At 35.5% G+C, this 136,168-nt stretch overlaps 2 protein-coding genes and 1 pseudogene across 3 annotated transcripts; 2 read left to right on the forward strand and 1 right to left on the reverse strand.

Moving 5' to 3' along the window:
* Positions 1-45,250: 45,250 nt before the first annotated feature.
* On the forward strand, positions 45,251-84,317 carry C4H1orf100 (chromosome 4 C1orf100 homolog). Of its 2 annotated transcripts, XM_031966974.1 has the most exons (6): positions 45,251-45,393; positions 57,284-57,368; positions 57,468-57,535; positions 71,649-71,744; positions 72,987-73,159; positions 82,565-84,317. In XM_031966974.1, the coding sequence occupies exons 3-6, from the start codon at positions 57,480-57,482 to the stop codon at positions 82,633-82,635; spliced, it is 396 nt and encodes a 131-aa protein (XP_031822834.1). In that variant the 5' UTR covers positions 45,251-45,393; positions 57,284-57,368; positions 57,468-57,479; the 3' UTR covers positions 82,636-84,317. The 2 variants fall into 2 exon arrangements, with proteins under 2 accessions (XP_031822834.1, XP_031822835.1); XM_031966975.1 differs by lacking the exon at positions 57,284-57,368 and having other exon boundaries at positions 45,256-45,393.
* LOC105750341 lies at positions 59,558-60,409 on the forward strand (annotated as a pseudogene).
* A 6,311-nt stretch (positions 84,318-90,628) lies between the features above and the next one.
* Positions 90,629-120,899, reverse strand: ADSS2 (adenylosuccinate synthase 2). The gene is made up of 13 exons (XM_003767775.4): positions 120,422-120,899; positions 109,526-109,628; positions 108,431-108,499; positions 107,063-107,113; positions 102,125-102,191; positions 101,534-101,641; positions 100,764-100,845; positions 99,895-100,021; positions 97,142-97,296; positions 96,392-96,516; positions 94,791-94,888; positions 94,162-94,311; positions 90,629-91,794 (listed from the first exon to the last, which is right to left on the reverse strand). The coding sequence occupies exons 1-13, from the start codon at positions 120,602-120,604 to the stop codon at positions 91,742-91,744; spliced, it is 1,371 nt and encodes a 456-aa protein (XP_003767823.1). The 5' UTR covers positions 120,605-120,899; the 3' UTR covers positions 90,629-91,741.
* Between the last annotated feature and the right edge of the window lie 15,269 nt (positions 120,900-136,168).

Consider the following 136,168-nt stretch of genomic DNA (forward strand, 5'->3'; position numbering starts at 1 on the left):
TAGTAATTACATATATCCCTATTACTGTATTTTTAATTATTTATGTCATAATACATATGTCACTCAATAATTCTCCTTCTGAATAAGGTTGCTACTTCCTCTCCATAAGAAAGTGCTAGTTCTTGAGATGCTAGATCTAGGGAGTCACAGTCCTTCTGTCCCCAAGTCAGAATGGTTTTAGTCTAACTTATTTTTTTCTCTTCTTTTACACTGGGTTCCACAGTCTTAGCCTATAAACAAAGGACTCCTTTAGAAGCTCTGGGAATTCCTTTCTTCCCACCTTTCTCAATGTAGTTTTCATTCACCACTCTGGGTTGAATTAGAATAAATCCATTTTGAATATTCCTTCCTTCCCCTACTCCTTGGCAAAGTGCCTCTCATTCATTCACTATCACCCCCTGAGTGTTGGGTGTTAAATGAACTCTTCCACTACCTTCCACCATCTTCCTATTTCTTTATAATCCTCTTGGGCAGCTAGGCTAATTCAAGCAACTTAGCCTGAGCATACTTCAACAAAATAATGAAAAAAGAGAGGGCCACAGTAGTTAAGTTGCTAATCATACCCTCCGTAATAACATGGCAAGGACTTCTAGACCTAAAATCTCTGGGGGTTTTTTATTCTAAACCAAGAATTTGTGAAAATTTGGGCAATGTCCCCAATGTTAATGCATAGCAGAATTCATAGGGTGTTAATTAGGCAAATAATTTAACCTAAATAACATCTTGTTCCTTCTAGGAGAAGTACCTGAACCCTTGAGAAAATGGAGATACTCAAAAGTCCATGTCAACTAAACTAAGAAGGAAAGTCACTTCTCCCCTTGTTCCTTTCTAGAAGATGAAAGGTTGGATGAGATGATCTTTAAGGTCTCTTTTAGCTCTAAGACATTATAATTATATAATTCAGATGAAGGTATGGGGGAAAAAAACTTCAAAAACAACTACATCACTATATTATTGTATCCTAGGATCAGACTCCACTGACCACAACCCTCTGCCCTCTCCTTATCTCCACCAATCAACCAATTTACCACTTTCTTAATATAGAGTTTCATCTCTGGCTTCAGGACTGGTCACAGATTAAATTGGTCCCTGTTCAAAGAGAAAATATATTTTAAAACTTCCTGCCTATGGTATAAATTCATGTTTTTCTAATGTTTCCTTGTTGCCGATTCCTTGAATCTGATGTCCTGATTACTTGCCTGATCTCTCTGCTCTTTGATTTCTGGCTACTCACCTGGCTTCTGACCTTCAGACCAGTGTCATCGCCCCACTTACAACCACTTACACCAATTTTATTCTCAGCTAGCCCAGCTCCTGTCCTATTTGTTTGTTCCACTGCCATCATGGCCCTAGTATGATACCTCTACAGGCCTCGGGCTTCCCAGCATCCCAGAGAGAATAATGCACTTATTTTGGTGACTACAGTTGTGAGCTCTTTGCTCACCTCTATCTCTTTGTGACTGGAGGCCAATCTCTCAGATTCTCCACAGGTAATACAGGGACAGTAGTATTAACCCACTTCCCATTAAGGAATAATTGTCTGAACAGGTGCTCTAACCCCCCTGGGTGCTATAAAGATTCTGAATGGCAGGGAAACAGGTGCAACCATCTTTGCTTACTTACCAGGTGAACGTCAGCTTCATTGGGCTGAGACCAACTTCCCTAATTGGTATAAACTCAGTTGGGGTCTTCTGCTGTATGGGATAATGGGCCAAAAAGACCAAACAAAAGCAGTACAAAATGAAATCTGGATGGTAATAACGTGCTTAGATTGGAGCAGATCAGAGCCTCTCACAATCTGATCTGTCCTTTATTAGAACAAGGGAAGTCACTAGAGTTTGTTCCTAATAAATTCCTAGTGTCAAAGCCATTCTTAATCTCTGGAACTGGTCCTGCCCTCAAGGAACTGACATCCTAATACTCTTAATGGGGTAGACACCATACAAAAACCACATGCATACAATATGTATGTATGTATAGAGAAAGAGCAGGAAAGAGACAAAGATAGAAACAACAACATAGAAAGGTGCAGAGAGATACACAGACAGAATAAATTAGATATAATTTCACTCCCCTGCCCAATACACATGTATATATGCACACAAACACACACACACACATACACAACATATACAAAGTTCAAGTCACAATTCAACAGGCAATCTCTGATTCCTCACAGCCAGTAAATTCTTCCTCATATCTAGAAAGTCCAAAAGTTCTTGAATTAATCACCTTCCTGACTTTTTAATCTTCCTTTTTCCAGCTCTTACCCCATTCTTGTCTCTTATCATTTTCACCTCTTCTTAGTTCTTTTCTAATTATCTCATTCTGTCTGCATATTTCATCACCCCTAGCCATCTTGAGAGCCAACTTCTCTTCTCTCCTATTATTTCATTTTCTTTCATTTGGTAATATTTGGTAACATCATAATTTATATATTTGGTAATATCATAATTTATATAAACAAGTACCATCATGGTATATATCATGACCCTTCTCCTCAAGGGAAAAAGAACACAGTTATTGAGGGAAGTATGTTCATTGTAGGAAGTCTGGATACTACTCAGAAGTTGATAGTAAGTTGTCATAGAACCAATTTAATCCACTGTTTAACATAAATGAATGCTCTTTTCTTTGGTTCTTGCAGAAAACTTTATTTCAACTAAAATTTAGGATATCATAAAGAAACATTTTAATCAGAGCTAATTCATCAAAAGAATTTGTATCTCATATCATTATTGGGGAATAACCTCAACTAAGTAACTAGAAAATAATTATATCTATATATAATATATATAGTATAGTATAGTATATATATTATATAATTATATATATAATAATTAATCTTCAGATTAAGCTATACCCAACAGCCTGAAAGAGTAGATGAATGGGAGATATGTGATTTAAGTACTCCAAAAAGATAAAAAAAGATTATAAAGATACATCTGAATGATTGGTTAAATGGCCATACTTCTTTCGAAATTGAGTAATATTGGGCATGTTTGCTCAAAGGCTTAGTTGAAGTGGAAAAGTGCTATATTTAATTTCTGTCTTTGAAATAGAAGTGTGAGAGAAACTGGATTTGTAATATCATTAGTAGAAGAAATTTTCTGGGTGAAGAAACTCCTTCTACCAATGCAGGTCAGCACCTTCTCTGCAATCTACCATTTTACAAAGTTGTTCAAAATCCTAAGAAACCCTTAACTGATTCAGCCTAAGCCCTATGAATCAGAAGCACAATGAACCCAAGTCTCCCTGGTTCCAAGCCAGTTCTCTGTCACTTCTACCAAACTGTTTCATTTATTGGTATTGGAAATACTATAATTATTTTGTATACTTGACATATCTTCTATACTGGACTGTAAGCTCATATGGATCAAAGGTTGTGTATTATTTTTCTTTTTAAGTCCAAAGAGCCCAGCATGCCACTGCCTTGGGACCAATCATGTGAAAGGTAAAGAAATCTCCTGGGGCTGTATCTAGAAGATTAAAGACATAGAGTGACAGCTTCATACTAGCAGAGAAATGACTCCCATGGTCGGTTCAATTCAATGTGAACACTTCTGGGAAATGAGACAAGCCTCTCTGAACCTTTATTTCCTCCTCTGCAAGATGGAGAGATTGAACTAAGGTCATCTCTATAGTTACTTTCATTCTGTAGTTCTATTTTTTAACTCTTCCACTCTTTAACTCTAGAAGTATTCTAGGAGATGAAAGGTGATGGCTTGTCAGAAATATGGAGCAGATACCTGTTGGTACAAGTTGAATTAAATAATCTTGGAGGTCTTGTGCAACTATGAGAATCTATAAATAAGCATTTACAACAGAGATAAGTTCACTGGAGCTCCATTGTAAAACTTTCTTGTTATGTTATGTCATGATATAACCCAATGAGTGGAAACTCCCTCATAACAAGTTCATTTTGGAACCAAACTTCTTTGGCTAGTATCCACAATAGACAGGTCTTGTTTACATTAAATTCAGCTCCAACAAAAAGGAGGGGAGAAAATCACTTGATTTGAATTCGTAAAAATGAGTCCCCTTGAATCTGTTGAGGTTCAGAAGGAACTCCAAAAGGTTGAGAGTCACAGACCAGTGTCATGAGGTGTCTCAAAAGAATTTACAGGCTTGAACCCATCTCCAAGTCAAGGGGCAAAGTTTATTGTAATTGTAATGCCAATTGAAGCAGGCAAAGTCCCAAAAGAATTTAGCAAAGAACCAAAAGCAAGAAGAAAGATTAATAGGACAGTTAAACCAGAGTTTACAGGTAGCTTTGAAGGGTGGTCTATTCACTATTGTCTCAGGAATTGGTTATCACTGACCAACAAAATATCTATCTGACAGTCAATAATGTTTGTAGGACCACTCTAAGGCCAGAACACTTTAGAATCACTGACAGATAAATTGTTAGAACAATGGTACTGTAAGGTCAGAGGGCCTCAGAATCTTTAATTGTTAGAAAATTGTTAGAAGAGAAGCACTCTAAGGTCAGGAGACCTTCTTCCTGCTGTTTCCCCAGAAGCTATATTCCATCAAATCCAAGGCCAGTATTCTTATCTATTGTCCCCTCTAGCTGCCAAAAACTCATTTAGCAGTGCCCAGAATATCTAGGGCTCCAGTAGAAAAGGACTAAGCATGATGTCTACAATGCTGGCAGCTTGGTGTGAAGATGACCAGGAAGTAACAAAAGGAAAGTAATACGTGAAAGATAGGAAATAATAACAATTATTAGAAAAGAGAGTAGACCGGTCATTGCTAACTAGCTGATATATGTATAGTTTTTCTAGTTACAAACTCTTTCACATACATAATATCATTTGATCCTCCTAATATCACTGTGAAATCAGCAGAGTATATTATTCCCATTTTACAGATGAGAAAACTGAGGTTTGGAAAAGTCAAGTGAATTTTCCAAGGTTCTCAGATCTGAAACCCAAATCCATAGATTCTAACTAGGTAACAGTAGATATAAAGCTAAATTTGGAGTCGGAAAGATGGTTCAAATTCTGTCTCAGACACTTACAAGCTGTGTGACTCTGGGGAAGTCATATAACTTCTTGTATTCTCACTTCCCTCATCTGTGAAATGAAGATAACAATAGCACCTGCCTTACAGGGTTGTGGTGAGTACTAAATGACATAAGATACATAAAGCAATTTGCAAACCTATTCTCTCTGCTTTTAATTGTGGAGACATCAAGGGGTATTGTCTTGACTTGCACATGAATTGGATTTAAGTACTACAGAGTTGTACAAAGTCATCATCTGGCTCTCTCTTCCAAAGTCTTCAAAGACCATTAGCAGGACAAAAGTCAAAATGACTGATGAGTGATGGCCTGGGTTGCAATAAATGACCTCAGCATCTTCCATGCCAGATGAAGCTCTAAACACTCCACAATGCCTTCTTCAGCATCCTTCTTGGTCACTGGAACAGACTGTTCTGATCACCAGAAGTCTTCGCCTGCTTGGGGTAAATATCACCCTAACTCACCAACAGCTTTGAGGTCTGTCAGTCACTCTCAACCTGGTTTAGCCTGCAGCAAACTGTTTTACCAGAATGTGGCCATTATGCATATTATAGCTTCTTGGAGCCACCAGAGACAGTTGGGTGACAGATGGGCACCAAAGGTGGATGAAGAGCCCTGAAAAACGGCTCAGCAGTCCTCACATCAGAGGAGTCAGTCCTCCTTAAACACCCCCTACATCCATAAAGATCTATAGATATAAAAATAATCACTAGACATTATACAAATACTAGGTATTATAGCTTTTGAACCCTGCTACACAGGCAGCCAAACAAAATCACACAGTGAGTTAAATTCAAAAACCTTTGACTTTAGGGTACACTTTGCAATTTCAAATTGCCTGTTAAGCAAATTCCTATTTGAAGAACTTAAATGTCATTGCCTTACCATGATTCTGGTTAGATTTACTTTTCCATTCAGAGCGATTACTTTTGCAAATTTATTTTGCCACTTCCAAGAAGTAATTCTCTCCAGTATTGTTTTATATACGATGGTCACTAGGTGAGGCACTTTTTTTTTGTCCATGGTTTATACTAATGTGAAACTTGAGCAGCATATTTTTTGTTTGCTTTTGGTCAGCTTGGCATTCTTGTTTGGTTTCTCCTAATCAGACAAAATCAGGCATGTGTACAACAATGAAACTGGCTCAGGTTCAGCCATAGCAGTGGCAAAGGAGATTAGCAAGGGGTGGGGAGAGTGGGGGGGTTTGTCATTTGGATTACCAAGATTGAAAAAATTTATTTATATGCATCTATGATAGGTTCAAAGCCCTTTGAGTACTCTAGGAAGCATGGATACTCTCAGGTTCTCAAATGACAATTGTATTTCAACATGCCTTTTCCATTTGGAAAGACAAACACAATCACTCTCCTTTCTACTCCAGTGTAGACATAGTAGATTGTTTCATAGAGATCATAGATTTAGAACTGGAAGAGACCTTAGAGGTCATTTGGTCCAAACCCATCATTTTAAAGATAAGTTCATGGAAGCCTAGAAGTTCATGATTTGCCCGAAATAATATATCTACTAAGTGGCAAAGTTAGGATTCAAACTCAGGTTGTGATTACAAATCCAACACTCATTTCATTATAGCTTTAGGATATCAAAATATCTAACTCAATTCTTTCAGTGGCATTATCACATACACACACACACACACACACACACACACAAGCTTCAAAATACCAGTCACTTTCAGAAGTGCTGGAACAAACATTTCTGTTGATCCTCCATTTCCTCATATTGTCCATCATCATCATCACCATCATCATCATCACTATAAACAGCAATAGCATTTATTAAACATCAACTATTTGCCAGGCACTGAGATAAGCATTTTACAACTGTTGTCTCATTTTGTCCTTACAGCAATCTTTTTAACCCTATTTTAGAGATAGGACACTGAGGCAGATAAAGTTAAGTGATTTTTTAAGTAAAAGTTAAGATCACATAGCTAGTAAGTATTTGAGATAGGATTTCAACTCAAGTCCTCCTGATTCTTGATTTGTGTCTCTTCTCTTCTACTCAGAGTTTCTGATTATTACCCAAAAAAGGAAGATACTTGTGGGATCATAATAAAGAGAGTGGTGAATTTGGATCAGAAGAACTCAATTTGAATCTCTGGTCCAATATGTAATACCTATGTTCCACTTGATATGAGTTATTTTCTTCTCCTGTCAGGAAGAAGCTCTTATCAGATAATTCCCAGACTAACTAGGAAGAAATTCTTTATCAAGCCCCATTGTCCCTTCTGAAACCTCTGATAACCTTTCAAACAACTTTTTGAGATATTGATTAGCATAGCTTTAGGCAGGTCTGAGACCTGATCTGCCAGGTGCATCCCATCTATCTCTTGACCTCTCCCTCTGAATTTCCACCTTTACTTCTCTCTGATCTCCCTGAAAAAACCACCACAGCACTATTTCCCCTATAGAAGATCTGCTTATGATAAAGATCTTTGCTAAATTCTCTTCAGGATTGTGTCCACTGTGAGGTACTCTCTATTCCTCATAGTGCCTCCCCTTTAATGGCACCTTTCTTCTTACTCTAGCTAACTCTCCTCAGTCTAATCAGTCAATGGCTTACTTCTACCTCATGGAGTATTTCCTTTTTCCTGGTTAACTGTAAGTTCTCCTAGGAAATGTGTCTTTTTCCTTGCTAACCATATGCTCTCCCAACTTTATTTCATATTTGCCACCCCTGGTACCTATTTTATCTCTTATTTTTGTTTGTAACCTTTTACCTTGAATAAACCTGCTTTTTGCCAAAAAGAATGGTCATTGTGAATTTGTCACATGTTTATTTCGACTTAAGAACTGCTAACCTGATCTCATCACACTCACTTTGTATCACTGAACTTCTAATTCCTCATTTGTAAAGTGGGAATAATAAAACTTATACTGCCTATTTCACAGGGATGTTATCAATTTTGAGCCCTAAAAAAGTACTCCCTCCTCATTGATGGAGATGAATGTTCTGTCCCAAGGTTAAAGTGGAAGAGCTCCAGCTTTCCCTGGTCTCCTTTGGGATGCTTTAAGCTTCAAGTCTTTGGATTTCTTCACATGTTGAGTCATTTTTTTGTGCTTTAAGAAGAAAGACGGACAAGACCAACTCCACTTCAAGTTGCTTAAAGAAAAGGCTTGGGAAGACATGAGAGGAACTGATAGTCTCTACCATGTCTCTATCCTAACTTGCTATACTGAAGACTTCAATGGGGAATTTCCCCTTGGTAAGATATAGCACTCAGTCTCTTGTTTGAGCTCAATTATCTCACTCCCAGTGGGAGAGCCCCTTCACTCCATGTTGTGTGGTATATATTTTCTTTTGCATATTTTCTCTGATTTCTAAATTACTTTGATTTGGATAAATGGGTTTCTTTGCTATTTACTATATATGATTATGGACAAATCACTTAACCTTGTTTATCTCAGTTTCCTCATCTATAAAATGAGTTAAGTAAAGAAATAGTAAATCACTCTAGTATCTTTACTAAGAAAACCCTAAATCGGGTCACTAAGAGTCAGACAGAACTGAAATAATTGAATAACAATAATTAAAAGTACAATGAAAAGCATACAGCACAAAGCTAAGAAAACATGACTGATAATGACTACAACATAAATGGAAAGAACAACCATATCTAATTCTAATTATTCTAAACAAGATAGCCTGAGAGAATTGACTTGATTATGATTCTTGTTTTAATAATTCCTGAGAATAAGCTAGTTGAGGGTTCACATTATCTATGGCAAGGGATTTTTCTTTGAAGTAATGGTTAACAAATGGTTTATTTTTTACTAGCTTTCTAACTTTTGTTCCAATTTCAAGAAGATTATGCCACATTTTAGAGGGATTATAACAATTCCTTTGGCTGCCAAATTCCTTTGAAGATCTTCACTTATTTTTAAGGATTAATTAGCTTGCTTTACAGCAATAGTTTATCAGTTCTTAGTGTTGTTTTTCATTTTTCTTTGAGCTTTATTTTGACTGATCTTGATCCTTGTGGATCTGAATGATCCCTGAAATGTTAAACTTACCAACATCGATATCCATAGCACTATCTCTTATAGTAAATATGCTCTTTAAGATATATAACTTTTGTGCAATTCCTTGGAGTCATATCCATTATTTTAAAATCACAGAATCAAAAGAAATTAATGAAACATGTGTATTACATTAAATCCAGCAAATGACAGCAAACTAGCTAAAGTCAGGAAAGCCAGGTTCTTCCCAGTTTTATCAAATGTAGGTGAGACATTTTGAGTCGGCCTAATGTCATTAGAAACTCACACATAATGTTGAGGAGAAAGATACCTCAACAAGAATAGGGTCCCCCCTGGTCTATGTCCTGGTTTTGGAGAAAGAATTCGCCCACTCTGTCTCCAAGTTAAGGAGCAAAGATTTTATTATGCTGCTTGACAGCAGGCTGAAGTTCTAGCAGAATCAGAATCAAGGAGAGGAGTTTATGGGGAAAAGAAACACAGATTAGGTTTATACGCTAATATTATGGTTTAGAGTTACAATTGAGAAATGATAGGGGTGGGGTAGTTCCCAATCAAATCCTGATTTTATCACCTTTAAGAGAAAATTTAGCCTCATCCAATGTCAGCTAGACATTGATTCACCACTATCTTCATTCTTCACCGCATCCCATCTTAATGACATTGTGGCACATTGTGACCAAGAAAATCCAAGAGGGAAATTAATTTCAAGTGTTGTCTATCCCCTAAAAACCATTACATTGAATTCCCAATCCCTATATTTATGCCCACCTGCATTTTTTATTTCCTTCACAAGCTAATTGTACAATATTTCAGAGTCTGATTCTTTTTGTACAGCAAAATAACGGTTTGGTCATGTATACTTATTGTGTATCTAATTTATATTTTAATATATTTAACATCTACTGGTCATCCTGCCATCTGGGGGAGGGGTGTGGGAGGTAAGAGGTGAAAAATTGGACCAAGAGGTTTTGCAATTGTTAATGCTGTAAAGTTACCCATACATATAACTTGTAAATAAAAGGCTATTAAATTAAAAAAAAAAAAAAGTGTTATCTATCCTACGTATACACACAATAAGACAAGATTTAAATATTCTTAAGCTACATGTTGCAATCTATTTATAATATTCTTTCTATTCTCACCCTTACATAGCTTTGACATGACTTTGTTTACTTAGATAACTTGCCAAGCTTTTTTTTTTAAGGTGGGTTTTACCTTCCCCTACTTCCCTCTGCTTTATGATATGATAATCATTCATTACTCTTCTTTGTAAGATTTTATAAACAATATTATACCTTTGGCAGCCATCTCTTTCTATTTGGCAAGTAAGTCAAATCTTTGCTGATACTGGCTTTTTTGATGATCTTTAGCAATTAATGTATATAAGTATAACTTTGGATGAAGTATTATAGTTAATGCCAATATTATTTCCATCATCCATTTCCCATTTTAAACATTTTAATTGCTTATTTAAATAATTTAGGGTTAATTTTTCTTTTTTGCATACCATATCTTTTTTTTTTCATTACTCTTCTTTCTTCTAGTTTGTTATAAATTCTGATGTTATTTTTGAAAGTTTGGTGTTCTAACTATGCAAAAACCTGGCACAGTCATCCCACATCTATATCCATAAAATGTCTTTCTGTCTCTTAAAATGTAGCCTATTCTATTCTTGGTAGTGCTATTTAATGTTCATTGTTAAATAGTTCTTCAAATGCACGTTGTGATTCATGATGTGAAACCAATGGAATTAATTAAGAGACATTCCAATGAACCTAAAAGGAGAATTAGTTACTATGATAATTCATAGACCTGAGTTCAAATGTAGGCTCAGATACTTAATATCTGTGTAACTGTTTTGCCTTGGTTTCCTCTATTATGAAATGGATAAAAATAGCACAAACTGGAAGGATTATTGTGTGAGAATCAAATGAGATAATTTTTATAAAGTACTTAGCAGTGCCTGGTATGTTGTAAACATGAGATAAATGTTTGTTCCTTTCCCTTTCCTTCCATCCTTTGATAGAATGGATGTTTTTGATAGATGGATATTATTTTACAATGTAACATTGTTACAATGTAACATTACCACATGTGAGATCTGAGTGCTTTCTATTTGAAGTAATTATACTTACTAACTAGGGTATTAAAATCCTAGTTAGTAACTAGTTATTTCTACACTGCTCAAGTATTTGCCAGAATGTATATATATTAAATGTCCTGGGTACATTAGTTAAAGCTCTAATAGTTACCAACTCCTCTTACAAGCACACAGGCTTACAAGGCTTAAAGAATAAACAGGATGATTCTTTTTGTACAGCAAAATAATGTTTTGGTCATGTATACTTATTGTGTATCTAAGTTATATTTTAATATATTTAACATCTACTGGTCATCCTGCCATTTAGGGGAGGGGGTGGGGGGAGTAAGAGGTGAAAAATTGGAACAAGAGGTTTGACAATTGTTAATGCTGTAAAGTTACCCATGTATATATCCTGTAAATAAAAGGCTATTAAATTAAAAAAAAATAAATAAAAAAAAAAGAGAAGCTCCTTGAAGGAGAGATTCTCTTTGAACCCTGCTTCTGGGAAAGACCTGCCTCAGAGAATAAAAAAAAAAAAAAAAAAAAAAGAATAAACAGGATTATTTATAGACCAAGAAAAGCAAATAGAATCTGAAAATGCCATTAATCACATATAATAATTTCAGGAGTCTAGATAATATCTAGCATTTATAATCATAGCCAAACTGGTAGATGTTGACATATTTGATTTGCAGTGGCTCCTCAGTATGTACCCTTCTATCACAGCCCTTCACAACTCTAGTATTCTTTCCCTTCCTTGCTGGGTTATACAGTGTTGTTCTGCCAACAGTCCTCCATCAGATAGCATCGGTGTCATCCAATTTTCAATAGAATTTCTAGGGGGTTCTAGGTCTGGACTTAGGACTCCTGAAATCTTGCTTTATAATAGTACCCAATGGAGGATTCTGCATAGTTGAAATCATAATACAGGAAAAAGACAGAGACACTGAAGTCAGAAGACTAGATTTCAAACTCACCCCTAATCTCCTTCAGTCTCAGTTACCTCAAGCATAAAATAAAAATGATGAGGGTAGGGTCCTGTGGCAGGGATGGGTGTGAGGTCTTCATTCTCCAAGGCACAAAGGAAATTTGCTTACTCAAAAGGCTGTAATAAAAAGGCTTTTATTGTTAGAAAGGCACCAAGATAATGCTCTCTTGGTAGGCAATATCACTTTCAAGAGAGAAGTGATTTTGCAAAGAGACATTTTCTGAAGGTCTACTTTATACAGAAACAGAAAAATAGAAGAACAGATTAGGCAAGGCCACTTAAGTTTTGTATCCAAAAAGGTACATTCTTTAGATAATCTTTCTTCCAGCTTCCAGAGAGTGTGGGACCATTTAGGTTTGTGTATGAAAAGAGTCTTTCTCTAGAATTTCTTCCAGAGAATGTAAATCCATTTAAGTTTGTTTACACCACTTTACCGGGCTGTCCAGTTTTGCCATCATCATCTCCTCCCTTTTGGAAAAGGGTTGGTAGTCTCAAATCTTCTGTAGCTACTTCCTGCTGGAAATGGCCATAGAGCTCACCCTAAAGGGGGAAAGAGGGGGAGTGGTGCTTGGTGGAGGTAAGTGAGATCTGAAAGGGGCAGCCTCAGTGTCCAGTGGATGTGGGGTTTGTACATCAGTTGTCTCAGAATCCCCAGGTCGCAGGAGAAGCGGGAAGTTTGCAGCTTGAAGCCTAGAGGAAACAAATCTCATGAGCAATCTGAAAATGCAGGGACCAAATATGAGCAAAAGGATAATAATCAGAAGAGGAGTTAGCTAGAGGGGTTATTGCTGCAGGTGTGGTCCCTTTAAGAATTGATTATTCCTTTCTTTCTGATTCCCAAGCCCTCCTAGTAGATCAGTCCAGGACCTTTTGATTCACAAATTCTGGTCCCTTTGAATTCCAATAGAAGATCTGGGCCTGTCCCAGCCCCATCCGGATCTGAGCCAACTTGGGACTCCACCCACAGGCCCCTCTAGCTAAATCTCTCATTATTAGCTGGAATCCTCTCTTGGCAGAGGTTCCAAACATGCCAGCCTTACGCCTGCCAGGCCAGGGATCTCTGTCCACTGGAATCCTGTTTCCCATTCCCTTCTTATCTCTACCTTCACCTATTTCCTTAACTATACTTTAACCTTACTTCCAAACCCCATAATAAACCTCTTTTATAAATCTAGCTTTTCGAGCCAATAAATTCCTTTATTGGGAACTCTCACACTGCCACTAGACTTCATTTAACTCCATATCCTTGCACTGAATACAAAGGGGTTGCAGGGGAACTGTATTTGACTCCCTGTACCCCAAAGCTACCATTAGATCTCAATTAAACCCTAATTTCCTTTAGGTACCCCATATCTAGATCTCATCAAAATGATTGAAATAGATGACCATGAAGGGCACTTCTGTCTATAAATCTATGATTTATAAGTATAAATCTATAAATTCATATCTATAAACATATCTAATCATAAGAAACAATCCTTACGCACACTTTTAGGACCCATATTGAAGCTTCCTCCCCTTTTCTCTCAAACCCTACCCACCTTCTTGTAATCTCCAAACTCAGAAACTGCCAGGAAAACCTGGCCAATCCTGAGTCCCTTCCCTTCTTGTCTGGAGAAATGGGTTGGTGGTAGGTGAACAGTTTCTCACTGTTTACCCTCTCTGCACTTGACTGTAACCAGGAAATATTGCAATTCCCCACTATACATTGTCTAAATTACATAAAGTAAACTAATGTTGCAGTTGGACTAAAACTGACTTCTCAAGGAAAGAATAGATTTGAAGGTATTGATCCAGTCATCTCTAACCAGAGAGATATATGCATCAAAGGAGATTGTGCCCACATGAATACATCCTCACATAGCAATATCAGCAACAGTCAGCAGCCTGGAGAAAGTGGGCAGGGCCTTTGTGCATACCAACTTTCCCATAGTTTCTTCCAATAAGGCATAGATGTTTCATTCCACTTGAAACCGAGTGGCCATTCTTAATAACCCAGTACTTGGATCCAGTCGTTACTTATCATATAGAAAGAACACTGGACTAGGATGGAAGATTGGGGTTCTAACTTTATCTGTCAACTGTGAATCACTTTACCTCTCTGTGCCTTAAATTCTTCATCTGTAAAATGAAGGTGTTGAATTAAACCAAGTTCTCTTCAGTTCTAATATTATAATATTCTTTATCTATACCTCATTCTGGCCAAGGTTAACTTTAACAGGGCTATCTATATTCCTGATTTTCTCCTTGGAAACTGCTACTTAATTCCTCCATTTAGCTTATGGATGTGCCCCATCCCAACATGAGACCATCCCAACACTGGCCATTGTAATTTGTCCTTCAGAGATAACATAATGATTGATAGGCTGTCATTCCAGAGTTCTGGACCCTCCCCAATAAACAGTGCAGAAGCCATGGAGAGGAGCAAAAGCAGTGTGAGCTTGTCTATTCTGCCTGAACAAGCTGGATTCTGTGAATTAACTAAGCTTCCTTTATCTATGAATCCGAAAGATTTAAGTTATTCTTGGCAAGAGTCTATGATAATAAACACTACAAAAATTTGAGGTGAAAAGGAAGATGTAGGCAAGCATGTTAAACTTAGTAAAAGTCCCAGAAGGGTGTGATTTCAGTTGGGTTTTGGAAGTAGTGTGCTAGAATGGAAAAATCAATTGTTTGAGAATCTAAGTTCAAATTCCAGATCTATCTTTATCATTTAACCTCCCTCGTGCCTGTTTCTTTATCCATAAAATGAGAGACTTGAATTACTTGCTTTATAAGGACATTTCCAGTTAAGAAATCTCTGAAGACAATCCTCAGATGCTCCTCCATCACTAAGAGCTTTCTATTACAAACTCTTGTTTATAGAGACCAGTTTCTTGATTTTACATTTCAAGTAAGGACACAACAGAAGCAAAGTAAGAGCTTAATATTTCTGTCTTCTGTCTGACACCTATTTCCATCATTTAATCTGCCTAGATCAGCTAGGTCCTGTCCCTTCTATGTTCATCTTTGTTCACCCAATATAACTAAAATATGCTGTAAGTTATCCCTCACAGCTATAATTGAGATATGAACAATATATTCAGAAATGCTCCTGACCCTCTTGCCACTTTGTGAAGAATGGCAAATTTTAAAAATAGGGGTGTGTGGGTGGCAAGAGTATAAGAAGTAGCCAATGGAATCTCAGTCCTCAGAGCATGAGCAGGGAGCTCTGCTTCAGTACATGCCAGAGACCTACTAAGCTAGTATTTAGTGTGTGACTTCTAGAAATGTCTCTGATACAGAATGTACCCAAGTACTCTGTGACTGTTTCCTTTATGAATTTCCTTTTTGTGTGTGTGAAGATAAATTTTCAATTGACTACTGAGTGCATACAATAAGCTCCAATAGAGAGGCTTGATTTTGTTCTTCCTTGGTAGTGAGTAAGGCATGAACTTATATAAGCCATCAGATGGGTTGGCTCATTCTCCCAACTTGGGCTGAAATGTGGCCTTGAATTCCTGGTGTTTCTGTTTCTTCTATCCTTGCATTTCTTCTTTCTTAATCTTAGACGATTGAGAATTAGAGATGGAATGGAGGACTATTATTTTGCCAACTTTAAAAGTCAGATGAGCCACCAGAAAGTCCACTGGTCAAGCCCCGGAAGGAACAATCCTCCACAGTGACCTGCTTGGCCCAAGCAAGTAACAGATCAGTTCAGAAGACAAGACTCTGAATTCTTCAAGGAAGAGAGCAACTCATTTATTGTTTATGGTGTATCTAGAAGAATACTTAAGAGAAAACCCATACTTAAAACTATTCCAAGATATATAGATCTCAAATTTCACAGTTTCAAGACCAAATACAATTTTTTTTCAAGCGACCAGGAGAAAGATGCTCACCTACAAATAATACCAGTTTGAATGATAAGAACTTGACAAAAAGAACAAAATAGGATTTTTTAAAGTTCAAGCTACAACCCAAAGGAACCTATTTTGCAAAGCTGAGTCTTATCATTGGAAACAAATGAACTTTTTTTAAAATAATTTTTTATTGACAGAACCCATGCCAGGGTAATTTTTTACAACATCATCCCTTGCACTCGCTTCTGTTCTGATTTTCCCCCTCCCTCCCTCCACCCTCTTCCCCAGATGGCAAGCAGTCCTATACATGTTAAATAGGTTACAGTAGATCGTAGATACAATATATGTGTGCAGAACCGAACAGTTCTCTTGTTGCTCAGGGAGAATTGGATTTAAAAGGTATAAATAACCTGGGAAGAAGAACAAAAATGCAAGCAGTTTACATTCATTTCCTAGTGTTCTTTCTTTGGGTGTAGCTGTTTCTGTCCATCCTTGATCAATGTAAACTGAGTTAGATCTTCTCTTTGTCGAAGAAATCCACTTCCATCAGAATATATATCCTTATACAGTCTCATTGTTGAGGTATATAATGATCTCCTGGTTCTGCTCATTTCACTCAGCATCAGTTCATGTAAATCTCGCCAATCCTCTCTGTATTCATCCTGCTGGTTGGAGACAAATGAATTTTCAACAAAAGATTGGTATTTGATATATTCTTTAAAAAAAAAAAAAACCTAGAGATAAGAGTATTGCTATAATCATTAAGCAAAAACTTATGCACTGAAATAAATTTTCTCCAATATACAAACTATTACTTAAAATTTATGTTGTTTAACCCTTAAATATATATTTGCATATATTATATATACATACATGTTTTATTTCTATGTTTATTGAAATATATGTGTATATTTATATATATCATTTCTAATGTAAATGTTCACACTGAAAATTTTACAACCAGCTTTCCTAAACTAATTTCACTTGACTCAATTACACTCCTGATTGGGAAAATAGTTCCAGGAATCATAAGGTCAACATATGTCTGAGAGGCAATATTATTTTCTTTGAGTAGAACTTCTTTTGGAAGTTGATATAGTTGAGAACTATGTCCTTGACTTTGACTAGAGTGGCAAGAGATAGGAGTTAAAGAAAGGAAAGAAGGAAGTCCTTTGATGACTTCATGCTTTTATTCCTAAAAGCTAGGTTGTTTGTGTATACATATATGTGTGTATGTGTATGTATATAATATATAATGTGAATATATTGTATGTGTGTATACAAATATATACACATACACTCATATATTTGTTGTTGGTTATTTATCTTTTTTGTCTTCTTAAAAATTATTCAAAACTTCATTATTTATCTTTTTAAAAATTATTCAAAACTTAAGTACAAAATAGGAAAAGAAAAAAATATTGTCATAGGAACAGCAGAACATAAGAGAGAATTCAAATATGAGATAATAAATTTCCATTTCAAGAAAGCCTATGTAATAAATACTACACATTATGTTCAGAGCTACCTATATTTGCTTTGTTTCCATATATTTTCTTTTGTTCTTTGCTGTACACTTTTTAGTTTATTCTTTTTCCCCCTTTTTTCTCCTCCATCTCCCCAAAGACGTTTACAATTAAAGGCAGATATATTTATTCATATGTGTGTGCATATATGCACAGACATATATATATATGGAATATATATATATATATATTCCTTTGTTTTTCTGAAGGTAAATAATATCATCCTTAAGTCCATGTGTTTTCACATTTTTTTAAAATCCATCAACTCATCATTTTCTGTACCACAGCAATATTCCAATTCCAATACTGTCTACTTATTTTAAATAGTCTAAAACAAGATTGATTAATATAGTGTAGTTTCTCTATTTTTTCTCTTTTAATTAACTTTATTTTAGCTTTTAATTTTGTCTAAGATCAATAATTACTACCACTGCTTTTTTTTTGTAATAAATTCTACTTCAGATCTTTATTATTATGTTTGTGTGTATCTATTATTTTCTATCCCTGATGGTACCTTTGCTTTACTTCTACCCACTACCTGGATTTACTATTATGTAAACTAGCCCCCCAAGGATCTCTTTTTTATCTTCTTTCCCTCACTCTTTTCCCTCCCCTTTTATCCTATTCCTATTAACCTACACACTTTTTCCCATTCCTGTTAATCTACATACCCTTCCATACACCCCCCTTATCCTATTCCCTACCCTCTTAATTTTTTATAAATTTAGAAAACTTTATACCTTTCTAGATATATTGGTATTGTTCCCTTTTCAAACTATTCCCAATTTGATTATGGTTCCAACTACTAGCTCTTTTTCCCCATCTAATTTCTCTGTGTTGTTTCTTCCTCTTGCACCTTGATTATTCTTTTTTATCTTTTGAAATATGGTTTTGTTTTTTAGAATCACATCATTCTAAGCTCTACCCCAATCTTTCTTGCAAACTACCCAGTTACTAATGACAATCTTAAACATATGGCTTACATTTAAATGTATAAAACATAAACAGTTTGTCCTTATTGAGTCCCTTGTTATTAGATTTTGATGTTAATTTTTTTATTTCTCTTGAATTTTTTATGTCAAATTTTGTACTAAATTCAGATCTTTTTGCAACAGAATTCTGAAATTCTGACAATTCATTGAGTATGCATTCTTTTTAGTTCAGAATTATGCTTAACTTTACTGGGTATGCTATTTTTAGCCACAACCTCTGTTCTTTTACTTTTCAATATATAGTGTTTCAAAACCTGTGGTCTTTTAATATAGGTCTTGTGCTCTGTCATATTTGAGTCGTTTTTTTTTCCTTCGTAATATTTTCTCTTTGATTTGAGGATTTCAGAATTTTGTGATGATGTTTCTATACATTTTTCTCTTAGAATATCTTTTTTTCTAATTCTGCTTTCCTCTCTTGTTCTAATACTTCAGGACATTTTTCTTTAATCATTTCTTGTATTATTTCAGCAAAATTCTTTTCTTTTTTTGATCACAGCTTTCAGTAGTCTAGTTGTTGTTATGTTTTCCTTTTTGCTCTGTTCTCCAGATCAATTGTTTTTCTTATGAAATATCTCACTTTCTTGTTTATTTTTTTCATTCTTTATATTTTGTTTTATTATTTCTTGATCTCTTCATTGACTTCCCCTTGCCCAATTTTAGTTTTCTTCCTTAAGGAGTCATTTTCTTCCTTAAGATTCTGGATCTCCTTTTCTGGTTGGCTGACTTTCTTCTCATAATCTTCTTGTTTTTCTTGAATTATTTTTGTTGTTGTTGTTGTTGTTGATTTTGATTTTGATTTTTCCTCCTTATCTCTCATTTGATTTCTAAAGAATTTTTTGAGTTCTTCTGTGAATTCTTTTGCCATTTAATGTTACTGTTTGGGGTAGGAAAGGCTTTTTTGTGTCAGTATCCTCTAAAGATGAACCCCAGTCTTTTCTATTTCCATAGCAACTTTCTATGGTTGGGCTCTTTCTTCTTTACCTGCTCAAAAAAAAAAAAAAAAATTATAGTAGACTGTTAGTATAATCGAGTCCTGGGATATAAGGGATGGTCCTCTGGTTTCAGGTCTTTCTTCAGTTCTCCCCTCTGCCTTAGAACCCAAAAGCAAGAATTCTACCCTTTTCTAAGTGCCCACAGCCAGCACTGTCCCTGTTCTACTGTTTCTGCACTCATGGTATTGCTGATTCCTTCTCACCCAGGGCCACATTTCAACAGCACAGATGGGCCTGGTGTCCTTTGTCAGCAAAAGTACCCTCAGTCTTCACCCTCCATATTCCAGATTTCCCACTCTATCCAGGAGGTGAAAATTCCTGTGGCTAGGACAGAAACTACCTCCCAACCAAGCTATCCCCCAGGATTCAGGGGGTTGCTGTTTCAGGGGAACTAGCCTAGAGGTATTTATAACTGACATCCTCCTTTTTTCTTTGAATCTTCTCTGATATTTCTAGGAAGACCACTGATCTGCCCCAACTCTTGTTTGTTTTCACCTCTTTACATTCACTCTGAGGAACAATTTTGTCTCTTTTGTGGGGAAAATCAGAAGTTTAAGAAAGTAGCGTCCACAAAAACAATCATAGACTCTCAGAGTAAGAAAAAGAAAAAAAGGGTTTATTATAATCTCATGAGAAAGGGACTCTTCTATCAGACAAGGTGTTTCTCAGAAAAGAAGCATAAACTGCAAAACACAAGATTAAATAGGTCCCAGAATGCAGAAACCCTCATCCCTACCTGATCTTTTCTCCCCTTGTTTGGGGGAGTCCAGGTTTACATTCTAATCTCTGAAATCTAACCCAGAAACAAAACAAAACAAACAAAAAAGTCAATAATATTAAGCTCTTAATTTACATTTCCCTAGAGAACTGCTATACAAATAGATATTCTCAGATAAGAGAATTCAAAGCCATCATCACCTTTAAAAGAATACTTCAATGATAATTAAGAGGTAGTGGGAAACTTGAGAGGACAAATACCTACAACTTTTAGCTATAGTTCTATTTGTTATTATAAACTTTCAAGTCACAATTAAAGTATAGTTTAAGGCTATATTCCCATGAGAGTGTCTTGACTCAATTAATTCCTCACATTAGGGAATGATATCTTCACTCATCCATGAATTCAATTTAAGTGAAGCAGAGTTTCATAGTCATCAGACTCTCTCTCTCCTTCCTTTCCTCCCTTCTTTCCTCCCTCCTTTCTCTCTCCTTACTTTTATTTGGGGGATCCTTCAATCACTGTTCAAAGAATTATTCCAAGAAAATAAACTATCTCCATTCTCAAACATATTCCAAATGTGCTTATAAGGAAGAATTATTTTCATTTTCTCCCCCATGTCACTCCTATTTTCCCTGTCCTTTTCCTCTTAATTAGAAAAAGCAAAGTTCACTGCCTTTAGTTATCCCATGACTTTGCTGACACTCCCTTAAAAATTCTATACTTAACAATAGAAACTGAAGTGACAATTTCTTAACTTTCCTAATTTGGATTAAAGGCTCTTTCCACCTCCTAGAAATATATGACTAGAAGCAAGGATCACCTGACTCCCCAAGTTTTCAAAAGCCTATAGATTCCATTAATTCAGCTATAGTAACCCGGGTAAATACTTTGAACCTGCCTATTCCACCAGCAATCCACATAATTGAGCCCAAGACTGATTAAACTAGAAAACGATTGCTTATTTTTAGAGATTCATATGACCACAAACAATACTGCCTAGAGGAATTAAGATTATAAATCAATTAGCAAAAAACTAAAGACCTTAGAGTTCCAAAAAATGACTTAATTGCTATTGCCTATTGTCAATCAGCAAAATACTTTAGAAAGGAAAAGTAAATTTGGTAAGAGAATAATTGATTAAGAAGATAGCAACCAAAAAAAAAAAAAATTGGGGTTCTTGAATCCCAACTAAAAATGAAGGAATCAAAGACTTCTGGTCAGGATGGGGTACTCTAACAAAAATCTTGCAAATTTAGCTGAAAAGATTTTAAATTGGAAAGGAATCTGGGAGAAAACTACCCAAATATAATCATTAAGGTATACATCACCAATGTTGACTGCAGTGTAAGAACTTGAAGAACAATTGAAATAGCAGCTAGTTCACAAGGGAAAAATCCAAGAAGGAAACCAGAAACAACATTGAGTGAAATGGGAAACTGAGGACTTCTCAGAATAATAAGACTCAGCACCAAGGATTTAATCATTAGGCTCTGAGAAGAAGAACAAAGACTTTCCCAAGAGAAAACATTTAAGAGATAACTGCTTAGAGAAAAATCTGATTAACTATTTAATGACCTGCACATATTTGAGAAGTCTATAAACTGGCTAATCTCTATTTGTTGATTGAGAAAAGCCTGAGTTAAACCAAGTCTCCAAGTCCTCCTAAATTGATTATTAACCTTAGAAGCAAAACAGGCTCTTTCTTTCTTTTGAAAAAGGTATTGCTTAACTAAGACCTTAGTGCCACAAAAGCCTACCTATATTCTTGAGACAAATAAAGGAATAAAGGTTGAGTTTGCCAATGATTTTAGGAGAATTAATAGGAGATGGGTGGGTGAATAGTTTCTGTAATTTTTTTTCCTGATCATTTAAATTATCTTTTAGCCTTTGTGTAACTGACCTCCTCTCTCTGAGACTCCAGTGAGTAGACTGTCTGTTTCTCCCAATATTCTAATAAAGCTTCTGTTCTCCACTTTGAGATATCTCTGAGTAGTCATTTTGAATTAGGGCTAGCGATCCCACAGAACACTTATGATCTCAGATGTCTAATCAAGTCCTATTCAACAAATATTTTAAGTGTCTACTTAAAGGTACCATGCTAAGTGCTAGGAATAGAAACATAAAATAAAATTTAAAAAAATTATTTACACAAAATCTGTAAGCAGGGGCAACACACTCAAGTTGTGGTAGAAATACTAATGCCCCAGGGAGGCAAATTTGACTTCATTGCCATTACTAAGACATAGAAAGAAAATCTATGTCTATAATATGGAATGGAAGGTTATGCTTATTTTAGAAGAAACAGGATAAGTAAAAGGATCATGGAGGAGTCGGAGGGTAGGGAACGGTATCATTATATATTAAGAAGATAGAGTTGATGTACTATAGCTTCTAAGGGAGACAGCAATAATTTTAAAGTCCCCTGAGTTTAGGGTGATTGTTTTCTAACAATCTGTCGGTGATTCTAAATCTTCTGGCTTTAGAATCTATATTCCTGAGGCTCTCTGATCTAAGAATGCTATTGTTCTGTCAATGATTATAAAAGTCCTCTGACCTAGGAATGTAATAATATTTCTTCCTTTAGGCTTTAGGGAAGATATATTAGTAATCCTGAGACTATTGTTCTAACAATCTGTCAGTGATTTCAAATCTTCTGGCCTTGGAATAGTCCTACAAACATTACTGTCTCTTGGTCAAGATAACAAAATTCTTGAGACCACACCTTGGTTCTACCCTAGGCTATAAAATTAGCATGTTGATAACATGAAGAACTAGATAAATGTGTGTCTTTGCTTCTGTTTCTTTGCTAAATTCTCTTGGAATTTAGACCACTCCAATTGGTATTACAGTTACAATAAACTTTGCCCCCTTGATTAAGCCTGCAAATTCTTTTGAGAAACTTTGTGACACCAGTCTGTGACCCCAACCTTTGGGTTGGGTCCCTTCCCAACCTCAACAGAGTAATATAAAATATTTGCCTGGACCACTTAATACAAAAGTGCCCACATAACATACAGGGTCCTCTCTCTGAGAGACAGGAGAACCAGCTTAAACATGGATATTTGGGTTGGCCTACCACATCTTTGGGGGGAAATTGTGTTCATGAAGAAAGACAAGAAATCTTTGTATGTTCTTATTATCACTTTGAAGTAACTATTTCTTTATAAAAGCAAATCTGATATTAAAATAAAATGGTTAAATGGAAGTGAAGCTACTACTCAATGGTTCCAAAAATTAGGAGAAATAAAACATTAGGAGCTCTAGATATAGCAAAAACAAAAGACATGTCAACTCCAATCCTCTAAGGATACTGGAGAATATTGTAAAGTTGTACAAATGAAACAGACTTCCTAACCTCCAGAGAGTGGAGCCAAAGCAAATCCACTCTACATTCATATAAGGAAATCTAGGAACAAGAAAGGGAATAAATGAGAATATTTAGGTTCTTTCAAGATAGAATTCAAGTAAGACAGAAACAGAAACAATATTACTATTAGAACATAGTACAAGGATAATGACTAAACAAAATGTGTTACATGAGTGTGACAGAATATCACTATGCTATAACAAGATGACTATTGAAAAGCATGGAAAAATTTAAATGAACTAAAGCAAAATGAAGTAAGCAGAACCAAGGAAACAAAATATACAATGACTATAGCAATGTAAATGGAAAGAACAACCACCACAAAATAATTTTTTTAAATGAATGTCTTGAAATGATAAAGAACAGACTTTTTAATTTTATTCATTTATTTTAATTATAGCTTTTTATTTACAAGTTATATGCATGGGTAATTTTACAGCATTGACAATCGCCAAACCTTTTGTTCCAATTCTTCCTCTCCTTCCCCCCATCCTCTCCCCTAGATGGCAGATTGACAACTACATGTTAAATATGTTAAAGTATAAATTAAATACAATATAAGTATACATGTCCAAACAGTTATTTTGCTGTACAAAAAGAATCGGACTTTGAAATAGTGTACAATTAGCCTGTGAAGGAAATCAAAAATGCATGCAGACAAAAATATAAGGATTGGGAATTCTATATAATGGTTCATAGTCATCTCCCAGAGTTCTTTCCCTGGGTATAGCTAGTTCAATTCATTACTGCTCTATTGGAGCTGATTTGGTTCATCTCATTGCTGAAGATGGCCACGTCCATCAGAATTGATCATCATATAGTATTGTTGTTGAAGTTGAATGATCTTCTGGTCCTGCTCATTTCACTCAATATCAGTTCATGTAAGTCTCTCCAGGCCTAGGAACAGACTTTTTTAAAAGAAGAGTTATGAGAAATGTCCTTCTATTCCTTTGAAGAAATTGAGGGATGGAACATGTCTATGAGCATAGAACTTTACATATAATAAACAGATATTTTCAGAGTATTAATATTTTTTCCTGAATTTCTTATATTCCTTTTTTCTTTTATTTTTTAATATATTCTTTGTCATGAGGGATGATTCTGTGGAAGGGAGAGATGGATACAGGGGGAAATCTAGAAGATATAAAAACAAAAGATAATAAAAATTAATGTTTTTATTAAAAGAACATACTATAGACTACATGAACAGAAAGAGCAAAGGAACTCAGGAAATAGCTTACAAGCCTGTTACAGAGGCATAATATAGTAATGATGGGAGATCAATTATCCAGACATCTGCTAGAGCTCTCTCTATCTGCCAAAAGCAGGGCAACTAAATAATTCCTTGATTTCCTTAAATGATTATTTTATTTTTTTCAAAGGGTAAAGGAACCAAAAGAGGAAATGAGTCTATATTTGAATTTCAACAAAGAGCACCTGGTTGTTATGATAGAAAGATCGGGAACTCTGGGAGAAGTTTCAACCAATCCATCTTAGAATTTGTGGAAGAGAAAGAGAGGAAAGCCAAGAATAGATTGGCACATGTCAATACATTTTTGGACAGCAGATTTCATAGTGTTCATAATAAAAATGGGTAGCATCCAATAAAAATTCAAAGTGAAAATCATCCTGGAAGGAATGAGAAATTCTCAAGAATGAAATTCTGGGGACTCAAAGAGAAAGTGTTCTGATCAGAAGAAAAATGAAGAGTTATCCAAGAGACCAATGAGAGATACACAAGGTGCTCATTAAGTAATTTTAAAAGCACACATATAGAGGATGGAAACAAGGCTAAACAATAGCAATGTTTGCAAAAGCCTGGCCTATTTAAAAAAAAAAAAAAACTAGGAATGCTGAAACTTTTAATGAGCAGATTGTAAGGAAGGATTAATAATAATTAAAACGGATTGTTTATGAGTTAGTTGTTATGATTTTTGTTTATTTGTTTTGTTAAAGCATATTGAAGAATAGGGTTGAATTAAAAAAACAAATTCAAGATTAGACTTTGGGATGGATAGAACCCTAATGGTAATAGACAATGGAGAAAAGAAAACATTTTTACTTGTTTTCTCTGTCAATGAGAATGATTTTTATGCAGGAAAGAAAGACAGCAAAGGAAGGAAGAAAGGAAGGAAGGAAGGAAGGAAGGAAATGAGGGAGGGAGAGAGGAAAGGAGGAAGAGAGGGAGAAGGGAGAAAGGAAAAAAGGGAGAGAGGGAGGAAAGTGTAAAGAGCTGAAACTCTGAGTTGATGCACTGAGGTCGGAATTATACTAGGACTACACAAGGATACTCCTTTAGAGGAGATCATAAGACACTGTGCCACAGTGGGCACAAATACCTTTTATAGCCAGCTATGATGCAGACTTCCCAAGATCCGAATATGGGAAGACAGGGTCCTTTTTGGCAAGGGACTTCCAGAGAGACTTGTCAGTGCTTTCAATGTGGTAAAGCAGGGCATCTAAAAGCTCAATGTTGACATAGAGACAGAGTGAGAAAACAGGGTGGGAGAACAAGACACTATACCCCATGTCCAAAATGCAACAGAGGCTTCCACTGGGCCTCAGAATGTAGACTGATTCAGGGAAATGGGATGAGGGGCCCAGCCCCAGGGACCAAGACAAAAAATACTTGGGGCATGATGGCAGCCAATGTTACACCCAGAGAGTGCTTAGAAGTTCCATACCCAGACATGACCAATCAGCCAGGAAGCAATCTGATGGGGAAAAGGGTTTACACAATCAATCAGCTAGGAAGTAACCTGATAGGAGAAAGAGATTACAATTGGGGAGAACAGAGTTGTATGCAGCTGGGACAATTGAGATACCCCCTGGAGAGGTGAAATCTGTTCCTCTCCAGCCTATGGATCCCTTCCCTCCAGGCACAGTAGGTTTGACCATTTCACCTCCTGAGAGTACTTACAAAACAGTGTTCATACATACACTGATGTGGGAAACTGGGGAATGTGTAGATAATATCCCAGTGACTAATACAAGTTGACAATGTGTGACTTATCAACCAGGAGAAATAGTAGCATCAAGTTTACTGATACAGACTCCTAATAAGCAAGTGATCTTGTGATAGTTGCCCAGATTCTGACTCCAAGCAACAGAATCCAGGAATATTTTAGACTGCAACTGTTACAGCTGACCATCCTAGGCTCACTATCTATATAAATGGCATACCATTAGAAGGATTGGTAAATACAGGTACAGATCATACAGTCATTAGAGGTACAACTGGCCCAGTCACTGGCCAAAGATTAAGGCAGACACCTACATGTCTGGTTTAGGAGGATCAATAGCAGCTGAAGTTAGTGCTACTCCGTTGAGATGGATTTTGAAGGAGAAACAGGAGTTTTTACTCCTTTTACAGTTGAAAAAATCCCCATCAATCTGTGGAGAAGAGATAGTTTACAACAATTAAGATTACAAATGAGTACTTCATGTTATTTGGCAGGGCTGCTTTTGAAGGCTTGCCAATACTTTCACCTATTCCTATTCAATAGAAAACTGATACACTAGTGTAGATAGAACAGTGGCCCTTAGCTAGTGATAAAATTCAAGCCTTATTAGATATAGTACAGGAGCAACTTGACCAAGGACACTTACAGCCTTCTCTAAGTCCTTGGAATTCCCCAGTATTTATTGTAAGAAAGAAATCTGGAAAATGCAGATGTTGACTGATTTAAGAAAGGGAAATGAACAGATGGAAACTATGGGAACTCTTCAGCCTGGACTTCCATCTCTGACTCAATTGCCTAGAGAATGGCATCTTTGGGTTATAGACATTAAGGATTGTTTCTATTCTATCCCTCTAGATAAGGAGGATATGAAAAGATTTGCCTTTTCAGTGCCCAGTATTAACTTAGCGGAGCCTTAAAAAAGATATGAATGGACAGTTTTGCCACAGAGAATGAAAAATAGCCCTACTATGTGTCAAATGTATGTTACAAAGAATTGCCAGAGCCCAAATAAAATTTTAGCCTCTAATATATATCAGCCCTTTAAGGAACTTCAAGAGCAAGTGAGAAAGCCTCCAGGTAAGATTTATATCTTGCATGTCCACTCTTATAGTGGACTTCCAGGTCCTATTTTTGATGGTAATTCAAAGGCAGATTACCTTCTAACTATGCTGGCCAATACTCCTTTATTTTAAGAAGCCCAAAAATCTCATTTTAAATATCATCAGGCTGTTTGAGCTTTACATTTACAATTTGGAATAACAAGAGAGGAATCTAGGAGCATAGTAAAAGCCTGTACAGCTTGCCTTCCTTTCCATACTCCTTCACTGCCTCTAGGGAAGAACCCTCATGGTTTGAGACCTATTGCAATTTGGCAAATGGATGTGACTCATTATAAATTTTTTGGTTGTCTGTCTTTTAACCATGTTGTGGTAGACACGTTTTCAAGATTCACTTTTGCAATACCACCAGCAAAAGAGACAGCCTGAGTGGTCACTGAATTCCTTATACAAGCATTTGCAATTATGGGTGTGCCACAAGCAATAAAAACAGATAATGGACCTGCATATACTTCTAAATATTTTGCACACTTTTGTGCAGAGTATAAGATTTTACACACTACTGGCATACCCTTTAATCCTCAAGGACCAGCAATAGTAGAGAGGAGAAACAGAGACATTAAGACGCTCCTCCAAAAATAAAAGAAAGGGGGAGCCACAGGTAACCCTAGAGAACTTCAAATCTAGCTCTTTATACTATTAACTTCTTGATTTTTGACAAAGATGCATTGGCTCCAGCAGACAGGTTTTATAATCCACTGGAAGGGCAGTGTCCAGTGCAAGCGGCTCCACTATCTTTAGATAATCACCAGGTGATGTGGAGAGATCCAGAAAGTGGTGAATGGAGGGGACCAGATAGGTTAACTGCTTGGGGGAGAGGGTTTGCTTGTATCTCCACAGATGGAGAAGGAATCAAATGGGTACCAATGAGCCATATTTGCCTTGTCCATCAGAGAGAGACAGAGAAGACCCTTGAAACAAAGAAGACCCAAGAAACATTGGGTGGTTCCATCACTGACTGTGTCCACCACTGAAAGAGCTTGGCAGTTATGGTGTTTGAGTCATGGACATCAAAAATTGTTAGACTTCAAAGCCCTCAGGAATTATTGGAATCCCTGAGACATGATATGACTGTTGTAGGACTTGAAAACCCTCAGGAATCATTGCATTCTCTGAGACATGATAAGACTGTTGTAGGACTTCTAAACCCTCAGGAATCATTGGATTCTCTGAGACATGATAAGATTGTTGTAGGACTTGAAAACCCTTAGGAATCATTGGATTTTCTGAGAAGTGATAAGACTGTTGCAGGACTTCAAAATCTGCAGGAATCGTTGGATTCCCTAACACATAAAAAGACTGTTGCAGGATCTCAAAAGCTTGTGGGGATCATTGGATTCCCTGACATGTGAAACAATGGACAATAGATTGGTTTTGGACTATCTCTTGGCTGCTGAAGCAGGTGTTTGTGTGACTGTTGTTTGCATACCCTCCTTCTAGGACTTCTGGAAATATTTTACAACACCATGTTGATTCATATTGTTTGTTATGCCACTACTTGCATAGACAATTCATGTTTGTTACACTACACTGAGCCTGCACTGACTGTGGGGAGAGTCATCATTAATAGCCTGTGTGTTATTGCTATGTGCTTGTGTAACACCTCCCATGCTGGTGGGTTTCTGCATACCTGTTTCTAATAAGACCCTTCAGCCCAGAAACCTGTTAGCAATCCCCTCTTCCCTTTGGTGCTTTTCATCTTCCTTCCTGAGATGTCAGGGAGGGTGTGATCATCTCCTTTTTAGTGCTTTCACCTCCCTTCCTGAGAAGTCAGGGAGGGTGTGATCACCTCTCCTTTTTAGGGTTCTCACCTCCCTAAGAAGTCAGGGATGGTGTAACCACCTGTGTTCTAAAACAAAAGAAAGCAGGAGATGTAAAGGGCTGAAACTCCCAGTTGATGAACTGAGGTCTGACAATGGAGCACTTAAGGCTAATTACTTATTGGACAATACTCTATTAGCATATGCTTGGAAAATGACCCTTCCCACTATTCTGTGCTGGTTCAATCTTTTTGTGTATACAAAGAATTGTGGGAAGGATTAGGGGGTGGAGTAAGACAAGCCAGAGTCACTTTGGTGGTAGACAATGAAAAAAGGTGGTCTGGAGATCCTGAATCCATCCAATTCACTTCTACCCCTAAAGACTAAGAATAAATACCAAAGACTTTTACTTATCCTGACTCCAGCTTCTAAGGTATCCAGGGTGCTAACTTGGTCTTCACAGGAAAGGAAAGAAGAGAAGGAGAAAAGGAAAGGAGAGGGAGGAAAGAGACAGAAAAAGGGAATGGTTTGTGAGGACATTCCCTAATAGTTTCATCATTCAGCAGACTCTAAATAAAGTTGTGTTAAAGATTTGGGAAAAGATTCTATCTTGAAAGGCAGCATAATGTGGTGAAAAGTGTACAAGTTTAAGAGTCAAAGGACCTGAGTTCAAATCTTTATTCAGTCACTCATATGACCTTGGCCCTTACTTTCTTTAATTATAAAATGTACAATTTGAATCAATTCTTCTTGAAGATTCATTCCAACTCCAAATCTATAATATGCTCTATTTTTCTTTGAATTCCATCACACAAAATATTATTTTTTTTACTCAATCTTGTCATTGCTTATTCTTTTCTGGAAAGATCCTGTTTGATTTTTACTGAGAAATCATTTTTAGAGTTGGATCATTTTCAGAAAAATACTCTAAAATTGCTGAACTTTCTCTGAGCCAACCTCCACTAATTAAGTGGATTCTGTTCTTGCTGGGCTACAGTTTATTCACTGGCTAGTAACACAAGTTTCAGTTTCCTTATCTATAAAAGTAGAGTAACAATATATGACATACTATGGCATAAAGGTATAAAGGCTATAACTGCAGAAATGTGTTGCCATAAAAAGATGGACTTAAGAATAACCAACAGATATCCTACTGCCACACTGGTATTCACTCAATGCTAAGAAAAACCAAGGAGATCCCCTCCCTACAATTGGGTGTCCCTCCTGCCCCCTAACAGATTTATGGGAACTGTGAATAGGAGAAGCACTGATTAGCCAGGAATACATCTACTGCTATCTGTTTTGCTAAAGACAATGTCCACATCACAGCTCCACTAGGTATTGGACTTTTGGAAATCTTCACAGGATGGTTGAGAAGATCAGGTGAAGTAGTGTGTGTAATAATTAGTCAGTCAGTCATCAAGAAAGTATTTACTATGCGCCAGCCAATGTGTTAATCCTGGGAATACAAATAGAAGCAAAACGAAAGACAAGAGCAGAAAGGGGTGAGAGAAAATTTACTCTGAACAGAGAAAGTTCGGAGTGCAATCTGGAAAGGAATAAGACATAGCTGAGCACCCTTCTTAAATAGAGGTTCTAAGACAAGCCATCCAGTAAAGGGAGAGGTCAAGGGGTTGAAGGGTATTTCTAATGTGTGAATTCCAGAGTTGGAGTGAGCTTTAGGATGAAGAGATAAAAATCATTCCCCAATGATTAACAGTTTTTTTGCCAGTGATACCCTCCTATCCCAGTGATTCTGAACCCCTGGCTATCATCATTTATATCCTTTTCTCCATTTCCCACTGCTAACTCTCTTATTCCTATTCCACTTAATCCAACTCCCCAGCCCAATATCCTACTTCAGAACTACCTGGTCTTTCCATTGTGCTCTCTGGAATGCCTGTCCCATTGCTAACAAACTTGCTTTACCTTAAATCTTTCCCCCTAGGAACTCCTTCTATCTTCTCTTCTTACTGAAACCTGACTCCCTCCTTATGACACAATCTCCCCAATTACTCATTCTTCACTAGCTACACTTTTACTCATTTCTCCCCTTCATCTCATCTCCAGATTACTAGTCAAGATGGAGGGTGGGGGTGGGGGGGAATTAAAACATTCCCTATTCCCCATTGCTACTTTCAGATTGTCTTTGTATCACCACTACTCGATAACCTTTCCTTCTTGAAACTTCATCCAATCCATATCTACTACCCAATTAAAATTCTAATAACCAGTATCCACTGTTTCTCTTCTTTTCTCAAAGAGTTAAGTTCCTGGTTCACAATCTTTCCTCTCCAACTCCTGCCCTCAAATTAAGAAACTTCAACATATATATTGATATTCCCTCAGAAAGTCTAAATTCCCAGTTTATCAATGTGTTCATTACCCATGTACCATCCCACCTCAGCTGCATAGACATGGTCTAATCTTGTCATCAACCACAAATGTACCATATCTTCAACCATAAACTTTGACATTTCTTTCTCTAATGACAATTTGTTGTGATTCTATTCTCTCCCTCTATTTTGCAACCCCAAATTTTTTTATCCTCACTGTGATCTCTAAGATCTTGACCCCTCCATTTTTTTCTCTAGTGACCATCCTTGCACTGGCTACACTCACATCCCTCTACTATCTTGACCCTTTGGTGAACAAATAATTTCCATTTTATACTGTTCTCTTCTCTTGCTTCCCTTGCCCTGTTATCCTATTCTCAATATTGCTTTGCCAGGCATTACTCTTGGTTTACCTCCACCATTCATTGTCTTTATTCCTACTCACATATTGCTGAATAAAGCTGGAGAAAATTATGAAAGCAGGCAGAGTAAATCCACTAAAATTTTATGTGACTTAATATCAATTGAGTTCTCACTGTACCAAGGCAAGCCTTTTATGGTAGTTCACTCTCTTACTCACCATAGTGGTTTTTCCAAGTTTTTTCAGTTGTTCTCAACCCTCCTAGTTCCTCCCTTCCCATTCTCTTATATTTTAGTGAAGAAATTGAAACCATTCTCTCATAGTTCCCACTTCTCCTTTTATCCAATCTCACGTTACTCATTCATTTTCCCTTAGTACCTTCTCCTCTGCTCTGTCCTTGCTGAAGTACCAATGTACCTGCATAAGTGTTTCCATTCCATCCTGTCTTCTCCACATTTGCTCCTCTATCATCTCCACACATTCATTTATCTTCAATCTTTCCCTGTCTATTAGCTTCTTCCCTACTGCCTACAAACATGGCTATGTCTCTTCCATCCTCAAAAAGCCTCCACTTGGATTCATCTATCCCACATCTCTCCTTCTTTTACTGAATAAACTTGAAACAGATGCCTACAGACAATGCTTCTCCATTTCTTTTTTATATTCACTCTTTTCTTAACTCTGTACAAGTCTGGCTTCCGATTTCATCATTCAACTAAAATTGCTCTCTTCAAAATTATTGATAATTTCCCAGTTGTCAAAAACAATAACATTTTCTCAATTTCCATCCTTCCTGACTTCTCTGTATTCTTGACACTCTCAATCTTCCTTTTCTCCTTGTTATTTTTTTCCTCTAGGTTTTTGATACACTACTCCATCCTGGTTCCTCTACTTGTCTGGTCACTTTTCAGTCTCCTTTGCTGGGTCTTTAACCAGACTATACTTGCTTAAAATGGATGTCCCAGAAAGGTTCTGTCATGGACCCTTTCCTTCTATCTTGCTTGGTAACCTCATTAGTTCCTATAGATTCAATTCTCATTTCTATACTGATGATTCTCAAATCTACTTATCCATCTTTAGCCTCTAGACCCTCATTTACAACTGTCTATGAAATATTTCAAATTGGATATTCAATTGATATTTTAAATTCAATATGTCCAATACTAAAATGATCTTTTCCCAAAGCATCCCCCCTTTCTAAACTTCCTATTACTGGGAAGTTTACCAAAATCCATCCTCCCTATCAACTAGGCATACAACGTTATGTACAATTCTTCTTCCCCCACCCCATTCTCTGTTTTCTTGGTCCCCTCCTTTTCTCCTCCTCCCACAATTCCCTATCCAAACTAGGGCCAATTTTTATTGATTTTGCCCTGGTAACATCTCTTGTATATAGCTTCTTCTTTCCACCGACACTGCCAAGACCCTGGTTCAGGCCCTCATTATCTCACATCTCAGCTATTTCAATAGCTTACTAATTAGTCTCTGCCTCACTACTGCAGTCTATCCCTCACTCTGTTATCACACACACACACACACACACACACACACACACACAAAGTTTCTCTATTATCTCCAGGATAAAATAGAAAATCCTTTGGATATTATTCAAAAACTTTTATAATCTGATGCCTTCCTATTCCAGTCTTCTTACACGTTAGTCCCCTCTACATACTCTGCAATTCTGTGACATTGGCCTTGTTATTATTCAAATAAAAAACTTGATCTCTCAAATAGAGCATGCATTTTCACTGGTTATTCTCCATACTTGGAATTCTCTTCCTCCTCATTTCCACAGCTTCCCTCAAGTCCTGAATAAAATCTCATCTTTTCTAGAAAGTCTTCCTTGATGAGACTACTTTCTGTTTGTTATTTTCATTTTATCCTGTATATATCTTGATCATACATATTTGTTTTCATGTTAGGGGTATTCAGGAAAGACTAGTACCTCCATTGTGGGGGCTGCTGAGGTCTTTTCAGGGCTGCTTTCCCCCTTTGCTGTCCTCCCAATCCACCCAACTCTCACCTATGGCTTCAAAAAGTTGTAGCATGCATTCACAGAAACCCAACCCTATAAACCCTTTCAGCAGAAGGGCTAAAACAGGCTGAGGATAAATGAAAGGTCTCACACCTCTCAGTGGTTTGGGAGGGGTGTCTGCCCTAAATATATGAAGTCTTTCCTCCTGCAGAATGACTGGATGAGAACGATCTGTTCCAAAGGCATGAAGGCAGCCAAAGCAGATAATGTGAAGTACTTAGATCTCGGTTACACAACAGACACCGAGTCATTCACTGCGTCCTTCACTGCATCCTTAGCCATCATCATGTGTCTTGACTTTGTCTTGACAATGAACTTTGATGACTTGAGAAGAAAAAAGGAGGCCCATGATTTTGCCCAACTCTACCTCACTTAAATGCAATTTATACACTAATAAAAAGACATCATATATCATTTTATCATTTTTATCTAGCTCTAAGTTCCATGATGACAAGAAAGTAACAAAGCAATAAATTCAGATACACTGGAATTGGTAATTCCAATTGGAATTAGTCACAATCCTACATGTGGGCAACTCTAGTCATAGGGTCATCTTCCTAAGGGAAACAGCAGTGGAATTTGGCAGCCTCCTGAGGATCTGAACAGTCTTTGTTAAAGTATTGCTCACCTACTAGTGTGAGAAAGGGTCTAGGAAAGATGCCCTAAAAATTGTCTGCTTCATCCAACCTGACCTGCATACCTCAGCAGATAGGAAACCCAACCTATTAACATGTAGTTAACACACACACACACACACACACACACACACCATATATATGGAAGGGTGTATAGTGTGTATGTGTGTGTATATATATATATATATACACACAAAACTTTTGCAAAGATGACTTCACTCATCATTGGTATATGAAATGTGCGCACACCTTATGAACAACATGAAATCCAACAGATGTGAAAGATGAACAGTTCTTTTTTTAAATTTTCTTAATTATTATTATAGCTTTTTATTTACAAGATATATGCATGGGTAATCTTTCAGCACTGACCCTTGCAAAATCTTCTGTTCCAACTTTTCCCCTCCTTCCCCCCACTCCCTCCCCCAGATGGCAGGTAGATCAATACATGTTAAATATGTTAAAGTATGTATTAAATATAATATATGGATACATATACATACAGTTATTTTGCTTCACAAGAAAAATTGGACTTAGAAATAAGGTAAAATTAACCTGAGAAGGAAATAAAAAATGCAAGTGGACAAAAACAAAAGGATTGGAAATGCTATGTAGTAGTTCACACTCATTTCCCAGAGTTCTTTCGCTGGATGTAGCTGGTTCTATTCATTATTGAACAAATGGAACTGATTTGGTTCATGTCATTATTAAGAGAGCCACTGAACAGTTCTTCGTGCAAGAGAACTCAGCAGGTATCATATCCAAATATCAGTCCCGAGGGAAACAAGGCAAGCAAATGAAGGCCAGCTCACTGAGTGCACTGGATACATATTTTTCCTGAAGTAGTGAAGAGGAGCATCATGACACTGGCTTAGGTTTTGCAATGAAAAGTAACATAGTCAACAAGCTTGTATGCCTACCAGAAAGAGTGAACAAGCAGCTTATGTCAATGTGATTGCCACTTGTAGGAAAGTATCTGGCGGCCATCATCAATGCATATGCTCCCATCATGATGAATCCTAATGAGGTCAAAGAAAAAAATTTTTTATGAAGGCCTGGAGACTCATCATCATATATCATCAATATACCAAAAGAGAACAAGCTACTAATTCTGGGTTACTTTCATGCAAAAATTGGCCCAGATTACCAAGAGGTCCTTAGGAGGAATGGAATTGGAAACAGCAACAATCGTTTACTACTGAAAACTTGTATATCTCATGATCTCATCACCAACACTACCTTATGTTTACATAAGCACAAGAAAACTTCATGGGTATCTTCTCACAGAAACATTGGCATTTAATAGATTACATCATTTTAAGGAGAAAATAAAGACAGAATGTGAGAGTGATGAAGGTTATGTTGCACCGTGCTGGACTGATTATAAACTTATCCTCTCCAAACTAAATATTCACATTGAACAAAAAATGGCAGCCCCAAGACAAGACAATTATCAGGAGACTTAATGTCAATAGCTGCAAGCAGGAACAGTTCATTGACTTGGAGGAAAAGTTGGATCAACAAACAGTTGACAACAATGGACAAGAAAAGGAGTGGTCAGTTTTCAGAGATCTGGTATACAGCACTACATTTACTCATCTGGGTCAGAACACTTGTGAACATCAAGATTGGGTTGATGAAAATGATGGAGAAATTCAGAAGCTGCTAAATGAAAAATGAAAATTCCACAGAGTATACCAGGAGGATATTTCAACCATCTCTAAGAAGGGAGCATTTAACTCCATCAAAATTCAAGTATAAGTGAAGCTTAAAGAGATGCAGGATTCTTGGCTCAGTAAAAAGGCAGATGAAATTCAGTTTTATGCTGAAAGTAACAATCCAAAGTGCTCTTATAATGTTCTTAAGGCTATTTATAGGCCAAAAACCTATGATGAACGTCAGTTGCTCAGTGCTGATGGAGCCACATCAATGACAACATGATCTTAGAGAGATGGGCTGGACACTTCCATAGTGTCCTCAACAAACTATGATTACTCAATATTAAAGCCATTGACCATATGCCTCAGGTTGAAATCAGTCCCTCTCTAGCTCAACTTCTAACTGAAGAAGAGATTTTGTATACCATTAAGGTCCTCTCCTGTGGCAAAGTGCCTGGTGCTGATTCTATTTCAACTGAGATTTACAAGGCAGGGGATCCACTACTCATACAAAAGTGGGCTGAAATTTCCAGGTAATATGGCAAAAGGAGGTTATCCCCAAGAGTTCAAGGTTGCTTTCACTGTCCATCTCTACAAAGGTAAAGGAAATGCATGATTGTCCTATAACACTCATGAGGTTAAGGAGGATGTCCTGTCTTCTAATTGCTGGAGGGAAGATTTTTAATAGAATCCTCCTTAATAAGCTATCCTTCAGCTGGAAGATGGCATCTACCTGAGAGCCAGTGTGCCTTTCAAATGATGAATAATTGATAGGGTATTTATTGCACAAAACCTCTAGGAGAAAGTCCAGATGTAAAGCAGAGATCTGTATACAATGTTTGTTGATGTGACCAAGGTCTTTGATGGTATCAATCCTGAAGTCTTGTGGAAAATTATGGCAAAGTTTAGAGAACTTTCAGAGAAGTTCATCAGTTTATACACAAATTCCATAATGGCATGCTCACATAAGTTCTGGATAAAGAACAATATACTTCACACTTTCTCAGTCAACAGTGGAGTGAACAAGTCTGTGTGCTTCCTCCCATGCTTTTGAACATGTTTTCAGCAAAATTCTCAGATGTCTTCAATGAGAGTGAAAACAGTATCAAAGCCAGCTACTGCACTGATGGTAAATTATTTAACTTTAAAAGGCTACAAGCCAAAACTAAAGTGGAGAGACAATTAGTTGGTAAATGCAGTTTTTGTTGTTGCTCATAAATAATGTGCACTCAATACAGCCTCTAAGGCAGAGATATAACAAAGTATAAATTGAGTTTCTGCTGCTTTTGCTAATTTTGACCTAACAATTAACACCAAGTAAACAGAGGTTCTCTACCAGTCAGCACCACACCATCCATCCATAGAACCACAAGTTACAGCAAAAAGAGAAATTCTGAATGCTGTTGATAAATTCATTGACCTTGACAGTATACTTTCCAGGAATATACACATAAATGATGGAGTTGATTTATGTATTGCCAGAGCTAGCTCAGTGTTTGGGAGGTTCTGAAGGAAAGTGTAGGAGAAGAGAGGTATCAAACTGACTACCAAACTGAGGGTCTACAGAGCTGTTGTGGTGACCCCATTGTTGTATGCCTGTGAAATCCGGACACTGTAACAGCACAACATCAGGAAACTGAATTGTTTCCATTTGAGTTGTCTTAAGAAGATTTTGAAGACCTTCTGGCAAGATAAGGTACCAGACATTGAGATGCTTTCTCAAGCTAAACTGCTAAGCATTTAAACTCTAAGCAGAGAGCATAATTCTGATGGGCTGGCCTCGTTGTTTGAATATGTTTGCCTAAAACACTATTTTACAGAGAACTCATGCAAAGCAGATGCTCACATGGTAATCAGAAGTGATATAAGGATACTCTCAAGGTCTTTTTGAAGAACTTTGTAATCATTTGCAGACAATCTAGCATGACATGTTTGTAGGATTGTGTTCTATGAATGAAGCAGAACTGCAATAGCTAAAAAGTGGAAAAAAATTTTGATGCACAAATTTAGAGACATCAAAACTCCAGATGTACATATGGACTACTTGTACCCAATCTGTGGGAGAGTCTTCTGAGTTTGCATTGATCTGATCAGCCACAGTTGGACAAACTGTACCTCAACTCCAACATAGTGATGTCATTTTAGTCTTCTTTGAGAACACACTGTTTTCATGTCATCTCTCCTATTAAACTTAAGAACAGGCAGTATCTTTGCTTTCCTCTGTATCTTCAGTGTTTAACTGAATACAGTGCCTGGAACATTGTAGATGCTTAATAAAGAAATGTTTGTTTTCAGAAGAAAAAGAAGGAAGAGGAGGAGGGGGAGGAAGACGAGAAGGAGAAAGAGGAGGAGAACAATAAGGAGAACAAGAAGATAAGAAGAGTATAAGAATAGGATAAAGAGGAGGAGGAGGAAGAAGAAGAGGAAGAAGAAGAGAAAGTAATGGTAGTGGTGGAGGCAGGAGAAAAAAAGGATGAGAAAAAGGAGAAGCATAGCTAGCACTTTTATAGCTCTTTAAAGTTTACAAATTACTTTACATTATGTTATCTTTTTTTATCTTTACAACAAATCTCTGAGGCAGAGTGTATTATTATCTTCAATTTACCAAAGGAGAAACTGAGGCCCAGAAAGATTATGTAGCTTGCCCAAGGTCCACAGGTGATAAATGTTGGAGGTATGATTTAAACCAATGTCTTCCTAATTCAAAGTTCGCCAGTCTATTCATTGCACCATTGAATAAATTTACTTATTGTATAAATAACCCAGGTGTTGTCATAGACATGATTAAATTTGAGGCTTGCATAAAAGACACTAATATGCCTTCTTACATTTCCATTAAAATCCTCTATTTCAGAAGTTTGTCCCTATTTCTGTACAAGAATTTTGTTTTAAATAGATTTTTAAAAAACACACAACTCTGATGGCAGGTGTGAGGAGCTTAGTTTCACAGATGATATTGACTCAGAAATCAATGAATTAGATGGAACCAAATGAGATAATAATGCCAGTCTAGCATTTAATAAGAATGCCGCAGTTGACAAAGAAAATGGAAATCATCTTTGTCCCATGAGTACATCTCACATCAATGACACTTTTTTGGAGGTCTCTCACAGTCCACCACTGACAATTTTCTTTAGACTCTAGCAATGTTTTCTGTTGTTTAAAGACACACATTAATTTAAAGTTTTCCCTATTTTCTCTGCAAATTACAGCATTCAGATGAAGTGGCAGCTGCTGTAATTAAGACACAGTTAATTGCCTATCCCCTTAATTGCAATGATAGGATTTTGGCAGTTTGGTAAATAAGAATTGTTTGGTTTTCTCTGGCAAACTAAGCTTCAGTCTGGTCTTCCCTAGCAAATGCTGAGTAACCAGGATCCTATGATAAAGGAGTCATCAGATGGAAAAGCAGAAAACAGGCACCTACTATGATATTACAATTGTTTCAAAGCTCCTATCCCTGCCAAGCATGTTTGTATATTTGTACACATGCAAACATACATATGGTATAATACATATGTGCATACAAGTGTGCACATGCATGCATGTATACATATGTTCATGTGTGTACATATTTTATATGCAAACACATTGTGTATCTGGGTGGTGTATATACCTGAACATATATATAAACATGCATATATAATGAATATGTATATGTATAAAAACATATTGTCATAGAGAGAGAGAGAGAGAGCTTGTGAATTTCTGCCTGTTTCCTAATAATGTCCTCATTAAGGATGCTTCTCAATGCATGTATGTCTGCCTCATAAAAATTGTATATAGCTGGAAAAAGAGAAATGTGGGTCTGTAGTTCTAGTTATTAATGTCCTTTCTGTTACCTTGCTATGGTACTAATAACATTAGAGATATTTTTCCACATTTTTTATATGTTCCTCTCTGTCAGATAATTCAAGAAATGATCCTGAACACTCAAAACTGAGTCACCTAGAGAACAGAGATTCTCTTTATGTACTTGTAATCTGACTGCTTTTCCCATTTTTGTTCCCTTTAGTGCTGTTTCAACCTCCCCTATAATCACATCTGTTATGTCCAAATGAGTTGGCTCTATTGTGCCTGACAGTAAGAAATGTTCATTATAAAAATCTCTACAGATATTTCCCACTTTTCTTCTTGTCCTCTTCCCATATTTATATTTAATTTGCACAACAGGCTACCTCTTGAACATTACACAATTGAAAGAAAGATGCAAAGAACACTCAGGGATTGTTGCTTATTGATAGAGAAAAAAAATTAATTTGGTAGAGCAAGCAACACCTTAAGGGGTCTCTTCTAACCAGGGATCACTCATCCATATGTCAAATTTAATTCAAGAAGCCTTGAAATATGTAACAGAAATAATCCTATTCAACAATCCCCTGATTAAAAAAACAAGGAGATAGATGCCCATGTAAGGTGTTTGTTGAAGAGTTTTCCTATGCAAGGCAAAGGTTTTCTAGATGCTCCCACTTGCAAATGAAACTTTTCATTAAGCCCTGGAACGTTGTACTCTCCTAGAAGAGGTCCATAATCAGTCAAAAGAATTTGGTCTTATCATCCATGCAGTAAAAACTAACTGGATAAAGAATTTCTATTGCTCAGATTGTTACATGCAGTTGGATGGATTATCCATTAGAGATTTTCCATTAGCATGTATACCAGGGATGATACAAATGGACAAGTTGGACTCAGAATTAAGCATGAGGAAGAGTATAGACTGGATGGCCTTTAGAAAATTTCAAAACTCCTTTAATAAACCCAAACATTTCCTAGAGATAAAGTCTCATCTTTTTAATACCAGCATTCTTGGTTGTTAGATGATTACAAGACATAATCTTTAAAGAACAGAAAATTGAAATCATAATGAGGTTAAGAGAGATGTATATTGTGGTCATGAGCTCACTGCAATTAATAAAAAATAAGGAATTTTAAGGGAAGAGAGAAGTAAAGACATTATTATGGAAATACATGATTAAAAGAAAAAATGACCTGATCACTTGATGAATGTGACAGATAACTGTGGGTTGACCAAGCAATCCACTGGTATCATGTCCAGAGGAAGCAAGGAAGGCTCCCCCTTGGAGAATTCATTAAGCCTTTCCTGATCCATCTTGTCAGAAATTATATTTCCTTCCTTGGACCTCAACTATCACTTATCATGTTTCATTTTATATTATATTTATCTGGGCATATGTCTTCTGTCTCACTGATAGATTCTAACTTCCTTGAGGGTAAAAAGTGTATCTTATTTATTTTTGTCTACCCTCTTGCTTTGGATAGTGACTGTCTGCCTATAAGCAGGTAGTTAATAAAATGTTCTTGAACTCTTAAAACAACAAGATTATCACATCAAACATTTATTCAAAACTTTTCCCACTGTTCCTCAATAATTCTCCAACAATATTAAGTTGTAGAAGAATTACCTATCTCAGTTAGTGGAGGGAATTTTCATGCTAGGAATTCCTTAGCCAGAAGACATCACAAGTCCAGACAATAACAATTGACATTTAATAGTAAAGTCTGTTATATACATTAGTTCATTTAATCTTTACAACAACCCTGTGAAATAGTTAATAAAAATATGATTGATCCCATTTTTCAGATAAGGAAACAGACTCAGAGAGTTTAAGGGTCTTGCCTAAAGTCACCCAACTACTATATATGAAACTCTGTGCTAGATCGATAGATCATGAATGAATTGTCCACAATTTTATATTAAATTGGTTCCTCTGGGATACTTTTGGATAATACATCAGAGGATTAAAATCACCCATTAAAGATGGACTAAGGTGATCTAAATATTTGTTTCTTGTTTACAGCTTTTAAACATCTAAAAGTCATACAGGTTTCAACATTACCTCTTCTCCCTGGGCCTGAATCTCCTTGGTATAATTCCAACTGAAGCATCTGTTTAGCCTCTGGTTTTAACACAGTCCAGCATGGGACTTCCAGAAGCCTGTCTACTTACTAGTTATATGCACTGTTTCATTAAAAATTGTTAATTAGGAAAAGTAAGATTCAGCAGTGCTGGCAGCTCCTGGCCAGAGTCTGACTTTTAGCAGTCTTCATCCTGAGTCTTCACTTTAGTTATCCTGGATTATTTAGGTCATGAAATACTCTTTATTTGTTTATTTTCTTAAATTGCATTAGAGAATGATTCCTTTCACATCTCAGCTTTTATTAATATGCTTTATTTTAAATCACAGTAGTTCCCTGTGAATTCTGTTTTCCTTTCCTTTGCTTATAAATAAATTATAACTATTTAACGTGGAATATCTTCAGTTTTATAGATACACCATGATCAGAATGGGAGGCTAAGATTAGAGTGATATTCATTGGAGTGTGGGCAAAGCCAGAAAGACCTGGATTTCATTCTACCTCTGATCTACATTGGCTGTATGACCCTGAGCAAGTCCTTTAAGTCCACTCTCCCACTTACCTTTTCTCCCACTGCTCTTAAAGAGAAGGCATTGACTTGCATTGGTAGAGAGATTTTTCTCACTGTTCTCTATACCTGTGAAATCACAGGTTCAAGTCTTTCTTCTATTGTCAGAAAGTCATTCTGCGAGGTCATGAAACTGCCTCTAAAATGCTGGAGCTGGAAAGGATCTTTGGTATCATCTACTCCAATTCTCTTGCTCCTGCAAGTAGTCCAGTAATCATTATTTTAACCTATAGAGTGTTTGAGGCAATGGCATTTCAGGAATGAGGGAAGATGTATTTGGGTCACAAAGTCCAAATCATGATCCCCACTCATTTCAAACATAAATTTCAAGAGAAATTCCATCACTATACTACCCCCATCCTCCTCTGTCAAATTTCTGAGAACATCCATGCTGGTGTGGGGCCTCTGTTACATAAATGAAACAGTGTGTTATGGTGTTAAGCAGATTTTACAGGGAAGAATAGCAACTCTGTTTAAAATATATGCATATTACAGTTTCTATTTCTTTATAATTAACAACACTTAATCTGGTGGCATTATCTAATATTTTCTGATAGAAAGTTTTTTAAAGTCTATAAATCAATGTTTATGTATGTGGGCATGATGGAGAATGATGGGAGATGATTAATGAACCACTCATTCATTCAAAAGACATTTACAAAGCATTTAATTGTGTGTAGAACACTGAGACAAGGAGAATTACAAAATTGAAATAAGCTACTTTTTCTATCTTCAAGGAGTTAACATTCTATAAGACACAAAAAAATCAACTATAATGTATGACATTTTATAAGTGCATTAAAGAGTTGTGAAATAAAGTACTCTCTGAGCTCTGAGGGAAAGATCATTGCTGATCAGGGGGAATCAGGGAAGGCTTCCTTGAGGAATTGAGATCAATGTTGCTCTCTAAGAAATGAGTAATAAAGAATTCAACAGGCAAAAAGATAGAGGGAGAATACCTTAAGGAACAATTATAGAGCAAAGCCACAGAGCAAACGGCAAGGAAGTCAAAAAGACTGGCCAGGATCTTAAGAGCAGGATCCTAGAGCTTAATATGGAAAGGAACTGGACAGGTCATCCAGTCCAACCTCCTAATTTAACAAAGCTTAAAGAAGTTAAGTATTTGATTAAGATCATAGAGGCCACGTCCTCTGCCTCAAGAACCAATACTTTTTTTTCCCCCATCGTACCAGTCTGTAAAGAGAGATGAGAACCATGGACAGAGCACAAGGAAACAGAAGTCAACCGAGTGTTTATTAAACAAAAAGAGAACCAATAAGCTGTAGCTTGGCTGAAACTAAGGGAAGAGGGCTTGGTTATTAACAGCGTTTGCTGTAGGGATGTAGAGATGCAAAAAAAAATCTCACTTTGACGTTTAAGTAGTATGAAAGAGGGACAAAAAGATTTTAAAAAACTGAAGGACAAAGTAACTGGTAAAGAAAGCAGAGCATTAATTTTAAATAACTTTTTAGGAAGTTTAGCAATAAAGTAAGAGAGATGAAACAATAGCTGGTTAGAATAAAAAAAATCAAGGGGTTTTTTTTGTATTGTTTTTAAAGCACATTTGTAAGCATAGGAAGTAGAGGGGAGATAAGAAATTGAATACTTAAAAAGAATAATTGGTCGTTAGTACAAAGTCCTAAAGGAGAGGAGGGAATCATGGATGGAATTAGATAAATCAGTCGGTTCCTCATCCCTTATCATTAAAATTCTTTTTAAAACAATTTCCATCCCCGAAAATTGGTGCACAAAACATACAGGATTTCATTACTTAATATTTTCAAGAAGAAAATATCACTAAGTATCCAAACTTTCTCGTAGATCTCATTTCCATCTCATGACACCTTCTGAGAAGAAAGTTTGGGAAATATTGCTCTATACTAGGGCTTCTTAAACTTTTTTCACTTGTGACCACTTTTCATTCAAGAAATTTTTTACATGATCTTTGGTATATAGGTAAATAAAATAGATATATAAATCAAACATTTACTGATAATAAATCATAATTCTGCAAGACCCACATTCAGTTTATCTCATGATCGACAGTTTAAGAAGCTAGACTCTAGAACACTCTTGGTATGTTTCATTTATGTTTCCTCTTTCACAATAAAATTTCAGTAATGTATAAAAAATTGGTCCTAATAGCTTTTCTGTTTCATGTGAAAATGAATTTTTCTAGAGAAACCAGGAAGGGACTAAGATCATGCTATGCCAAAACTTGCCCTAGGTTGGACTAATTTCAATCAATCAATCAACAAGAATTTATTAAGCCATCCCTATGTACTAAATATTGTGCTGTATGATGATAAAAGTCCCTGACTTCTAGTAGCTATCTAGGGCCCATTATAAAGAAGTACTTCATAATACCTCAATTATGATGTAAATGGTTAAGTCTACTCTCCATAAAGAAAGTTGTTTCATTGTCAGATTTCTAAAACTAGGGCTCTTAAGATACTATTGTTCTTCTAATGCTGTTTTTGTTTTCCTTTCATCATCTAAGAAGGGCAGATTTTCTTCTTGCCATGATACCAGCCTAAGCAGGTAACTCTAATGGTTGTTTACTATAGAAACCTGACATTCCATAAAAATAAATAGTTCTGAAAACTCACCAAATTTTTACAAATTAAATCTTTTTTTAAGTGTTGTAAGGGAAGGAACATTAAGACTTGGTGGATAGAGTATAAAGTATGAAAGACCTGGGCTGAAGTCCAACTTATAGTGATTGTATTCCTGAGCACACCAGTTCTCTGTCCTATATAGCGCTTTAAAACTACAAAATACAGAGCTGTTGCTGAGTTACATTGGTGAATGGAGTTTCCTCTCTGGCTTATACATATAAAACCCACAGGATCACAGGTCTGAACCAAAAAAAAAATTGGGTATAGAAAATAGAGGGTGTGGGTTGCTATTTAAAAGAACCTTATAGTAAATGATTTTAGAAGACAAATGATTATTCTCTGAGCTTCAGAAGTCTGGATTCCTGACCTATATGTGGCCTTTTAGATATGTTTATGAATTTAGGATCTATGAGTAACAGGGGAGGCTGGGTGGTTTATGAGTCTGAGTCTGGATCAGTCTGCAATTCATAATGTTTCAAAGCCCACATATAATACACACATAAAAACTCCCAAATCCCCAAAAACTAGATGATAAAATTTGTCCTTGGATCAGATACAGTTTTATCTGAAGGGTACAAGCTAGGCTTAATGCTTCCTTCATTTTTTTTCTAGAGAACTAGGGAAAGTGGAAGACCTGGGAGTCAAATTTCATCAATATACTTCCTACTCAATACACCACATTATATTGAATCAGAGATATTTAATCACATTTTTGGAGAGAAAATACTCTGGCTTTATTCTAGTAACCAGAAAGGAAATCTATCCCGGATTATGCATGGTGGTTAGAAGCAGCACGAAAGATAATGGTCCTGGAATTCAAATCTAGCTTCAGATACTTACTAGTTGTGTGACTTTAGTAAAATCACTTAATTTTTGTCTGTTTCAGCTTTATTGAAAATGGGGATAAAGTATGAAATGAATAATGGAAATAAAATATGAAAATAAAATATAAATATGAATGAAAACAAAATATGAAAGCAAAACAAACAAAATAATCATTCTATCAGATTATCAAGCTCTTTTCCCTTTCAGTTGAATTCCTGGAAAAAGTTATTTTCACTCCTTGCTTCCACTTCCTCTCCTCTCTATAACTTGCTCTGGTACTTTGCAATCTGACTTCTGGCCTCAACTCTCAACTGCAAGTGTTCTCATCGATGTTATCAATGATCTCTTCATTGCCAGAGGAAGTAGGAAGAGAATCAGAACTTTTCTGGACCTTCATTTTTCCTGTATTCTCTGCAGCATTTGACACCATTGATTACTCCTTGGATACTCTCTCCTATCTGGGTTCCTGTGACCCAACTTTTTTAGTTCTCCTCCCAGCTGTCTAACCATTTCTCCTTTGCTGATTCATCTTTTATATCATGCTCCCTAAATGTACATATACTCAAGGCTTCTGTCATGGACCCTCCTTTTTCTGTTTTCTCAGTTGGTGGTCTCTATGATATAGTATGTGTAATACTAGGTAACAATATATGGTTCTATGGTGTTCACTCTTAGGATAAACACTGAAAAAATTGCTAAGAGTTCTAATACACTCTCCAAATGTAGCATGTTGAAGATCCATATAAAAGAAACCTGTTGCTCATTCCAAACCCCTAGACCAGAAATGTCAGACCAGAGCCAGCAAAATCCCCAAATGCAGTCTAAACCAAATTAAAATGTAATTGAGAAATGCTTAACCAAAATAACTAAAAGTACAATCCAATGTAGTTAATTATTTTTGATTTTCTGAGTTAATATGAAGGGCAGAGTTCTATTTAAGTTTGACACACTACTCTAGCTGGCTAATTTCATGGCAGTGATTAAAAACAAAAAGTAGATTCATTAATAAGTTTCAATTTCAGAGGACAGGGAATACAACTTCCCAACCAATGCAGATATAATTCTCAAATATGGATCAAGCTAAAATTAAATCTTGGGGTTTTATCTCCTCTGAGGCAGGGGGTTTGCTTTGGTTCTGGAAGAATTTGCTGTGTGAAAATAAGAAAAAGAATCTATCACTAAAGTTACAACCAATGAATAATAATCTATATTTTTAATGAGATGAAAGATGCTGGTGATGATGGTGAAGAAAACACTTATGTAGTACTGGCTGACAAGAATATGGAAATGATGATAAATATAACAGTGAAACCCAACAGTTAGTGTCATGTGTTCATATTTCAGTTGTCACATCTAGATTTGGGATGTGGTTACATTTTGTAAGACTGACTAAAACATTCACAGCAGCTTATAATCATTTTAACTCAACAACAAACATTTATTAAATACCTAAATAAACTTATTTAATAATAATATGTGTCAGGCATTATGCCAAGGCTAATGCTTTCTCTCCTTTTAGGCTTTTTATAAATAGTTATTTACATGTTTTCTCCACCATTAAACTGTGACTTCCATAGTGCCTAGCATATACTAGGTGTATAATAAGTGCTTGTTTGTTTACAAATTTAAATTATTTATAAATGTCATTATATATTGCACATTATATTGTATAAATGTGTATGTTATATATAAATTTATAATTACAAATTTGAAAGATTAAAAGACAAAAAATAGTTTCTGCCTTCAAGGAATTTACAATCTACTTTTGAATATATATCAGGTATACATAAGTAAATATGAAGCAAATAAAATATGAAACAATTTCAAAAGGTAGGGACCACTGATGTCTACATGAGTAAGAAGTCTTATGTAGGAAGTGACATCTGAGTTGGACATTAAAGGCAACTAGGGATATGAAGAAGTATATTCCAGACATGGTGGTCAGCCCATGCAAAGAAAACTGGTAATGGAAAATGGAATGTCATGGAGAAAGGTCTACAACTAGAAAGAAGGTCAGTTTGGCCTAATTGGAGAACTTCAATGAGTCAGATGGAATAAAAGTGGAAATATTTGCAATCTCCTCTTACAGCTTATATTTTTGTGCGAGAAAGAACAGAGAAAGGAAGAATTTGGACTTTATATTTGAGGTTTCAACTTATTAGATCAGCAATGTGACTATTAGAAATTTCATTTAACTTTTCTAAACCCTGGTTTCTCTGTACTTTAAATGGGAGATAATAGCACTTTTGGGCAGCTGGGTGATACCATGGAGTAAGGGAGACCTGGACTCAAATCTGACCTGAAATATATTTACTAGTTGTGTGACTATGGGCAACTCACTTAAACCTGCTTAGCCCGGTTTCCTCATCTGTAGCTGGAGAAGAAAATGGCAAACCATTCTAGTATCTCTGCCAAGAAAAGTCCAAATGGAGTCACAAAGAACTGAAACACAACTGAAACAACTCAACAAGAACAAACAGCACTTCTGCTGACTGTCTCATAAGGTTGCTGTGAGATCTTAAGATACAGCAACAAAAGTTCTTGGTCTAGTTACTTATTTGACTGTGTCTATGGCTCATAAAGAAGTAGCTAGTAGTTCAGAGAATAAAGTGCTGGGCCTGGAGTCAAGATGAGTCAAGTTCAAATCCCCTCTCAGCTACTTCCCAGCTGTATGACCCTGAGCAAGTGACTTCAGCTCAGATTGCCTGATAAAAAGGATCCACTGGAAAAGGAAACAATGAGGGAGAGAGGGAGGGACAGAAAGATAGGGACAGAGAGAGAGACTGAGACAAAGAGAGAAATTCCTCTATTTTTTCAGGATAGAATAGATGGATATAGATACAGATAGATATATTTAGACAGATAGATGTATATACAAGATAGATATATCTATCTATAATTTTATCCTAAATAAGATAGGTACCACAGATGTCAATAGCAATTAGCATAATTACTATAACTTAGAGATGCTTAATATACATACACATACATACATATGTATATAGATGTGTGTGAGAAGGTATATATGTGTGTGTATGTCCTCCATAATTATTTGATAGCATATATGTGTGTGTATATATCTACATAAATATCTTTGTGTATGTGTATACATATTATACACATACACATACATATATATTATATATATATGTATATATATATATATTATATATATATATATTTAAATTTTATCCTACATAGCTGTTTGAGGGAGGTATTACAGTCATTGGTAGTGATTAATTGGCACAGTTCCTGACACAATGTAGACACTTAATAAATATTTTTATTAACTATTCACTTAATTTTACAAATGAGAAGAGGTTCATGGAGATTAAATGATTTGTTCATTGTCACATGGTAAATGCCAAAGATGGAAAATAAAAACAAGTTTTCCAGATTCTAAGTTCAACACCCCACACTGTGCAGCCTCATCTTAATGTGAGTTATTGTTATGAAATAGAGGGCTAATGTTCAGCAGAACTATTAACTGACAATGAATAGAAGAAAGTGGTATGCTAAATAAATAAATAAACATATTAAAAATATTACAGTTGATTGGAGTCAGAGGATCTGCCTTTAAATCTTGGTTTTGCTACTTTCTCTTATATTATTCTGGTCAAGTCACTTCATCCCTAAAGAGGATGATGGATTAGAAGATCTTTGAGTTCTCTTTGTTGTTGTTGTTTTTCAGTCATGTCTGACTTTTTGTGACCCCATTTGGGGTTTTCTTGGCAAATATACTGGCATGGTTTGCCATTTCTTTTTCCAGCTTATTTTTACTGATGAAGAAATTGAGGCAAACAGGGTTAAGTAACTTGATCAGGGTCCCATACCTAAGAAGTCTCAGATCAAATTTACACTCAGAAAGATGAGTCTTCCCTGATTCCAGCTATGGCACTCTAGCCACTAGCTGTCCTTGAGTGCCCTTCTATGTCTAAAACTGGTAATACTGAGTTAGTTGAGGGAGTGACCAGACAGCCTCTCTCAGCCTATTTCTCTGGTAAATAAGCTCTGTCAATATCTATTAGTTTTTTTTTTGAAAGTCAAGTTATTTGCTATTTCTCCAAGGACTTTGCCCCAACCTTTTGACTTCAGTGACCATTTGCCACTGATGCTGCTGGGTGAGTATTGCAAATCAGGACTGCTTCTGATGACTGACAAAACTTGGTAACCAATGAATGACTGCTTTATTCCAAAGACTGGTGACTCAAAATTTTTAGACGCTGGCAAAATATTCCATCCTCAAAGGCAAAGTTAATTCCAACTTTATTAGGAAGACATTATTTCCAGGTACACTGAACTTATTTGCCAATGTCTCCCATCCCTCCACCCATTTCTTCCTTGGGAATGAAAAAATCAACTTTGGGAGGCAAGGCAGAATGGAAAGAACATTGGATTTGGAGTCGAAGGACACAGGATGAATACTAGGCCCTGCTACTTCATTTCTGTGTGAGACTGGACAAATTGCTTCACCTGGGAATTAGGTCATATTAAATGAGGGAGGCTTAGACTAGACAATTTCTGAGATCCCTTCTAGTTCTATGATCCCTAACAAACAGCCTGCTTTTCAAGTTTAAATCATGAAATGAAGTAATTAAGCAATAACCTAATCCATTTTTGTCCTAGCTTCTCCCTTTTGGAAGACAGATGCTAGAGCACTGGGCCTGAAATCAGGAAAAGACCTGAATTCAAATTCAGTCACACATTTTCTAAATCTGTGATCCTGAACAAATCACTTTACCTCTATCTCATTTTCTTCAATTGTAAAATGGGGTTAATAATAGTACCTATATCCCAAGGTGTTTGTAAGGATCGAATGAAGTAACAGTTGTAAAAAGCACTCAGCACAGTTACCTGGAACATCATATGGGGCTATTGAAATACTTAGTCCCTTTTCTCCCTTCCCTATATGAATATGGCTGATGAGTTTGCACAGCCCATCCTCATTTAAATTCAACTCATTCAAATGTCATGGCATCACTTCCCTGATGTGATGGTTCTCTTAAAAAATGAAGGACACACAAGATTTTGCAAGGGTTAGTGTTGAAAACTTATCTTTCTATTTTGAAAAATAAAAAACTATTGTTAAAAAAAGGAATAAAAGATAAGCAATAACAATGTAATGTAATAATAATTGACATCTAATATTTGCAAAGCATAAACAAGCATTATCTCATGAGATGTCCTCTCAATAATCCTGTGAAGTGAGTACTGAAGATATTTTTATTTCTATTTTTAAGATTCATCGAAGTTAAATGACTTGACCAAAGTCATACAGTTGATAAACTTCAGAAGTAGATTTTGAATTCAGGTCTCTTCTGATTTCAAGTTTAGCACTATTTCTTTTCCTTTTTTTATTCAAAATATTTCCATAAAAGTCATGTGGTAAAAGAAAACATGGATCTCCCACCCTAATGAAAACAAAAACCCTCAAGAAAAATTAAGTTGAAAAAAAGAGTGCGAAAGAAAGATGTTGGAGTTCAATTACAATGAATACCGAGTGTAAATGAATATCTGAGACCAGGCAGAAGATATGCTTTGCAATTTCCATTTATTAATCTGAGGGTCAGGGTTCATATACTCTTTAAATTAGTGCTACATTATTACTACCTACCTTCAGGTGACATCATATACCTTCCAGAGTTAATACACGATCCATACTTTGACATTTCAGTATCCACCTTAACAATCAGTACCAAGGTACTTGACAACAAAATATTGTAAACTGAATAGTTGTGATGCTCATCAGTATCAAAGTACTTGAGGAAACAGAGTAGTAAGTAGCAGAAATTATCATACTAATGTATTTCCTTAATGTCTTTAATTCATTATTAAGGGGTAAATAGTATAGTTAAAATGCCTTGTCCAACAAGATTATCATAAATTTACCAAGTATGTCTTTATAATTAATTAATTGTTAGGGAGATGGTGAGCCAATAGTTTGAACTGTTTCCCTTAACAGAGAGCAGGTCTCAAGTAATACTTGGACTGGACTCTTGCTGTTCATGGACTTAATACTGGCCCTCAACAAAGAGATTGCTTCAATATTTATTCAAACACAATCAGTTCCTTCTCTGGGTATGGAGAACATTTTTCGTCATAAGTCCTTCAGAGAGTCATATCACTGTACTGCTGAGAAAAGCAAAGTCATTTACAGCTGGTCATCTCAGAACATCGCTATTATCTGTGTACAGTATATTTCACTTTGCTTGAGTTCATGGAAGACTTTCCAGATTTGTTGGTTTGTTTATTTTTTCCTTAGAGCATCCTACTCATCATTTCCCATAATGTAAATTTCTTTTCTCCCCTTTTTTCTTCCCTGCCACCCTTTATCTAGCAATGGCAACCATTAGATATATTTGTATGGTCTTGTGGGTGGGGCTGTGTGTGTGTTTGCAAGGTAGTTGGAGTTAAGTGACTTGCCCAGGGTCACACAGTTAGGAAGTGTTAAGTGTCTGAGGTCAGATTTGAACTCGGGTCCTCCTGAGTCCGGGACTAGTATTCTCTCCACTGTGCCATTTAGCTATCCTCCATCATTTCCCATAGAACAACAATATTCCATCACAAACATATACCACACTTCAGTAAGCCATTCCCCAATTGATGGGCATCCCCTCGGTTTCCAATTTTTTTGCCCTGAGGAGAGATCAGCACTATTTGTAATGCACCAAATGCCATCTTAGAGCAGTGAGATACCTAACAACTTACTGTAATGAACTCCAGGGAACTACCAAATTGTGTGGTCGTGATGGAATTATATCAATATTAATAACACTACATGAAAAGATAATCCATCTTTTCAAGATATAGTGATGACACAGAGCTAATGCCCAGTTTTTATTATAGCGAATGAGCTTGTAGAAAGCAATGTTTTTAACTCAGGAAGGGAAGGAAGAAGTTGTCAAGCAAAGAGAGCCATGGATTTATTTGAATTCTGGTGCCTAGAACAAACTCAATAGTTGGGTGGGAGAGGTGGGTGGGCTAGGGGAAAAGGCAGACAACATGGAGTGTGTTAGTTGTCCACAATTGACACAACCAGTACTAAGGCAAAAATCATGAGGGAGAAAGGGAGAAATAAACTTTGTGAGAGGCAGTAGATCAAAGCAAGGTCAACAAAGCACTTAAGACAGTCAGCCCCAGTTAAATGTAGTTGAACTGGGCAACCTTAACTAGGAGGCAGAAAGAGTAGGAGGCAGTCATTGTGGGGTTGTTGTAGTGAAACATTATAGTAGGGGCATCTAGGTGACGCAGTGGATAGGACACCATCTCTGAAGTCAGGAGGACCTGAGTTCAAATCAGACACTTAACACTTCCTAGCTATGTGACTTTGGGCAAGTCACTTAACTCCAATTGCCTCAGCAATAAAAAAAAATAAAAAAAGAAAAAGAAAGAAAAAAAAAAAGATTATAGTAAAGAGATTCTCATGGTAGAAGATGGGACTCAGGAGAGAGGCAGGAATTTCTGAGAGGAGGAAAAGAAGGGAAAAGCAGGAACTTGGTAAGGGGAGGGAGGTATTAAAGAAGATGTACTTAATAGATGACCAGGATCCTACCCAGGTCAGGTGTTTTCATGAATGATCCCATTTCAACACATTTGCGATGCTTTGTGCAAAACAATTACTATATAAATGTTAGTGTGAAGTGAGAAGTCCTACCCCAACCCCACACATTTCCAATAATATAATCACACAAAGCCTTGATTGCTATCAAAAGGCAAGAAATGTGAGGGTACCCCAGACAACATTTCAAAGTGTAAGCAAGAAGTATATCTATACCTAGTCCTGCTACAATTATTTATTTTGAGCTATTCAATATGAGATGTTCCATGAAATTATGTTTCTTGTGCATTTGTACACAGGATAATACAACAAGCATTTATTAAGTACCTACCATGTACCAGGCTCTCGAGAGCAAAGCAAAAGAATATATATTCCATTGGAGGAAACATATGCATCTATAAATAAACACAAAACATATATTCAGTAAACAAAAAATAATCATTACTGGGAATCAATGGAAGACTTATCAAGATCTGGGAGTTGGGAACAAAGGTCTCTATAGGAAGCAGTGCTTGAGAACTCTAAGACTAAAAGTGGAAGACAGTGCATTTGGGATAGAAATGGCAGCCTAGCAAAGGCATGGAGACGAGAGGTAGAAAATGCTCAACTGCTGTTAGAGCAAATAAACTTCACCAACTTTTTGTTGTTGTTGTCTTTGGCTTCCCCAGAGAATCTAAGAAGAATCTTTCTAATATCTGAAACTTCCTTTTATGTTCTGGCTTTATTATACATAGCATAAATGTCAAAGTATAGATGCCATTCAGATCCTCCAGCAGTATATGGTCATTGGATAAGGAGCTCACTTCCAGAATATCCACAGCCAAGTTCAAGGTTATACATCTAGAAATGGTGGGATTTTTAGCATCCTTTGCCCTCTTTTCTGGCCCAGTGTCCCTTGGCTGAAGAGCTAGAAAAGGCTAAATAGGATTAAAGACCACCCTTTAAGTTTGTTCTATGGACTGCCAAAGAATTTATCAACAGATTGTTAATGGTGAACCTCTTTTAGTTCCTGAGAGAAATTAGGTTTTTCTTTTGAATTGAATACAACAGTGTCTCACTTAACAAGACAGATGTGCTACAGAGAAGATCTGTGTGGATTGTATATTTTTTATAAAATGGATCACATTGTACAGGCAGAGCCTTGCCTAACAGAGTTCTTTGCTTCTATGAAAACATGATTTTTAGACGTGCAGTCCTTAATCTTTTTTGTGAACCCCTCTAGCAGTGTCTGGTAAAGCCAGTAGACCCATTTCAGAAAAAGGTTTTAAATGCATAAAATAAACTGCATAGGCTTTAAAAGGAAACCAGTTATACTCACATGTCATTTACATATACATATGTCTTATATAACTATTAAAGTAGTTTTGTATATCTTTATAGTTTTAAATAGGATCTATAAATATACATATACCTCATATGATCTATATGTATATATAAATAAGTTCACAGACCCAAAGATAAGAACTCCTGCCTTAGAAGAAAAAAAAAAAATTATAAGGGACAGTTTTTTGAAAATGAGCCCTGTTTAAATTGGGAGAAAATATTTATTCCTGGGGGATGGAGAGATGAGGATGGCAGTTGTGGAAGAATGCCTGAACAGATTAACTATTATGGTGCTATATGTAGTGATGAATGGCAATAGCCTGGAGGGAGGGAAAGGATTGAGCGAGACAGCAGGGAACTGTGAGCAATCAGCATAAGGGCAAGGAACCTTTCCCTCTCTAAGGTTGCAGGATAGAGCAATCTGGGCCAGAAGAAACCTGGGAGATGATGATGATGATAATGAGGAGAAGGAGGAGGAGGATGAAAATGGAATTCAAAACTTTAAATAAAAATGTTTTGAAAAAAATTTAAATATGTCTATTGAATCATTTTCAGGACATCAGAGTATATCATCAAAAAGAATGCTGGTCTTAGTTGAGAGAGCTAACTAGCTTCAAATCTAGCCTCCCTAGCTTAATAACTATGAACAACACAAGTAATGTCTCTGAGTCTCAGTTTCTTTGTCTGTAAAATGAGAATAATTTTATACTACTTACCTCAAGGAGTTGTGAAAGAAGTGATTTCTAAACCCTAATATGCTCATACAAATGTGAATTATAATTATTTAGGCAGATGTAATGGGGCTTTGTTTTACATACTTAATATGGAGATATCCGTATGGAAAATGTCAAATCTGCTTCTGGGAGAAGACAGTCTCTGTTCTCTTACCATGTAGATAGGAACAGCTTCTTTCTTTTGACTGCAAAACTAACAGGCTACATTTTAAGCACTCTCACTACCAGACTGAGAGGTTTCTCTCTCTTTACAGCTTGTCCAAGAGGAACTCTTCTTCCTCATGTTTAGCACATAGTAGACATTTAAGAAATGCTTGCTGACTAATTCTAAAGGTACTCACAGTCTATACACCTTAGATTCTCAGAGCTTATTTTGCTGAGCTGTGGACAGCACCCAACCTGGAACCATGACTAAACTGTAGCCGCTCCTAGAGTCTGAAGCCAATGCCTCAAGCATGGAATAGAACAGGACAAATGGGACAGGGCAAAACCACAAATCTGTCAGAGCCACAGGATCCAAAAGGAGGGAAGGAAAGAGATTTCTCTCCCTCTCATCCCTCTCAGTTTGCGATCCCTGTGTCATGGGAGAACAGGATCTTTATCTCCCTTAGATGCATCGGAAAGAGAGAGAATGTCCCAGTCTGGTAGTTTGGAAGATGCATCCTATTCTAGCTACATGGTTGATGGATTGTTTTCACCCATTTAGTAAAGAACTGCAAAATATTTTCTCCTGAAGCAGGTCTCCTACCTTGGGTATGTCTATAAATATACTAGAATATCTGGATGTTTAATTTCAATTATATGTAAATTCCTTGAAAGTAGAAATTACAGTTATCTTCCATTTTGCAGGGATTAGGGAAGCAATTCCCCCATGATCCAGAAAATCTGCATCAAATTTTTTGGTCCTCCCTTCAAACAGAGAAGTCTGAACTATCATGGTATTAAAAAAATAAAATATGTTGATATAATAATAATTATGCACTTCTGAATTTCTAATTTTTTTCTATGTCATATACTAGACTTTGTGTGTAATTTGTGGTTTCCACAAAACTCTCCCAAGATTTCCATTTAATTTTTTATGCAGAGCCTTGATATAGTGAAACTGCAATGGAGAAAGTCAGGATGTGGAAGGGATAACTATATTTGGCTTTTTCTTTTTAATCCCACCACTTAGGACAATGCCTTGCCCATCATAGGTGTTTAATAAGTGTTTGTTAAATGAAAGGATGAATACTTCATCAAGTGAAAAATCACTTTTAGTCTATACAAAAAACCAGACTTTTAAAAAGTAGAATAAGTCTTCATACAATGTGTATTTGTGACTTGACATTTGTTTTGCTATTATGTCCCTTACCATTTGTGTTCTTCCCTAGGTATTTTTGAAGAGGAATATTCTTATTTCCTGGAAGAGGATAGTCATTTTCTGTGTCATTTTTCTTCTGTGAAGGGAGGGATAAGGTTGAATCTTAATATCTTTTAATAGACAAATTTTTTTTTTAATTTTAAATACAAATACTTGCCTTTTACATCAAATTTTTTTTTTTTTCCCTATCCAAGCCTCTATTCACTATGTCTTATATAAGACTACGAGAATTCAAGGATCGAAAGCCTGTCCAGTATTCCAGGTAAAGTACTTCTTGATATATTTGCATCTTCCTAATGCCCTATTTGAAATGAGCAGATAGATGCATACCAGAGAAATTATGCAGCTAGTTCCCAACTGATTAGTTGTATTAGTTACTGCTGGAAATGTCAATAGTGGGGCTTCTTGAAGGGAATTTCATGGAAGCTCAATGAATGGTCAAGCTATTAGTTCTGCTAATTTAATTTCCTAAATCTTGCCATTTTGTATGGCTATTGGTCTGAACTCAAAAGTGTCATAGCTGGAAATTTGGAGCTCCCCACCCCCATCACTTCTGTCCTTTGTTAATCACAAAATAAACAGGTCTTTAATCCATTTACTACTACAGAAAAACTTTGAATAAAGATTAAGGAAGATTTTTGTGTTTTTCCCAGGCAGGCCAGAGTCACAGCATTAATTAACCCTCAAAAAATGATCAAGTTCATTGAGTAGTTATTTTCTGTGAGCTTAAAAGGGATGGGCATCATAGAAGCCCCCATAACATACTCTAAGTATTTCAGATGTCATAAAGTAAACCTTCATTTTGTAGTTAAGTTAGAAAGGCCATAACTGCTATAATGAGACCTTCAGTTTAGATTCTTATGGATGATGCTTCAGCTCAGATCCTAACTCTCACAATGTCTACTCAGACTTCCGTATCTCCCTATTACTGCTAGAATCAACTACAAATTTCTTAGTGTGGCATTCAAAGTTCTTCACAGTCTGGTTCCAGATTAACTTTCCAGGCTTATGACATATTATTATTATTATTCTGTACTCTGTGTTCAGCTAAACTGGACTATTTGCTCCTCTCCAAACTTAACCTTTCTTTTTGAATTTAGCATTACTGTTTTTTAATTAATGGAACAGATGTATCGCTAGAGAAAAATGTACAGACTGTATTTATTTTTTCAAAAGTCAAATTACATTTTACAGGAACATCCTGCCTAGCTAAGTTAATTGTTTCTATAAGAATGCAGTTTCAAAACATTCCAGACTAGATGGTACAGTGGTTAGAGCACCAGCCCTGGAATCTGGAGGATCTGAGTTCAAATCCGGACTCAAACACTTAACACTTCTTAGCTTTGTGATCCCAGGCAAGTCACTTAGCCCCAATTGCATCCAGAAACACAAAGAAGAATATTCCAGCTCCTGATTCCTTGCCCTTGTCCCATAGGGAACACCATAGGCCATCTCCTCATGATGGCTTTGTGTCCGGTAATGTCATTAAGTGTTCTCTAATTACAACCATAATCTTGGAAAATCCAGTTACTCTTGGCCTTTATTATTATTATTATTATTTCCAACTGGTTATTTTTCTCCTTGGAAGAGAAAATCTCTCTTTTGCCATTTATCATAGCCCTGAGAGCACTCTTATTATTTCTCTTAGATTTCTTTCTCCTAAATACCTACAAACCCCGTGATTTCCTTTAGCTCCCCCTCCCCCTCCCCAGACACAGTTCATTCTGAGATTTAACACTTCTAATACTATTCTTGGAGGATTTTCCATATTCATCCTATTACCTACTTCTCTCATCTTCATATGATTAATAAGTTCTTTGTCGAGGTGACTTCACAGCATTGAAAACACTTCCCAATCTTTTGATGGCAAAAAAGCCCACTTTTCTTCTTCATTTCAATATTGGGCCACAAGAGAGATGTGGGAATTGAGGGAACACATTTCAGAGAGACTCAGTCTTCTCAGCCATGTAAGTTTAAATCATATGATTAGATTGTGTGAGTGGTAGGTAGGGTTTGGGTTGAGATGGGTTACATTTATAGACACTCATTTAATGAGATTTTGTCCAAGAAAGGCACTCTATATTTCTATGGATTATTTCACTCCATAGATTCTTGATTCATAATCAGAGCTGTGCCTAAGAAATGCAGTGCTTGAGTGACATTATTTCTTATTCAATCATTAATTGGGTTAACGAGGCATTTAGGAAGCACAGATTGGTGAAAGGGCAGACTGGTAAACATTGGTGCTGCAGCCATCACAATCTGCATGTCCCTCAGCCACATCATGGAGTCCAGGACCCCAGCCATCCATGAGAGTTAATTCCAGGAGACTTGCAGTCTGTGGCTGGGCCAGACCATGTTCCTACACGTAGACCTAGCTGCTCCACCACCAGCACTTCTGTTATCAGAAGACCTTGCTCTTCTGTAGTAAGATCCGTGGCAACATCCTGCTGCTGGATGGTGTCATCCAGTGCACAGAGAGGGATGCATTCTTATACCAGGAGATGATTGCCAACTTGTCCCTCTAAAATGTCCAAGTCCATGACAGGTGCTAATCATGGGTGGTGGGGATGGGCTTTCTTCGAGAAGTGACAAAGCATCCATTCATGAAGTCTGTAGTCCAGTCTGACATTGATGAGGATGTGATGTAGATCTCTAAGAAAAATTTGCCAGACATGGCTATGGACTATTCTAGCCCAAAGCTGACCTTGCACATTAGAGATTTGAATTCATACAGCAAAACAGGATCCCTTTGATGTCATCAACACTGACTCCTTGGACTTCTTGGTACCTGCTAAGAATTTGTTCAGAGTCCTATTAATTACAATGAAGACAGTGCTAAAAGATGGTGATCCTCTGATGCCAGTGGTTGCATCTGAACCTCATCAAGGAGATGGATCACTTCTGCAAGTTTGTTCCCTGTTGTGTATATGCCTATTGCACCATCCTCACCTACCTCAATGACCAGATTTGCTTCATACTCCACACTAAGACCCCAAGCACTAATTTCTGGGAGTCAATACAGCAGCTGACCCAGGAGAAAGTAAAGAAAATTAACCCCAAATATAACTTAGACATCCACTGGGCATCTTTTGTACTACTCAAGTTTGCTCACAAGACCCTGAGCAATGTGTGAGTAGACCAGTATGCCCACCTCAGCCTCTTCCAGGGACTTCAAGCTACAAGTGTCCACTCTAGAATGCCCCTTTTCCTACTCTTGAGTATCAACTGGCATTTGACAGCCCCTCCCAACTGAAGACCTCCTGCTCACCAGACATCTTGTCCATTGGCCAAGTATTACTGATCACAGGACATGATTGAGGCTCTCGCCATGCCATCCTCTGCTAAACTGTTAGGGGGAAAATACAAGATGTCTCTCTCTGTGTGTCTCTGCCTAGTCAGTTGGCATCTATTAATATTATCTATGTATAGAATGATCTTCCTCACTTTTACCAAGCCACTTAATCAAACAGTGTATTTATAACTAGAGGAAAACAAAACAAAACAAAATAGTAAATTTAGCTAATCAGAAAACATGGCTTTCAATAAAGTTCTTCTTTGCTATACTCTCTTACAAACAAGCATAAAAAACTAGAGGAAAAAAAACTTTACTAGTTTTTTTTTGCCTTTAAAATATTGTATTTTTTAAAGTCCCTTGCTAATGATCCCTTCTAGTTACCATCAATATTATTGTTCTTGTAGTAAATAACTACAGTCAAATCAAATAAATCACCACACTAGCTATACTAAAAATATATGCCCCATTCCATACTTATAATCCACCACCCTGATTAAATTAGAAGTTCAAAGTCATAACTGGTCAGTACAAAGATCAGAATTCTAAAATTTTTCAATACTGAAAGAATAATTATCTTGGGAAGGCTATTTCATTGTGATGTGGATTTTTAAAGAGAATTACACTGAAATTATATCAGAACCTTTCTGAGTGTTCTTCAGTCACTCAGCCTGCCAAAGTGTTGGCTCAAGGTTTCTAGTCTTATTGAGGTTATGATTCACAGAGGCAGTGATTTGGTTCCAATGGAAGCTGTCAATTTCCTCCTTCCTTCTGTAGTTGGAAATGTCATCTATTCCGTACCATTATTCCACTTAACCTCCCTTCCTATGACTAAATTCTCACTGCTCTTAGTATATTATCATAAGATTCCAACCACTAGTTAGACTAAGACTTCCTGAGGTTGTTTTGAAAACCAGAACTATTCTGTGCTTCTATTTGTACAGACAGATCCTTTTATATACACTGTCTTGTATCCACACACTACTCTAATTTGGACATTTTCCAGCCAACATGTTGCTTATTCCTACTATCTTCCTCCAGATTTTCTGGCCTGGAATACCTGCCCTTACTCCCTTTGGCTTTTCATCTCTTAATCATACTGAAACAATAAAAAGAAGACTGGATTTGGAGTTAGATGAATTGAATTTAAATTCTTTTTTTTTTTTTTTTTTTTTTTTGAATTTAAATTCTTAGCAATGCTATTGGTCAAGTCACTTCTCTAGATCTCAGTTTCTTCATCTATAAAATAAGATTGGATGAGATGATCTGTTGGATAACTTCTATCACTAAATCTATTAATTTCTCAAAGTTGGCTCATTTAACCAACACTTCTAAGAAGCTTCTCTGACTATACTTTGTTGGTCTCATTCATTTATTCAGTTAACAAATATTCATTAACTGTTAAATAAAGTACTGTATTGGATGAGTTGGAATTTGCCTCCTCTAAACTATTTTAAAAATATATTTCTTTTTGACAACACCTTCATTTCAGAATATATCATAAGAATATATATAAAACATATATTATATTTATGTACAGAATATATACTAAGCAAACTATCCCTTGTAATCAATTTATTTCAAAAGACATTAAAAGTTTTGAGCAAAACCAGGCCTATGACACATATACAATGCACAACACCTATACTGCATCATCCCTCTGCCTCTGCCAAAAAGAGAGAAAATTATCTTTTCTAAATTCTTCTACTGGCCCAAGTTTCTTGGTCATTGTAATAACATAGCATTCTCTTTCTTTCCTTTTTCTTTCTTCTTTTTCCTATTCTTTTCATTTGCATCAATTAAAAGGCAATGTGTGTATTGTTTTACTGGTTCTGCTTGCTTCATTTTGCATCAGTTTACATGTTTTGATGCTTCTCTAAATTCTTCATATTCAAATGATTTGAGATTTCATTAATCAGGAATTCCATTCAATAATCAAAATCATATGTGTATATATATATATATATATGTGTGTGTGTGTGTGTGTGTGTGTATTGTTTATGTGTATATATGTGTATATAAATATATTCACACTTAAGTATAGACTTTTTTGGGGAAGGAAAAGAGGGAAAAGTACAACAGAGAACAAAAGAAAAACTTACAAGGAAGTAAAGAAAAAACGGACAGCTCAGAACAAAATGTGTAGTATTTATTATATAGGCTTTCTTGAAATGGAAATTTATTATCTTATATTTTGAATCCTTTTATGTTTTGCTGTGCACATGACAATGTTATTTTTTTCTTTTTGTTTTTTCTTTCTCTATTTTGTGTTTAAGTTCTAAGTAAATAATTTTTAAAAAATAAATGTAGGTTCCCCCTCCCCCCCAAAAAAAGAACTATAAGGTGGGATTTTGTTCAATTGAATCAAATGCTTTTTTTTTTATAAACAACAAACAATAAACATAATAAGGGTTTATAATCTCTCCATCTTTCTATTGTTGGATGCTGACATGATCCACTGTTGAATGTCTCATAAAATTATCTGCTTTATCCTACTAATTGCCTCACTAAGGAGATAATTATGATATGACTCTAATAAAAATTTTGTATAAATGGGACACTGGGTATATCAGTTTGATAGTGTGACACAATTGTCCCAAGAATGTGATGACAAGTATTGCTTCCAGTCACAGTCAATGATGCTGAGATTGGAGAGAATTGTAGTTTTATTATGGTCAGAGAGTAGGCTGCACTGAAAACTTATCAATCAGTCAGTGAGCTTAGACTGTCAGTTTCAGCAACATTATATAGAATGTGAGTACATATACAGAATGAATACAATGGAATTTTTCAAAGAGTACAACAGAAAATAAGAGTTTACAGATCAGAAAACAAACAACAGAATCCCTTTATCAAAACCCAGATATCAGTAAGGTCAAGTAACTGGCTGATAAAACCTGGAGCAGTTATTTATGTGTCAAGCTTGACTTTTGCAAACTTCAGTAGGAGAAATAACCTGTTTGCTACAAGCAAATAATGTCAGGAAGCTGAAGTAGAGTCTGGGGCAGATTTTTCCTTAGCACAGTAGCAAAAAGCATGAGCCAAGAATTCACTTATTAGAGTAATTACTGATGTACTTTGGGTCACCTTTTTTTTTGAGATATTAATAAAGTCCAAGATTTCCTCTTCACCTTTGGCATCTTTCCTTCCTTCAGAGTCTTATATTTTGGTCCTTTAATCACTCCACAATTGTATTGCCTCCAAAATGGATTTCCTTTACATATACTTGATCTAATCTGGTTTTGTTCTCTTTATTTCCACCTTTTCTATAAATTAGGGACTATGAGAATCAAGTCTAAATGTAAAAATTCCACTAGCCTTGAGGAAAAAAAAGATTGTCAATATGATTTTTGTGAATCTTTTCCATTTTTTCTAACTTGAAAATATTTGCCAATCAGATGGGAGTAATATGGAACCTCAGAGTTGCTTTCATTTGCATTCCTATCATTAAAGATGCATTTTTTCATATTATTTTGCTAAATTGCCTTAATTTTATGTACTCAAAATAATTCGTTTTCTTCTGTGATTATCTCTGTCTTGTTTGGTCAAGAGCTTTCTCCATCCCACAGTTATGAAAGGTATCTCCATTCTGTCCCTTGTGTTTGTTTGTGATGTGACTTTTTGTTTCCAAGTCATTTATTTATTTGGAGTTTATTGTGGTATGTGGTGTGAAATATTAGTTTAAACTTGGATTTTGCTAGGTTATTTTCCAATTTTTCCAGCAGTTTTAATGAAATAGTGATTCTTTACCTTAGTAGTTGTTATCTTTGAATTTATCAAATACCAAATAACTATTAGAATGTTTTTGAGTCTTGTGTACCAATCTGTTTTACTCAACTTTTCTATTTTTTTAATCAGTATCTAATAGTTTTTTATGATTATTGCTTTGTAATTTTGAGATTTCATACTACTAGGCTGATTACTTGCCCACTTTTTTCCCCATTATTTTCTATGAGATTCTTGACATTTTATTCCTCCAAATGAATGTTTTCATAATTTGGTCCTGAAATTGCCAATTGATTTATGGAATTAATAATTGTAACTAAAAGAGTGGATCTACAAGGAGATCCCTCTTGGTCAAGTAGAGGTCAGGTATGCTCAATTTTTTGTATATTCTTCAGAAAAAAAACATAATGGTAGCAATTGGGGAATAATGTTTCAATCCCCCTTTAATAAGGTACAGAAAATACATAAGAGCTTATGATACATTTTTTGCTAATTGATTTGCAAATTGGGCAATCTGAATAGATTCTGTTAGGAGCTGAAGCTGAAATAGCACGTCATTTTGTTATTTTTTCATATAGACACAAACTTCTATATGTATCTATAATAGCTAGATGATTAGGCCAAATACTCATTCTACACAGTTTCAGATTGAAAACAAGATATTATATAATTGAATTGTATTGATCATTTTCTCTCATTGTTGAAATTTCTTATAGGAGGAAAATACAGAGGTATGATTATAATATCATTGGTTCTCCAGGCCTCAGTTTGGGAGCATACACATGACAAAATAAACTTCCTTAGTTCAGTTTGATATCCAATTATAATAATTCTACCTTATCAGATTCAGGAATTATCAGGTGGGAAAACAATGAAACAGAACTGGGAAACTGAGTCAGAAAGATCTCACCTTGGGCAGAAGCCCCCAACTCTTGTCTAGATACAGGATCACATTTCTCTTATGATAATTCTCTCAAATGGTGGGTTATTGACTTAATGATCAGGCAATCAAATTCAAAACTCAAAAGAATATCAGTTACTATCTCAAGAGGATTTATCTCTAATAGCAAATTCTACTTATTGCAGCTTAGGGCTAGATAATTTTTTTTTAAGTTTACCAGAATTTAGACACATAGAGATTGTTCAACTTGTTTTGTATGTTAAACTAATCCTGGTCCAAAGGGATTAATCATTAAATGAGCTTACAGATTTTTAGTAGATACTTTCCTTGTTATATATATTACTGTATCTCCTAAACAGGCTCATTTCTCAGGGCTGATAACCTTGTTTATCCTGAAGGTTAAGAAAATTGTCAAGCTTACAATTTGAAGTGAGTTGACAGAGGCCCAAGGAAAAAGGCTGAGCTTGTGGCAACAGCCACCCCAACCATTCTTAGTATTTTTATAGGCTGTGCTGTTTGATATCTCCATACATGAAGGCAAACTGATAAGTTCCTCCTCCCCATCTTGTTCCATATACAGCAATTATCAGTTTTAGGTTTAACATGACAATAGCTCCAAATAACTTAGTTAACAATTTAAGATTTTTTCCTAAGTAATAGCCAAATAGTCTTAGTTGTAATTTCCTTTTAACTTTCTAGTGACAGTGAAAATACCTGATTCCCTAAATTACATTCGCAAAATAATATAAAACAGGATTATCAAGATTAAATAAATATTCCACCTTTTTTCAGTTGACAGATCTATTCTGTCTGCAAACTGTTCATCTGGGAATTTCTCAGGAAGGAGTTCCATTCCCTTAAGTAACTTTTCCTTTTTTGTTTTAGAGAGAAAATAAGATACATTTTTTAAAATTGAAATAAATTTTAAAATTCATTTACCTTTAGTTCATTCACACAAATCATTTCTCTTTTATGAGCCACAAAAGAGTTAAGATGTCAATTTTTTTGTGACTGGGCCCTGAGAAATTGATTAAAGTTCCTTTAAAACCGTTTTTACTATCATATCTCAAGTAACAAATCTCAGTGAATTATGTGTATTTTCTTTCTCTTTCTCTTATCCCTTCTTCCAATCAGGGAAAGAGAGAAGGAGGAAAGAGAAAGAGATTCTATACACTATCTTCCTAGGCCTAGCGAGGCCTTAATTTAATTGAATTTGTTGAATTTAATTTACACACACCCAAAAATTATTTATCTCAACAATGGCATTGTATGTTGATCACATCCAAAAACACATAAAGTTATCAAATATGAAGCAATATTATTCAACAAAGCAGTTAACATTAATATTGCATTTGTTTTTTGCCAAGTATTTCTGATCTTCACAACAAAATCATTATTAATTATCTTCACAAATCAGAAAATTGGGCAGAAATAAAATAATTTGCCTTTATTACTTAGCTAAACAGAGAATAGTGGGTTTACTGAAAACAGAGGCAAAGTGGCTTTTTCACTTCATGCTGCCATACTGGATGCTGCCAGGGGCACTCAGATTCTTCCCAAGCAGTTGCTGGACAGAATCTGATGAAGGCTGGGATGATTGGTTCCAGGATATCCCTTTGATGCTAGTTTCACGTGCCAGGGTTCTTGGAATGCTGATCATGGAACCTGACCTCTACTCCATCCCCATTCTCCAAGTTAGATTGGGGAGGTGTTTGAGCAAGATTATGTGGGGTCCCCACAGGCTGCTTCCCTTATTTCTACAGGTGAGGAGAATCTGAGCTTTAATCTGATCTGAGATGAGAAAGGTTAGCAAATACAGAGAGATTTGGGCTATATCAATCTTGTTAGCAATCCTTATGAGGGTCCACCCTTAATCCCAATGGAGTAAAAGATGATGTCAAAGAAGGGTTAGCAAAAGTTGCTATTTACCTGATTGTTTTTTCCTTTTTTTTTTCAGAATGGGAAAAATTCCTGGGATTATCCCCAATGTTTCAGGAATTTTTCTTGCAATCTTAAAATGAGTAATTGCCAAACTTCTTAATCATTGCTTTCAAAATTTTGAGAATTTGCTAACATGTTTTGCTCCCAAAACCTTTGAGAATCTGTAAAGATGCTATTTTAGTTTTCATTAAGTAACATTTTTGTGTAGCCCCCAGCTTGGTCAAAGCTGAAGTCCACAGAAAAAAAGGCTTTTTTTAAAGAAATTTTCCCAGTATTCTAACTACCGCATCATTTTTTTCTTGTTGATTGTCTTTCAAATCTTTCCAGATAACAAAATCTAGCTCACAAAATAAACAAGACAGAAACATTCTGCACAGAAATACAGACACACAAATGACAAAATGACATGGAAGAAGACTATTGCAGTTTTGCTGAAAGCCATAAACTTGAAAAACAAAAACAACTACTCAGTTATTAACATTGTGCAAACATGAGCCATTCTCTTAAGCAATAGAAACAATATTAAAAGAATTTCATTTTAACCAGCAGAATGTCAAATGTCAGAAACAGCAAATTTGCTATCTGAAAAAATATTGAGGTTCTTGAACAGTATACAATGAAGTAATAATTGCATATAACTCATTTTGCTATTTATATTCAAATAGGATGTTAAAAACATATTTAGTAGTAGGTGGAATATATATAAAAAGGCTAATTGTTTATTAGTAGCATCTGTAAATACCATCTACTACTTGCAGCTGATCCTCAGACTTCTTATCTAATCTCCTCTTAAATTTTTTAATATTTTTGTCAATTTTGTCATTTGGGGAAATTTCCAATTTCAAGTTCTTAAAATAAGACCTAGCATACCAGAAGGAAGTGAACCCGAGTGGGTCTCCAGTAGGGAGAGAACATATTCTATATTATCTGTAATTCAGCATGACACATCAAGGCTGGCACTTCCCAGGATAGCATGCATTAAATCTTGTACTGTCAATAAATAGCATTTAAGGTATTTTGTTTGCAGGCACAGCTTGAGGGGAAATACTCATTGTTTGACTACACTGGAGCTAGTCCTGAAATGTTTTCCTGATATCAAATTACCTTCCCTATCATTCTGAGAGTACTATTCAAAAGCCCAATGTCTGCCCTTTCTGCATTTCAGAGAATTTGAAAAAAAAAAAATTTGGATCATAAATTTTCCTAATTTAATGCAGCAATCATTATTGCAGCTTGAAAAGTAAAAGTCCTAATATTCTGAGCCTTTTTAATTATTTCTACTAAAGTCATTTTTTAGTTTTTCCTCCAGTTAATGCTTTTTTTACAACTGGCATTAGCATTTTCAAAGTCAAGTTGTTTCAATAAAATTTAAACTGCCTCCCCATCCTGATTGAAGACTGGATTGCCACCATTAAGCAATTGACAAAGTCATTAAAAGTCTATTAGGTCCTTGCCTGATTTTTGTACATGATGTTCCTCTATCAATTTTTCCTATTATTTTTACCCATGCCACTCTAGGCATTCCTCAAAAAAAAAAAAAAAAAAAAAAAAGTTGTCTTCTATATCAAATAGTCTCCTCCTTCTAAGGTGGTTTTTGCCAATGATCTAAAAAGTGTCAAAACAGTTTGGAAAAATACTTTCACATAATATTCTCTGTTCCTGCGACCTGACTGATTTTGCTTTATTCCAATTTAATATGTGTAACTATATTGATATCATATGGTCAAAGCTCAGTTTTATAAATTTTATGTTATATCTTATATCTTTTATCTTATATTCTATAGCTCATTTTTATCTGATATTTAATGCCATTATAACTTATATTTTATCTTATATTTTATTCCTTGTGTCAGCCTGGTGATAAAATTACTTCTAGTGATAAATTACTTTTGGTGATCACCTCTTCCTTATTTTATCTTATTTCTCATGTAAATTGCTTTTCCCTCTTAATTGTGAGCTCACCAAGACAAATACCCTCCTGCCAGGACAACCAAGTTCCTGTTTTGGGCGCCATTCATTGGAGTCCAGCTCCAGTGAATACCGAGAGTGTGAATGAATATCCAAGGCCAGGTAGAAGATGTGCTTTGCAGTCTTCATGTATTAATCTGAGAGTCAGCTTAATATACCTTTTAGGCTAATGTTATGACATTACTAGCTACCTTCAGTTGACATCATATTCCTCCAGGGTTGATGTATATTCCATATTTTGGCATTTCAGTATCCACCTTAACTATCAATAACAAGATACTTATCAACACAGAATTGGAAATAGCTTAGTTGTGATACTCATCAACATCAACAGAATTGTAAATAGTTGTGATATTTTATCAGTATCAAAGTACTTGTCTAAATAGGAGTATATAGCAGAAATGATCGTACTAATATATTTACCCCAAGTATGTCCTTAAGTCATTGTTAAGGGGTAAATAGTATAGTTGAAATCCCTTGTTCCTGTGGCATGCATTCTCCTAATTTTACCCTAAATATGTCTTTCAAAGATTGTTGGAAGAGATGGTGAGCCAATAATTTGAATGGCTTGCCCTAACAGAGAACAGGTTCCAAGTAACACTTGGACCAGACCCCAGATATTCATGGACCCATTCAATACTGGTCCTCTACAAGGATGGCACAGACAGTCATATATCCATTGATCAGACTTGGGAACACTCTGGAAGGAAATGGAAGAGTGTTCAAAGTCACAGTAGATAGGGGTCTCATTTTTATAGGGTTTTTGTGGTAAACAGACTATCATGCCATTTTAGAGTTAATGTATTAACATATCCACATTATCTCAGTTACCTGCAACATCTTAGGGTTAATTCATCAGCATAATATTTACTAATATTCTGCAGGTTTTACTAGGACTTATCTGAAGCTTATAAACTATGGGCAGTTGGCAGGATTCAGGAGTTCTTTCTGTAAAACCTAGCTAATTTATTCTGATTTCAGACACAATTTTAGAATGTAGTCTTAGTTAATACAATTCACATGAATGAGAGTTTTTATGGCTCTTATGCTCCCCTAATCTGTGAGATGGCTTGCAGGTAACTATAAGTAACTAATTTATTTTATGGGATGGTCTGCTAGTGACTTTTGCAATTTTACTTTGCACTATTTTAACTTTATACTGGCTTCGTATAGCTTACTATACAAACTAGAAAAGGTAGAGAGGGGGTAAACCCTAAATGCGCCTCCCAACTCTATCAAATGGTACAATTTTTACAGAGTCCTGTTACATAGTCCTATTGGTAGTTTGGTATGAGATTGGATCCATAAAGTAATTAAGGGAGAATTGGATTAGCAGCAACTGATGTGTCTCTCCAATTATCGAAATTTTTTCTCATTTGAATAAAGAATGATTTTCAGTTGCCTAAGAGTTCTTGTTAATCTTCAAATAATTTGTGTTCTCAGCTTTATCATATACTCAATTATGAGAAATTGGTGCTTGCCTTCAAGTAGCTTGCTATATAATAGACACCTACAACTAGTAAAGAGTTTGTAGTAACTCTTAGTTAGTAACTAGTAAAGAAAACAACTAGTTTTCTTTGTTATTTATGATTTTCTTATAAAATTGTAAACTCCATGAAGACAGTGGAGGTTTTCTAAAAATATATGGTAGTTGACTTACCAATTTACATGTGAAACTAGTCAACTTTAAAACTATCACTTCAACTCATTTGATGAATACATTCAATAGTAATAAGATAGTAACAATGACTTCTTTGCAAAATTTATTTTAAATAAATGCAAATCCAAGAAACATTCTTTTGGGGGGGAATGCTTTTAAAAGTATATTTTTAGCATGAATAGGTAGTCCTTCCTAATCCTTCATTTTTTCCAGCTAGCTCTTGATGTTGATCCTTTCCTCTGACAATGTGGATAGAATACTAGCCTTAGATTCAGGAATTCTTGAATTTATATCTTGCCTATAATTATTTGCTTTGCAGCTCTGGGCAAGTCACTTACTAATAGCCTCAGTTTTCTCATATGTAAAATGGGGATAATAATGTTAGAATTCACCTTAATGTTAGGATGAAGATCAAATGAGATTGATAAGGTTTAGATTTAGGGAACCCAAAATGAAATTAGGGTTTCTGGTGGTCAGGGAGTTAAATGATAAGGTCTATGGGAAGGTTCGGGGTTCAGAGAATCAAATGGAGCTCCCCTGCAAATCCTTGGGATTCGGCACAAAGGTAGGGAGTTTGGGGGACTCCCTTCTGGAGGCACAGAGGTTCTCTGTAAAGGAATTTACAATCCCCAAAACCTAGATTGATAAAAGAGGTTTATTATGAGGATTAGAAGTAAGTCTAATTAGGGAAATAGGTGAGGGTAAAGAGAGTATAGCACTGGAAAGAGTATTCCAGTGGATAGATCTATGGAAAATGGAATTTTGCACTGAGAATGCAGTTCTCAGTGGGCAGAAGGTCCTGGCAGTAAAGGGAACTGCCAAGGTCCATCTGCAAATACCTCAATTCTATTGTTTGTCTGATAATTCTATGCTTTCTTCCCCAGATTATGTATTGTTCCTCAAGGAAAGTACATCAATGGATATTATAGCGGGCAATTGGCAAAAGTCCATTATGTTAAGGAATTTCAGAGACCTCCTGGGTGAGACAAATTTCTACTTTATAATTTCAGAGAATTTCATGAAAGAAATACAAGAAACAGTTTAGTATGTGTTTAAATTGCCAAATTTTATCTTGGACAAATCACTTTCCTTCTCTGGATCTGAGTGTCTTTACCTGTTATTGAGGGTTCATTACTATACTACTCTCTGGTTTTTCTGATCCTAATGATCTATGAAATCAAGAGCAAAGGAGATCTAACATCAAGGTCAATTGACATCATTGACCTTCCTCTCTTCATAAATATTCTTTTGTCCCTTCATTATCCTGATATTACTCTCTCCTCCTCTTATTATGTGACTCTTAGTCTCCTTTGCATGGACATTATCCATATGCTATTCCTTATTCATGGATATACTCCCAGGGCACTATCTAGTAGTTCTTTTATATTTTCTTAGGGATCTAAGTAGCTTTTATGAGTTCAATTATAATTTCTTACATCATTAGCTACCTGCATCAGCATCTCCTATATTTAACTTTTTAATTCTTCACATTTTGGATCCAATTTATCTTCCCAGATTAATTTCATATTTAATAGCTCTCACAGCCTCTATGTTTTAGCCTCCCATACATGATATTTTAGCTCCCATTTCCATGTCTTTGCATGAGATGCTGAGGATGCTTTCTCTCCTCACCTTCATTTCTTAAAGCAATCATCTCTAAACATCCTGACCTATATCTTGCCACTGGATCCAGATGGCTCCAAAGGAGTGAGATTGGTGATTTTGCATAGCCCTTCGTCTCTTAAATCCAATTCACTTGAAGTTACGGCATTATCTTCCTGATGCCACAGTCCTCCTTAAGGACAAAGGACAAACCTCTAGTTCCTTTTTAGATTAAAATGAAGCACCAACTCACTTAAAAATGTTTCCTAAGCTCCATAACTTTTAATGATCTCACCTCTGTCCCCTTACTACTACTGTTACTACCACTAGCACTCATTGTTTTGTGTATGTATATTATATATAATATTTCAGATATGTATGCTTATATATATCATATGTATGCCAGAATTGGTCATATGCCTAACATAGATCAACAGACATAGGAGTTCACATAATCCTTAAAATTGACCTGAATTGAATTAAACTACTAAAAACAATGAATCTTTACAGACTTGACATCTTATTTAAAGAAATAGATACAACAATTGTTTCTGTGAATAATGAAATCTTGTCAGAGTAAATCTATGTGTGTTTAATAAGATATTCCTATTTTCTTTAAGGTATCCTGAGGACTGGAGATCTTATTATCAACCGAAAAGTCCCCCAGTTCAATTTGACCATTTAACCCTTGCCAGGTACATTTGTCATCGAAGGGTGGATCCACAACCACCCAAGGGGTGGTACAAAGAAACCACTTACCAAAGAGCCTTTTCTTTGCCATTTTACAACTCTGGTAAGTTAAGTGCTCAGAATTCTTTTGAAATATATCTTAATCTCCCTTTGGCCAAACTGGTCCATTCTTTTTATTTCTTGCTTGCTTGCTTTCTATCTTTCTTTCTTTCCTTCTTTCTTTCTTCTTTCTTTTCCTTTACTTCTTTTCTTTATTCTTTCTTTTTTAAGCTTCATTCTGGTATTTTTTCCTTTTTTAATTTCAATTACATGTGAAGATAGTTTTCAACTTTCATTTTGTAAAAAACATTTGCATTCCAGATTTTTTTCTCCTTCCCTTCCTTCCCTCCCCCCTTCTCAAGCTAGCAAGCAATTTGATATAGATTATACATGCATAATCATTTTAAACATATTTACACAGAAGTCATGTTGGAGAAAACAAAAGGAAAAAACCATAAGAGAGAAAAATAAAATGAAAGAAAAAAAAAAGGTGAAAATAGTCTGTTTCAATCTGAATTCAGGCACCATAGTTCTTGATCCAGATGTGGATTGTATTTTTCATCCAAAGTTTATTGGAATTGCTTTGGTTCATTGTATTACTAAGAAGACCTAAGTTTCTCATAGATAATCATCCCACATTGCTATTGCTTGTACAATGTTTTTCTGGTTCTGCTCACTTCATTTAACATCAGTTCATGTAAGTCTTTCCAGGCTTTTCTGAAATTTGCTTGTTCATCATTTCTTATAGAACGATAATATTCTATGACATTCATATACCATAACTTTTTCAGCCATTCCCCAATAGATGGGCATCCACTCAATTTCCATTTCTTTGCCACCACACAAAGAATTGCTACAAATATTTTTGTACATGTGGGTCCTTTTCCTTCTTTTATGATCTCTTTGGGATACAGACCTAGTAATGGCACTCCTAGATCAAATAGTATGCATAGTTTTATAGCCTTTTAATTATACAAACTGGTCCTTTCTTGCCTAAAGGACTATTTCATAAATTAGCGCTTGCTATTATGTAAAGTACCCAAAGCTGAGGAGGCTGTCTAAAAATGGTCAGTGCCCAGGTAGGAATTCCTAACTTCTCTCTCCAATACCTCAAGGAAAAATTTATACAGGTTCCTATGAATGGAAAATTCCTTGTGAAAAATTCAACTAAAGTAATTATCCTGTCAAGGAAAAGGGACTTCAGAAGAGCATGGTATTTAATAGTTTAATATATATTTTGGACATTATAAATGCTGAGTTAGAATAATTTTCAAAGAAGGTATTTATCAGTTCATGCAGACTCCTGGGTTAGGCTAATGCATTTAATCCAAGGTGAGAACAAAGAAAAGGCCCACTTTACACAGTGGTTCAAATCACACCTCTGACACTTGCTAGCCATGTAACCATAAGAAAGTAACATGTTTTTTGACCCTCAGTATTCTCATCTATAGAATATAGACAGAAATATCAATTGTACATACCTGAAAGAGGTATTGGAAAGATAAGGTGAAATAATGTACCTTAAAGCACTTTGCAAATCTGAATTACAAAGAATCTACAATTTCATTCATGTAGGGAATTCTTGATGTGGGAATTGCATTCAGAAATTCAAATTACAACCCAGGGATTAAGTGACCAGCCCAGGATTACTGTGCATATTAATTAGCATTTTGAAAGCTTTAATGTTTGCAAGACATTTTACAAAGCTATCTTAATTGATCTTCACAACAGCCCTATGAATTAAGTGCTATTATTGTTCCCATTTTACAGATGAGAAACTGAGGCTAAAAGCATAATATAAATGTATTTATACAATACTTTGTAAAGTGATTTACACATTTGTCAGTCAACGTACATATATATATTATGGACTTACTTGAGGCCAGATATATTGTGCTAAGCACTGGGAATACACAGACGAATAAATGCATGATCTCTGCTCTCAAGAAGGGTACTTTGTAATGTAATTCCCCCTTTGTAATGGGGGAAACAACATGGAAATAACAATTTCTATACAAGTTATTTAAAGCACAAATGGAAAGCAATCGAGGAGGGAAGACACTAGTAGTTCTAGGTATTCCTACAGAAAAAGGCATTTTAACTAAGTCTAGAAGGATGTCAGGGAGGGTGGGAAGCATAAGTCAGAAAGAACATCTAGGAGTAGGGGCAGGTAGAAAGAGAGAAAAAAATAAGCATTTATATAGTCGCTATTATATGTCAGGATCTAGGTTAAGTGCTTTACAAATATCATTCTACTTGATCCTCACAAAGGTCATGGGAAATAGATGCTAGTATTATTACTATTCTAAAGTTGAGAAAACAGGCATTTAAGCAACTTGCCCAAGGTCACTCAGCTCATAAGTGTCTGAGACTGAATTTGAACTCGGGTCTTCCTCACTCCAGGTTCAGTACTTTATCCCTGCTATCCTATACAGAAAGCATGTAATGTTCTTTGTTTTAATACTGTTGTTCTTATATAAATTGCTTTGCTTACTTGACTTTTTTGAAAATGTTTTCTATAACTTCATATGTGGTTTCTTAATTTAGGTGGGGATATGGGAGAGTACCTAGAACCCAAAAATCTTAAAACCAAATGTAAAAAAAATGTTTTCAATGTAACTGGGGGGGGGGGGGGATATTAAATAAATTAATTTAAGAGGAAAAAATTACTCAATTCCATTCATTCTGCAACACGAACTTTTAAAAACTATTTTGATAACTGTATTTCAAATAACCCATTTCTTTTATAATCTTATGTATTTTATTTTCTACATTTAACAACATGATTCTAAAAGGAGATTTCACTTAATTACCCAATGGGTCCATGACACAAAAAGTTTTAAGAACTACCCATCCTAGAAAGAAGGCTGCTTGCTGGGCTTCTTGATTCTAAAGCTATAATAATGAAAATTACTAGTTCTTTTTGTGGTGGCAAAGGATTGGAAATTGAGAGGATGCCCAATCGATTGGGAAATGGTTGAATAAGCTGTGGCATATGGATTATGACAAATACTATCGCACAATAAGAAATGAGGAGGGAAGAGAGGTGGTTTCAAAAACTCCTGGAGAGACTTATATGAACTGATATAAAGTGAAGTGATCAGAACCAGGAAAACACTGTGTACATAGTAACAGCATAACTACTCTGATCAGTGCATGATCCAAAACAATTCTGAATTGCTTTCTTCACTCTATCAGTTCATGTGAGTCCAGATTTTTCTTAAATCATCCTTCTCATCATTATTTATATCACTCTTCCTTTAGCCATAGATCTAACAGGTATATTTTCTCATGCTTCCCTACTTCATTTATAGTATTACCCTTTATTTCTAAATAATTTACCCATTTTGGGCTTTCTCTTGATGTGAGAAGTTGACCCAGGACCAGTTTCTGTCAAGCTGCTTTCTAGTTTTCCCAGCAACTTTTGTCAAATAGCAAGTTCTTGTCTGAAAACTTTATCTTTTTCTTTGAGATTATCAAACACTAGGTTCCTAAAGTCATTTACTACTATTCTTTGTGTACCTCCTCTATGCCACTGAGCTACCATTTCTCAGCCAGCATCGGATTGTTTTGATGATTATCATTTTGTAATGTAGCTTGAAATCTGGAACTGCCAGGGTACCTCCTATAACTATTTTTCATTGATTTTTTTTTAATATTCTTGACCATTTATTCTTCCAGATAAATTTTGTTACTATTTTTTGTAGCTCAATAAAATAATTGGTAGTTTCATTGGAATGGCACTGGATAAATAAATTAACATAGATAGGATTGCCATTTTATTAATATTGGTTTGGGCATACCCATGAGTAATTAATATTTCTTCATGTATTTAGATCTATCTTTATTTGTGTGAAAAGTGTTTTGTAATTGTATTCATATAATTTCTGAGTTTGTCTTGACAGATATATTCCCAAGTATCGTATGTTGTCTGCAGTTGTTTTAAATGAAATTTTTCTATCTCTTCCTGCAGGGTTCTGTTCATACTGTATAGAAAGGCTAATGATTTATGTCAGTTTATTTTATATCCTGCAATTTTGCTAGTTAATTATTTCAAATAGTTTAGATGATTCTCTTGATCATTCTTAAGTATACTATCATATCATCTGTGAAGAGTGTGATAGCTTTGTTTCTTCATTCTTCATTCATAATTCTTCATTATTCCTTCAATTTCTTTTTCTTATGCTATTGCTATAGATAATATTCCTAGTAAATTATTAAATAATAATGTTTATGATAGATATCCTTGCTTTGCTTCTGATCTTATTGGGAAATCCTCAAGTTTGTTTCCATCCCAGATAATGCTTGCTCTTGGTTTTAGATACCTTACCATTTTAAGAAATGTTTTATTGATTCCTATGCTTTCTAATGCTTTTTAATGTAAATGGCTGTTGTAACTTGTCAAAAAGCCTTTTTTGCATCTATTGATATGTGAAAAAAAAATCATGATTGTTATTAATATGACCAATTATGTTGACAGTTTTTCTAATATTGAACCAGTCCTTCATTCCTACTATAAATCCAAGTCTGGTCATAGTGTATAATCTTTGTGATATATTGCTATAGTCTCCTTGCTAGCATTTTACTTAAAATAATCTGTAGTTTTCTTTGTTTTTGCTTTCCCTGGTTTGGTACCAAAACTATATTTGTGTCATAAAAGAAATTTGGTTGTAGGGATGCCTTCTTTACCCATTTTTTTTTCAAATAGTTTATATTAGAACTAATTGTTCCTTAATTTTTTGGTAAATTTTGCTTATAATATCATTTCCTGGGGATTTTTTCTTAGGAAACTCATTAATGACTTATTCATTTTCTTTTTCCAATATAAATTTAAATATCCTATTTCCTTTTCTGCTAATCTGGGCTGTTTGTATTATTGTAAATATTCATCCATTTTACTTACATTGTCAGTTTGACATAAAATTGGGCAAAATACTTTCTAAGAATTGATTTAATTTAAACTTCATTGGTGGTGCATTTGCTCTTTTCATTTCTGATACTAATAATTTGGTTTTCCACTTTAAAAAATCAAATTAACCAATGCTTTATCCATTCTATTGGTTTTTTTTTTTTTTTTTCACAAAACTGCCTTCTTAGTTTTATTAGTTCAGTGGTGTGTTTACTTTCAATTTTGTTAAGTTCTTTATTTTTAAGGCTTCCATTTTTGTGTTAATTTGGGAATTTTTTTCTAGTTTTTTTTTAATTGCATTCCCAAACCATTGATCTGTCCTTTCTCTTTTGCTGAAGTCCACATATAAAGTTGATAAATTTCCCCCTGCTTTCACCAGCATTTCACAAATTTTAGAATGTTCATATTCTTAATTGAAAGTGGTTGCTTCTATGATTTATTTTGTCACCCACTAATTCTTTAGGATTAATTAGTTTCCAATTAACTTTTAATCTATGTTTCAATAGTTCTTTGTTAAATAATTTAATTTTGTTATATTATGAAAAGGAAACATTTAATATTTCTGTGTTTCTGCATTTGGTTGTGAGGTTTTTAGAACCATGTGAGTTTTACATGGTCAATTTTTGTGAGGATGCTATGTACAGCTGAGAAAAAGATACACTCTTGTCTATTCCCATGCATTTTTTCCAGAGGTCTATCATATGTAATTTTTCAAAAATTCTATTCATCTACTTGATTTCCTTATTTATTTTATAGTTAGATTTAACTAGCTTTGAGAGAGGAAAGTTGAAGTCTCCCACTAATACAGTCTTATTGTCTGTTTCCTCCTGTAATGCATTTGACTTTTCCTTTAAAAATCTGGATGCTATGCAATTTAGTGCATAGTATTGATATTACTTTATTGTAATTTTTATAATGGTAATAATTTTCTTTTAGCCAAAATGTTTTTTTTTTTTTTGCTTATTCCTTATAATTTACTTATTTATTTCATATCCATGATCCATAGATTCTTTCAATTTCTATTTTGCCATCTAGGTCTAGGATATTGGGGCACTTTTCCTTTATAAAATTTCTAAAATATGAGGTCTAGGCTTTTTCTTTCATTATGGCTTTCTGTAGTCTAATAGTTCTTAAATGATCTCTCCTCAATCTATTTTCCAGGTCATTTATTTTTTCAGTGAGATATTTCATTTTTTCCCATTATTTGATTTTGTTTCTACATGGTTTGTGGAGTCATTAACTTCCACTTGCCCAGTTCTGATTTTTAAGGAATTATTTCCTCCAGTTAGCTTTTGTACCTCTTTCTATTCAGCCAATTCTATTTTTTAAAAAAGATATTTAGTAACTTTTGGTGCCTCTTTTACCAAGTTGTTAATTGTCTTCAGAATTTTCTTCTTTTGCTTTCATTTCATTGCCTAAATTTCCCTCTAATATTATTAATTTTGAAATTCATTTTTAGCTTCTCCAGGAATTCTTTCTGTGCTTGTGTTCAATTCATATTTTTCTTTGAGATTTTGGTTGTATCTGTTTTGACTTCATCTTCTGAGTTTGTGTCTTGATCTTCCTTTGTCACCACATAGCTTTTTATGATCAGGTTCTTTTTTTTTTTTTTTTTTTTTTTGCTCATTTTCCCACCTTATTTCTGGATTTGGAACTTTATGTTAACATTGGGCCCTGTTCCATTGTGGAAAAGGCAATAGGGGAAATGGCTCTGTCTTGAGCTTCAGGCTTTTTTACACTGTTTTCAATTAGTTCTGGAGTTTTGGAAATTTTTGATGCTATCAAGGTAATCTGAGTAAAAGTGAGGTCATTGCTCTCTTGGTCTGTACCTTGGTTCTCAGGAAAGGCCTCTGATCCATGGGATTGCAATCAATACTGATCTTCAGGGGTCCCCATCCCTTGGGACCAAAAACAATACTACTCCTCTGGGTTCCTGTTCTCCTATGTCTCAGAGCCCTCTCTCCTAATCAACATCTTTTAGAAAACAATTCACATTTCCTTTTTTCTGTTTTTTCTTCATCTAAGACTAAGCAAAACAAAAACAAAAAACCATCCCCCACCCCACTAAGTGCTATGCTCTCTGCTAAAGCTTGTGAGAAATAAAAAAGAAATAAAAAGCGGCATCTATCCCAAGGAGCTTATATGCACAGAAAACTAAAAGATGCTAAACTGTGTGGTATCAGTTATAAGTACAATACAAATTCAGGAGAGATATGAATGCAATTATGAATGGTTTGGATAGGTGTCATGAAGGGGAGGAACTTGACCTTTGGAGCTTAGCCGTAAAGCCACAGCTTACAAATAGAATAAATTTCTTGAGCCAGGAAGTGATGTGATGGAAGAAATACTTTAGGGAGCTTAGTCTGACAAGAATATGCAGAACAGATTAATTTTAATCAAAAAATCATATTGTCCATTGCTTTGAATTGTCAACAGACATCAACTATGATACTTTGAATACAGTAGAAATTCAATATTTGTGGAATGATTTTATTTAACATTATTTAACTGTGATTTTGCCTGAAAGTGACAGAATGTAAACTTTTTGAAGTTGGGACTCCTTTTTTTTTTAAATCAGTATTAATTTATTTTTAACATTCATTTAAAAAAATTAGTTTCAAATTCTCACACTCCTTCTAGTTCTTTCCCTAACTATTAAGAAGGTACACAATATATCCATTTTACATGTGAAGATATATAAAACACAGCTCCTTATTTGCATATTTCAAAAAAAAGTGAAACAAATATGCTTCAACCTAAATTGAGACCATCAGTTCTTTTTCTGAATATGGATAGCATTTTTCATCATTAATCCCTGGGAATTGTCTTGAATCACTATATTAGAGTAGATAAGTCTTTTCTAATTGATCAACATTATGAAATTGCTATTACTGTGTAAGATGTTCTCATGGTTCTGCTCATTTCATTTTGCCATCAGTTCATATGGTCTTCACTGGTACTGTTTCAATATTGCCTACATATCTCCTGCCTTGCATAATAGCTGGCTCATAGGAAGTGTTTATAGATAACACAGCTATACTCGAGGTCCAGATTAGTGAAAATAATAAAACCTGTGAAGTAAAATTATGCTGCATATTTCCATGCTGGAATCAATTATCATATTTTACATAATTAGAACTTTAAATAGTACAAATATAAATATAAAACCACTTCATCACACTAAAACAATAATAATTTGTAGCATTTATATGAAATCTAGTATGAGTTAAGCACTGTGCTATGCACTTTTTTTCATTAGTCTACAGAAAATTTTTTCAACTAAACTTTTCATGCTAATACCAAAGAGTATAGAAAACAGAGATCTAATGAAAATAAATCTTAGAAAATAGACTCTTAAAGGGGGAAAATGGACTTTGAAGACTAATTTTTTTAAATAATTTTATTTCTCCCCCCCCCCCATTATATTGTAAAACAATTTTTAACATCTGGTATTAGATTTGGGGATTTGATTTTTTTTTCTTTTTCTTAAGTTTTGAGTTAAAATTCTATCCCTTCCTCCCTCCAAGCCTTCCTGCTTCTCTGAGATGGCAAACAATTGAATATAGGTTACATATGTGTAATCATGTAAAACATTTCTATGTTATTCATTTTTTACAAGAAGAGTCAGAGAAAAAGAAAATGAAAAATAGCCTGCTTCAGTCTGTATTCAGACAACATCAATTCTTTCTCTGGAGGGGGCAGTATGTTTCATCATGAGTCCTTTTGAATCATTGTAAGCTAATTCATTCACAAATCTTCATTGTACACTATTGCAAATTGTTATATACAAAGTTTTCCTGATTGTTGCTCTTTGCATCAGTTCATGTAAGACTTTCCAGATTTTCCTAAAATAATCCTGCTTATCTTTTCTTAAATCACAATAATATTCCATAATTTGTTGAATCATTATCCAATTGATGAAAATTCCCTCGATTTCTAATTATTGTGCTAAGCACTTATCTCACTTGATCCTCACAGTAACCCCCATTTTACAGATGAGGAAACTGAGGCAAATAGGTGTCTGAGGCTGGATTTGAACTCTAGCTTCCTGACTACACTCCTAGCATTATCTCCACTGCACTGCTTAACTGGCCAAAGAACCTACTTGTAAACAATTTGCTCTGAGTGCTAAAATGAATTAATGACTTTGTTGATATAAATTGGGTCAAAACAAAATCAGACAGGCACCAGGGCGTAGTGAGAGAGGAACTAACTTTCAGAGTCAGGAAGACCAGCGTTGAAAGCCTTCTCATAAGTTGCACAGGCCCCTGGCAAGTCAGGTAATTTTTTTTTTAAAGCCTGAAGCCCTAAAATTACAATGTATTTTTAGATTTTTCTCACAGACATTCCTACATCAGTGAAATTACAGGTTTTGTCTGTCCCCTATGTATAACCTTGTCCAATTGCCTAAACTTATCATCTAAATATTTTTTCATACAAATTTGATTGTCAAAAAGGTTCTTTGCCTTTGTATTGATATTCTAGAAGTCATTTTGATGTAATATTTAGCAGTTGTATTCATAAAATTAAATTTAATTCCTCTTTTTTCTTTTATTACAGAGTCGGACCAGATTTTAGCCACACCAGTACTTAATCCGAAGCCACTTACTTCCCTACCAAAGCTCTTATGATGAGAAGAAAGCTTTCGAAAGAAACAGATCTGAATTCTAATAATAATTCCCCAGGCAGATAGAGTAATATTTGGTGTTCTCAATTAATTTTCTGATAAAAGACAATAGTAGCAAAATCATGTCTACAGGTATGAATAGGATTACTGAATTCTAAAACATGTATCACACAAAGTATTATCTTTCACCAGCTAATTAGACTTCATCATCATGCCAATTAAGCTGCGATCAGGGATTATATCCCAAGGATACCAGCTAATTTACTTTTCTGTCTCAAAATCAGATCACAGCTACTATTGGCAAGCATTCTGCTACTGGTTATGAAAAAGAGTAAGGATGGGTGGGAAGCAATTCAAAGACTATTTCTGTGGATGTGGGCTAGTGGATCAAGGTGTATCATTTTGGAAAGCAAGACATTGAGTAATAGTATACTTTATAGATGGATGGTGTTGGAGATAAGAGACCCTTTGAGCTAACCCTCCCACTAATGTCCTGAAATAACTATCTGCTAGGGAAGGAAACTCAGTGTAGCACTCTGAAACATTCTAATCTATGTTTTTCAAATAGATTTTATAATGATAATTATAACTATGTGAGCCTTCTGCAATTTAATTAAATTACACTTTCTGGTAAGCAATTTCTCCAAAACAAAAATTAGGTACCAAAGTAATTTAGGTACCAAAGTCATTTTAGCTATCTCCAATGACCTGGACAACATCCATTATCCAAAAAAAAAAAAAAAAAAATTAAAACCCAAAAATTGACGCTCACTGACCAGCGCTCTTATCCCACCTCCCATGCTACTAGCAGCAAGACTGTAGTAACAAATATGTTAATGTGTGGACATGATACAGGCCCACATCACAATCCATTTCAACACCTGAGACCTTGGCTCCAGACTGCAGAAATTTTCTTGGGCTTCAGAACTAGTGTGATTACAATTCTTCAAAAGCAAAAGTTTGATCAGAGTCTGAAACCAGTACTACAAAATTGTGAACTGGTAATAAGGGAAACAGGTTCTGAACTGCTAGTGATGAACCAAAGAATTGAGGAACAGAAGGAGGGGGACTGGTCACCAGGATTGAGCACTGTCATATAAGATCCATCCTCCAAGGAAAGTATAATTAATGAAGACAAAATAAGGAAGTGATTGATAAGGAAAACAGATGGGGGATCACCACCAAAGCACCAAAAATTACAGAAAGAAAACTGAAAAATCTTGAACATAAACAGATTTTTAAAAAAGGAAAAACAGTATCAACAGAAGAAAATATGACCTCCAAATTCCATAAATTCAAGAATCTACAAATGAACACTCAAAATGAGAGAAAATAATACAAATCTTGATGAGACAAAGGACCTGATAGAATTTGAGGAGAATGTGAAACCACATCATATTGTTTCTAAGTGGTTTAAAAGAGAAATGAGATTTATGAAAACAGAATTATGTTCTAAACAGTAAAAATCATGAGCAGAATAGAAAAACTTGAATCCGTGATGGTAAGTCTCACCCAAAAAACCAAATGAGAGAATAAAAATGTCAATACACAGAAATGGAAGAACAGCCTTTGAAGAAGCAAAAAACAGTAACATTAAAAGAAAATAAACAACAAGCTCACTATGCAGGGGAAAAGCATGGATCTTCAGAAAAAACTCAATGATACAAAAAAAAAAAAAAAAAAAAACCAAACAACTCTTGACAGGAGAATGAAGAATTCCTTCTGGAATTCAGTTATCCAAAAGATAACTGATCAGAATTTCTGTATGTAGAAAATGAAATACCAATCAAAAGAATTCACAAATCACGTACAGGAAAAAAAAAACCCAAAGTTGCAAACAACAAAACAAATAGTGGTTAAATTCAACAATCCAATTTGTAAATAAGTTCTTTAAGCCATAAGGAGAAAGATAGAAAGATCTTCAAATACAAAGGAAAAGACATTCCACTCTTCTATATTCACTTAAAAAAAAAAAAAAAAAAAAAAAAAAAAGAAAATGGAATCATGTGTTTTTGAAGAACAATGAAACTCAGCATGTAGCCCGGGATGACCCATTCAGCAAATTTGAGCCAACTCTGACAAAGAATTGAATATTCAATCATAAAGAAGAAAAATAGAACTAAAAAGATTATTTGCTGCTTGATAACTCAAAAAACAAAAATGTAGGAGGAAATAACAAAGATAGCAACAGAGTGACAGAGATCAGTGACATTTCAAGTTGTATACAAGGGCAAAGGTGGAAATCTTGTAGAGGTAACAGTAAAGAGATGGGCCAAGAGCATTATGGACAGAACTGGTGACACCTGCCTAAAGGTGAACATTTTTTTTGCAGGACCATTACAACACGGGAGAGTACATGAAAAAGGGAGAGAGAAATGGGAAGACAAAGAAGAATGAGTTATGTGCCAGTCAAATCAAGGGTTAGAGCAAGCAAGGTAAGGTGACTTTTGTGGTCTCAGAAAAAAAAAAAAAATGACTTTAAGGAAGGTAAGGAAGGGGTCTTACTTTGGAAGCAAGAGGACATTCCATTGATGAATGCTCCTACGGGTGAAGGGAGATATGAAGACCTTATACTGGATGAAATCTTGGAGATTTTGGTGCTTAAAAGGTAACAAGTTGGAACTTCTTAGGGCAACTGGCACTTGAAGTATTGGAGGTATTCAAACAAATGTAGATGGATTGTAAGGTGGAAGAGGGAGAGGTCAACAAGAGAGAATATACTTCAATGGTGTGGGAGGGGCTCTATCATGTGGCAGTGTTCTCTCTGATATCTGCAATAATTGGCATTTTTCTGGGAATGAAGCACAATGGAAAAAAAAAAAAAAAGGAACTGTGAGGTTAAGTCCCTCAAGGCAGTGGCAGAAAGCATCTAAATGGAAAGCCTGGAGTATAGATACCTTGGAAGCTCTGACTGCATTAAGAATATAGGGAATTCTAGGAGTTCTGAATCAAGAGATTGAAGATCTAGAGTAAACAGAAAGAGAAGATCAATATTGAAGAGATTGAGAAGAATACTTTTTGGAAAGAGAGCAAAAAAAATTTTTAAATGACTAGGACTAGCCTAAAAGGAAGGAGAGGAAGGTGGAATCTACTTGATTAAAAGACAAAAAAAAAGGGTAAGAAATCAATTTAAAGCAAGAAAGGAAAAAGAACTAATAAATGAAACCCTAAAGGGAAAGGGATAAAAATTGAGAAGAGATTAGAGGTGAGAAGAGAGTCAATGGGAACAGGACCACCTTAAGAAAAAAATGAAAGTAACTAAAGAAACATAAGGTATTTAAAAAGTTTCTGCTAGACTAACCAATCTAGGCTAAGAAGAAAAGTGGCTGAATGGGAAGGAATCTTCCTCATAACAAATTATTCTGCTAAAGATTTTATATGTATACACACACACACATATAGACATATACACATAGTTAACACCCTTTCCCCGATAGTCCAAAGGATATGAATAGCCAGTTCTCAAAAAATATTCACCACATAAAAAATACTCCAAAGCAACTTGCAAAACCAAACAACCCTGAGATTTCATCTCACATCCTTTAAATTAATCCCCCAAATGACCAAAAAAGGCCAATAGTGTTGAAGAAGTTGTAAAAAAAAAAAATAAATAAATAAGCAAACTAATACATTATTGGTGGAAACCAATCTGGAATTATGCAAATGAAGTATCTAAAATGTCCATACCCTTTGAACCAGAGATTCCATTACTGGGTTTATATGCCAAAGAATGAATTCATCAATAAGAAAATAGTCTCTACAGACACCAAAATATTTACAGCAGCACTTTTTGTGATAACTAAGAATTGAAAACAAAGTAGATGGAAAATGACTAAACAAATACATGAATGTAATGGAATCTCTTTAAGATATGATGTAATGAAGACAGAAGCATGGAAAGGTCTACATGAAATGAAGGGTAGAATAAGGTAAGCAGAGCCAAGAAAACAGTACCTATAACATAACTATAATAATGTAAATGGAAATGACAACCCAAAATATCAAAAGTAAATTTAAGAAACATAAAAATCAAGTGTTCTCCAAATTTCAAATGAGATTTGAGAAAACACCCACAAATTGCTCTTTTATGGAGATGGGAGATCACAGGTGCTTACACATTGCATGTTTTCTGACTTTTCATGTATTATCAGTTTGCTGACTTTTTTTTTTTCCATTCTTTCCAAAAATTACTATTTCTCATATAAGATTCTCTCAAGAATGGGAAGAGACATACTTGGGATACTATGATAATGTATAAAAAAAAAATCTTCAGAAATTATAAAAACTTAAGACACTTGAAAAATGGGTCTTTCCAGTCTCTGAAGACTTCTAGTGAGCCAAATCTATCAAGCTAGCTAGCATTTATTGAGCAACTACTATTCCAGCCACTTAAGGATGCAAGAAGATTTTTGAACAACTAGCAAGTTTTATTTTCCTAATGTCAAACCTAAATTAGCCTCTTGGAAACTTTTAGCTTTTCTGCTTTGTTCTACCTTCTGGAAACAAACAGAACAAGTCGCTTCCAAATGACAGCTTGAAGACAGTATTCATTAATCTTTAAATATCTTTCCTAGGCCTAATATTCTTTATATGGCACGGATTCAAAGACCTTCACCATCCTAGATGCCCTTATCTGGACACTTAAATTTATCAATGCCTTTCTATATGGTCTAAACAGGGCAGAATAGAGAGGGACTATATTATATTCCTGGGAACTAAGGCCCTTAATACGGGCACAAGATTATTATTTTTTTTTAATTGGGGGCAAGGGGGGGGGGGGGGGGAGTACTTTGATTATATTCATGTTGAGCTTGTAATTCACCAAAACTCCCATAATTTTTTCAACTACTGCCTAACCAATCCTCTCCCCAGTACACTTTAGAAATTGACTTGTTTGAACTTCAGGCACACACCATTTTTATCGCTGATGAGTTTTATTAAATTCAGCCCAAAGTTCTAGCATCGGTTTGGATCCTCATCATCATCCAGTCATCTGCAAAATTGGTTAATATATACCACATTTTGCTTTTATTACCCTAGTCATAAAAGTTTCCCCAAGAATTGAAGTCGGTCTCAGTAGTTTATAATTTACCCTCCTCCCATTTCTGAAAACCAGAACATTACTCTTTCCCAGCCACCACAACAGGCCTTCTATTCACTCCTACTACACTGTTTTTCGTGTTCTTCCAAAGAACATATCTGACAACAGCTTCAGTTCTTTGACACAGTATCTCATTTGTACTAATGACATATGAGCATTCTACCAGCCTGAGGATTTTATTCACCTGGTTGCCTTCCTGGACCAATCATACCGAACAGTTCTTATCCCAAACAAAATAGACATAAAATAATTTTGATATATCCTTTTTGTCTCTATGAATTACAAGGTAAAGGAATATTTTCAGGTAAAGCATGAAGGTGAAAAGGGATTTCAGACATGTTTGAGATTTGAAATTGACCTTAGTTTTTTAAATTTGCCCATTTTGTTTTGCACTTAATACAGAAATGAGCCTGTGTAGTGTAGTATGGAAGGATGAGGAGGCAAGACTAGGTTCTAATCCACAAGGTTACAATGAGAAGCTATGTGAACTTGGAACATATGGCTTATTATCTCTGGATCTTGGACAAATGAAAAATTCAAACTAGAGGATGTAGAGTCCTACCCCAGACAAATCCAACAGTAAATAGAAACTTATTTTTATTGTATGTCAGGATTTTTGTGCTGTCGTCTTCAGAAAACAAAGAACTAAGCCACTTACCTTCCCTTGGTATCTAGTATCTCATTCCCCCATGTTATTAACTTTTGATTACATCTAAAAATTTTTGTAATCCTTTGCTTTTGTCAATTTCAGTTCACTCCAAGCTCTAGTCCATAAATAAAGCATTTATTAAGCGCTTACTGTGAGCTAGGAAATGTGTTAAGCACCAGGGGATACAAAGAAAGGCAAAAGACTATTCCTGCCCTCCACAAGCAGACATTTGAATAGAGCAAGACATGAAAATAACTAAGTAGTCACAAGGCAAAGATGAAGATAATCCAAAAAGGGAAGGCATGAACAACTGGGAAAATCATTAAAGGCCTCCTGCAGAATGTGGAACTTGGGCTGAGAACTCACTAAGAAAGCTAGGAGGTCAAAGTGAGGGCCTAGAGAATTCTAGGAAGTGTTGGACAGTAGATAATGCACAGAACGGAATCATATTTGAGAACTTGTGTGTCAAAGAGTACGTTGAAGAAATAAGGCTGGAAAGGTAGGATGGTACCAGGTTATAAAGAAGTTCAGATTTTAGCTTGCATATTGTTTGCTGTCTTGGGAAAGAGGAGGAAAATTTGGAACACAAAAGTTTTACAAAAATTATTGTTGAAAACTCTTTAATAATCTGGGGGAAAAATTGAGAAAAAATGTGATTTAAAAAGTTTTCAGATTTTGTATCTGATCTTGGAGTAAAATAAGGAGTGTCACTGGATCACATTGAGCTGGAGGTAAGGAAGTGACTTGGTCAGGATTATGCTTTAAGAAAACCATCTTGGCAATTGATTGGAGGATGAAATCAGTGGGGAGAGGAATGAAGCAGGAGGCAAAGATGTTGCAGTAGGTCCAAATGTCTGCAAGTATACAAGTACAAAATTTGGCAAATTGGATGTGCATTGAGTGATGAGTCAAAGATGACATTAAGGCCATGAGCCCGGGGGACAGAAGATAGTGGTCTTGATAAGTTAACAGGAGGGAAACATTTTTAGAGGATGACCACCATCAACTTTCTCAGTCATCTTTCATTACCTGCTCTTACTTCCCTCTTCTATGCACGGCTTTAAAAAACATGTAGGTGGCAAGTTCCTGGGACATCCACATTGGTTTCCTAATGCCAATACCAAGTACTCATTTTCTTAGAAGATTCATTAAATATAATATGGATTAATAGGCAAGCTTCTGTACATGAATTTAATAGAAAATTTGATATTTCTTATTCATTCTTAAGAATTTCATTAACTTAAGATATATTCTAAACTGTAAAATGAAAATGTTATCAAGATGAAATCTTAAATATGTGATTTACTTTATACTTTAATGCTTGTTTCCAGGCTTAAACTTTTTCCAATTACTTGATTTATTAGAGATCCTTATAACTCTTCTTTTCAAAAGGAGAACTGTGTAAGAAAATTAAAATTACCTTTAAAAAAAATCTCAGTATAGTCAAGTCTCACTGGTAAGAAAGACTAAAGACCCATTCACACCCATAATCTTATGCAACTTTCGTCTATTTTTTTCCTAAATTCTCCATAATGGGTAATCCCAACCTATTAGGAACCTCTTCTCAAAGATTAGGAAAACCACAATGCCACCACAACAGGCCTTCTATTCACTTGCGTTGAATATCATTATTGTTGTTCATTCATTTTGTCATGTCTGACATTCGTGACCCTGTGTGGTATTCTTGCCAAGAAATCCCCAAAGTGGTTTACCATTTCCTTTTCCAGCTCATTTTACAGATAAAAATATATTTAATAATATATTTAATAATATTCCAATTTTGCCAGCCTTCTTGCCTTCCTTAACCTTATTTTCTATCACAAGAGAGATGCATAACTATCAATGTAAAGTAACTGGGTAGTTACTAGGTAACACTTTCAAATCTCTAACATTGTTCTTGTTTGATCTTACTTTCTTTAGGTCCAGTTTTTCTTCTCAGACCCGAGTTTTCAATAATCCTTAGGCATTTTAAAGGAACTGGCATAGAGCTTCTGTTCTATTCCAAAGGTTGTTCCAACTTTTATTATGATAAATCTTCAACAAATAAATTCAAGACCAGGAAATGTTTTTCTTATGTTTTTCCTATAATACACAAACTGAGGTATCCCATTACTAAAAGTTAAAACAAATTATATAAGCCTACTTTGTATACAAGCCACACGTTTACCAGGGAATAATTTGATATGCCAACATTACTAGTAAAAATTGTTGCCTCTCTCCAGAACAAAGACACAATATGCAAAGATATACTAGAAATATTTGGTTATTTTTAATCAGCTATTGATGTATAATAAAATAAAGGAATTCAAATGGCACCTAATTCAAACATTTAAAATATCCCATTTACTGTATCCTTCTAATCTGAAGCACAATATAATTTAAGCCTAATCTTCAAAATTGTGCCTTTTATTTCCAGGAGAGCAGAAATAGTCATCCAAATATAATTTACAACTGGGGAGGCTTATTTGGTGCATTTGGCAACATGTGATTTTATAGGCATAGTGGTAGACACAATGTTGAAGAATAAGCCTACCAGATGGAACAATGCTAAATTACAAAAAGCAAGGTACATGTTTCTGAGTTGTATGAAATCACAAAGAATCAAACCCACCAAATATCAGACTAGTTCTTTAATTATTACAAATGAACTTTTTACAATAAGCAAATTTTCATGGGTAACTCTTATCTGTTGACCAATTAAATGTTCAAAGTATTAAATAATTCACAGAAATCAAGTTCTCCATGCTGTCTGTACAAATTAAAGAACCTGTGCATGCCCCCAAAATTCAATCTGGCAATAGTCTCTGGACAGAAGAAACGGCTCACAATTTAGAGAATTTACAGCATTACAAAAGTGACCCGAACCTTCTTTCTTTAATCATTTACTCTAACAGCAAAGATTACAATGACAGAATTTGAATGATCAGAATGTAAAAGTATTTGTGCAAAACTGCATTAATTGTTCTTACCATCTAAGATATGTGAATAACACCAATGACAGCACAGAGACAATGATGAAAATTAAATACATTTGAAGGAGCTCTCTACATTAGATTTTTTTTTTAAAAATGTGGACTATATTATGACTAAACATTAAAAGAAAATGTGGCACCATGAGCAGCAGGAGCAAAAACAATCTGGCAGTTATGCCAGCTAAAGAAAGCTGACAATGGAATATGCCAAAGTTTCTTTCCAAAGCAGCCATTGATCCTAAAATTTGAAAACTGTAGGACTTTTTCCATTCAGTGTCCATATCCTTGGCTTTGCAGATTGAAAATAAAATGTTTGAGAATAAGCAGTCTTTTTTTTTCTCTTCCTTTTAGGAGGGAGGAGTGTGCTTCTTCACTGCATCGGCAGTCCTTAAAAGAGCTGAATCATTGATTCTCTGGATTTTCCTACACCAATCCATTTAACTAAAAAAAAAAAAAAAAAAAAAGAAAATTACTTCGATATTCTGCAACTTGAAGGGAAAAAAAAGGCAATCTCTAATAATAAGCACTTTATTTTACTACTGCACATCAAAGCTACTCAATAAAATGCTTCTAATCACTTCTTGCTGCCTTTGACCTATCATTTGGTGTTTTGTTCCCATCTCTGAATATATGTGGAAAATAGCACAAATTTAGTCAAGATCCATTCGTGCATTCATAAATTTTACCTAAATTAAATTTTGTTTTCAGATATCATTTTTATGAAACACAAGGTACTTGAATCAAGTCTTTGATCATGTTGTTATTTCAACACAAGACTTTTTGCAAGAGCAAGAACTGTGCTAAAGTTTTGATCTTTCCTAGGGTGATGCACCTATGCACAAGTATTTAAATATTTGATGAAACAACTAAAAAATAATGCCAATGTTTATTAAATCTGTAAACCACACTAAATAAGGAATGCTGGTTACTAATATGGAAACCAGAACTAAAGAGCTGGAAGAACATGATCACTTAGAATGGACTGATCATGGGCATACATGGTTGGTTACACGTGAAAAGTTCTCCTTTTTCAGATTTCTTGAATAGACTCATTCTTAATGTTCAGAAGAGGAAACCAAGGGCCAGAAGGAATACTTACCAAAGATATGTACCAGACATCATCTTTGAATTTCTCCAAGGTTGGAGATTTCATTTACTCCTCTAATACCCAATGTTACCTAATCCTATAAATGGTTTTTGCATCTAATTAAAATCTCATCTGTTATAAATTCATTTCTCCCTTTTTCTGTCCAGTCTTCTGCAGATATAAACATTAAATATCTTCATAAAAATCCTCCAGACACTTCAATGGATTAATTTAAATCACTTCTTAGCCTTCTTTTACATGTGGAATATCTCTAACTTCGCTAGAGGATCCATTTTTTATTCCTTTAAATTTAATTTCTCTGAAGTCTCAGATTATATATATATATATATATATATATATATATATATATATATATATATATATACACACACACACACACAGTCTAGTCACTAAAATAAAGCACAATATAATAAAAACAACAACTTGAAGAACCACATTCCTTTTATGTATCAGTTATCTGGTGTTCCCCCCCCCCCCTTTCTAATCAATTATGTTCCCCCTTCATCATATATTAAAGGCTTACAGCTCTGGAGGAGATTCAAAAGTTCAGATAAAATTTGGTCTCCAACAGAGTTTATAGCAAGTATAACAGGAGGATAAGACATATATATATAGATAACCATAACATACTGCCATTCCCTGCTGATCTTATATCCATTAAGGCACTGTGCATCATTCATTTTGTTTTCTTTCTCTCTTCTAAACTTTTCTGGGTCTCATTCTATTTAGAAAAGACCATTTCTCTAAAGTAAATAGCCATTTCCAATTGCATTTCGGCAACATAATAGGCCTACTGAGACAGTAATAACATTTATATAGCACTTAATAAAAGTCATCACCAATTCATTTGATCTTCTACAACATCCTGGAAGGTAGGTGTTATTTTATCATCCCCATTTTTCAGAGGAAACTGAGATACAAATTAAATGGCTTGTCAGATTTGGTCTTCCTAAATACAGGCCTAGCACTTTATCAATTGCATCTGGAAGTTCTGATTGCTAAATGGTAACAACTCTTAGACCAGCTACTGGATTCTAGAATCATACCTACTAATTCACCTACTGGTAACAGGATCATAGATTTGGAGGCAGAAGGACCTAAAGACAGCATCAATTTTTATACATCTTATTGTACAAATGAGAAAGCAGAGAATCAGAAGTGGCAAGTAAATGAACACACATTCTCAGAATTCCATATGCTTTACATTACACAGTACTATCATAAAATACACTTAAAATGTGTGACCTAAGTTTACTAAAAAATCAAAACTTTCTATAATGATTAATTTCCTTTTTTGTGGCTTCTCTCCTCAAGGACAGTAAAATAAGCATAGCTATATCACTTTAGATCCACATGACTCTGGGCAGTCCTGTTCATACCCTCTGACCTTTGTTTATTCGCTTGTAAAATAACAAGTTTTATTAGATCATCTGTAGCTTATTTGACAGTCCTAAATCAGTAGAATTTATGAATTGGAGTTGTGAGAATATGCTTTCTTCACCAGTCATATACCTGGGTTTTAGGTTCCTGATTTTGTTTGTAAATTGAATTTCAAGATTTGTTTTCTCTTCCTATATTTGGCCAAGTATATATATGCTTTATAGAGGTCCATTTTAGAAAATGGACTACTTTACGAAAAATAACAGTACTCTATCCTCCCCAATATTAAGATATATATGATATACTCGTGTTCTAATTACCTGGAATTTGAAGCTCATCTTGAATAAACTGAACATAATTCTGTGCATTGACAGGGAGATCTTTAAATGTCCTTGCATTTGATATGTCTGTGTTCCATCCTGGGAGAGTTTTATATTGTACTTCAACTTTATTTAAGACTTCTTGGTTTGCTTTAAAAAAAAAAAAAAAAAAAAAAAAGTACATTTTGAGTAAATATCAGCTAACATATCAAACAGTTTGCAATTCATACAGTGGAATACAACAATCCAAGACTACTCTGAAGAACTTATTATGAAAAATGTTACCAATACCCAGAAAAAGAACTATTGTGATGAATACAGAATGCAGGATACTATTTTTTTTTTTTTTTAACTCCCCCCCCCCCATGAGTTTTTTGGGGGGAGAAGAGTGGAAGGAAACTTTTCTTTTATAACATGACTCTGATAGAAATGTTTTCATAACTGTACATGTGCCTTCTCAATGATGGTATCTGGAAACTCAAAGTTTTAAAAAGAAATGTAAAAAAATGTAACATCTAACTGGAAAAAAAAAAATATATATATATATATATATATAAAAGAAATGTCTACTTATAAAGTTGCTTTTTGGAGAGTTATTGCTTATATTAAATTGTCTGCAAAAAGATTACCTGGAAAATGAGGTATAATTTCACCATCTAACTTGTAGGCAACTCCAACTTTTATTTCTGTAAACACGTCCAAAATATCCAATTTGGTAAGCGCCAACCTAATTTGAACAAAAATCAATAGTACAGCAAGGTTCAAAATTCACACTCTCAAAAACTCATATTGGATTAAAGAAACTCAGAACTAAAATTTTCGTGCCCATCTGAGTGACAAAAGATGACAAAATGACAACTGTTGGTACAGCTGTCAGAAAACAGAAACATTAATCAATGCATTTTTTGTATGTAGAATATGGTCTAGTCATTTGGGAAAGCAATCTGAAACAATGCTCCTAAAAATCACTAAACTGTACATGATTCAGCAACAAGCTGAACAAGTCTACATCCAAAGCTGAAGAAAGAAGATTGTACATTAAGACATGAACCTAAAATAAATTATTATATTATTTCTCCATTTCAATATCTGTATACATTAAAGATATCAAAGAAAGTGAAAGACCTGTTTGTACAAAAATATTTACAACAGATCTTTTTGGTATCTAGCAAAGAATGAGAAACTAAGGTTATTCTCCTTCTATAATAATAATGATGATAAATAGCTCATAAAATACATAGGACTGACTGTGTCAAGTGCTTTACAAATATTTTCTCAATGGATTTTCATAATAAGCTTAGGAGGTATAATTAGTAACCCAATTTTATAGATGAAAGATGTTTTGGCAGAAAATTGAAAGATTTATATGAATATATAAAATCTTCTTTAGAAGAACACCGATTAATCAAAGCTATGATCAACAATGATTCCCATCAATGGAACCATGACTTAACTAAAATTATGGAATGACAGCAAGCTTGGGCAACCTGATTGTATAACATGCAATGAGGGCAATGAGGAGTCCAAAATAATGCTAAGATTATGAACCCAAATGCCAGAAAGAATGAGTTTTTGTTTTTTTTTGTTGTTGTTTTTTTTTTTTGGGGGGGGGGGGGGGAGGCAATTATAGCTATCCAATAGTGATAACCACCTAAAGAATTTATTTCCCTCTTACTAGAAAAGAGGAGGCAAAATATTCGTGTAAAGTGCTCTGGAGTCGAGGAATCCTGATTCTTCAAACTCTGATACTGTTGCCCCAAATTAACACTTTCTTCCCCATATCTGATGATGTACTATATCAGTTTGTACCAAGACACTGTTGACACATAAGGTTCACCTTTCCTCTTAATGGATTTTTTTTAGTTGCATAAATACTCCATGTTAATACTACATCTGCTGTCAGGTATGGTCAAGTGAGCTTTGTTGAACTGCTTTTTTCCTTCCTTTTAAATGTTTGCTACAATGGATAGCTTTCTCAGTAACTAGAGAACAGAAAAAGACATTCAGAAATATGCTGTTAAGAAAAGATTCTATGCTGATCAGAAAAGAGGCTAGAAAAAAATAATTCTAAATAAATATGTTATGTGTATGTATGTATAAAGCTAACTTCTATAGACCAGTTTTCTAGGCAATACTGACTGAAATTTGTTAAAAGAATGCAATTTAAAAGTCACATTTGACAGACTACAAAAATTTTTGATATGTATTATAATAAAATTAAGTTACTTACGCAGTAAATCCATTAATCATATGAGCATATTTGAGCAAAACAAGATCCAACCAGCCACACCTTCTTTTTCTTCCAGTGGTCACACCAAATTCTCTACCTCGGGTCTGTAATAATTCCCCAATTTCCTGGGGAACAGAATATAATTAGTTTTATTTAGCTAAATCATATAAAGAGAATCATCATAATCTATAAGAAGTCACACAGTATAAATCTGGTTATAGTATATTTTGTAATTTCTACACCCATCCCCCAACTAATAGCCAAAAAAATCTGTGGAAGAAAAGGTCAAAAATTGTGGGCTCGATTAAAGAAATGAAACCTAAATATTGAGCTATATCAACACATATCAAGAGGCTTAGAAAATTAATTATAATATTCTTAAATTTTAAAAATAACTAAGAGCAACATAGTTTAGTAAACTTCCTCAAAGCCTCAGAAAATTACTGGACAGAACCATAATTGCAGTTCGCAACTCCCTTGGAGGTTAGTAAATCATGTTTGTCAGAAAAAAACAAATACTGAGTATAACAAAACATTTTTAAACTTCTCTTCTTACATTTGCTTCTTTCTTACCTCAGGGATCTACACTATCACCTCCATTTTTTTCAAACTAACTAATTTACTAAAAGTACTATTCTGGTCAGTCTTCCAAACAAGATAGCACAAGTCAAAAAAGAGAACCCATAAGAAAATACATCCACTATTATTTTCCCATCATTGTGAACCAGATTTACTGAAAAATCAGCTTACGTTGTTCTGTTCTGTTGGAAAGGCTCCAATTCCAACTCTAGTTGTATATGCTTTAACAACTCCATATACCTCACCCACATTCTGAGGAGGCATACCCAAACCTGTGCAAACACCTCCAACAGTACAATTTGAAGAAGTCACAAAAGGATAAGTACCTTGAAGTAAAGAAAACGGAACTTTAGGTTATTAATTTTCAATAAGAGCTTTATATTTCTGCATTAATTTCATTTTCATTTGAGTCCTGTTAAAGAACTACAATTTTTGGTGCAGTCAATTTAAATCTTTGCTCTAGCCTTAAATTAACACTCATTCCTTCCCCATATGTTAACAGAATTAGCATACTGGACTAAATAAACCATTTAACACTTTTACTAATCAGAAGGTTTTAAATATTAGTGATTATTTTCTTCTCAAATCTCAAATTTTTATTCCTAGTTACCTCTCCCTTCTTGACAGGAAGGGGATGGTGGTTGGAAAAAGCTTTAACCTAGTCATATTATCCCATATTTATCTTTTCCTTAAAAGATACGAAGACACAAAAAGCTATCGAACTGTGCATACCTTTTGACCCAGCAGTGTTACTACTGAGCTTATATCCCAAAGACATTTTAAAGGGAAAGGGTCCTGTATGTAAGAATGTTTGTGGCAGCCTTCTTTGTAGTGGCCAGAAACTGGAAACTGAGTGGGTGCCCATCAATTGGGGAATGTCTGAATAAATTGTGGTATATGAATATTATGGAATATTATTGATCTATAAGAAATGACCAGCAGGATGATTTCAGAAAGGCCTGGAGAGACTTGCATGAACTGATGCTGAGTGAAATGTTGAAGTCAACAACAATACTATATGATGATCAATTCTGATGGACGTAGCCCTCTCTTTAACAATGAAATGAGCCAAATCAGTTCCAATAGAGCAGTAATGAACTGAACCAGCTACACCCAGGGAAAGAACTCTGGGATATGACTATGAACAAATACATAGAATTCCCAATCTCTCTATTTTTGTCCGCCTACATTTTTTATTTCCTTCACAGGCTAATTGTACACTATTTCAAAGTCTGACTTTCTATACAGCAAATTAACTGTTTGGACATATTGTATTGGGCAACCTGCCATCTGGGGGAAGGGGCGGGGGAAAGGCGGGAAAAAGTTGGAACAAAAGGAATTGCAACTGTCAATGCTGAAAAATTGCCTATGCATATATCTTGTAAATAAAAGCTATAAAAAAATAAAATTTTAAAAAATGAATAAATGATAAAATAATAATTATAATATATTAATTATTAAAATAATTATAAATGATAAATTAAAAAATGAATAAAAAAGGTACTGAGACATCGGGTAGTCTTGGCTGGCAAAATGACTAAAATTTTAGGTTAATGATATTTCCTGGTGTACTGAGTAACAAGCATTCATGAGGAGCTTCAAGAGCAAGCAGATGTGTGGCTGGCAGTTCAAGATGGGCAATTCAGGCAAAGGAGCTTCCTTTGTTCAGCAGAATCAACTCTAGGTGCCCTTAATGCCTATCTTTGTTGAATATACTTCATTGGCCATGTTTAAATAAATTTACTTTGTTAACTGTTGAATCTCTTTGTTCTAATACTAAACCTAAAATATCACAGGATGGGCTCTAATAAGGCCCAGCCCCAGAACATTCCCTTTTTGTCAAAAAACTAAAGCTTAGCAGCAGTTCCCAAGAAGCCATTAAAGCCTATTTTTGCATTGAAGAAGTATTACCAGATTTCATTAGATCAACTGCTTCTTTTGATCCCAGAGACTCCCCAATCAGACCTGACAATTGTGCACCTCTCACCTTTACAAAGGAATATAGTGAGAATATTTCTTACATTTCTTCTGAGTCAAATATAGTTTTAGAGTTTACAAGTATTATCCCATTGTGTACCATACCTAATTAGACAAATGTCCGATTTGAAATTACTCAAGATATTAGATATGGCAGTTGAAAGTTCTAGTATAACACTCATTTTACTCATTTAAATTAAACTCAGAATTTTTTCAAAATCATGAAGGTAGAACTAAGTAGTCAAAATATGAATAAAGCACCCTGAACCCTGAATTCAAAGTTCTTTTTATTACATCATTTCCTCTGTTAATCCAAAACTATTCTGAACACACAACTGAGGCCATACCTATGAAAAGATTTATTTTAGCTCTCGCTTCTATACTCAAACTTGCAGAGCATTCTGGATTATGACTATCAATAAACAAAATGAATAACAAAGTGTGGCAATAAGTGTACTGAAACAACCTCTAACCTAGAAAATTACTTTAATTCTGATGGGCTATAATATTATAATATTCATCTTACTTTGGGGGGGGGAAAGAAGCAAAAGCAATCAATTTCTAGAACTACAACCTAAAGCTTCTGAATCAATGTATAAAAAGATAATAATAATAAAAAAAAAGACTTAGTAAACCAGTAAACTAGTAAACTAGTAAACTTAGTAAACTAAAGAGCTAGGTAGCACAGTAGATAGACACTGTCCGTGGAGTCAGAACCGGAGTTCAAATCTGGCCTCAGACACTACCTGTGTGACATTGAGCAAGTTATTTAACCTCGATTGCCTCCCCCCCACCAAAACAAACAACAAAACCCTAAAACAATAAAATATTTTCTGAATAAAACAGACATTTAAGTTCTTTTTTTGGTATGCTGAATTGCCAATACTTAATGATGAAAGTATACATTTTATAGCTCTATTAAGTTTTCAATAAAAGGAAACACTTACCAAAATCAATATCAAGCAGAGCTGCATTTGCACCTTCTACCAAAATTTTCTTTGGAGGGCCATGAAGAGCCTCATAGAGAAAATAAACTCCATCCCTCACCATTGGTTTAATCCTTTCCATATAGCCCTATGTAAAGAAACCACTTTTTAAGATGAAGTTTTTTAATTTGATAAGCTACAGAAAGACAAATTAACTTTGATTATTACATACTACATCAAGTCTATACCTCCCACCAATGGCATTTTTTCCATTGTGTTCCCTTACCCTTCAGGATGCATATGAAGTGTACTTGTTAAATAATACTGTAACAAATACAATTTCCATTTAGAATATGCCTTATGAAAAACAAAAATATTTTAAACCATTTATCTAATATCCAAGTCTACCTATTATTTGCTATAACAAAATTCCAGTTTAACAGAAGAACATGAAGTCTTGAAAGTCTTTTCATAAAATTCAATTGAGTAGAAAAAGAAAAAGAAAAAAAAAAAGAAAAAAATGGGGTTTATCATCCCCATACAAATGTCACATGAACTATGATAAATTACTTGCACTAAGGACCATAAGAGATAATCCATTCCAATTCCCTCATTTTGCAAGGGTTGAACAATTTGGAGAAGGATACTAAATGCCTTTGGCAAAACTAAGAAGTCTCCCTATTTTAAATTTAAATAAGGACATCATTATAACCACCGTTGGTCAACTTTTAAAAATTTTAAACTTAAAAATTTGTTATTACTAATTGTATGAAAAAATTAGTGAAATTTATTTCTTAATAACTTTATATTTCTTAATATTTTCTTAACAAAATCTGAAAGCCTTGCCCTTTAAGTACACATGCAAAAACTAAGAAATGTCACAGCTTTACCTTGAGTTTTTGTAATTCACCTTCAATATCAATTTCCAAAGTGGGATATATAGATTTATATTGATTAGCTAAAACTTTGAACCTGCAAAACAAATAAATTTCTGTGAGGGCTTCTTATCATTTGATTTTAAATTTTTAAAAAATGTTATTGATATTTAAAAGTGAGCATAGGTGTGTAATCACATGACTTGATAAGGATAAGAAAACTAGTTGGCATTTCCTTTTTTGGGATAGAATAGGGGCAGAGGAGCTTAAAAGAAAACTCCTGAACCATAAAGACTGGCAACTGCTGAGGAATTGAAAGGCTAAATGACTCAAAAGGCTAAAATGTTCTCAGTCACCTACCTCATGTCAAAAGATGTATTTGAAGCTAGGACTTCCTTAATTAAAGGCTGTCCCTTATAATTTGCTGTCTCATCACATTAAGTAATTGATTAAGTAAATCAATTTGAAATTTAGGGTCAGTTAGACCAGTGGTTCTCAAACTTAAAAATTATTGAAGATCTCTTGAAAGAATTTTTACATGGGTTATATATATTTAGGGATACTTACCATATTAGAAATAAACTAATTTTGAATTTTAAGAACCCCTGAAAGGGTTTCAGAGATCTCCGAGGACCCTCTGGACTACACTTTGAAAAATACAACTTTGAGTTAGACAGTAATGGCAGTCTACTAACACAATATTTAACTAGAAAAGTCACTAGCCTACTGCCCTTAAGATTTCTAAACCAAGTTTTTCTTTTTGTATTTTAAATAAAATGAGTTACCTCTCAGAGAAGCCATCAAAGTCCGAAACAAGATCACACATCCTGAGTCCACTTCGAGAAGCTTTAGAGGAATAAACTGGGCCAATACCCTTTTTTGTAGTACCCAAACTTAAAACAAATAAGAAAATAAACAAATAAGAAAACAAATAAGAAAACTGACTTTCAAGAAAATCTTTAGTTCTTACGAACATGTAAGCACAAATACTTGAGCCTAGTTTCTGCTTTAACTACTAGCTAAATTTGTTTTTGATAAAGAAACCTACTGATACCATTCAACAGAAACACTAAATAAAAATTATCTAATATTCTTTTCCATGAATTTAGTCCACCAAGTATATGGCATAAGATGTGCATGTGTGCATGCATGCACACAAGCATGCTTAAATAAAAAAATAAACAGGGACATAGACTACCTGTGACTTCATTGCTACAAGGAGCAACTGAAGGACAAAATTCATATTAATATGTCACACTGCCAGATTGGAACCTACATCTTTCAAGCTCTGAGTCTACCACTACCATTAATTATACAATAGCATACACAGGCATGCTTGAATTAGAAAATTATATTTTTGATGAAACAGGACATACTTCTTTCCAGCTTGCTCCTGTCTCTGTTGTTCTTGAATGCCATCTGCTGCTTGATGGAAGTCAAATACTAGAAAAGAAAACCATACTATGGATGAAATTGGGACACAGGTTATTCATGTACAAACATCTGTTAGAACAATCAAAACATGGTCATTTTCTGTGATCTGTGAAAATCCAATTTATATAGAAGCTCTCTCTAACTTAAGATGTACAGATGTTTCTCAAATAACTTTCTCAAATAACTGGGCTTGAGTATTTGTATACATACACCTCAATTTGTATACAAATACCTCAAAAACAAGAAGTTTTGGAAAGTCAGCAACCTACATCAAAAACACCTTACCTACAGGTAAAGGCAGGTCAATGAATCATATATTGTTTATCTGCAGAGTCCCTTAATATTGCTACTCTTCTCCAAATCAGTATAGAGATCAGTATAGAACCTCAGAGGAGAATCTGGGGCAGAGGCCATATGGACAAATGAGAGGATAACTTGTTTCTATATGTATTCTTTCCCAACAAATTAATGAGATCAAGGATATACATAGTAGAGCTAGGGTAATCAATAACTATTTATACTGCTAATGAAGCAAAATAAAAAAAAAAAAAAAACTTGGAAAAAAAATTTGGAATTAATATGTTAAAGCTGATATAAACATCCTACCAGGTCTCAATTGTAACAATTTACCTTATTCAACTAACTACTCAGGACTAGTCTTAGTTCTGTCATTCAACACATTTGGATTTTAATAAAACATTTACTCAAGTACAAGACTTATGGAGGAAAATCAGAGATTTTCTAAGAGCCCTTGGTTAAATAACCATGATAAAGCAATGTCAATATGTAGATGTCATGCAGATTTAATATTAGGTGACCCAAGAATAAATTACAAAAGTGAAGTTAAAAAAGCATCTTGGCAAGACACACACACACACAAATTCAGTTCAAAAAGTATGATGGTTGAAAATATGGCTTAAGTTGTAGAAAAAAATAAGCTGATTAACTCTGAACAAAAACTCCCCCCTACACTAATAGAAATGTCGCAATGTATAGAACAAAGCAAGTGATAATTTTTATATACTGATGAGATCACATTATGAATATCATTACTCAGTTCAGAGTACCACACTGACAAAATAGCATCAAAAAAAAAAAAAAAAAAAAAAAAACCAAGACGGCTCTGGAGACCCTATCTGAAAAATAGCTGATAAAACTGGATATATTTAGAGAAAACATGGTTAGGGAGGATATATATATATTATATATATAGTACTTAAAAGTGAAGAAACTTGAGATTATTTGATAACAGGTGGCACAGTTAGTAAACTGCAGAGATGAGTTTAATGCTGAGATTTTTTTTTTATCCGAATTATTAAAATAAAGGCAAGAGAGTGGAATTTGCAAATAAGACCAGGAAGCCCAATTTCAATTGTTGGTAAAATTCTCTTAACACACAGACTACTATGGTACTTAATGGTACTTAGATGACTATTAAGGTACTTAATGCATGCTTGTTCAGTTAATATGTTTAGAAAAGTAATAAGATTACAAAAAGGCTTCACAAAGAACAAACCTGAGTTTTAAAAAAAAAATTGTTCATGATCAGAATAGATCTAGATTTTAGCAAAGCATTTGGAAAAAAAAAATCACTCATACAAATCTTGTGAAAAAGACAAAATTGTAAGCTAGATAGTAAGTTTGGTGACATCTGTGACTATTTTAATGGGAAATTTAAAAAAATTGGTCCATCTTGGTCCAATCTCTTTTCTCCCAACTGTAAAAACCCCAAAGGTTTCCCCAAAGGTCTTCACCCCAAAGGTTCCCTTCCATCTATCTACTGTGTGTACCTTGTATATATACAACCTAAAAATTTACATTTTCTCTCTCCCATTAAATGTAAGCTCCTTTAAGGCAGAAACCGTTTTTGCCTTTCTTTGCATCTCTAGTACATCTTCTTAGTACAGTGACTGGCCCACAGCAAGTATTTAATATAATGCCTGCTACTTGTAAACACCTTGGAAGTCTTCCAAAAGAATACTTTGACCTTATGCTTTTTCATATTTTTTATCCATGTCACAAATAAAGGAATACTTAACAGATTTTGATATGTTAACAGGTATTATATATATAACATATTATATATAATATTACATATTATAACATATTATATGCATGAGTCAGGATAAAGAGACCAAACAATTATCAATAAGATGAAGTTAATCAACAGATAAAAATATAAAATTATATTAAATATCTGAAAAAAAAGATTTGTGGATTTAAATGGACTAAATACCAAATGGGTCAACAAAAAAGGTGATAAGAAAGCCAACAAACCTAAGTTTAGGCTTCATTGAAAAGAAGTGCAAAAAAAAAAAAAAAAAAAAAAAAAAAAAAAAAAAAAAAAAAAAAAACACCCAATACCAAGTGGGATGGTGTTTGTAGGACTCATTATGCTAGTCAGAGAATATCTGGTGTATGGCCCTCTGTCCATTCTGGTTGTCACAGAAGTTGACAAGCAACATATTTTGGCTCAAGCTGTGGAAAAAATTATTAAAGCTATCTAAAAGGAGAATGGATTGCTTCATAACAAAGTAGATTCCTCTTCACTTAAGGTCTTCAAATAAAAGTTAGATTAACTTGCTGATTATATTTACAGGAACAGGTACAGTTGGGGGCCTAGAGATTTGTTTCTGGGGTTCATTTTTTTATTTCAAATAATTTTTTCCATTAAATCATTTTGTCTAGTCTCCAATCTGCCCTCCCATTCTACACACAGCTCCAACTAACCACAACTGTTGTCTTGAACTTTTTTTTAAGAGCCAAAAAAAAAAAAAAATTTTTGATGTCACAACTGTAGTGAAACAATGTAATCAGAACTGATCAACTGGATTACATTGGATTTATCATTGATGGCTGATATTGCTGTGAAGCAAAAACATCATATTTCAGTAAATTCTCTCCTATTATTGTCTTGGGAGAGTTGATTTGGCTTAACAATTCACAATGGTAAGCAATTGCTTATCAAATTGTTTAGAATGTCTTTCAATTCAAATAAAAGTTAATGGGGTTTTAAGAACCCTTTGAATTTTGAAGGAGGTTCAAATATACCTGTTTTACTAAATTATATTTGACCTCTTTTACACATTAACACGCAGGTTAGAAAAACAATCTTGCTAATCTATTTCAAAAGGGGGTAAGGGAAAAAAGGGGGGAACCAGAACAATAACTTAAAAGCTGTAAGCTGTTCTATATCTAAAACAAAATATTAGCACTTCTGATGGATCATCACCCAGGTATTTTGAGTATGTCCATGCTTTAGCTTTTATTTCTCCTTTCCTTTTCCAATTTCCTTTTGTTTCACTGTTTTGTTTTGTTTCACTGTTAGAATTGCTAATTGGGAGTTTTAAGGGAGAGGGATAAAAAAGAAAAAACCTTCAATAAATCATCTTTGAAGCTCAGCATTTTATTGCTGACAAAAACAGAATTTAGGGTTAGAGTTTGTAGGAACCTCAGAGTTCCTACAACTACATACAAATCTTTACATATGCCCCAGGAGTCTATGCTTGCAACCATGTTTAAAAACTGAGAAGCCTTCTACCTTTTTTCTTTAGCCTATTTTCACTTATGCAGAAATTTTCTGTTATCAAGTCTAAATTTGCACCTCTCAGCAACACACTTCCTGCTTTTGCCTTCTGTGATAAAACGGAAGCAATCTAACACATTCCTTCTGGCATGAAAATTATTGAATTTCAAATTATTGAATTTGAAATTTTATTACACTTATTAAATTTTATGGTGACACCTAACACTATCATAAACAAGTCTTCTCTTTTCTAAGATAAAAACCTCCTCTCCAATCCCAGTATCTTCAACAAACCCTCAGATATGACATAGGACTAAACCACTTTTCTTCATCTTAAGTGCCCTCATCTGTACACATTCCTACTTACTAAATTATAGCCTCCAGAACTGAAAACAATGACTCAGATGTAGTCTGAGCATAAGGAAGGACTTTAAGACTATCACTTCCTTATTCCAAGAAAATATAGCCAATGTAATCCAAAATAGCCCAGAACTTCAATAGCATTTTTGATTGCCATAGCATTCTTATTTCATATAGACTTCAGAGACCCAACACCTTCCCATCTTTTTTCCCCCAGACATTTACAGTAAATATTGTAAGGATATACAGCAGTCTAAGAAATCTTAGAAAATTTCCTTTCTCTTTAGTGATATCTAGAAATAGTTTAATTCCCTTCCAGTCCTATAATTCTAGAAAGGGACTACAGTTCTTCAAAAGATTTAAGGAACACAAAAACGAGGTAATTCACAGCCTTTTGCTCTACGAACAATCAACAAAGTTAATTAATCTACAATAAGTCAAACTCATTATGCATTTATTGCTTCTTGTATTCCAGGTACTCGGCTAAGCACCGGGAATAAAATGAAAAGCAAAATAAAAAACCAGTCTCTGCTCTCCTTTTTGGTACTTAGGTTTAAAACAGCAGCAATGGCAGGAATGGAATTGATAAGGATAGAGTACAAATAGCTGAGATGTAGGTAAGAATTCAGCTGAAATTCTGACAAAAATGTCTTTCATGACTTTCTCAAATGATCCTCCAGCAGTTTAGGAGTAGCAGCAAAATTATCAGATGATAGAGGTTACCCAGAATTGATATTACAGGGGCCAGTGTTTCTAAGGAGATGACACAAAAGTACCTCTGATAAGCATCAAATTGTGTGGAATACCCCTAAAATGTTTTGAAAAGGGTTCTCTTAAGCTAAAGATGTTATTACAATAACCCTAATCGTCCATAATAGTTAAAATTTACTTTAGTTCTTATCAAATGATATTTCACATTAAGGTTTCCATGCTTTTAAAAGATGGATTTCTTATTAAGCAACATAAAAAAATTAAAATGCAATAATGCTCTTACCAATATGAGCTCTGTCAGAAATTATAAGCCTTTTTTCCCAACCTTCAAGACCTAGACAACAAAAAAGTGAGGAAAAGTCACTTACATCAAACATTTGTTTTACAATAATTCTTGAATTCCCAAAGAAATATGGAATGACATTATTAATATTAGTGCTCACCTAGACCAGTTTTATTTTATAGAAAAGGAAAGTAAGATTTGAAAGCCCAAATATCTTTTTTTAATTTAATTTAATTTAAAGAAAACACATATATAAATATACCAATCTGTTAAAAGCTAAATGAGTAAGTTGGGGCAAATAATTTTTCACCAGGGGTAAGAGTCAGGCAAAGAATCCAAATCATCTGGAAGCTTCCAATCCAACATTTTTACTTTTTTTGTTTAATTTTTACTTTACATTTTTACTTAATGTATTGTAATTGTAATGTATTGTGCTAAGGGATACAAAAATTACCCTCAAAAAGCCTTATATTCTACTACTTATTGGGAGTTAGGGGTGGGGAAGATAGTAGTTCTTTTTAAAAATTGTTGTTGTCTAAGAAGGGACAATCAGAAAAGGTGTTCTCTACAAGTTAGGGTTTAAGCGTTTACTCAGCTCTTAAAACAATCACTATACCCAAGGGGCTTATGTGCTATGGGGAAGACAAACTAGTTGCACAATAAATGTCAAAAGAATACAAATAAACACAAAATTCTTAAATAATAGGTACTGTTTGTGGCAATATGCTATGTGACATTGGCTCTGAAGTAGGACTATCAGAGGCCAAAATTTGCCTCTGACACTTCCTTCCTGTGTGACCTTGGGCAAGTCAACTGCTTGCTTCCTTTCCCAAGCTGTTCACTGCAGGCCTGCTGATCATTCCTCCATAGTTTCCCTTCCTAAAATATCTATAGTTAGTAGGACTGCTCCTCAAAAAACAATTTATTGCCAGGTCTTAAAGGCTTTATCACACACATAATGCTCAAGTTGGCAGTCTTTGAGAATATAAGGTCATACCATGTATCTCTGATGAAACATCTGAGGGTTTATAGATCTATAGTTTATAGATAGAGGTATATAGATGTAGATTCTTTTCCTCTGCAAGATAGGTCTATTTATACTATGGGAAGTCAAACAAGAAATGGTAAATATCTTGATTTCTATCATTTTACCACTGGTGACTATTTTAAGCAAGACAAGTTCTTAATATCTTAAACTATTATCTTTTTAATACATCTTTAATGTAAAAATTATTATCTTTAATGTAAAAAATTAAATTTTGAAATTTGTACTATGAAGAGCTACATTCCAAATAAGGGAAAAGATACTGTTAAATTTGCCCAGCATGATATTTTAGAAAATATCTTTATTACAAACCTAATTCTTACCTTTTCCCTTTTGCACATTTTTCTCTGCTTCTTCAAATAATCCTGGTAGATGAATTACCACACCATTTCCTGAAATTAAAAAAAAAAAAAAAAAAACTACAACTCAATCTCAGATGCATTTAAAAAAAAAATAATAAACTCATTAACTGACAATGGAATGACAATAGTCAATTCTGGTTATAAATCTACATATACTTCTCAAATTTACCAATTTTCAAACAACTAGAATATACTTAAATACACTTAAAGCTTTTATTCTAAAACAGAATTAACTGGTACTTATTAATACTTCCCCTTCCACTAAAATCTGGAGGGTGAACAGAGGAGTAATGGTGAATTTTCAGGAAGGCTTTAAGGCCTCGTAGAAGGTGATTTAAAATTTGAGTCCAATGGGCCTTCATCTTAAAAAGTCATAAAAACGTAGGAGACAATACCAAGAGAGGTGGGAATAAAGTTTGATTCATTAGACAGACCATGGCAAAGCAAAAATAATCTTATGAGAGGGTAAAGTTATAAAAAGCAGCAATATTAGTTACCTTTACTTGCTAAATATTCAAGATGCTAAATGTTGCAAGGACTCCTCTTACCTTTTCCATTAAAAGACCCTCTTCCACCACTCCTCCCTTTCCCCCAACCAGAAAATCTGATTTTGTTAAAAAAAAAAAAAAAAGGGGGGGGGGGAGAAGGGGGGCGGAAGAGAAGAGATGAAGTAACCTTTGAACAAGTCACTTGACTTTTCAGGGTATAGTTATGAATCTAGAGGGGGGTTAAATCTAAATTTCCTTTAAGGTTCATTTCTATTCTAAAATTTATTTATTATTTTTATTTTATCTTGAGGGGAAAAAAAAAAAAAAAAAAACTTATTACAGACCTAATACTTTTGGGCCCATACATCATAAGGACTATAATTACAAATACCATTCCAAAGATACTATTCACTATAAACTAAGGAACAAAACTAGATCTTGATTTTAATCATCAGTATCATGATCAAATTCCACAAAAGTATGGAACCCTATTTCTGGAACATTAAAATAGCCAAAAATTAAAAATTAAAAATAGAAAATAGAAAACCATCCAACACAACATATTTACCAATGAACGCAGTGACATTTGGATTGATGATCCCACTTGGTAGGAGATGAAAGTCATACTCCACAGAATCCACAACAACTGTATGGCCAGCATTGTTTCCTCCCTGAAATGGATGTTTTAATAGGAATTATTTTACCAATCCTTACATTTCCCCAAATATCCAATATCCCCATTTCCTACAAAATGGACTAAACCAAAATCCCCTTATAGAGAAATTACAATTGGTAACATACTATTTTCCATTTTTGCTGCTTGCTATTAACACAAAGGATGTAAAATTCAGAATTTAGGGTTAGGTTTCATTTTTTAGAGTTGTTATATATATTGTATTTATATATATGTATATATTGTGTTAATATGTATATATGTATATATATGTGTAATATGTATATATATGTGTGTTAAAACTGCTTTCTTTGCTCTTTAACACAGTATTTTATGTCTCTGAATTCTTCATATTCAATGAACCTTAAGACAAGAATATATCACCATTATCATTCAACATTGTACTAGTAATGTTGGCTTTAACACAAAAAGAAAAATTAGAATAGGCAACTAGGAAATAAAACTTCTTTGCAGATGATATGATAATATACTTAAAGAATCCTAAAGCATCATGCAAAAATCTACTGGAAGCAATTCACAGCATTAGCAAAGTTGTAGGATATAAAATAAATCCACACAAATCATCAGCATTACTGATAAAGCCCATCAGCAAGAGATAAGAGAAAATTCCATTTGAAATTACTGTAGACAAAATAAAATACTTGGTCTACCTGCCAAGAGAAGCTCAAGAACTGTATGAATCCAATTATAAAATACTTCTCACACAAATAAAATCAGATCTAACCAATTGAAAAAAAAATCATCCTAAGTTGGTCTTCTTCAGTGCCATACCAATCAAACTGCCAAAAATTTTTTGTAGAACTAGAAAAAAATAACAAAATTCACCTGAAAGAATAAAAGGCCAAGAATATCAAGGGAATTAATGGGGGAAAAAAATACAAAGGATGGCGACTAAAACTATGTTATAGTCATAAAAACCATTTGGTACTGGATAAGAAATAGAATAGTGGATCAGTTTAATAGATTAGAGATACATAATACAATCAAAGCCTCTAGTAATATTTCATAAATCGCCAAATTCCAGCTTCTGGAATAAGAAATCATTTGACAAACTATTGGAAAAACTGGAAAATGTCCAAAACTTAGCATAACCCTACTTCTCACACCCCTATACCACAATAAGGTCAAAATGAATACCTGATTTAGGCATAAATAACAATACTATAAACAGTTTAGGAGAACAAGAGATAATTTAGCTAGCAGAGCTATTTGGAGAAGAGATGAATTTATGACCAAAAAAGAACTAGAGAACATAGAGAAATGCTGAAAACTTTGATTAAATTAAAAAGGGTTTACATAAACAAAACCAACAGAAATATTAAAAGAGTAGACAGATGAAAAAAAAACAGCTAGTTTCTGATAAATGTTTTTAATAAAGAATTGTGTCAAATTTAAGAATACGAGTCATTGCCCAAATGATAAATGGTCAAAAAATATTAACATAATGATAAATATTGAAATATTGAAAGAGATGTAGAAAAACTGACACTAATGCATTGATGGAGAGTTGTAAAATGATCCAAGCATTGTAGAAAGCAGTAAAGCATCATAAAGGAGGGTAAAAGACGTACAAAAGGTAAAAGGGTAAAAGGAGGGTAAAAGATGTACAAAAATGTTTATAGCAGTTTTTTGTGATAGTAAAAAATTGGAAAACGAGCAGATCCCAAATGGGGAATAACTGAGTAAGTTGTGGTAAATAAAGATAATAGAATATTATTGTTCTATAAAAATACTGAACAAGCTTATTTTAGAAAGGCGTGGAAAAATTTACAAGAAACAAGCAGAACCAGGAATACACTGTACACAATAACAGCAAGAATGTGCTATGATCAACTATGTAAGACGTGATTCTAAGTGGTTTAATGATCCAAAGTAATCTCAATAGACTTGACAGAAAATGCCACCTCTGCATCCAGAAAACAGAAAAATTATGGAAATTGAATGTAAATCAACACATGCTATGCTCACTTTGTTTTTCCCCTCTCTCATGTTTTTCCCCTTTTGCTATGATTTTTCTCCCAACATGATCCATAAAGCATGGGGGGGGGGGGGGGGGGGATCCCATTACTTTCATATACTATAATGTTTTAGCTACTTCCAAATTGATCACATAGTTTGAACAATAAAACAATGAATATTTTTATGTATGTGAAACTGGATAGAAGATTCTGGGAAGATAGTGTGGTAGGCTGGCAAATTAAGCTCTCCTGATTTCCCCCACAAATAGAACAAATTTGTGCTTCAGAGTGAAAAATTAGGTCTTTGTCAAAGAAGTCCACTTCCATCAGATTACATCTTCATACAGTATCATTGTTGAGGTATATAATTTCCTGGTTCTGCTCATTTCACTTAGCATCAGTTCAAGTAATTCTCTCCAAGCTTCTGTATTCATCTTGCTGGTCATTTCTTACAGAATAATATTCCATAACATTCATATACCACAATTTACCCAACCAATTGGTGGGCATCCACTCAGTTTCTAGCTTCTAGCCATTACAAACAGGGATGCCACAAACAAACATTTTGGCACATACTGGTCCCTTTCCCTTCTTTATTATCTCCTTGGGGTATAAGCCCAGTAGAAACACTGCTGGATCAAAAGGTATGCACAGTTTGATAACTTTTTGGGCATAATTCCAGATTGCTCTCTAGAATGGTTGGATTCATTCACAGCTCCGCCAACAATGTATCAGTGTCCCAGTTTTCCCACATCCCCTTCAACACTGTCATCTTATTGTCTTCTATTTTTTGCTGTCATCTTAGCCAATCTGACAGGTGTGTAGTTCACCCATTATATCTTGAAATCCTTTATATCCTTAGCAGTTAACATAGTAGGTACCCAATATATATTAGTTTGCTTGATTGAAAAGTCTCCAAGGATCCAAGGAGATGAAGAAAGAAGCACATGAAGTCACTTTGTTCAACTTGGAGGACCAAAAAAACCCTTCTACAAAATCCAGCAAGTGATCTCTAATCTGTGCTAAAAATTTCATTATCCCATGAAGGATTCAATTCCATGTATGGGTAATTCTAATTGTTAGTTTCTTTAACAAAAGCCTAAATTTGTCTCTTTGAAACACCTACCCACCGGTCCTACTTTTGCACTTTGTAAAAATAATCATCTTGAAACCTTCTATATAGTCCAATCTCTTTACAAGCACTTGTAGATAGCCAATCTGGTCCCTCAAAGCCTTGATTAGTTAGTTCCCTAACCTAAACATTCCTTTATTCAATCCTAATATAGCACATTTTAATCTTTGATCACTACTGATTATTCTCTCCCTATTTGTCTGAAAATGATATTACCTCACCAGAATAAAGAAGGAAGATATTATTATGGCCCTTGGATTAGCTGTAGTGCCTTTCTTTTTTGCTGAAGCAGTTGGAGTCAAGTGCCTTGCCCAGGGGTCACACAGCTAGGAAATGTTAAGTGTCTGAGGTCAGATGTGTGGAGGGAGGGAGGGAATGTGTCAAAAGTAAAAATACTAGAAAGATAAAGTAAGCATCAAGGTTACAAAGGACTTTTGAAATGTTTTCAATAGCCCTTTAACCAAGAGAACATTGTACACAGCCAACAAGATTATGTGATAGATGTGGTTCTTGGTACCAAGAGGAACCAATTCCAATAGATCTGTGATGTTGAGGGCAACTGCATTGACTATGGAGATTGAATGGATCACAACATAGTATTTTCACCTTTTTTGTTTTTGTTTTACTCTCATTTTTTTTCCTCCTTGATCTGATTTCTTGTGCAGCATAAGTATAAGTATAAAATATAAGCATAAGTATAAAAATAAAGGACTATTGAATGTCAGAATTTTATATTTGCTCCTGAAGACAATAAGGAGCCCTTAAAGGCTATCATTTCTTACTACAGTAATATTCTACTGCATTCATATACCATCTAGTCATTTCCATTTTTTCCCCTAGTTTACTACCCCCCCAAAGGCTTATTATTAATATTCTGGTACACATGAAATCTGTTTTCTGGTATTCTGGAGTATCCAGCATATTTTCTGGATCAAAAGAATGCCAAATTATTTTTCAGAATGGCTGGACTAATCACATATCCGCTTTCTTTCAGTATTTCACACTGCTGACCACTTCCTTCCTCATTCTTCTATGGCTCTTTTAAGTTTCTTTTTCTGAACCTCATCCTTCTCTTACTGTATTTTCCCCTAAAATTCCAGACTCTTCCGGATCCTTCTGAAGGAAAAGGGGGAAAAAAAAAGTTTAGGTTTACATATTCAAAAACCCACCCAACTTGAAAATGTTGAAAATTATCTTCTCAATCCTCTAAATCCTCCTCAGCACTTTGTGAAAAGAGCCACTGATTTCCCTGGTCATCAAGAGCCAAAATATTTTATACCTTCCTCATTCATATATATAAGCAAAACACTGCCTTTTTTTTTTTTTTTTAAAAGCTCTCCATTTAAGAAAGTCATACAGGAAATGAGATGACATCATTTGAAATTTTTGAATCTCTCATTCTTCTAAGGTCATCTTAAGCACCATGTGTCAGCATAATAAAATCGTCTTGATCTGTATTTTGCCATTGGACCCAGAGGCTCTGGAGGAGCAAGTGAGGTAGGTGACCTTCCACAGCCCTCCCTCACTTAAATCCAATTCACTTGAATGTCATGGCATCACCTCACTGATGTCCTCTTTCAGGACAACTCACACAACCTTTCTGATCCCTTGTAAAAAGTTCCTTGTCTATATTTGTGACCTCAGATAGGCTGTAAACTCCTGGGGGGGGGGGGGGGGGTAATTTCAAGTGTATGATCTGGGAGAGAGAAGAACTATTTGTGGTTTATCTTTACATTCTTTACTCTAGCATAATGCCTGGGCACAGAGTATGCATATAATACTTATTGACTGAATATAAAAACTAGCATATGAGCATTTGGTTCAAAGTAAACCTACTCTTTGAACTACCCTAAGTGGAAAATTTAATGACATAATATGTATTATCTCAATACAGATCACATACCAATTACCAATTTTCCTTGAGAAGTAAAACTAATTTCAAGTGTATGATCTGTGATTCTGAATTAAATTCACCTAACTTGTCTCAAGGCCACTACAACACATGGTCACTAAATTTAAGTGGATAAGTAACCAAATATTACTAACATTAGATAACACCCTAGTCAAATAATACAAAAACATTTTAAAGCCAATTTTCTGCCCAAGATACTAGTATGCAGAAGGGGGGGAGGAGGGGAGAACTAAAGAAAATAGTAACTTTGAGCCTGTGCAATAAACACAGGTCCAAAAAATAAAACAAAATAAAATCACCTGAGAACATGTATTTAGTGCTTTCCCACCTTGTTCAATATTGAATCAAATTTTAAAATGTAAAATAACCCCCATTATTCATTTTCTTGTTCTATAAGGGCTTCAATCCATTCAGATACCCAGGGGCTTAATTAAGGAGGAAAATATCTATTCACTTTAATAATTTGTGTCTATATAGAAGCTATATCTACGACTTAAAAATCCTGAGACATAAAAGACTTTTACCTAGCTTGCTAGAATTGATACACCAAAGGAGAGTACATTTAAGCCAATAAACTGCACGATGCAAACCTAACAGACTTCACGGCCTCACCAAAACTCGCCAAAAAAAAAAAAAAAAAAAAAAAAAAAAAAAAAAAAAAAAAAAAAAAAAAAAAAAAAAAATAGAACAAAAGAACAAAAAGAAAAGGGAATTGGAAAAGATCAGCACACTGCCAGCCCTGGGACTGCAGAGAGCACTCACAGCCAGATGGGGGTGGAGGTGGAGTGGAGTAGTCCTGATGTTCCCCACCCAAGAGAAATAAAGCATCAAAAATAATATATATAAAATTAAAAAAATATATAATCTAGAATCTTATTACCCTCATACATAATAAACACTTCTTATGCTTTCACAAGAAAATCTGACTTCTCCCTTAGCTATTAGCCTCTCTGCTAATAATAACTGTCTGCTGTCCTGCAGTGCAATATGTCCAAAATAGTTCTCATAAAGCACCTTTCTAAACTTCTCATTTTCTGTTGAGAAGACCACTATTCTTCAAGTTCAAACTTGAAAGTCAAAATCCTTCTTTATCAGTTGCCAAGTTTGGTTGATTCTATTTCCATACTTTCATCTTTCCCCTGTTCTCTCCACTCATAGCCACTTGTTTGGTTCAGCAGTTCTCAGCAGCCTTCTTGACAAATCCAAGCATAAAAATGTCATTCAATCTCCCCTTGAAGACCTCCAAGGACTAGAAACTCATCACCTCTTGAGAAAAGCTCATTTCATGGACAACTAATTAGGAAAATTTCCCCAGTATCAAGCTAAAATTGTTTTCTTCACAATTTCTATTTAACCTTCTAGAATGAAACAGATGCCTACTTACTCTCTCTTCCAAATAACAGCCTTTTAAATACTTGAAGACTTGCTATCAGCTGTCATTTGTCCCCACCAAAACATGCCCAATTCCTTCAATTGAGTCTCATATGATATGTCTAACCATGCTGGTTACCTTTCTCTGGATACCCTCCAGCTTATCAAAATGCTCTGGAATCACAGAGTGCCAAGAAATGAACACAATACCCAGATGAGGTCTGATGAGGGGAAAGTACAACAGGACTATCACCTTCCTGTTCCCTGAAGCTAAGCTTCTCTAGAAGCAACTCATTACCTCTAAGTAATTACCACTTCAATTCACATTCTGAGTTACCTACTACCCATTGAAACTTCCAGGTCTTTTTCAAATAAATCTAATCATGCTTCCCCAATCTTATACAGAAGTTGGTTTTTGATTTTTGTACCTGTCAAGACTTTACAATAATTTCTCTCATTGAATTTCATTTTACTGGATGCAGCTCAATCTCTAGCTTGTGGATTTCTTTTTGGATCCTGACATTTCCTCAGAGCTTTGTGTCATGAAAATTTAATGAGCACACTATCTATGGCCTTCTGAAAGCTCTCCCAAAAAAAAAAAAAAAAAAAAAAATCATCAAGCTCTTATTAACAAATAAATGCTGAGGACACAAATACAAAGAACAACAAAAGCCTATTTTAAAAAAGCTTACAATCTAACATGCAAGGCAAAGAAAAAACTAAACTATAAATAAAACTATAAACTATAAATGTGACAATTATATGTAAATACGAAATAGTTCAATACAAGACAGTCTGAGAAAGGTGTTAAATTGATCAGGAAAAAAAAAAAAAAAGGATAATGCCTGAACTGCATCTTGAAAGAATAGAGATTCTTGGAGGTAGAGATGAGGAGTGAGAATATTTCAGACAAGAAAGGCAGTAAATGCAGAGTTCGGAAATGGAAATGGAGCGCAATGATCAAATAACAAAGGCCAGATGACAGATTCACAGTTTGAGAGGCAAAAGCACTAGAAGACTAGAAAGGTAAGAAAGGGCGAAGATAAAGAATACCACTGATTGAATGGAAAAGGGAAGGAAATTTGTGCTCTAGGGAAAATCAATTTGACAGCTGAATGGAAGGCGAAGTGAATGAAATTGTCCAGACAGGTGATGAGTGTCTCCATCATAAGTAGCCGTGTCCAGAAAGAAGAGACAAAACCACAGATCTTGACGATTGAGTAAGGCAGAGAGGGAGATGAGAGTGAGTAGATTAACAGCATTTCTACAGCATTTCAAACTACTTTATAAATTTAATCTTACAACAATCCTGGAAAATAAATGCCATTATTAGCCTCATTTTACAGGAAATGAGGAAACTTAAGGCAAGAAATTAAATCATCTGCTGAGTAATTCAGATAATCAGTGAGGCAGTATTGAATTTAGGCCTTATCTACCCACTGCCACACCTAGCAGTCAGGAAAATTCAAGCCTGGATGACAAGAGCCTGGATGATTAGGAAAAGGGTGGTAACCTCAATAGTAATAGTCTAGAAGAAAAGAGGGGTTTGGAGGAAAAGTTGAGTTTTACTTTGGACACATTAAGAGATGGAAAAAGAAGTTGTAAAGACCTCTAAAACTAAGGAATAGATGTTATCTTATTTTAGAAATATTTTAGAAGTATCTTAATATCTTATTAATATAAATATCTTAATAAGATGTTATCTTATTTTTAGAAAGTCAATGGAATTGACTAAAGAAAAGATGCAGTCATATGCAAACTAATGGGAAACTTATCTAGCAGCTGAATTGTCCATAAAACCAGTTCTGGAAAAATCTCTTCTTCTCCAAAAACAAGAACTTTTTATCAACATATTAGTATGTCCCTCATCTACTTGTTAAATAATCCTGTCAAAACAGAATGAAAGCAAGATTTATTTTTCTTCTAATTTACCTACTTAGTTGTTGGTTCTACCAATCATCTCTTCCATGCTCTAATCTAGAACTTTCCCAACAATAACACTCAATGGCAATTTTCAGACTGATCTTCCTCTTAAAATTATATTTGTCCTTTCTTAAATCTTGTGGCATTTCTGTCATTTTCTACAATCTTTCAAGTATATCAAATATTTATTAGGTAATGACATTTTTCAATTTTTTTCAGTACTCAATTTCACCAAGAGCAGCAGAGACAACTACAATAGCCTCCTAACAAGTCCATTTCTAAATTTTAGAAATCTCCCCTCCCTAATCCATAGTTCATACAGCTAACAAGTGCTCACCAATGCCTCCAATACAAAATATAAAGTCTTCTGAAAGTCTTCTTCATAATGACTCCTATGCAGATTTGATTTAGACAAGGATCTAAGTGCTTACTATGTGGCTGGCACCATACTAAGGCAGGATGATACAAAAGAAAACAGAAATAAAGTTCCTATTCAAAACGCTCACATTGTAACAGAAGACACAAAATTAAATATAATATACAATGTTATACATCATAAAATGTCAATGAAAGTATACTTGGGGAAGAACAAGAACTAGCCAGTAGGGATTAACGGGAAGAGGCCTCCAGAAGATAGGTAGAGTTGAGTCTTAAAAGCAGGGAAAGCATTCCAATCTTGGAGCACAATAAAGCCTTTTAAACAGGATATAGAAGTGGACTTTACAAAAATCACTTAAGACAGCTGAGTGGAAGATAAACTGGATTGGGGAGACCACTCCAGTTGGTCAGAGACCAACCAGCTGACTATGGAGATAATCCAGACAGATGCAGAAGACCTGCATGGGATGGTGGCTGTGTGGGTAGAGAGAAGCAAACAAACAATAGGTGCTGTGAAGATTACATGTTAGATCTGTTAACAAGTTTTAGTAAAGTGAGGCAAAATGAGGTAAGTGCAAGAATTGATGGATAAAGAGATGTTCTCCACAGAAACAGGAAAGTTGGTTGAGGGAGATGGTGAATTCTATTTCGGAAATTTGGTTTTATGATGATACATCCAATTTGTTTAAAAGGCAGTTAGTTCTCCCAGGAATGAAGAGAAAGATTAAGATAGGATAGAGAATTATCTGCATAGGAGGATGGTTGAGAGGATAGGAAAACATGATAGCATCGAGAAAGAAGGCTCAAAACAGATCCTAGAGGGACACTCAAGTTTACACACATTCTTCCCGTCCCTATGCCCTGCACAGTCTTGGCACAAAGGAAGTCTTAAGTCTAAGCCAAATCTTTTGGTTTCAATAAATTTAGCACAAAATCATGCTTTACTTTCTAAAGCATGATGTTTGTACTCAGTTTCTGTTAGGGAAAGAATGACAATAAGAGAGCTAGTATATGTCGACAAATCTCATTTTATCCTCACAAACATTCTATGAGGCAGGTTTTATAGTCATGCCCATTTGAAGAAACTTAAGGCAGAAAAAGATTAAGTCACCAGTCCAGCATCAAACAGCTACTAAGGGTCAAAAACTCGGGTTTTTCTTACTACTCCAAATCAGCCCTCAGTGCCTAGCTGCCTATCAGATAGCTAATACGAATTTCCCAGCAAGTAGCACCGGCAGAGAAAACCTTTATCAAGGCCCTACAAAATGTAAGTTCATTAGCCTAGGATAGGGCAATTTGAAGGGGAAATGCAACAAAGTTCCCGGGATACAGGAGCTGACAGCCTTTAAACAGGCCTAGCACGCTCTGCGCACCTTCAAAGCAAAACACGGAGAAAGAACCTAAAGACCACGTGTCTCCAATGGGAAAGTACATGACCTCCACTCGTTTCCCTCAGGGCATGGGTTCTTTCTTTCCCGGTTTTCCAAACCATTTCTATAAACTAGATTTCACCGCAGCATCCTTAGTAATGCTGCCTTCTTTACTTTGCGCATCAGGAAGCATTACTAGAGGAAACAAGGTTCCTAGGGTTCACCAGCATGTCCAAGGGAGCTCCACACTGCACAAAAGAGGATCACCAACAGCCAAGTCCAAGTCACTCGGAAAGCGAAACGCACCAGGGAAAAATGCCTAAACGCCACATTAGGGCTTTTATCGTTCCAATTCCCAGGCCGGCAATACATCGCCCACCTTAGGAGGGGAAAGCATTCACCACGAGGGCTTCGTAAAGACTGCCGGCCTGGAGGACCACGGGGCCTAGACCAGGGCAAGTGCACAACACGGCCGCCGCCCGCCCCGGGCCGCGCCCAGGCCGGCGCCCACAAGAGGCCTCTGCCCCGCCCGCCCCCAGGCCGGCGCCACCTCTTCCAACCTGGGCCCCCCAGCCGGAGGCTCCGCGCCCTTTCTCCCGCCATTTCTCCCAGCGGGCGGGCGAGGAGGGACCGGCGCGGCACTTCTGGGGGCCGCTCTGGAGGCCTTCGGGGAAAGTGCTTAAGAGTCCCCTTCCTTCCTGCCGCCCTCCCGAACCGCGGTCTCACCTGGCAGCGGCAAACGATGTCGGCGTCCTGCGCCAGCAGATCCACCACCTTCCCTTTGCCCTCGTCGCCCCACTGCGCGCCCAGCACCACCGTCACTCGGTTTCCTCTCGGCCGAGACGGCGGGCTGCCGCACTCTCCGTTGGGCACCGAGGCCACGGCGGGACCGGTCTCGCCGAGCGACATGGCTGTCGCAGAGGGGCACGCAGGGAAGGCGACACTCGGGGAAGGAAAGAGGCTCCCAAGCGGACACCGCACATGCGGAGGGGAAATGAAGCCCGAGGATGGTCCCCGCCCCTCGCCCGGGGCGGCCTCCACCCCGCGTCCCGGCCCCGCCCCGCTTCCCTCCTCCTCCCCCTCAACGGGGAGCCATGATTGGCCCAAGCCCGACGGCCAGCAGCCCGAGGAGGGGGGAAGGAGGCGGGGGCAACTGCTGCCTCCACTCGGGACACGGCGCCCTATCCCGCCTCGCCCTCCTATGATTGTGAGATCGAAGAGCGCAGGGGCGGAGCTTGGAACGCGCTCCGAGGTCTTGCTCCTCCCTCTCCTCCTCCTCCACTTCTTCCCCCTTTTCCTCCCCCTCCCCGCGCAGGCGCTTCGGACGGCGCCCGGCTTTGCTGGCTGAGGAGGTGCGGAACGGAAACCTCAACTAGCAGTCCGTCTATTCCAGGCATGCAACGCGTACTGGTCGCACGCTCCATCCAATAGTTGTCGAGCCCCTTCGTGAAGCAGTGGATTCTGGGGACTGTAGTGTCTTCTGTTTGCAGGTGTCACTGTAGGAGAAGTAGCCCCATACCTCCTGGGCTTCTCAGACTCCGGTTTTCTTGAGTATAAGAACGAGTTGAAGAGGGTTCCGCTTTTTCCTTCTGATATTTCTGAACAGTTGAACTAGTCTAAATTAGTAGTCAAGGCAGTCTTCTGAAGGAATAAAGAAACAAGTTGTAGGAGAGGGAGAATGGGGGAGGGGAGGATATAAACTCAAGACAGAGCAACTGTTAAAAATAATAGCATTTTAAAAGGGGGAGGAAGACTTTAAAGATTTCTTTTCAAACGGTCTCATTTTACAGCTGAGGAAGCGGTCCCTGAGAAGTGAAAAGATGTACCCAAGATCACAATTAGTATCTGACAGGAAGATTTGTAAGGTGCTTTGAATAACTTATATATTTTGAATCTTACAGGCATTCTCTCATTTTACTGATGAGGAAAGCAAGGCTTAGGTCAGCTGATTTGCCTGTGATCTTACAACACTCCGCTTGCTGTACTTGCTGGCAACAGTTCAATATCTCTGGACTTGTCAATTGGAATGGAGGTTCTTTTTAGTAGCGTGCTTGATAAATGGTTCAAGTCTTTTTGAGACCATGAATTGAACTAGATTTCCATAAAGTACCTTCCTTCTGTGATTCTGAGAATATAATGTATTTTTTTAAATCAGTAAGCAATTTTGGTATTTTTGAAAACGACTGGACAAGTTCACTGTTCTACTCTGAATTTATAAGCCAATTTTCCCAGTCAACCGTAAGTTTTTCCAATTTCGGCAATCTTTGCTAAGTTAATATGTGTCAATTATCAACAACAATTTGTCTTTAGTGACTTTAATGACTAAATGCCTCCAAAGATGCTAAGGGTTGGAAATACAAAAACAACAACAACAACAAAGACTAGGTTCTACCTACCCAAAAGAAGATCCAATTCAAATGGAAACAGGAAGGGAGACAACACACACAAATGACTATGGAATACAAAAAACATATATAGTGTAAATGAAAGGTTGTTGTGATATGAGAGACACTTGCCAGTGGCTTCTGGAGATCTAACTCAGATCTGTAGAATGGATCTCTTCATGTGAGAGGACGATGATGAAACAAGGAGACTGAAGATAGTTGCATTCTCTAACCTCTCCACTGATTCTCCTCCTCTTCCGTCTTACATCCAATTTATTTATTCCCAATCCACAAGGAACATCTGTGAAAGCTGCTTTGCAACACTTTCAAATTTATGATTCACAGCTGTGGAGGTTCTGGGAGAATTGACCTTGCCCCTTCACCTAGGCATGGTCCTTCACAAAAGGTAAGTTCAGAGAGAAGACACTAGCAACTGAGTGAAATGGTATCTTAGTTTTAACTTTCATTTCCCTGATTATTATTAAGTTTGAGCATATTTGTAGGTCACAATTTACTTTTTTGGAAATTGTTTCTTTCCTTTGATTATAATATTGGGAATGGCTTTTACCCTTTTAGGTTTGTGTCAATTATGTGTAGCTTTGAGATATCAAGATTTTATCAAAAATACTTTGTCAATTAATTCCATTTACAGTTATTTTTAACAACAGCTTTTTTATTCTTATATAATCTAATCTGTTTTCTTTTTATGGTGTTATCTGTTTGGCAGGGAGTTAACAAATATAACAAATTTATCCTCTATCTTCAAACCACAAGAGAAAATCTTACATCTTCCTCTAATTTTTTAATGGTCAGATTTTTAATGTGTATCTAGTTTAGGCATTAGGCATTTAAAATTTGTTGAACTTTGTGATATGAATCACAGACCTACATATTTTCCACCAAAGTTCTGCATTATTTTCCCAATACATTATGTTAACTGAAGAGTTTTTTCTCTTGTTTGATATAGCTTTGTATTTATGGAAGCTGGTACTAGAGTGTTTTATCTGTTCCCTGCTATAGCTTGTCTAATCTATTCCACTGAATAAACCTTTCTATTTCTTATGTGTACCTAGTCACTAAAGTTACAAAATTGTTCCTAACATTTGGCCCAGTTATAACGAGATGGGATTTTTACTGAAAGGAGTTTCCAGACAACAACAAAACCTTAACTGTTAACAAAACATTCATAGCAACACTATTTATAATTGCAAAAAAGATGGAAACACTGTGCCCATTGACTCAAGAATAACTAAACAAACTGAAGGTTCAGAAACAAAAATAGAATATTATTGGCCTTGTCATTATGAAGAACTCAAAAAAAAAAATATGGAAAGATATGTAGGAAGTGGAAATAGGTGGAAAAAGTATGAAGAAGGAAAAAAGTGGAGGGAACAAAACCCAAAGAAAAATGTAACCAAAAAAAAAGTAAAACTATGATAATACATATGGAAAGCACTAGAAAACAGTTAATGTCTATTCTAATGCCATTGAAGATATAACTAGGAATAAATCTGCATAATTTAACAAGGTAAGGAATAATGCCTTATTCAAAAATTGGAATATAGTTATTTACAGTTAAGTCCCAATTTATTTTTCCCACCTCAATCCACTTACCTACAAAGTGGATGCAAACTGGATTTTTCTTGCTTGCTCACAATATTTCTATTCCTGTCCTCATGCCTTTATATGAGCTGGCTTCTATCCCAGAAATGTACTTTCTCACTTTCACCTCAGAGTCCCTCTATTTAAGAGAAAGATCAAGCTTCTTTGTTTTTTCTGGTCCCAACTGTTGCTCTCTTCCAAACTACTTTGCATTTAACTACTTTGTATTTATCATTTAATATTGTGTATACATATATGTGAACTTGTCTCCAGCATTAAGATGTAAATTCCTTGAGAGAATGCATTGTTTCATTCTCCTGGGCCTAACATAGTGTCTAGCATATGGAAAGGTCTTAATAAAGTGTTTGGTTTGTGGATATATCTTTGTTTGTTTGTTTTTTTTCCACTGTGGGGGATACTTTTTTCTTGATGTGTTTCATTTTTATATTACAAATGTTTACAAATTATTCTTTATGAAAACTCTCTTATTACAAAGTAAAAGTAAAACTAATATATGACTTCATCTGAAAGTAATGCAACAATAATTCACCTCTGTTGCCCTCCACTTCTCTGCTTTAAAAAATAAAAAGTAATAAGATTTCCCTGGCTGTGCCCAGATTACTAATATGGTGATCCCCTAAGTCCTTTATAATGTGGTTAAGGAAGCTTCCTTTGAATAGTTACAAACTGAGGAAAGGATTTTCCTCTTCTGCTCACCCTTCCTTTTACTCTGGCCCAAAGAAAAAGAATTTGGATTATTTGGCTTGTTCCATTTCATCTTTCTCAGTTTCATGTATTGCTCTTTGTGCTGTGTCTGGGAGGTTGAATCAAGGCAACCTTGTGGTCAGTATTATAGACTGACTGTACAAAGAAGCCCAAGAAAGCTAAGTACCTAAGACTAAAGACAGAGTCAGGGTTTGGGCTTAGAAATAGGACTGTGTGCTCTGCAGGAACTAATTGAAGCTATAAACCCAATCCTCTTCTTTTCCATAGAGACATAGGTGATACATACTAGGATGAGGGAACGGGGGAAGGAAATAATCTTTCCCCAAGTTAAGGGAATATGTTTTTATATTTGTTAGTTGCCTTGGCCCAAGAGGCAGAGTATGTGGACCCTGGAAGAAGAGAGACAAAAGCAAGAGACAGGGAGGGGATGCGCAGAAGGGAGGCAAGACAAAATAATCTGATCAAGCCTAGTTTTAATGAGTGCAATAGTACAGGTATATATAGCAATAGGAAAGGAAGCAGGGTTGTGTAGACTCAGTACAGGGTAGGGGTCCTAGACAAAGGATTGGTTTCCTGCCCAAGGATGAGCTGATCAGGTGTCTTTGGTCACATAGGAAGCTCCAGGATGTGATTAGGAGATGCCTAGATATCTGCCTATTCAAGGTTAAGGCAGTCTTTGGAGTGTGGCCTTATGGCCTTATCAGCTGTAGATTAGTACCCACTCCCCACAGGTCCCCCTTTTTGTATTTATATAAAAAGAATCAAATATAGAATTTTTCATTTCCCGACTTGTGCCTGGCTTAGGTTGTTCTTATGGTTTGTTCCTAAGGTCCTATGGGACCTTACCCATCATAGGAAAGATGTACAGAAACGTCTCTTCCTGGCTTAGGTTGGCTAATCCTTGAGGAATCTTACCTGTCATTGGCTAATCAGGTCTCAATGTTTATTGAAAATTTGTGTTGCTCATATGAGCATCAAGGGGGTCATCACCAGTCTCAAGGCGGTGATAGTATATGTGAATGGGTTTTGCCAGTGCACTATCTACTTGGGATTTTACAAAGGAAATGCAGTGAGAAGATCCAAACCACGCCTATTTTGTAATATTACTTCTGCCAGGCTACCAATTTAATCTTGTAGGTCATTAATGGTACTAGAGAGTGCTTGAATATCATCAATAATTTGATTTGAAAGTTTGGTATATGAATGCACAGCTCCCCCTAAACCTACTGATCCAATTGTGCCAGCTATACCAAGGCCTACCAGTAATGGTATGAAAAGGACAGCTCTTTTTGTTCTGCTACTGACATAATCGAGGCTAGGGAGGGAAACCGGTTCATCCCCTGAAATGGTGTCAGTGTCAGTGAGGTATCTTGGAATATTTTAGAGGGATATTGTAAATTCTTGAGGACAAAAAAAGTCAGGTCTACTCTCTTGTTTATCTTGCTAACAATGTATAACCTTAGAGTAAAGGGTCCTCAGTCTTAATGGGCCAGAGGAACAAACAGGGCTGCTACTAGAATACAGATTTCTGAGCAGATTATGCACAGTTAGACCATCAGGGCAGGCAAACTCCAAACTTTTAGATGCCTGATATCAAACAAGGTCCTTTGAAATGCTGAGGTACTAATTAATGAACTGGGGTTACAGGAATGGAAAAACACAGATCAGAGAGACTCCCAGTCCCAAAATAGGTGTCTGACATGTAAAACTTTTCATCCCCAAAACTGAGTCTGCCAGGGCAATTCCAACAGCATAAGGGATTCCAAAGCTAAAGCATCCAAATTGAATCTGAACTAGTGATAGGGGGTGGGGCTGAAATGCCTAAGGCAAAGTGAATAGGAGCTTCTTTCTCACTTCAGAGCAAGGAGGGATATGTTTAGCCCTCCAAGAATGCTATTGCTTCTATGCAAACAAATCCAGTATTGTTAGGGACAAGATTAGGAGACTCCAGGAAGATTTGATTAAGTGGTGCAAAGAGCTGTTTGATAACCCTCTTTGGAGTGGGCTCCCTTATATTCTTCCCTTACTTGGGCCCTTAATTGGCTTTCTCTTACTTTTGTCTTTTGGACCCTGGGCCTTCCAAAAAATCATCTATGGGACATGGTTGCACGGTTGTACGGTTGTCACTTTTGGAGTGCTCTTGGGGTACTGGTTGGTTTGGTTGATTAGTGAATAACTGGATGCGGTTGTCACTTGGGGTGTCCTTTTTGGGGGTGCCATTTGCTTGGTTGATGAGTGGCCTACTGGACACCGGGGTCGCTACTGGAGTGTGAAATACAGAATTTTGGACAAGGTAAAAGACTTTTTCTTTCCTTATGTTGTGGTGGACGTTGCAGGCATCAAAGTGCAGTGGTTGTTTGGAGCTCTTGGGAGCTCTGGCACAATTTTTTAGGAATTGCTGTGGTTCTGTCTCTAAAAAGCGATACGAGGGAGGGTGCAAAGATTTGGAAAACTAAGTTTTTACTTGTCTGCAATCTAGACACTCCACCACCTCAAAACTCTTTTCCTGAAGCAGATGCTTTGCTTGAGGAAACTTTCTGTCCAACCCTTTTCTAGAGACAAAGGCCCGTCCTTTGCCTCTTGATGCATTTCTAAGAGAGGTCCTCCCACTTCTTCCATCGAGTGGGAAGTATATACATTTGAAAATGGGACTCAGTTTTCCTGCTTGGGTCATCCTGTGTTAGAGTAATGCCAGCCCCTCCCACTTTTGCATGCTCAGGGGGCTATCTACAAAGACTGTGGGTTTCAAAAATGCCATTTGGTTTGACTTTAGTGTTAGTGTCCTATTGAATGTTGTAATTGTGCAATCTAAGTGTGATCAGGGTTTTATATGTCTTGTATGTTATTAGTTGTGCTGTGTTCTATGTGATTTTTTCGAAATTGTAATTTGTTTCAGTAACTTAAGAGCTCTGTTAAATTTAAGAATAATGATCAAATTTGGGAATTGGTTATTTCAATACTGAACTCCAGCTGGTGGAAACATTTGATTAGGAATTTAAAGACTATTCTAAATTTGGGAAATTAATTGGTTATCCTTAAGTATAAGATCTTAAAGGAACAATAGCTTGTTAAAGAAGTTCTGTTAACTTGCCTGAAGAGGTCATGTGCCTCTAATTTTACCTAAAGTATGTAACAAGGACTTTTCTGAAAGTTTCAACTATGGCCAAGTTGGACCTTAGGAGAAGTCCATTGGGAATAATGGCCACATAAGGCCAGAAGGAGAGAAAGAAACTATGTTGTTTTATTATTAGAAATGAGATAGAAATGGATTATATACTCTGCTGGACATGTAGGTTTTATGGGATTCCCCCACCCACCCACTGATTTCTGCTACTTTAAATGTTGGGTGGGGTAAGGATCTTTTGTAAAGATTTAAACTCACCCCCCCCCACTGCTGCTACTTCAGTTATAGGAGCCATTTAGTTAGCCTGGAGTGAAATTTAGTTTGACTTCGCTCCCCACCCTTCCAATCTGGTCATCATTAATCATTATATCCTAAATACTTGAGCAAATAAGTATTTGGTCTGGTCATCTATTGGTTACTAGACATTGTGTCTGGATATTCAAGTTTTTTTTAAGGTTTTTAATTAATGAGAGGCCACATCTTGTAGCAGTCCTTGTGGACCGGGTCTTTCTATCTCAGACTGTTCTAACTTTTCTTTGTTAGATTTGTTTTTATTTCTAGATTTGGTCAAGTTGCAGATATATTGACTTGCTTCTGGGACCTAGATCAAACCTTTGTCAGTTTGCCACACTACAAACCCATCCCCCTCGCAGACTGAGCTCCCTGTTCAGCTTGAAGAAGCAATTGATAGCCATCGCCCACTTTTCCTGATGTAATTCAGACTGATGGGAGGAGTGGGAAAGTGGTTGACTTGTTAGAATTTTCACTGTATTACTGTGCTGTGTTTAAGACTTGGAATGGAAATTGTTAACCTTGTGTAACTATTGCTGTTATGTTTGATCTGTTATGTATATGCATATGTGTATGATTTATATGTGGGATGGTCATTTGATAATTCTTATCCAAAAGAAAAAAAAGGGAGGAGAAGAAATAGGAAATTGGTATCTTGCTAGTTCAGATTTAATTGGAAATCCTTTATTCCTTGCTTAAATTTACTAGACTACGATTTGCTGGTTGTGCTGTAACTTGGAAATCCCTTATTCTGTTAGAATTGCCCTGGCAGACTCAGTTTTGGGAGATTATTTTTTAGAAACAACCAGAAATTGGATACCTGTCTTGGAACTGACAGTCTCTCTGAGTTGTTTCTCCACTCCTGTTACCCCAGGTCCTTAATTAGTATTTCAGTGTACTTAAAAGGACCTTGTTGATATCAAGGCCTCTAAAAGTTTGGGGTTGCCTGCCTTGGTCTAACTGTGCATAATCTGCTCAGAAATCTGTATTCTAGTGGCAGCCCTGTTTGTTCCTCTGGGCAGGACAGGTGGAGCCTCTTCAAGCCTCACCCTCCTTCCCTGGAGCCGGCGGCCCCTCTGAATGGGCAACACAACTGCCTTGAGCCTGCTGCTCCTAGTAAGCAGAGGCCGAGTCATGCACAAATGACCACAGCTGATATGCTCCCCAATTGCAGAGGATCTGACAATTGATTGTCAGAAATAATTGAAATAAGGAACTTTGTGTATTGCTGATTAATTCTGGGGTTATCAGGGAGAGAGTTGACCTTGCCATAAGTCCTTGCATTGGTCTAGCTTTATTTTGATTTTTATTTGCTTCACATAGGGTTGTTCAAATTATAGTGCTAAGGCCTTCTAGAGAAAGATCTGAATAGTTCCAAGAGAAGAAGGGGGGAATGTTATGCCAAAGTTCTTTTAATGGGGTGACCAGTTCCTCCAATTGTCCTATTTCATAATTCTGCCTTAGGTTATAACCATCCCCTCTTAATGGTTGAGATAAAGGTTTTATAGACATTCCTCAATGTCATTAGAATATCAGTAAACTCCCTCTATCCCCACCTAGGTCCCTCCATTATGTCATTGTTTTTGTTATTCCATAAAAAGCTCCCTGCCCAGATACTTTCGGCTAGACTCTTTGAGATGATGGTCTCATCTAGCCCTGGGATCAACATGGATGCATTGGTCCCAGTATTTCTCTCCATTTAATAAATTATTGAGTTGGTCTCTAATCTCTGTCTTGCTCAGTTTCTTCGGCATTACAATAGGAGGCTCTCATTCCATGCAGAGTGGGTGTGCCATGCTGACTATCAAAGCTGATAAAGATTAGATCAGTCTCAGATAGAAAGACTCAGTTCACCAGACGGCTGCAAAATATGAGGAGGCCAAAATAAATTGCTTCCTATGTGAAGAGATGAGTTACTTTACAGGCCAGGCAGACCCCTGTTAATTATCCTCTTATCATGTAGAAACCTTAAAGAAATAAAATAGAAGTATTCAGTAACAGACAAATGACCAGGCTAAATACTCAGTTGCCCAAGCATTTAGGATACAATGATTACATATAACCAGACTGAAAATAGCAAGATATGACATAAATTAATTGCATTAACAATTCTATTGATCATTGCTCTGATCATAGAGATCAGTTAGAGAAGGAAAAAAATGCAAGAACATAAGTATAAACATAACATAAGCAGTTAAAACTTCCCAAATATTAAGTTAAAACTTAAAAAGCCCAAGAAATTTTACCTCTAATAACAAAGATTTATCATAACCTTATAGTAATAACAGGAAGAAATTTTGTCTCAGTAAGTTCACAACTTAAAACAATTATCATATCTAGGTATGATAATACAGATAATACAGGTGATAAGGCCACATTCCAAAAGACTGCCCGAATAGGAATCTCCTAATCACATCATGGAGTTTCCTACATGACCAAAGACTGCCCTAACCTTGAATAGGAATTTCCTAATCACATCATGGAGGAATCTCCTAATCACATCCTACATGATCAAGCACTGCCCTAACTTTGAATAGGCAGATCACATCATAGAGCTTCCTACAACCAGAGACACCTGAGCAGCTCATCCTTGGGCGGGATACCAACCCTTTGTCTAGGACCCCCACCCTGTACTGTGTTTGCACAACCCTGCCTCCTTTCCTACTGCTATATATATTTGTACTATTGCACCCATTAAAATAAGGCTTGATCAGATGGTTTTGTCTTGCCTCCATTCTTCCCCATCCTCTGTCCCAAGCTCCTTATCGCTTTTCTTCCAAGGTCCACACACTCTGCCTCGCGGGCCAAGGGATAGGTAGATGTTACATAAGTAACATTATACATACAAATCATTTTGCTTTTAAAATACCCAATACATAGAAAAATATCCCAAATTACATATTGTCCATATTGTCCAACTATTATTTTATGTATCAAGAAACAAATATTCAATCAATTAACCTAAAAGTAAGCATGTTCCTTTAAATCACAGTTTGCTGCACTGGCAGTAATCAGATAAGGAAAAAAAAAAAACAAAACGGCAGGAACATACTCAGGGGGGAGAGGGGAGAGTACTCCCTTTCCCCACTCCTGCCTCCTAGGAAAAAATTTCCTTCAGGTTCCCCACTCAGTGTCCTACATGGGGATCCTTTTCAAGATTTAGCCCATCAGTTTATTTACTTTCTTCCCAAATCTACCAAGTTCCAAACCTTCTCTTTCCTTTTTCCTTCAAAAACCTTTAAGATTCACACTATATAGTGAATAGCCCAAACTTCCACAAAACCCACACATGTCCATCAGAGTGGATTTAAAGTATAACTTATGTTAACAAATAACTCAATATAGTTCAGAAGGTAACAAACTTTGAACCAAACTAATACAGCTGTTTTTAAAAAGTCTCCTTCCTCCCCCCACATTTCTACTAACAGCTTCTAACAGCATCTTACCTCCAGAGCTTTTGAATTTTATTGCTCTTTTTTTCTTTTGAAACAGAGCCTATTAAAGAACTTTCCTGTCCGTTTAAAATACCTAAATTCCATTTACTTACAAAATTAGTACATCAGGTTAAAAGTTTTAAAATCACAAGCAGATTTTCAAATAACCAATTCCCAAATTCCTTAATCATTGTTCTTAAAACTTAACAAAGCTTTTACATCAGCAAACAGACTAGGGACTGTTTCCCCGGCGGCAAAGTTTGTTTCACCTTGAATTCCCTTTTTCCTTTCCAGAATCCAAAGGGTCTTCTATGAACTTCCAAGCCCATTTAGTGCTTTTCTCTTCCTTCACAGAGAATACCTAGATATTCCATTTAAACTTCTTTAAATGTTAGCACACTGCTCTTCTAGATATATATTTTTAACTTTCCAGACTTTCAAATCCCTTTCAATCTGTTTTTTTTTTTAATTTCTGTCCCCTTTTTCTCACAGGCTGCTGCAGTCAGCCAGACACATACACACACACACACACACACACACACACACAGAAAGAGAGAGATATTTTTTCAAAATTCTTGATATTTTCTAAGCCTGCAACACAGAGGCTGAATTTTTATCTTTTACAAACTTGCTAACTTTTAACAGGACACACACAGACACACATGGAACTCCATTTTACTAAGCACAGTTGCAATGGTGTTCTTAAAATTTTTTCAACCAACAAAACAGACAAATCACACAGAACATAGAACACACATTTACAACATTAAACAAACATATAACACATACCCAGAGGATATTTTCCAGCGTCCCAGAAAATACCCCTCTCAGAACTTTTAAATCCGTCGGTATTTATTCTGAGACCACAGGTTGCTAGCAACAGACCAGATCAGAACCAGAATAACCAGAACCAGAACCAGAACCAGAACCAGATGGTACGCCAAAAGGCACCCAGACAGACTTACTCTCCCAAATGCCTAATCAATTTCGTTGTCCACTGTAAGCCTGACTGAGGCTGAAGAACAGCTTCCTTTTTCCAAGTCAGCGGACCTAAAGGCTCTCGTTTGGGGAAGTTGAAGAAAAGCCATTGAGGAAGGGGTAGAAGCAGCTTTGGGAGGAGGGTGATACAGAATCCTTTTCATTGTTATGGGAGCCTAATTTGAGCCTAGAATTGGTGTGCTTAAGGGCACCTTTTAAGAAGGAGGAACTGTCCTGAATTACATTGTTAACATAAAAATCATTAAGGCAATCTCCAACTCTTTTCCACCTTTTCTCATCAATGGTTCCTTCCTGCAGGAACCATGGGCAGAAATCTTCTAAAAACTTAAAAATTTTACAAATTCTTTTTTCTTAACCTTTACTCTACAAGTCCTTAATGAGTCTTTGAGACCCTCAACAAATCTATCATGTACACTAATTTCTTCTCTCTCTTGGTATGGAAGCCTCTTACCACCAAGGTCTCTGTTCCTTGGGGCAGGCCGGCCCATGGCAACCTTATTCTCTAAATTCTCCGGGACTGTGCAGTCTTTTTGTTGAGAGGTTCGATCTAGCAATGGCTATTCCTTACTCCAAAATCTTCTGGGCCCCACGTTTGGGTGCCATTTGCCTCTGCCCGCAAGGTAGTGTGTGGACCCTGGAAGAAGAGAGACAAAAGCAAGAGACAGGGAGGGGATGCGCAGAAGGGAGGCAAGACAAAATAATCTGATCAAGCCTAGTTTTAATGAGTGCAATAGTACAGGTATATATAGCAATAGGAAAGGAAGCAGGGTTGTGTAGACTCAGTACAGGGTAGGGGTCCTAGACAAAGGATTGGTTTCCTGCCCAAGGATGAGCTGATCAGGTGTCTTTGGTCACATAGGAAGCTCCAGGATGTGATTAGAAGATGTCTAGATATCTGCCTATTCAAGGTTAAAGCAGTCTTTGAAATGTGGCCTTATGGCCTTATCACCTGTATATTAGTGCTGGCTCCTCACAGTTAGTGTAATTTGAGATAAATATTATTACTTTGTAAAAGTTAATATGACTTTTAATGACTAAATGGAAGTAAGATATAGGGGACTACTCCCTATATTGGGGGAAAAACATTCAGTGTGGGATTGAAGCCAATGACAGAGAGTATAGAAACCACTATCCCCTTAAGGTTACTAGAGAACCTTGAAGGAGGGATGAAATAAAACATTTTATCTTCAGGTTAATTGAATATTATGAAAGTTAACAGAAATACACATTTTCCCTTCCCAGCCCCATCTTCTTGAAAAGGAAATAAAGAAGGGCAAATTATAACAAATATATAGTAAGTTTTAAAAAAAATTCCCTTGATGGTCATATAGAATATTTAGATATATAAATAGGTATATGTATGTATCTATATAAGTTTATATACACTTTAGATGAATACTATATGCCATATATAACTATATGTGAAACTTCCATGAGTGTATGTTTGTGTGTATGTGTGTTTAATTCTGTACTCTCAATCCATCATATCCCTATAATGGATAGTATGTTTCATTATTAGTCTTCTGCAATCATGAATGATCATTGTATTGATTCTAATTCTTACAACTTATAAATTTCTTAACAATTTATTTGTACATAAATGTTAACAATTCTTACAACATAATTCTGTTTTTACAATGATGCTATTGTATAAATTGCTATGCTCATTATCAGTTTTTGAAATTCTTCAAAATAGTTCATTTTTAGAATATTGATATATTAAAAATTGCTCTGGTTCACTTTCATTCTGCATCATTCATATAAATCACTCTATATCTATTTGAAATCATTGATATCCTTATTTCTTATAGCACAAAAATACTCCATCATATTCATAGATGACATTCCTCAATCATACTATCCAGGGAGTATTTTCTACCAGAAAAGAAACTGTTTTAAATATCTTTGTACAAAAGGATCTTTTCCTCTTCTTTGATTATTTCTTTTGGAGGGGTGTAAACCTAGTAATTTTATGGCTTAGTCAAAGGACACACAATGCTTTAACTTGAATATAATTCCAGATTGTTTTCCAGAATAATTATATCCATTCATACATCTACCAACACTGCATTAATGTACTTCTTCTCATATACCTTTCCAACATTTATCATTTGCCTGTTTTGGCATCTTTGAAATTTTGATAGGTGTGATATAAAATCTCAGAATTGCTTTACTTTTGCAAAACTAACCAGGTAGGAAAATTTCTTGCATGGGAAACTGTGTTGAGAGGGTTTTACCTTAGCCATCCCTATTTTTCTCTCCCTTTTCCTCTTCTCCCTTCCCCTTCAACCCTGGGGACAGATATTCACCATTAGCAATCATGGATCTCACTCCAATTGTACATAGAAATAGCAGTATTGTATGATAAACAACTATTAGTTATTCTCAGTAATACCATGATAGTAGAAAATTCTAAAAGACTCATGATGAAAAATTCTGTCACATGCCGTAAATGCCATGCCCTTTCAGTGGTAGGCACAGTCAGCAATGAACCACCTTATGTTTCTTGAGTCTTCTCCTTTGTTTCAAGGGTCTACTCCATCTCTCTCCAATGGACAAGGCGAATATGGCTCATTGGCACCCATCTGATTCCTTCTCCAGTTGTAGAGATACAAGCAAACCCTCTCCCCCAAGCAGTTAACCTCTCTGGTCCCTTCGATTCACCACTTTCTGGATCTCTTCACATCACCTGACAATTAATTACTACAAATGTACCAATCTCCAGATTATAACTTATTTTATAAGACATAACTTCATGATATAACTTATTTTTCATAATTGCATATCAACACAGACAATTGCTATACTATAAGCAAACTTGTAAGTCTTCCCTTCTTTGTCATGAAGTGTTTGTAATACAAACAGGGATTCTATTTTCAATAAACCAATTCACAAGTCCTATCACAGGACTTATAAGATTTTATGATTTTAACCAAGTTTGCCAATAAAGAGATATTACAAGGTTTTTCCTGTAATGCCAGAGAAACTGAGGCAAGATATAGATTAGAGAGCATTTAATAATGTATTTAAAATGGAGAGATTTACTGGGACCAAATGGATCCATGGTTTGGTCCCAGGGCTGAATGAGACAATTATTGTCTCCAAGAATCCAGCAAACAATGTGAGTTCTCAATGACATATATACATGTGGCTCAGACTCAGAGGGTAGACTGAGGCAGAGGTGGAGTCAGGGTGCTGAGAGGGGAAACAGGACTCTGACAAGGTGGGGTGAGCCACTGGAGATAGGATGACATAATGAGGGAAGGAACCCCAGAGATGGGGAGAGGCATCTTGATAAGATGGTATCTGATATTCTGATAGCTTGGGATGGAGAGAGGCATTCAGATATTCTAAAATATAAGCTCTTTTATCCTTATCAAATATTCTGATTAAGATGGAGAGGTGGTTTTGCAGGATTGAGCAGAACAATTATAAACTGAGGCAGAAAATTGGGAAAACTGAGTTGGCACAATAAAAGAGAATTATGGTATAAACATTCCATACACACTCTCTTCTGAATATTCAAATCATTAAATTACTTTCCTCTAGAAGGTCTTAGCACCATAATTTTGACCAACCCTATGTAAAGCAAATAAACCAAAATAAAACTAGAAAAATGCAAGGATTTATGGCAAGGAGAAGTCTCTCCCTGATAACCCCAGAGTTATTAGCATAAAAACAACATTCCTCATTTAGGGAGGCACACAAGCCTCCCTGTTGCAGAAATAGCAGGTCCTCTGTTGGGGAGCATCTCAGCCAGAGAATTCAGTTTGAGATGGACAGTTCACTATGAGTTAGATCTGTGGTCATTTATACATTTACTCAACCTCTGCTTATATAATGAGTAGTAGTGCTCAAGACAGTCCTGCTGCCCATCCTAAGAAGGCACCCCAAGTCTGTCAGTTACTCCAAA

This window comes from Sarcophilus harrisii, chromosome 4 (assembly GCF_902635505.1).
Source record: "Sarcophilus harrisii chromosome 4, mSarHar1.11, whole genome shotgun sequence".
Lineage (NCBI taxonomy): Eukaryota > Metazoa > Chordata > Mammalia > Dasyuromorphia > Dasyuridae > Sarcophilus > Sarcophilus harrisii.

Bases quoted from the DNA above. Each gene is read 5' to 3' on its own strand.
- ADSS2 (XM_003767775.4), bottom strand. From the start codon at position 120,604: ATGTCGCTCGGCGAGACCGGTCCCGCCGTGGCCTCGGTGCCCAACGGA. The intron at 109,629-120,421 runs GTGAGACCGCGG...CATCCATTTCAG, and splicing joins ACATCGTTTGCCGCTGCCAG to GGAGGAAACAATGCTGGCCA. The intron at 100,022-100,763 runs GTAAAGCTGTGA...TTCTTTACATAG, and splicing joins GTGAATTACAAAAACTCAAG to GGCTATATGGAAAGGATTAA.
- C4H1orf100 (XM_031966974.1), top strand. From the start codon at position 57,480: ATGTCTTATATAAGACTACGAGAATTCAAGGATCGAAAGCCTGTCCAG. The intron at 57,536-71,648 runs GTAAAGTACTTC...TTTCTTCCCCAG, and splicing joins AAGCCTGTCCAGTATTCCAG to ATTATGTATTGTTCCTCAAG. The intron at 71,745-72,986 runs GTGAGACAAATT...ATTTTCTTTAAG, and splicing joins GAATTTCAGAGACCTCCTGG to GTATCCTGAGGACTGGAGAT.